At 41.3% G+C, this 144,179-nt stretch overlaps 3 protein-coding genes across 4 annotated transcripts; 2 read left to right on the top strand and 1 right to left on the bottom strand.

Annotated features, from left to right (window-relative positions):
- Positions 1-23,182: 23,182 nt before the first annotated feature.
- On the bottom strand, positions 23,183-126,231 carry dock2-like (dedicator of cytokinesis protein 2). Its single transcript, XM_034092425.1, has 51 exons — positions 126,070-126,231; positions 124,117-124,200; positions 123,951-123,991; positions 123,691-123,746; positions 123,503-123,599; positions 123,272-123,420; positions 122,876-123,011; positions 122,192-122,349; positions 120,211-120,292; positions 119,810-119,945; positions 119,096-119,171; positions 118,863-118,939; positions 116,804-117,054; positions 116,299-116,397; positions 116,006-116,078; positions 115,670-115,773; positions 114,006-114,204; positions 109,054-109,151; positions 108,870-108,959; positions 108,520-108,620; positions 105,295-105,429; positions 101,512-101,620; positions 101,007-101,077; positions 98,850-98,980; positions 86,105-86,247; positions 80,138-80,233; positions 43,462-43,560; positions 42,982-43,076; positions 42,090-42,168; positions 41,871-41,971; positions 41,523-41,581; positions 40,922-41,070; positions 40,556-40,641; positions 40,049-40,205; positions 35,548-35,588; positions 32,869-32,959; positions 31,816-31,926; positions 31,072-31,161; positions 30,060-30,164; positions 29,372-29,513; positions 28,967-29,048; positions 28,730-28,814; positions 28,286-28,372; positions 27,856-28,032; positions 27,341-27,424; positions 27,106-27,243; positions 26,465-26,592; positions 25,029-25,233; positions 24,810-24,915; positions 24,016-24,164; positions 23,183-23,427 (listed from the first exon to the last, which is right to left on the bottom strand). The coding sequence occupies exons 1-51, from the start codon at positions 126,110-126,112 to the stop codon at positions 23,404-23,406; spliced, it is 5,505 nt and encodes a 1,834-aa protein (XP_033948316.1). The 5' UTR covers positions 126,113-126,231; the 3' UTR covers positions 23,183-23,403.
- LOC117453575 (protein INSYN2B) lies at positions 53,885-78,967 on the top strand. 2 transcript variants are annotated; one of them, XM_034092427.2, is made up of 4 exons: positions 53,885-53,990; positions 66,417-68,336; positions 72,100-72,159; positions 77,908-78,967. In XM_034092427.2, exons 2-4 carry the CDS (start codon positions 66,775-66,777, stop codon positions 78,089-78,091), a joined length of 1,806 nt encoding a protein of 601 aa, XP_033948318.1. In that variant the 5' UTR covers positions 53,885-53,990; positions 66,417-66,774; the 3' UTR covers positions 78,092-78,967. The 2 variants fall into 2 exon arrangements, with proteins under 2 accessions (XP_033948318.1, XP_033948317.1); XM_034092426.2 differs by having other exon boundaries at positions 72,085-72,159.
- Positions 126,232-129,198: 2,967 nt separating the features above from the next.
- Positions 129,199-142,433, top strand: hrh2a (histamine receptor H2a). The gene is made up of 5 exons (XM_071204635.1): positions 129,199-129,284; positions 137,343-138,936; positions 139,091-139,262; positions 139,878-140,055; positions 140,885-142,433. Exons 2-4 carry the CDS (start codon positions 137,931-137,933, stop codon positions 139,885-139,887), a joined length of 1,188 nt encoding a protein of 395 aa, XP_071060736.1. The 5' UTR covers positions 129,199-129,284; positions 137,343-137,930; the 3' UTR covers positions 139,888-140,055; positions 140,885-142,433.
- The last annotated feature ends 1,746 nt before the right edge of the window (positions 142,434-144,179 follow it).

The raw sequence follows: 144,179 nt of genomic DNA, 5'->3' as shown, positions 1-144,179 counted from the left end.
CACTTGCCAGTCCTTCAGTTTGACGTCCAACTCCAAGCTGTCGTTCTCCTCCGCCAGCTTCTTCTTGGATTCCTCTGTTTTAATGTAGTCTCCATCTCTCTTCTCTCATCCTTCAGCTGAAGTTTCTCACTCTCCCAGCTCAGGTGTTTTTCGGCCAGGTCTTCTGAGATCTTTTCCTCCTGCTCTCTCATTTTGTCTTTAAGCTGTTGGACATCAAAAACTGACATCCATAGAAAGATTTGGTCTGTTTTTACCAGATACACTCTAAAAAACAGTGGGTTATTTCATCTACCCAACCATGGGGTTATGAAATGTTTAACCCATTCTGGGTTATTATGGTATTGGGTTATTTTTGTGCAACCCAAGTGCTGGGTCAAAATATTTTTGTCTACCCAACCATTTGGTTATGAAATGTTTAACTCATTCTGGGTTATTTATATATGGGCTCAGAACAGTCTCATAATACACACATGCGCACAGAAGGATTCACACTTGTATTTCATGATCCGCAAAAGGATTCACACTTGTGTTTCCGGATCCACACTTGTGTTTTTCAATGCACACACAATGTGTTCCGTTTCATATACATGTAAATAAAATCCAAATACAGAAAAAAGTTTTACATGTGTATTTTTGATCCTCACATATTTGTTTTCCGTTTAAAACCGCTGCACCTGCAAACACAAACCGCTTTCTGTGCACGGATCGCTGTGCATTCGTGTGTGGGTTTTTTGAGACTCCCCTGACGGTCAGCCGATTCGTACCTGTAATTATTTCTATCTATAGCCAATCAGATGTCTCCTCAATTCTAAGCCAATCACAAGAGCGCGCCCCCACGAGGGTAGATTTCTTGCGTTCATGACGTAGCGCTTCATGTACGCATTTTGCGCAGTCCGGAGCTGACAGCTCCATGGAGCCTGCCTGCATGCGCTAATCTCAGAACACCCTCCACTCTCAGTACAGCGCCAATTTCCGAACAGGAAATGCACGCAAATACAAGCCTTTATATTATTAAGGTACAGCGCCACTTTCCAAACCATTGATGAATGCTTGTGTACACAAAAATGGCAGGCAAAACCGTTTTAAATGTGTGTTTCCTGTATGGCGAATACAGCTGCTTTATTTATGTCTGTATGAAGTTGTTGTGAGTGTGGAGGGAGCAGCTACAGGTTAGCTTAGCCTAATCGATCAGTGCACTACGAAGCCAGTGCTAGACAGTGACCTGTTAACAGAGTAGGGTTCTATCTGGTTAAATCAAATATTGCTGGATTTGTGAAGTGTGTGTGTGTGATGTTCAAAATACTACCTAATGCTCAAAGTATTTTAAATACTTTGAGTTAAAAGAGCTAAATGGTGGAAGCATAAATTGTTAAAATGTTTATTTGCACATCTTAGTTTCCTGTAGTTCGGATCACCTAAAGGAGCAGTACATTTTTGTGATCATGTTGGAGGATTTTCTTTGTAACGTTTACATAGCCAGTATATGAACCAGTAATTTCTGAAAAAACGTATGTTGCTATTAGTGGTTCTCAAACCAGAAGCAAAGATTTTGAGATTTAGAAATGGCAGATCTTCAAGCTCATAGCGTGGCACAAAGTGACGTGCTATGAGCTTGTAGATCTGCTAGGATGCTGTTAGGATGTGTTTGTTCTAATGTGTGTTATGTACAGTACTAATGTGTGTTATGTACAGTACAGCCTGTAAACAACACACATTAGAACAAACGCATCCTATCAGATCTACAAGCTCATAGCGTGGCACGAAGGTGTGTTGTTTACAGGCTGTACTGTACATGCATAAATGTTAAGTTTTGTTTAAAGAAAGTTTTGCACTTTATTGTGAACTGAATCTTTTGCACTTTATTGAACTGTCAATTGTTATAACAATAAAATGAATATTTTTCTAAGATTCCAACATTGTTTAAAAGCGTTTATTGCATATTATATTATTTGCATGACCAAATATAGGATGTATTTTAAAAGGGTTTGTAATTTAAATGTTTAAGAGACATGGGTATTGCATTAAAAACATGACGATAATAACTTGTAGAATTAACCCATCGCAGCTATTATGAACCAGCATTTGGGTGTAATATTTAACCCAATTCATGGTAGAATTAACCCAGGGCTGTAATTAATTTGACCCAGCATTTGGATTAAATGTATAACCCATCTGCTGGGTTAAAATACACAACCTATTTCGTTGGGTCAAATTAACTACTGCTGGGTTGGTCTAATATTGATCCTGGCGTTGGGTTAAAAAACGACCCAAATGGGGTTGTTTTTAACCCAGCATTTTTTAGTGTATAGTCTTGTATAACTCCATACCTGATTTGTTATGATTTACTACATTTAGGCAGGATACTAGTTGATTAAATCCCTATTTTTGTGTTGTCTTGCTGCCATTTTGGCTACAAGGAAGCTTGGGAGGACACATTATATCATGTATTTAATTTAGCTGCATAAAGTAACTTTTTATGACCTGAGTACTTCTACTTTTACTCAAGTACAAGATTTGAGTACTTTTACTCAATTTACCAGTTGAAGAAGTTAGGTTTGCAATTCAATCTGTCTTCTTCCATGCAACTATACAATGAGTTTATAGCATGCTAGCTGCAAATGCTAGCATGCCATAAACTCATTTTATAATTGCCTTGGGTTTAAGCTAGCTAGCTAGCAAGCTAGTTGTTAGCTAATGACATGCTAACATTTGCAGTTTACGTTACACAAAACAATTATTTTTTTTAGATTTCCCTCACAATTTTACCCTTATTTTCTTCCCCATAAGTGTTCATTTCATTTTCATTTCAAACCTTTATTTAACCAGATTTGTCCCATTGAGATCATAGATCTCTTTTTCAAGGGAGACCTGCAAAACAGGTGTGTGTTAAAACACCCTCCAAACTCCTCCATTAACCACTAACTGTTGCAGTATTTTAGCTTACTGGCCCTTATGATACTTATACTTTAAATAGTACTGTATGTCCCATGTTAGACGCAGTAACGGAGCGTCCACACTACAGCTCCAAAAATAGCTTGGAGCTGGGCGTGTTTGGAGCTTGGGGATTTTATTCAAGCAACACGACCAACAACCAATCACATGAATCTCCCGCCCCCGACATACAAAGCAAAAACCCCCGGGGATTTTATGCGAGCAATATATATATAAACTCCCCAAACAGGCGAAAACCTACCAGTTTCCCCCACTGTCTCTGCCACCTCCCTCCATGCCTGGTTCCTCCGGTTTGTATCCCGGTAGGTGAAGAGGGTCTGGTCATACAAAACCGGGTGATTCGCTACGGCGATAGTTAGTTTCTCCTCCGACTTTTTTTGAAATATAGAAATGAACGGCGGGATATCTCTCCCAGCTTAGACGCGGTTTGATTGGCTACGGCTTCAGCTGTCAGATTTTGGGAAACGGGATTTGATTGGCTGGCGCTGGCTACTCCGGCGTCTCAGGCGACAGAAGTTGAACATTGTTCAACTTCTGTCGCCTGAGACGCCTCGCTCTGCTACCCACAATTCAGTTCGGCGAAAAAGCGCGGCTACGTGACGTCACCCCATTGAAAGTGAATGGGCAGATTGGAGAAGATTGGAGCTTTCGACGCTGTCGACGCTGTAGTGTAGACGGGCCGTAATTCAGAAGTGTTCTATTTTCATCTAAAGTAACAGACAGAATCAGCACTTTTGAAACGGGACTGAAACAGAGGGGATTATGGGATGCTACAATGATCTGTTTGGTGTTTCGAGCCAATCAGAGACAGGTTCTGTATATATCTGACACCTACAGCCAGTATATATAATGTACCATATAGTTTCCCTAGTATTTGGTTAGAAACCGGAGTATTGGACAAATTAACGTTTTAACTTGATTATGCCCCCAGATGCAAAGCCAGAGGAAAAAAGTGATTACGCTTCATCCTCTGGGGAGCATTAATATGCAATCCATATAATCAATGTCAAGATATTTAAATTAATTAAAAACATGTCAACTTCTTTGTAGTGCTGGAAGAAATGTCAGGTGATCACCACAAGCTGTAGGAAAAACTTTTGTCTCAATCCATCAAGTAGCTATTGACATATTTCCAATAATAAAACATCCACAGTGTGTTATAGAGAGCTTTAAGTGCTGGCATGTTTGTTTTAACTTGAGAGACAGGAGAGCTACCTCCTTCAGTTTCCAGTATTTTTGCTAAACTAATTGGCTACTGGCTATAGCTTCATTTTAAGCACATAGACAATAGATGTATAAAGTATGGATATAGTTTCTTTGATGTCACCGATAAGTTTATGAAACAACATTGTGGATCTCAAATGTTGTGTCTCCTCCTTACTCCAAACTAATCTTAAAATGGGCAACGATGTGTATTGTTGGTGGAGTGAGGCAGGCCAGGGTGACGCAACAGACACAGCAAGTAACCAGCAACCTCTGATGGCACCTGTCTGTCAATCAAGGCTGCCATGACTGCAATTATGCATAACTTTAAACCAATACAATATTAACAGTTTATGTATGTATAAATTGAACTCTGTACCGTTTTCTGTACTTTAGAGACCAACATCTATTTTTGTGCAAGGCTTTAAATATGTTTATTTCTGCAGCAAAGTTAGGAATTTAAAATAAGGGTAATGAGTCTGTGGTGATTGACTTGCTTTTGGAACCAGCCTCAAGTGGCCATTCGAGAAACTGATTTGTTTGCACTACAGCGATGGATTTCATTTTTCAGAAGAACTTGGTGCAGACAAGCGAGTGATTGTTCTATTTATCTATCTGTTGACAAGAGCATGAATGAGGTTTTCACCTTAAAATGCTCAACTATTTCTCATAGTTGAAGACACAAAGAACAGGGTTTAATTAATTTGCCTTGAATGCTCAACTGCACAGCATGCTGTGTGCTCCAACCTGATTACACACAAATGAATGGGCTGTAGTGCTGTTACTGCTGATTAAAAATACTGTATCATGCTGATCACAATTTGCTGCTTAATACTTCATAGCAGGTGGAATGAATGCTTGGATACACACAATTATTGAGCTAGACCGAAAGGCAGACATCCTGCTCTTTCATCAGGTTATTAAGTTTATTTCCCCTCCAAACATAGATAACTATCCTGGCTTGATTGCTATGTCAACATGCTGCACTGTATTAATGTTGGGGGTTTGTATTAATCTCTTCGAGTTCTTTTTCTGGTGTACAATTTGAATTTCACAGTGAGCTAAGAAACTATACCGACCTGACGCAGTTACAAAATCCTTTCTGTACCTCCACAAAATGAAAATTAATGCATTGAGTTATCAGTGAGAAAGCAGACAGAGAGATGTGTGCGGTCTTGTCAACTGTCTATACTGTTCCTGAAATTAAACAGTTATTTTAACCTAAACCAAATGCAAGTTGGAAGCCTATATTAAACATATACATTGCTCAAACTCCCAAGCCTGAAGGCACAGATTACATGTGGTACTTCACACTCACATGTATCCTGCTAGGCGATCCCAGAACGAGGGAACATGAGCAGCATGGCCTGCCTGCTTTGATGAGCTGTCAGATTATGGATTACCAAGGAGCCCCATTAAAACTCACAGCAGCTATGTTCCACTTTCTGCTCCCCCATCAGCTGTTTGTGGAACCTGTCAGAGAGATCAGGACACTTGCCAGAGTTTAAGGGGGGAGAGGGGGGGATAGTAACGAGGGGGATGATGTGATGGAAAAGTAAGAACAAGACAATTACAAGGAGGCAAGCAGAGGAACGTGAGCTGACAGTGGAAGAGCAGAGGGTGGGAAGAGAAGGCTGGCTGATAACCAGCACGCCATTAGATTTGATTTATGGAGTTGTGTCCTCTATTGAACAGCCTATGTTCAGCTTCCTCTATGCGAGTGTAGGAGCTCACTGCTGGCACATGTCAACCATAGACTGTATATATAAAGTCAACACTACACTCTACAGGCTGGATGGGGAGCTTCAATATAAAAAGGCGACGTGGAATGGTCATTTTTTACATATTTCTTTTTAATTCTGAAAAAAAACATAAAGGTGAAATTGTAAGCTAAGAATAGGTATACATTTTGTAAATATGGAGGGGGCAGTATGAGTAAGATTATATGAAACATGACATATAAAATAGTCAGTTATCTGGACAAAGGCTGGATGAAGAGAAAAAACAGACAGTCTGAATATTTATGCTTTTTCAAAGGATTTTATGCCAACATATATTTTTTATTTAGTTTGTGCTTCTTTTCTTTGACAATACAATTTGTATTTATAAATATCTTCGTAAATAACTTGTGTCTTGTAATTTGGCATGAGAAATAATTTAAACTATAATAATTGAATGAACTGAAGCAGCAAGTAAAGTCAGTCAGTTTGATACTGTTTCTACTCTTGTCAACCCCAGAGCCAATTATCAATGGCAGCTGTTGTGTTATGGAGCAATTTAGACAGATTGCCCTGTGTGAAATTTGGTTTTAACTGAGCTAATTTCACAACACAAACATCTAACCTAGCCATTCATTTATAAAAGAATATAAGAAACAGTGTGTGCGTAGAATTATAAACATAGAGAAAACCAGATGCTGAGGTGACTTTACTTAGCTTACTCCTGTAACAGTTTCTGCAACAGTATGTGGCCGTTGTGCTATACACCCCCCCCTCCTCTAATATTATACCAGACTCCAAGGACACAGTAATTGATGTTACAAACATTCCAATTGTTCCTCAAATCCAACTATCCTTCTCTTGCACAAAAACATTTAAGACAATTGGATTAGATTTTAAGACCTTGACTGGAAAAAAGGAACATAGTTAAAAACATTGCTGACCAAAGGCAAAGTCTGTGTGCATAGGCCTACGTTTAACTTTGGATGGAGTAAACACAATAACCTTAAAGCTACATTGAACCATTGGATTTTAAATATGAGAACAGAAAAAGTATTTTCTCCTGAACTTAATGTTCCCCATCCATTGCTTAGCTGTGACGCAGAATGATTCCCTGAGAGTGAGTTACGTTCATGTTTCATCGGGATGGCTGCCATCTTGGTGAGAAGGATTCACTCTGGCAGTGGGGATGAGTTAGTTGCTGCAGCTGTGACATTATAGCTGACACTTCCTTGTGAGTAAAACACATAACAGCGCACATTCACTGCAGCTTTATTCTCACGGGTATACAGAAAAAACGACTACTTCCCTCGGTCAACTTTTCTTGAAGGTGGGAAGATAATTGATGCAATAGCTTACATAAAAACAGCTTTATTTTCTGCATTTGCCTGAGGATTCAGAACCCTGGTCTGGGTAACCATTTGTTCTACTTCTCTAATCCGTACATCAATGTTTTACTGCTCCCTAGTGGACAAGGGTAACAACTGCAACTCTCTATGATGCCACAGAGACATGAGTCTGCCATCCACAGTTTTCACTTTCTAAGTAATTGTGATATAATACATTAATGGTACTGCAACACTTTTAACAATATTGGAGTATTTTTCTGATGCTAGTCTGTGATTGCTTCGAAAGTAGCTGTAAATGAGCTTGCTGCTACTGCACTACGGTGGCTGAGAAGTGCAAACGAGAATTACAAAGTGTGAAACACTTTAACAAAGCTTGAGACAAATTTACATTTTATAAAACTAATTTACATTAGCAAAACACTTTTAACAAAGAAAAAACTATTTAACATTAAAAAAACAAATTAACAAGATGCAAAACACTTTTACAAAGCTAGAGACAAATTAACATTTTCTAAAACAAAATTACATTTTATAAAAACAAATTTACATTTTATAAAACACAATTACATTAGTGAAACACTACTACAAGAACTGAGACAAATGTACAAGTCTCGAAACACTTTAACATTTGCCGAAACTCTTTAACAAACTAGAGAATCAAACCGGAAAGGGAATGTTTTTTCCGTTCTGTAGAAACCACCTTGGCCAAGTGACACGGTTTTGCTCATCACGATACAGTATACGTTCTCGTGCGCACGAGAAAGTTACTGGTTCGCCAAGTAGGAAGTGGAGCTGTGCCTTCACTGTGTTTACCTTCATTAGAACAGCTAAAGAGCAACTGCAGGCTGCTTCGTTTTAACCACACACACCTCTGTAATTGTCGTTTGCACTTCTCAGCCACTAACAGTTAGTATCAATGTTTTCAAATTGCCACCGTTATGCCATTAACTGCATATTATAAATTAATTATGATTTCTAAAAGATTGAGGCTGACACAGAGCTGAGGGCCAGCAGGCTCTGTGCAGCAATGCTCAGTTTAGATAGACATTGAAAAACCCAAATTGACTCCATCTATAATTTACTGACCATTTGAGTACATCCTAAATAAATTAAAGACCTTTCCATGTACCACAGGAACGCTTCAATCCTATTGCCTGACAGTGAAATTTCAAACAAAGCACCCGCTTTTAAAGTATTTGAGGATTTTAGCTTTCAGGGGGAAACACTAATAGCGAGTATTATGTATTGATGGAAAGGTTTTCTGTGGTTTGTTTTTTATATACACCAAACCTTCAGTCTGCATAGAGTTATTATACAAACATTGGTCATAGGAAGTCTGGAACTTCTGTAAAACTTTAAATTGTGGGTTCTTTTTAATAACCGAAATGCCTTTAGCTTTCGATTGGTTAAATTCCTAATATAAGTTAGGGTTATTCACATGGGCTTTGTAGAAGCAAGATAGAATTCTGTTTGTAAAACACTGCCGACATAAAAACTCACATCTTCTTATTAAACTTTAGAACACAGTATCCTGTGCTTGCTTAACAGGTGTAAATTCATAATTGTTTTACATTTTCCAAAATGTATCACACAAAAACGAAATATGCTATTCGAGTGAAAACTCAGCAGTGCTTGCTGATATATTCCTCATAAGAAAGCCCCCGAGGATTTAGGATGTAAATATGCTTTTTTACTACGGTCATTAAACTGATATATTGGTGAACAGTAATTGAACAGGCACAGGTTGAGCAAGGATACATTATGTGCTTTTAACAGATACAACCATGGCTGTTGCCGTAGTTTTGAAAATGCAGCAGGCAATGTGATATCTGAGCACATGAGTTGTTCCAATTAATATGACATGTAAGTAATAGCACCAAACAAAATGACAGCTCCAATAAAAGCTTCAAACTAAATCACAAGAATCTGACATGCCTTCAGAGGCGAAAACTAACACTTGATAATAATTGCAGGAGTTGTGTGTTGAGCTTTTGAAGGGTTTTCCATCTGGAAACCAAAGAAGCCACAGAGCTGAAAGGATCATTAACTTTGATATGATGAAAATAGCCACAAGCCCTTAACAATGAGTCACAGTTTTAAGAAGTTTTCAAATAAATCTGATGGCTTTGTGAGCTTCTTGTACTTCTATATTTCAAAATTCAACGTTTTATAAATGTCTCCCTTTCTGCATCAGAGATTTTATCGATCAGTGTTTTGTTGAATTTACACACTTTCCAGGAGTCTTACTATTTTAGATGGGAATTTATCTGTTGGCCAGCGATGCAGCACCTTCATTCGCTTTGAGAATATACAGCATATCATTTAACTTGGCCACCAACCCAATCCATCCTTTTTTTGTAGAAGTGAGATGAATCTTTGGACTAAAATCACTCTGTGGTCACGCAGCAATGCTTTAATCAGACGAGCCACACTTCAGACTGAAGTATTACTGTACAGGACATTAGACTAGTTTTAAAAGGCTATTCTGTAACTTTAAATTGGCTGTGCAGAGACCTGGTGGTCAGTGTGGCACCAGATAATGGCGGTATTAATAAGGGAAAGGAAAAATGTCTCCATTGTTCTTAATCACCCTCTGACTATCTGCTCTCTCACAGGACACAGAGAGACCGTGAGGAAATAAAATAAAACACCACTGGGCAAATGTGAGTTATTCCTCCACATCCATGAATCATTTACACAGCTTAATTGAAATTATATTTTCTGACATAATGACCTTTTACCAATGTAGGTTACATGGTCACCCTCATTGGCTTCACAGGCTACTAATTCATATTTATCATATTCAACAGCATGGCTGCCCTTTTAACAATTTATCTTAATATTTGTATTAAATGTCACTAAGGAAGGTACAGACTTAGGCTCATTTCCTGCCCACCTCACTTCCTCAATCGTCAGTCAGGACTGCGAAGGGTTTAGTTGCATACATTCAGAATCAGCATGGATGTACCTGCAGGATGACTGTTCACATGATCAGCACCAACAACCTGAGTGAGGGTGAGAAAGCACAAGCCATGAAATATATATGTGTTCCACTTTGTACCTTTAGGCTGTAATGTTTCTCCTACTCACATTGTTGTTTCTGCTCGAGGAGGAAAGAGGAAAGCTCACCACTCCATCCATTTGTTTTTCCTCTGGACAGCAAGAGCTGCTCTGATCCAGGGAGACAAACAGACACTGTGTCTGCAGACCTGTACTTCCTGTTTCACTCAGCGATCACATGCTTTAGGAAAGCAATTGGCTCCTACAAATCAAACACTGTGCTTTTTATCTCACTCACTCACAAATTAAGTCATTTATGGTGACCCCAAAAAAGAATAAATCACCCAGTTTCATGCATCTTGGGAAACAATACTATAGGTTATTAAAGGAATATCTCAACATATGAGAAAACGGGTGTATAAGCTCCTTATCCAGCACAGAAACTCAGTTACATTGTTACTCAGGAAATTGTCCCTCCTGGAGTACTTTCAATGCAGCACACCTTTAACTCTTACTCAAGTACATTTTGGTAAAAAAAGAAAGACAATTGTGATTACAACAAAGAGATGAAGAACTTGATTGAATCAGAGCAAAGAGGCCATAAGCAAACAATTCAAACTACTCCTTAAAGATTATTAAATCAAATATTAAAATAAAAGTGAATGCTTGTTCCAACAGTTAGAGAATATTTCTGTCTTACTCCTAAGTGTCAAAGAATAATTCTTCCTTACTCCTAATATATTTAACCTTTCTGCCTGTTGACATTTACGACGAACCCTAAGTCTGTTATCTGTCCTAAGGAATGGGAAGTCTCAGCTATTGTTGACATTACCAGTGTTATGACCGGTCAACTCTCGGTCACAGAGCCAAAGAGTCAGATAAGTGACTCAGTGTCTCCAGGTGTTCACGTATACCTTCCCCCAATATGTGGGTTGACTCTCTGTAAAGTTAAAGGGTCTACCACGATGCGAGGCTGATCAGATTTGACATGGCAACCCACCCGTGCAGTCAGAACCTTTGACTGTGTGACTTGTAATGTGAATTTCTCCGGCCGATGCTTGTATTAAATCTCAGTGTTTGACATCAGAACTCCTGTTCGTCCCGTGTCTCCTTCATGAGTCGGTGACTCCCACTGCATTACTACACAGAAGTTTCCTCCACAAATTGGCGTTGTCGGCAGGATACCAACACATCTTCAGAAACTGGTAAGTGTAATTTCAAATCCACATTTGGACATTGCCTTACCAGAATCTGTGATTGACGGTATCCTAAAATTATCTGTGAAGCTGAGCGGCTGTATTTCGTTTTGGTTAATGAACATTTGGGGATAAAAAAAACAACCCAGGGAATCAGTGTCTGGGGATTTTTATCCTGGCTGATTTCCTCTGTGTGTGCTGCTCGGGACGGAAGTGCCATACAAGCACGCACAGCTCATGTTCAGAGTGACCTTAAAGAAAGGCATCAGTAAAGTGGAACTTCTGTTTAAAAACAATGTAAAGATTTGTATTGAACGAATCGCCGAATTATGGGGGTTTCAGCGGCCAACACAGCAGTTAAAAATAAGCAGCCCGAGATATTTCCCCCCATCGCCTCTGTCAGCACGGGGCCAGCAGCAGCCGCGGGGGTGGGTGTAAATATTCCCCCGTTGTTGGGTGGCTGCAGCCGTGCAGCTGAGAGGAAGAAAGTCACAGCCTTTTTGTCTATAGCTTTAACTCACACCACCGCCGTCTCTATTAAAAACGAGATGGTCTAAAAGCACTCGTTGTTTGTGACCGTCTTCTGCATTGCTGGTAATACCGGGGCAGCGCGAGGTGCGTGCATCATCCGATGCGCCACAGCTCTCTACTCTAATTGATCACGGGTGGGCAGTGGCAAGCAAGTGTAGAACAAAACTGTGTTTCATCGTTGTGATGAACTCGATGGCGGGTGTATAGGCTGGTCGTGTAGGACTACAGTTAACTGTGCTGTTGTTGGAGAGAAAGGGTAGCGAAAAAAAGTCTATGTTCTCCTGGTCGGGGGATCATAGCGCCACTAGAATAGAGTATAGTGGTGTCGCAAGAGGATAAGCTAGTTATCGCTTTTGGACGGTCTTCAGGCACGATCTTAGCACTTGTACAAGGGTGGATGCGCAAGTAGGTGCTCCATTTCTATAATTCCCTACCCCCTCTGAAACCTCTTAATTCTCTGTGAGGGCCTAAGATATTCTAAAAAATAATATTTGAAAACATTAAAAAAATACGTTTTAAAAAAAAAAATCTTTTAAAATCTTTTTTTGTTGTTACATTTTTCATTGGTTTTACCAAAATAACTTGATTTAATTGTATTTAAAATAATATTTCCAAAGAAATAAATCCTTCGAATCTGCCTGTTCAGTTTCTGTTGGAATGTGAAGGGTTAAATGCCGTCTCTGCGAGACGTAATGGCGTATTTATATATATATATATATGGCGCACGTTGCATTGTGGGTAGCTGGTGACGTCACTGTGTGTGGTGCAGTGACGCGTCCTAAAACCCGGAAGTAAGCTGCGCTCGGATTCCCTCGACAGAAAGCAATGGAATTTCTCCATAGAATTTTGGAAAATAGCTCTAAATAAGGTCTGTGGAAAACGAACCTGTTAGATAAATGCACGTTTTGTTCAGCCGGATAATATCCATATGTCTACCCTACTTTTATTATTTTCGAATCATAAATCTAATCGATAGATTTATAATTAGCATAAGTTCGTTCATGGTGGCTCACTTCAGTGATAGTGATGACATCGTCGCGAAATTATTAACCGAATCATTTTCAAGATTGAGTTACAATGATAAACTGGAGTGGCAAAGGATCAGCTCAATGACCCGCAAATGCTTCATCCAAAAGGACAGGTGGATGGACTTTGTGTTTAAGTGATTTATCATCAAAGGTAGGCCTAAGTCATTTTCAATGTGGGCCGCCGTGCCGACTTAATTCATTTGTAATTGTTACTTGGCTGTGGGTGCCCTGTCATGACAGGTCTTTATATAAATGGTGTTGTTTTGTGTGGTAGAGGGTCGCTGTCATTGATGCGTTTTCCCCCCCGGGCCGCTGTTTTGATATTCCACTGAAGTCTACGCTGTGACGTAATATCTCTTCTTTTTTTTCTCGAGGGAAGGGGGGTCAGAGGGCCTAGGTATAAAAGTCACGGCTCGCCACTGTAAAGCTGTAATATTTGACTGGCTTAAGCGCCAGGGCAAAGCTCCCCTCCCGTCCCAAGTGATTAGCATCTTGGCAGACGCAGGGGTCCCACTGACACAGAGCATGGTCAAAGAGCACACTGTAACTCTCTGCCCCAAAGTGATCCCCACCACAGACACAAATGAACCAAATCCTATTGCCAGAAACTCAGATAACGACTTGCTAATGACAGCTGCAGCTATCATAAACGACAGACAGGTAGAAGTACAGAGAAGGGGACAAGAAATACTAGAAGAACGCAGTTTTACACATGTCCTATCACAAGAGCGACAGTGAGACTAGCGAAGGTGAGAATTCTGATTATTCAGGAGAGCCATCTCCAGCACGAAGCAACCCTGCTCTGTTAGAGGCACTCAAGGAAAAAAGGATCACAAGACAGGCGGCACATGCAGCGCTAGAGCGAGACACACATAGTGCAGCGCAGGAAGAAGCACTAATTTTTCAGTTGATGGATCACAGGTGCAACACTCTTTCATTCTCAGATGGCAGCCCAATTAACCTAATGGGCAGAGACCTACTGTGTAAGCTACAAGCAACCATACATTGCACACCAGACGGACTGTATTTGACAATTCCGGACAGCAGAGTATATCAGGCTGTATATCAATTCATACACTCATCTCAAAACAATCTTTATTGTTGGTCATTTCCAGATTTCCAAATGCTTTCTATTTTCTCCACAGAGGGAATTAAAAACATTGCTAGCATTTCCCCAGCATGCACCTCTATGATGTCATCTATGAGGCCCGTGTTACATTGTCACTGCACAGCTGCATTTAACCCATCAAATGAGTATGCACTGTCAGCGAGGAGTTTTTGCAACAGCTCAGATCAGTTGGAATGCGAGCAGTTTCTATTTTTAGGACCCCAGGGGTGCGTGTTGCCTGTTAGGCTCACAACCCCACAGCAGGGCCTTCATGTTGTGGAGATTGTCCCTCACGTTACACTAGCTGTCACTCCAGGCAGTAGTCCTGAGGAGGTGGGGGCTATGGCAGCCCACTGCCGTGCTCGGCTAGAAGCTGTTTCTCTCCCACACACACCTAATCTGATCAGCCTTGGGGAGGAGCATTACATGCTGCGTCTCCCTGAGCCCATTTCTCTCCCCCAAAGCACATTCCTTCATTTACAACCACCTCCTCCCACAGAGTATGGCCCCCCTTCAGATTTTTCAGAGGTTTCAGCCACATTATGGGCCAAGCACAAGAATCATGTGGGGTTTGTAAGTTCTGCTCCCCCTCACAGAGTGACACTTAAGGCCAATGCCAGATTGCCAGCGATCAGACAGTACAATTTACCCCAAAAAGCCATTTTGGGCATTGCAGGGGTAATAGAGTCACTGCTCGATCAGGGGGTCCTGGTTTACACCTCCAGCCCCTGCAATACACCCATTTTGCCAATCCTGAAGCACAATCGCCCTGATGAGTGGCGTTTTGTCCAAGATTTGCAGGCTATTAATGCCATTGTCATTCCAACAGCACCCATTGTGCCTGACACCAATGCAATCCTTGCTTCTTTGCCTCCAGACTCCACACATTACACAGTCATTGATCTTTGTTCAGCATTTTTCTCTATTCCTATACATCCAGAAAGCCAGTATCTGTTTGCATTTACATTCAGAGGTAAGCAAATCACAACACGCGCCTCCCACAGGGGTTTGTTGAATCGCCTACTGTGTACGCAGCAGCTGTTAAAAGAGACCTGGACACTTTGGTCCTTACAGGGGGTAGCACCCTCCTTCAGTATGCTGATGACCTGTTGATTGCGTCCCCTAACAAAGACGCCTGTCGCATCGACTCCATTCTGCTCATGAAAAGACTTTCTGAATGCGGACACAGAGCATCCCTGGCCAAGTTGCAATACTGCCAGACTGAGGTCACGTATTTGGGTCACATTCTGAGAGATGGACACCGCCTCCTCTCACCTGCGAGAGTCTGCCTTTTGAACAAAGTGGCACCACCCCGCACAAAGAAGGAGATGCTTTCCTTCTTGGGCATGGCAAACTACTGCAGACATTGGATATACGAGTACGCTGCTATGGACTCCGTCCTGCGTGCTGCCACTCTGCAGGCCGCCCCTAACATTGTTCAATGGTCTGAGGACATGCACACAGCTTTTCAGGACTTAAAGCAGGCCCTCACATCGGCTCCGGCCCTGGGTCTCCCTGATTACCATCAACCTTTTCATCTACACGTCCATGAAAAGGGGGGCTTTGCAACAGGCATTTTGGTACAGAAGCATGGCTCTAATTTTTGGCCTGTGGCATACTATTCGTCTCGACTTTCCCCTGTGGTACTTGGTATGCCTTCATGCCTGCGAGCAGTGGGCGCAGTTGCAATAGTTATCAAGCAATCCTCTCCCATTGTACTGGCCAGTGACTGTGTAGTTCATGTCCCACATGCAGTTTTGCACATTCTGAACACCTCAGCATATGACAGCAGCAAGGCGCTCTGGTTATGAGGCGGTCATTCTTTCAAGCCCACACATCACTCTCAGGCGCTCCCCTCCTCTGAACCCAGCCACACTGGTCCCAATACCAGACTTTGATCTAACACATGACTGCATCACGACCATTGATCTGTCTTCTTTCCCCAGAACTGATATGTTGCAAACTCCAATCCCAAATTCAGATATGGTTCTGTACACAGACGGGTCTGCCTGCAGACCGTCTGACACATTACACTTATCTGGCTATGCTGTTGGGAACGACTGGGAAGTCTTAGAAAGCCGAGCGTTGCCCAATGGCACGTCGGCTCAGGCAGCAGAGTTGTATGCTCTACTTAGAGCGTGCATTTTGGCTAAAGATAAAGTTGCGACCATTTTCACAGACTCCAGGTATGCTTTCGGTGTATGCCACGATTTTGGAATCTTGTGGAAAATGCGCGGTTTCTTAACATCAGCTGGTAAGCCTATTCAACATCATGCGTTAGTGGCTCAACTGTTAGATGCTATTCTGCTCCCTGCACAGCTAGCAGTAGTTAAATGTGCTGCTCACACAAATTCTGATGATCCTATTTCGCGCCGGAATGCGTTAGCCGACACCGCGGCTAAACAGGCGGCCATTTGCTCCTCCTCCATGGTGCTCCAATGTCCCTCCACACAACCCGCAGAACCCATTTGTTTGCCTTCCTTCAATGATGTCGCGGACATGCAAGGGATGCTGATGCTAGGGAGAAAGACTTATGGCTGCGCAGAAGTTGTACACTTGACGCAGAGTCCCACTTGTGGCTCCACCCAGAAGGCTGAATGGTCTGCCCCCGTTCGTTCCTCCATGTTTTGGCACATGTTGCACATGGCTCTACACATGTAAAAAGGAGGGATGAATGGGATTATACAATCACAATGGTTTGCCCCAGGCACACTAGCGACACAGGCCCTAGTAGATAGCTGCATGATATGCCAGCAGATGAGAAAGAAAAGTGGCCCAGTCCAACACGAACACTTGGTACCCCCTGTCGGGGCCCTTTGTAAACATGCAAATCGACTTCTCACACATGCCACCATGCCAAGGTTGCAAGTATCTCTTGGTAATAGTGTGCCAGTTCTCCAAATGGGTAGAGGCCTACCCAACCAGAAAAGAAGACGCTAGAACAGTTGTAAAGTGTCTTCTCAAATATGTTATTCCTAGATTTGGTGTGCCCACAGGAATTAACAGTGACAGAGGTCCAGCATTCATTTCTAAGATAACCCAGAGTCTAGCTACAGTGTTAGGGTTCAGATGGCAGTTGCACGTTCCCTATCACCCACAGAGCTCAGGCCAGGTTGAGAGAATGAACTTGACCATGAAGGAGAAACTCACCAAGACAATGTTGACCACAGGATTGAAATGGGTAGATGCGCTACCACTAGTCCTGTGCTCCATCAGAAGCACACCAAATGCTACGACAGGGCTTAGTCCCCACGAAGTATTAATGGGAAGGGTAATGTCCACAGGGTCCAGCCCCCCAGTAACACCCCATAAACGTACTCTTTTGTGGACAGATGATTACATGACTAACTATGTGAAATATCTAACCGACATGTTGAGAAAGTTTCACAGGCAGGTGGCTGACAGGCTCCCTCAGCCTGGAGAGGAGCCCACCCACCCTTTTCAGATTGGTGATAATGTGCTAATCAAGTCTCTTGAAAAATATGTTTTGTCTCCCAGGTGGAAAGGTCCTTTCCAGGTGTTAGTAGTGACCAGAACAGCCTTAAAAGTCCAAGGTAGGACAGAGTGGATCCACGCTTCACGATGCCGTCTGTCTCCTCCACCGGTCAGTGGGGAGGGTCAGGGTGTTGGCGTGTGAGGGCGGTCCTCATACTCCTCGTTCTGGGTCTGCTATACCTGGTCAAGGAAGCCCTGCTAGATGAAGCTGAGGTAGTCCCGACGACGGGTGGCGAGGGCTCTCGCCCCTCAGAGGGAGAGTATAAGGTGCTCTTATCCAAGGGCGCAGACAGGTTGACCACTCAGGGCCCAGACCCTGAAGGTCAAACCACACCAACGGGCACATCATTGCCTAGCGACAAAATCAGGTTGTTTCCAAACACCACACAAACATTCAGTAAGGTGTGAGAGAGAAAAAGAGAGAGAAAAAGAGAGAGAAGGAGGAAAGTGGGCCCCGAGATAAGGCCACTCCCTTTTCCTGCTATTTTCATTCGCAAGACAGGATCACAGAATATTTACTTTGAATGTCCGATTACAAAATGTAACTCACATGACTGTGTTGTTGTGTTTCCTATGTTTCTAAGCAAAGGCTTGTGGACGTGGCACGTCTATCCAGAGACGGGGTACCAGCGGTTCCAGGTCTCACAGCGGATGGTAAGAATAACACTCAACACCATTGCAAATGTACCCCCAGAAATGTGGTGTTTCACTAAAGAACAGTTAAAGAATGATCCTAAGTGTACCACATGGACACCCAATTACAAAGGTCCCAGTACAGGGGTCACTAGATGCTCGTATATTGAACCAGGTTCAACAGCAATTAACTCGCCAGGAAGTTATGTAGATTCTTCCAAGAATGCCCTAATCACTCCACCTAAACAAACTAGAACCAATTCTGCAATGAGTTTAATGTTAGATTATGCACATGAACGCAATGTTAGCAACTGTTGGCTGTGTCAAAATATGCCAGAGTCCATGCACTCTCCCATGTTCAGCCCAATTCCTTTCACAAAATCTGACTACGGTTTAGTTAGCTGGAATGATATAGCATCCCGAATTAGCGATGAGGCAGATGATTGTTACACCCCTTCCTACCCCATAGGCTCTGAGCAACCTTTAAGATACGAGGGCTTAATCTCACTCATTGTTGACACAGTAAATAAAGATGACCTGCCAGATGGTTTCAAACGATTAATGATGCTAAGACTTATATATGTCAAGAAATATATGAACCTAGCTTTTGAATACAGATTCCAATTAGCTCTAGTCCAGACTAATTGCTCAGCTAATTCTACAAGTCCAACATGTTCACCTCAACTACACACACCATCTTTGTTGGTTGAAGCCTTGGTAACAGTCGTACCCTGGTTTGGCGAGTAGCATGAAGCTGCAGCGTCGGAGACAGCAGTTACAGGACTGCACTTGTAGAACCGCACACACAGGTCCGACGGAGCATGTGACAGAGCACGTTCACACGAACGCCTAAAGCCCCTCAATGCAGTGCGCAATCTAACCCTTCCCTTCCCCCCATCCTAACCCTAACCACTCCCTACCTTTTTACCTAATCTTCCTTCCTCCCTCCCAAACCTCAATGTTGATATGACGTAATTTAAATTAAATACAGGGTTTTAATTTAATTTAAAGCAGTTTTATTCTGAAAAACCCGGAAGTTCACACTAACTATTAACTTAACACTTTTATTCTGAAGATTCTTCATTTCCGGTTAGCATTAGCATGTGGCTAACGTTTTGAAAACCGTGAATTGAAGGTGAAATGACATGTGATGTTGTACACTAAACACACTGGGATTAACACTCATTTATTGACGCTGGAATAACATTTTAGCAGAATTATTTATATATATATTAATAATATAAGATATAATATGTTACTTTATACATACAGTCTATGGTAAGTACACAACACAATACGCAAAACAACTAGGGTCGTGGGAGTGCGGTCCTGAGAGTGCAGCCTCCGACGCTGCAGCTTCATACTATTGGGTTTGGCTCAGTTAAAGTTAAAATACATGACTGTTTGCTGCCGTTACCCCTAGGTAAGTCCCTTACACGTGACTGTTCAGTTTATATTCCCCCAGTTGTGGTGCATGAGTGGAAGAATGTGTCCATCTGTTTCCAGAACGGAGGAGGGTTTCTACCCTCTGACGATGTGGGCCACAGCGACTGTAACACCGTAGTAAAGGTAAAATTAACCGGAACTCCCCTCCCAGAGAGTTTACATGCCTTATGACATTTTTCGTGGCACCTGTTCTCTAGCTTATCTAATCCCTTTGATCCGTAAAGTAGAGACTGATGAGATTGCAGCAATACTCCCCTCCCTACACAGAAATCGTAGGACCATCACAACAGGTCAGCAGCTGGCCAGCGCTTTTCTGCCCTGGTACGGTATTTATGTTTCCTAGCAGGAAATTATAGCTCTCTCCAAGGTAGTGGAAAACCACCTCAATGTATCCAACACAGCCATGTTAGCTGAACACAAAGAACTGCAGGAAGTTAGAACAGTGGCATTACAGAATCGCATGGCCTTTATATCTTCTGCTAGCAGCACAGGGAGGCACATGCAAGGTGATTGGATCTGAGTGTTGTTCTTTCATCTCTGATGCTACACCTGAGGTCATGGATATGGCTCATGGTACTGCTAGGGGAATAAAATAATTGCACGAATCTCATGGGTTTGCATTTGGGGATTTAACTGGAACATTTGGGTCATGGGGAGCGGGGTTTGTTAAAATTGCTGTTACCATTTCAATGTTTATCTTAGCTGTGCTAATCCTGATAGTGTGCTTAGTTACTGTAGTTAAACTAGTCTTGCAAAAGATTACCAAAACCGCCCTCCAGGCTCCACAGAGACTGGTGGGGTACACCACCGTTGATGACACCGTGATGATGTACGATGCCGAGCTTCTAGACCCGTGGGTGGCATCCGAACCATGGGTTCCCCCTTACAGCAGATGGCCAATAAATTACAATTGATGCTCAGATTAAAGAAAGATATTTTGGCTTTTTCCCTTTCAGGTTGTTACACTACACGATAAATGTCTGACTTTTCCTTTTCAGATTTTGAACAATGTAATTGATTAAAATGAATGTATTGATTTCATTAAAACTGAGTACCTTACTCTTGATTAAAGCGTAATGAAGTGAATGTAAAGTAATCCTAAAATTGAGGACACTAATTTTGCAGATTACAAATTGATCAAATCACCACCGTGAATGTTATACCTTAACTGTGACTTTATACCTTAACTGTGATTTTATACCTCAGCTGGATCTGTTATGATCCTGATTTTATACCTCACCTGGATCTCTTATGATCCTATGTTTTAAATGCATTTGACTAGTGATTGCCTTAAAGTAAACCTTTAAACTGCAAGCTGGTTTTGATTTTATAGTTTGATAAGTGAGATCAATTAATGGTTACATGTTTTAAAGAAGATGTTTTTGCTATTATGCATCTGTGTTTTATGTGTGTTCATTATTGTGCTTTTGACAGAAGATGATCAAACACTGATGAGAGATGATTTTTCTATTGTGGTTGTCTGTATCAATCATTGTGGTTGAATGTTTCAATCTTATTCTACTTTATGATGTAATTGATGTACGGTGGGACCACACTCAAATCTGAAGACGCCTATTGATTTAAGTATTGACCAAATTATTATTAGACTAATGTTTTAAGGTTATCAAAGATGATAAAAAGAGAGGACTGTTAGAGAATATTTCTGTCTTACTCCTAAGTGTCAAAGAATAATTCTTCCTTACTCCTAAGATATTTAACCTTTCTGCCTGTTGACATTTACGACGAACCCTAAGTCTGTTATCTGTCTTAAGGAATGGGAAGTCTCAGCTATTGTTGACATAACCAGTTTTATGACCGGTCAACTCTCGGTCACAGAGCCAAAGAGTCAGATAAGTGATACAGTGTCTCCAGGTGTTCACGTATACCTTCCCCCAATATGTGGGTTGACTCTCTGTAAAGTTAAAGGGTCTACCAAGATGCGAGGCTGATCAGATTTGACATGGCAACCCACCCGTGCAGTCAGAACCTTTGACTGTGTGACTTGTGATGTGAAATTCTCCGGCCGATGCTTGTATTAAATCTCAGTGTTTGACATCAGAACTCCTGCTCGTCCTGTGTCTCCTTCATGAGTCGGTGACTCCCACTGCATTACTACCAGTGTTGTGCTAGTTACTGAAAACCAGTAACTAGTTACCATTACTAGTTACTTCATTTCAAAAGTAACTCAGTTACTTTACTGATTACTTACACCAAAAAGTAATGCGTTACTGTGAAAAGTAACGTTTTAGTTACTTTAAAAAAAGGCTCCCATTATATTAATGCCCTTATAGCCTTAATTTCAGTACTGTTATTGCATTGGAGAATAATACAATCTATTGATCAACTTGACATGCATTATATGCAATCTGGAAAGCATCGATATTAGCTGGCTTTACATTTTTGTATATTCTTTCTCCAGGTAGTTGGAAAAACATATGCTGTGTGCCGCCCGGACATGCTATCATGCTAACTAGCTCCCTGAAAGCGGGTGACTCCACTGTAGCAATAGCCTGCATGTGTTCTACAACATACCGTGCAATGGCTTTATCGACTTTCCCTGGCTAGCAGTCCCTTGGTTAAAATCCAGCCGCTGTTGCTTGGGTGCAGGTGGAGGTGGAGTGGCGTCGGCTGAGTCTCTGTGGTGTTAGCTACTAGCTTCGTCCCAGCATGTTGTTTTTGCAGATGTTTTAAGAGATTTGAATGACTGGTTTGGGCAGTAGATAGGCTCTTTGACCCGCCAGGACACAACTTACATTTAACTAAAACGTTCTTTTCTTTGTGCTCGACAAAAGTGAACTAGTGAGAATATCTCCAGGTGGAGAAACTAGACTTGAGCTCCGCCGCCGCCATGACAGTCTTGTTAGTAAACAACACAAACATGCCCACAGCCCGTCTCCGCATGTGACACAGGAAGTATCTAAGTACATTTACTCAAGTACTGTACTTAAGTACAGTTCTCATCTCTGTTCACCTGGCTGTCGACTATATAAAAAGACTAACACAGTAACGGACTAACGCACCATGTAGTAACGGTAACTGAGTTACTGAATTTAAAAAGTAATGCGTTAGAGTACTAGTTACTGCCAAAAATAACGGCGTTACAGTAACGCGTTAGTCCCAACACTGATTACTACACAGAAGTTTCCTCCACACCAACCAATACAGAATAAACAATACGATTAGATTAAAAGTACCAAACAGTTTTGTCCCATCTTCAAGGTGTGTTGCTCCTCATTAATTTTAAGTGTATTGGACTTTGTTGTTTTTGTTTCTGCGGTAAAGCTTTTATGCAGCGTGTCTTGTTAAAGTCCTTTGGGAGTAACCTTTGTGCTTCTGCGAATGATTATTTCCCATTACCTTCAGTCAGTCTTATCAATGCTGAAACGTGTATAATAAGCTTTTTAATCAAGCACGTCTGCGGGATTGTTTGTGCCTGCTTGTTCTTGAAGAAGCGGAATTGATTGAAAACCTGCAAGATGGTATTTAGCTTCACTGGAAATCATTTGAATTACCAGGAGAAAGGTCACACCACAAAAATAGTCTTTATTGACGGATACAATCAATTATATTAAGGCAACAGCAATACTGAGACTGAGAAACTGACTGACTGAGTGAGAGCATCATTTGGTTTTGCTTGCAGATTTATGTGAACTTACTTTAACAAAAGCGTAAAGATAAGTACAATTAAATACAAAAATAAGCATTTCATAAATGATTGGCCCTGCCTGGCTGAGTCACCGGGCTTCACATCTTCTCTGATTTGGAGCTCTGTTGAAACAAACAAACATGCATAATGTAAATACAGGGTTACTCCCAGTTATGGGTAAAAATGAATGGATTATGTCAACAATACATATCCTGTTCAAATAGTTTGAAATGGTCTTGGTAACATAAGACTAATGTTCATTCACATACATTTGCATTACTTCCTGTTAAAGAAATAGCAAGAACTTGTAGGATTACTCACTTTCTTCCCAAGAGCTAGATGAAATGATTAATACATCTCTCTCTCTCTCTCTCTACATGTCTGTATGATACTAATGAGGCGGGCCAGCAGTAATTTACTGTAGCATACTTAACCAAAGTAGTTTTTTTCTCTTTTCACTATTATACAGGTCCAGACTAACTGTTTCCACCCGTTTCCAACCTTTATGCTAAGCTAACCTTTCCCTGGCTGTAGGTATATATTTAACATACACACATCAGAGTGGTATAGACCCTCCCCTTTCAGACTTGGCAAGAAAGTGGATAAGTGTTTTACTCAAAAGTATTAAATCGCTAGTCAAGCTATAGTCCCGTTAATACATTTTAACCTGATATTTCTTTGTGGAGCTGAAATTAAACAGTTGAACTCACCTTGGACTTGAAGATGAGGTTGATGACGCCCTTTGAGCGCCTGTCTGCTGTTCTGTCAGAGGTCCCACAGACAGACATGCTCTTACTGTCCCTCCTTGCTCTGACAGAGTCCACATCCTCCATTCCAGCCACCACCGCCAAGGACAGACCTACACAGAACAACAACTGAGGATTTAGTGTCGGTGTCTCATTGATTAGCAGCTAACAAAGAATCCTCTGCCTCCTCCTGCAGCAGGGCCGATTAAAGTGACTAATTGTGCTCCTGCAGCTGTAATACTGATTAACTGTGTTCTCTGGCAACACGGTGGCACTGTGTGCATGTTCACCGAGGCTGTACAGCTTGTAGCCAGCGCTGCTAAACAGAGATGTTGTACAGTATTAACACCAGAGTCAATGCTGGCTCAGCTTGCCTGGCCGAAGATGGCAGGAAGCTAGAGAAACAGTGATTTGTAGTTTGATGCACTGTAAAAAGGTGCAGGGTCATGTAACCGAAACAATGAAATATAGACTAGATGGCACTGCCGCCTAGTTCTGTAACAATTACTACCGACATGACTGATTCCCTAATTTGCCACCTTCCATCGGGTTGGTGTTAGGTCAGGCTATTACTGCAACAATCCCCAGCTTGCCGATTTGTTTGTATTCCTGCCATGACCTTGTGCACGATTTCCCTTCAGTCAGGGAAAAAGCAATACTTCCTCTCAGTGCGTGCATTTCTATTTTTACTTTATGGGTTCTTGGCTCATTGGTTTAACTACAGTTCGCTATCAAGCACCATGAGACATTGTGATCACCTGTGATGGCGGGCAGGGATCTGGAGTTGGCATTCGTGAGCGACACACTTCCTTCATTCGGCTCACACAGGTTGGTGTCACTGCGGAACTCCTGTTTCTTGGACAGCTAGAGGGAGACAGAGATCAAACAAAGCTCAGCACCGCCTCACACACTCGGCTCTTGCTGTCTTTTTCATTCCTTTACTCTCTCATCCTTTCCTCCCGGGATCAACCTCTCACCCGTTTGCTATCCATTGTATGAATCCTTTCTCTTTCCTCTGTGATGAAGATCATGCTGCTCCTCTTCTTCTTCTTCTTACTCTTCCTCAGTTTGACCTCGGCATCACCCACCGTCACCATTCCCTCCGATAAACTTCCAGTCATGCTGCCACTGGAGCGCGGCAGGGTGGAGCTCCCGGAGGTGGGGGACTCGGGGGGGAAGTCCCTGTGAGGAGGCAGGAAGGGGGTGAGCAGGAAGTCAGAGGTTAACTCTTGGTTTTTCATATCCAGGTAGTTTTGGAGTGATTTTTAAAAGAACATGCAATGTGAGATAGGGCTGCTCAATTAATCGTATTTTAATCACAATTACGATTTTGGCTTGCAACGATTATGAAAAACAACATACCGTACTTTTCGGACTATAAAGCGCACCTGCATATAAGCCGCAGCAGCTAAATTGTCCGTCTGTCTTGCTCTCGTTCTGTCTCTCGGTTCCACTTTTACTTTGGCGCGCTACCTGTCTCACTCTTTTCCGGCCTCCAGCTTTTCCTGCTGGAGCCCGCCGCTTAAAGGTGGCGGGCGCGGACCGGTCATAGAGCCCATAGAGTTAAAGGTGGTTAATTTTACCTGTAAAATCCATAGATTTAGGAGGTTCCCTAGTGGCCGTTAGCTGTACAAAAAAAATGGGGGAAAAAGTCGCGGCTTATAGTCCGAAAGTACGGTAATCGAATTAAAACGATTATTTTTAAATATCTTTTTTTATTGGTTTTTCAGTTGAATTATACTTAAAGTTTAAGGTAATCAACTGTTAAAAACATACTGTTCACATTATTTTTTTTCAATAAATGGATGTTTCAAAGTAAATGGTTCATCATTTTTAATAATCGTGATATCAATTATTCACCCAAATAATCGAGATTATGATTTTTGCCATAATCGAGCAGCCCTAATGTGAGATGAGAAATACACCTGACCTTTTGCCTATGGAACTAAACTAAACAAAGAAAAATGTAACACTGACTGCACATTGCTTTAACAGAAATTATTCGTATTTACATTTTCTTTACATAATTGATCGCAAACATAATTAAATAACATAATTACATAATGAATACCCTCCACAACGCGTGCTCACAGCATTCCACAATTGAATACCAATGTTCAAAACAGAAAACTAGTGTAAAGAATCAGCTTCTGCAACTACAGAAGCTTAAAGGTATATAGAAAGAACAGATTGAAAGCCATTTTTCAATGAACATTTCATTTAACACTGAGAAAAAGCTGATTTAAGTAGTGTAAAATAAATCAAGCACAGCTGGTCCCTACATAAATGGGAGACATAGACTGATGTGAAAACTGTGGATTTCATATTTATTGTAAGTGAAACAAACATGTTTTGTAACGCCATCAACTGTGAGTTTATCAATGTCAGTGTTTGGGTTGGATGTGTATGCTACCTGTCTGCATGGAGCTTGGTTGGAGTCCCACATTCAGATCCCTGCAGTGAGGAGATGGAGATGATGGACTGACGAAGGGAGCGCAGCATGGAGCGAGGACGAGTAGACTTCCTCTCATCCAAATCCGGCTGGAAATAGAGTTGAAAAATAATATTATTATATATGAAAAGTACTAGTAGTCCTGTACTTCTGCTATGTTTTACTGTCTAGCATGGTTCATAGACAGTGAAACAAAGCAGACGTACATCATTAGAAGATGCTGGGAAAGCACAAGCAAGGTACTCTTAGCCCAGCACCCCCATACCCATCATTAGCTTAATCTCTCCTGAAGGGCCCAGTCTATTTACACCAGTTAACGACCACATTTAGCCCCAGTCAGATCATCTGAGCCATAACCTAGTTGTAGAGACATTTTAAAAGGTACAAATCCCATTTCAACACTACACTTGAAGGCTTTTGTGAGTACTTTGATCTTTCAAATTTGTCTCGGTCAGCTCATGTGCAGCTTAATTAGCGCAGTGCTACCAGAGTAGATCTGTGTCCAGCCTCACAGAAGAAAATATATCGTGGATTACAGAGTACAGTAAATAATCTCTCCATACTTTTTGTCAGCTCTCCTTCTCCATCTCCCCTGTTCTTACCAGCTCTCTCACTCCATACTCCTTCTGCACTTTCTTCTTCAGCTGTTTGAAACACTCCTCCATGCGCTCGTGGAAAGGACGAAGGGCCTCCATCACTCTCTTGCCATGGAGAGCGATCCCACCACCCAGTAAAGGGATCTATAGATACAAATATTATGGTGTCAACAGAACGTTCACATACAATCATCTACAGTATGTGGTGTGTATGTGAAGTGTGTGTTAGCGTGTTCAGTACCTGCCATGCGATGAGGTCCTTAAGCTGCAGCAGTTTGTCTCTGTCCTCCGGGTGCTGCTGAGTGAAGTCTTCGGTAAAGAACGCCTGATACAAAGAAACATTTTAAACTAATTTAAAGAATCCTGGTGTTTGGTTTCACCTACCCAGGCAGTTTGTTAATGAATGACTGACTTTTCCATCCACATGTGCACATTCAAGCTCACTGATCTTATCCTGTGTGGGAAATTAAATCACGGAATGGTGTTGGAGAATGAATACTAACAATGTTTCTGGTTATGGATAAAACGATCTTTGCATTTAATGAAATATGCAATTTTATTGTAATTAAGCCTCAGGAGATGATAATGATTTTCATCATTACAGCTCAGATAGTCCTTAATACATGATTATGTGATAGGTATAATAAACTGAACTCGACTGTTCCTATATTAGTTTGAAGAAATCTATATGATAATGGCCATTATCTGATCCAGAACAGAAGCTATAAAGTGGGGAGGAAAGGGCTGATTCTTTACCTTTTCATACTTGGCAAAGCCACCCATGACAGCTGGGTCCACAATGCCATTGAGCAGCATGGAGAGGGGGTTGATGGGAAGGGTCCAGTCAGCCTGATACTGGTTGATCATGGTGAGAATCTTCTCGTTGGTGGACTCCATGGTCTCTATGGCGTTCTCCAAAGGAGACAAGGTGGTCTGAGCGGAGAAACCAAGTGATGAAAAGAGCAAAGGGGTTTAAGTAGAGAGAAATGTTATTAATATGGAAGAACACGAGACCAATTAAGTAAGAGGGGGGGGGGGGGGTTTGAGGATGGGATGAAGGAAAAACATTCAGTTAAAAAACAAATGAAAAATAAATGTATTGGTGGAGGTGAGACAGAGACCTGAAAGAGGAGGCATTAGCTCAGAACACAAACAGAGTAACCCCCCCACCCAACCACAGACTCACATGTTTCATGTCCGTAGTCTCAAACCAGCGCAGGATCCCTGGCAGCTTGTACACAGTGGTGAAGGTCGTGCGTTCAATCCACATGGACTGAAAACAGATTTGAAAAGGGAATAATAAATAAAAAAGCGATTAGATGACATTGTATATAACAAGTAATATAATACAACATAATATATATTGTATTAAGGCTGTTGGTAGTTGAGAGCAGAGAGATAGAGAGGGAATAGTTGTGGTCGATGCTAGAGTGTACAAGAAAATATATAGTGACCTTAGCAAGAAAAAAGCAGAGCATTATAAATATAAAATGTCCATGTAGAGGAGGATTTATCAGCCTTAGGGTTTTTGTCTTTTCAGACTGATAACAATGCAAGTACAGAATAACTTCTGAAATACTTTCCCAGTGGTCTTAAGTCTTATCACAAAAAACTAAATGGAAAAACTCACAACAAATTCATTGTTTGGGTCCACAGGTCCTTTCTTCACCGGTCTGGAATAGTGAAAGCGCTGCACGTAGTTGGACTTGTAGAAGCTGGACATAAAAGAAGAGGGAGACAGAGAAGGCACACAAGGAAAATAAAAAACGAATTTGCAACATTGTCAGAACTATTTTTCACGTCATTTCATACACCAACACATATTTATTTGAAATAAATGACCGGTTAAACATGCTCTTTGACTTACTTGATGATCTGGTCAGGAACAGGTTTGTTCTTCAGGCGAGGAGGAATCTCGAGGACTGGCTGCACTGTGAAACACTGGATATCTGGTTCATAATGCTCAGGAAGAAAACATCAATACAGCTTGGACAGGGCACTACATCCACAGCTGGGACAACATCTACAAACTGATAGTTACACTACTGACAACACTTCAGACATCCAGTGGCAGGGTTACGTCAAATGATACAACTAATGTAAAATTCAACCCTAACAGAACCTTAAGGTACAGCATGTGCTGTATATTAAAGTCTACTTTATATATTCAGTACTACACTTGACTGTAAGACCAAAAATTGCTTGTAGATCTTTCTATGTATATCTATGATGATCGCACATTAGTGTATTTCTGTGTGTGCCTCGAGGATACACTGCAGTAGAGAGTTCTTGATGTCGTCTCCTGGCATGGTGGTGGTGTTGAGGTGCAGAGCGCTGGGGAACTGGCTCATCAGATGGTTCTGGAAGTCCTCTCTGCGTTCGTACTCCTTTCCACGGTGGATAAACACCTTGTTCTGCAGGCATAGGATATGTATGTTATATAAGAGTATACTGATGATAATCAAACCCTTATGTAGCCTCTGATCAACACATATAGAGTTGGTAGTGGTTGTAAATATTTCTCAAAGTGGGCCTATGCCTGGTCTCCCTTATCACTGCCCTGAGCTACTAAGAACTGACTCGCGGCCTTTATCAGACTCCTTACCGAAGCAGATAAACACATCTAATGAATATTGGAGCTACAAACAGCAGAATATTTATTTCTGCACCTTGCTGAAATCCACAGATCAACAACGCTCCCTGAAGGTACAATATGCCTCCTTCTGTTAAGCATCTTGCTAGTGTGATTGGAAAGTTGTTTACTGTTGCTATTTTAAATAGCTAAGCTTTAGTGCTGATAATGGAGAATAAGCGTTTTCTTCGACTGCTTTGTGCAAGAAAGGGTAGTCGGTAATACCTTTGTATTCCTTACACAGCGTGAAACATTGTGATCCAACTGTTTGAAAAGTGAAAAAGCTATGCATAATATTCATTCAAAGCAAACCATGAGAAAGACAAACCCTGAGGAATGGAGGGTAGCCCTGTCCATAGTAGCCCACTGCAAAGTAGTCCGGCTTAGGCCTCAAGATCTTCATGATGTTTTCATAGAACTTGGCTTGTTTCTCCTGCAGAGCGAGAGAGAGAGAGAGGGACAAAGAGAAAGACAAAGGATGTGTTCAGGGGAAAGTTTCAGACGGTGCAGCCGTAGCAGTTTTATTAGCTTGTGCCAAAGACAAAGCCACCCTCAGCAGAATGCTGTGCGCTTTGATGATAGATGTAGAAACAATAAAGTGCATAGCATCCAAGGGAAATGTCTGTCATTGATATAACCACATACATTTGCATTAGCTGTGCCACTGCTGCAGTCATATAAAAAGAGAAAGAGATTTTGAAATGTGGATAAAAGTGTAATTCTATGTGGGGAGGGGAGGCGGTGAGTTCAGTGGAGGGGAGAAAGAGGAGAATGTGGGGTTGGATTTGTGAAGGAAGGAATCTACTGCTGTGGTGACAGAGCAAGAGAAGCAAGAAACACAAGATTGATTGACAGTAAGAAGTGTTAGAAGTTGTATATGATTAGCAGTGATGAATCACTCTTCTGGGGTCATACAGTATTTGTGAAACCTCTAACCAGATTTATTCACACCAGAATTTAAGGGGGACTTGAATAGTTTAGTACAGTAGATACACATTTTTAAACATGCAATTTTAAAGTGCAGATGACCTATCAAGTGTTGCTGTTACATTTATATTTTCTAATCAATAAGCAACTTACTGAATGGCAGTTAAACAATTTGAATAGATTCTGTTTTACTGTTAAAAGGTCAAAGACCATTTGATCAATATACATAAGATCCGGTACGCAAAAGGTGCACTGGATGTGAGCTATGTTACTGCAGCTATCAAAACACTCCCTCACACCCAAGAATATATATAACGTCTAGAAAGGGGAAGTTAAGGGGAAAGTGGAAAATGTGAGAACATGATAACTGTGCAGACGATAAAGCATCAAGGTTTGAGATAGTCATTTATTACCAGTCTCTTGCTGAGCAACTCGTAGTCAAAGATCTCGTTTTCGTACTGTTCAGCCAGTTCCTTACAGAGAGTGATGGCCTCTTCCCACATCTACACACACACACACACACACACACACACACACACACACACACACACACACACACACACACACACACACACACACACACACACACACACACACACACACACACACACACACACACACACACACACACACACACACACACACACACACACACACACACACACACACACACACACACACACACACACACACACAGACAGACAGAGAGCAAGAAGTATCCTTCATTACACCATCTGCAAATACTGTACATCTGAATCGGCAGCAGCTGTCGTGGTGGGAATTTTTCTTGTGAAATCTGTTTCCAGGTCTCTGGAGAGTGAAGTGAAATGTCTCTTTCAAGCATTCATAGAGAATACAGAATGAATCTGACATCAACACACGAGACTATGACTGAATACTTGATACAGGAAAGGAACGAACATCTTCCAAAATAAAAGTGTATGTCTTGAATTCTGATCTTAGAGGCTTTAGAAACTATTTTCTTTATCGTTTTGTGAAATAAGTTCAACAAGTTTTGCTACTTCGAAAAGAAAGATGTCCTGCTAAAAACTTTCTTTGTTTTGATTTTGGAGTGTTTATCAACATTTTTCAAATCATCACACTACTTAATGGAGGTCAAGACGGAGGAGCAGGTTGTGTTGTAAAACCATGCTGACCTTGCCCTTGTCAAAGTAGTCGATGATGGTGTCGTAGAGCGTTTCTTTGAGCTGCCGCTGCGTTTGGGAGCCGTGGAACTCAAACTGGGGGCTGCACATCTCATCCAACCACTGAAATACAGACAGGATGGAAGATATACATAAAGATGAGAGGACAGAGATGTGAGATGCAGTATGTCAACGTGAATTAAAAAGAGTGGCCAGACCAAACAAGTCTTTTACTTTCCCATTAATAATGACGTTAAAACAAAAGAGGAAAATAACTTGAGGCTAATTTGTTTGTTGTAATGAATCAATGTTAGCCATAAGCAGAGTGTGCACCAAAGCAAACCGCACAATGCTCATTTATCATATAAACAAGACAATAATGTATCTTCCATTACATAAGTTGCACAGAAATTCATTTAGGAACCAAATGTAAAAGTGCACAATGAGCAAAATGACCAAGACAGACTTATTTAAACTGTGCTCAGTGAAGTTTGTTAGAAGAGGATGACAGCATGCTGTGCCTTACTGCCCATTAATAAGAAACAGACATGACAGGACTGACACTAGAGATTAATTAAGTTCATAACAAATGTTATAGAGTTCAACTGCTTACGAGACAGAGAGGAGCAGAGAGACAGAGAGAGAGAGAGAGGGAACAATGCCCCTATTCCTCTGTCCCTCTCTGTGAAATCTAAGTATGCTATAAAAGAGGTCAAACACACAGACACGTGCGCGCCGACACTCACACAAAAAAGCTGCACGCATACAGACTCCAAAAATCAATCACCATAGTGATGCAGCACCAGTGGCCGATGCAATACCATAAACTAGCGGCAGAGCTTAATCATTCGGAGGCCAGGACCCATTTATCAGCATATAAAAAACTGTCTCATTCGTGGCTCAGAGACAAGTGATTAGACAGAGCAAGACACTAGCTCCAGCATTACAATGCCAACATATCCCTCTTTATGTGTGTGTGTGTGTGTGTGTGTGTGTGTGTGTGTGTGTGTGTGTGTGTGTGTGTGTGTGTGTGTGTGTGTGTGTGTGTGTGTGTGTGTGTCCTACCTTAAGCAGGCGGGAGTGGAGCAGCAGTGTGTATGCTGCCTCCGTGTAGTTTTCACCCTCCAGATGAAGGTCCCTCAACTTGTAAAGGTACCTGAGAACACACGTGTAAAAACACACTCACAGAGGTCAAGTAAATGTAATATGCAGCTTCTGCACCAATCCACTAGATGACACTGTTGGGCAGCATTAATCAAGAGTGTGTCACTTTCTCACTCAATGTGTCTCATGCTCACACACACCATATAGCTACCCTGGAATATGTACACAACATAGAAAGGTCATGCAGGACATACTCATGCAAACAAACAGAAGGGCAATTCAAAGTATGTCTTGTAAAAAGTCAGATGTTTTGTAGCCACAGTATGTTTTATGAGCCCGACAGGAGGACAATGGGGGCATTAGGCTGCTAGTGAACCCATTTACTATTTTACAGCTTCAGGTTTGATTGATTTTTGTTTCTTGTCGGGAAAAAAACATTCTGCCAGATCGCCAGAGGCTACACTTTCTTGCTAAGGCATTGATGACGAAGCAAGTAAGCAGTGGCCTCTACAGTAGATGCTTTCAAATGAGAACTCTTCTGTATGCTTGTGCAGTATGGATGCCCCCTTAGGGTTAATGTGTATGGCTACATGTTGAAGGGTCTCGCTTTCTTTTTTGAACCTCATGTCATCTTCTTCCTTCCATTTCCTCTTAATCTCTAAAAGAATTGGGCCAGGTACTAAACTTTGATCAATTTAGTCACCGAACAAATTACTTCAAAACTATCGAGTATAGAAATAATCCTTGTTATTTATTATTTATTTATTTATTCCAATACCACAATAAGGAGTAAATATCATCGTTTGTGAGCCAATGATGTAGCATGCTTGTACAAAGATGCTGGTGATTGGCTTTATAATTATAATAGTTACATTGTGGAGAAGCACGCAGGAAAAAGCTATGGTAGACCCAGTGAACGTTTGAGTGTTGTTGTTTTCTGAGAAGCTTGGACTCACCCTTCACTGTTTGTCTCTTGGTCTCTCTTCTATTTATGCTTCCTGTTCTCTCTCTCCCTCCCTGACTATTCCCCTCCCTCTCGTCCTCTATCTCCCTGGGTCTGTTAATCACAGGTGGTTTTCAAATTGCATTGGCAGGAGTCAGCTTTTAATTAGTCCATATCTGGGTGTTAGGAAATCTATTACAGGAACATTAGGTTTGTAAAACGTATTTCATTTCAGATCAATCTAATGTTGCCCTCTAATTAACATGAAGTGATATGAATCAATCACACAATCGAAACACAGAAAGCTATGGTTGAATTGTTCACCAGAAACATTGCTGGTTAGTGCCTTAATGCAGAAAACTACAGCCGTCTCTCTTTGAAGTGTGACTTAAACAGGCATTTCCACACTCTATACACATGAGAGGTTTTCAGTACAGCATTTGGTGGGTTTGCATAAAAGAAGTGACAAATGTAGTACATTAAAAAGTCAGTATACATTCTATTAATTGATTATTACTTTTGTGTGCAACAATATTATGAATTACTGAAGGTGAAACTCAAGAGTTGATTTTTTTTTAATAATTTGTCTATTTTAGTGAGACAGCCCAACAAAGATAATACAACTAAATAATAATAATTAATAGTTTGGAAAAACATTTTCTAAATTCATAGTTCTAAATGACCTCTAAGAAAGTTGTTACCTGACTTATCAGTAAAGAAAGGTACATTACTTCTGCTTGCTGCAAACAAATAGTTTAGTATGAACACTAGAGATAGATAAATAATACAGTTCATTAAAGGAAATATTCAGTAGTCAACTGTTGTATCATTTAAAATATAAATGTAAGCAATTAAGATGCTAATGTTATGGTCCATAATTCACACCCTGAGCCACAACCTAATTAGTTTGTGGTTTTATTATCCACGCATGGCCTTGAGTAATATAGCTACTGTGTAATAATAACATAACACATGCTATATGTAGTTATCTAATGTTCATTTATGTCGCATGCTCACATTGCACTGTAAAGCCTCCTGAGACAAATTTGTGAATTTATTCAATATAAATAAACTTAGATTGACTAATGTATTGATTCCATTAAACTGTGTGTATATGCTAAGATAAACTAGGGAGCCGGCCAAATGTTAACCATATTCTCCACATGAGAGACGAAGGCTTCTGACCAACCACAGAGCTGAGCTCACATCTGAACACACAGATAACTAATTAGGTCCATAAGCCACCGCCAGAAATGCACGTGGGACCTGACGGATCTGGATTTTCCCCTCTCTCTCCCTCCCTGCCAATCATGTCTCTCTTTTTTTATCTCCTCGCCCTCCAGTCAGACCAAGAGTTGATCCTGTGGATTCTGACATTAATTCAGTGGGACTCATATAATCCCTTGTCAGATTATGGATCCACACACACACACACACACACACACACACACACACACACACACACACACACACACACACACACACACACACACACACACACACACACACACACACACACACACACACACACACACACACACACACACACACACACACACACACACACACACACACACACACACACACACACACACACACACACACACACACACACACACACACACACACACACACCATCTACAATGTGGAAACACACCACTTAAATGTATTTCATGTCAAATTCAGCACATAAATACCTGATATACATCCCTTCACGATTGATGTCCTTGTAAAAGTTCTGTGAAATAGAAAGGAGAAGACGGTTAGTGTCAGTCCACATTGATGTGTCTGTGTGTGTGTGAGATTCTTAAGGTCATTTATAAATGCTGCACTAACTCACTAACTCTTTGTATTTGCGTGGAAGATTATTTGTCTAAATGGATGTATGTGTGCGTTATATTTGAAATACTTCTGATTGCCTGTATGTGTGTTAGTGTGTGGGAGTGTGTTTATGCGCGCTTGTTAGATAAGCAGCACAAACTCCCAGTTTAATGAAGTTTAATGACATCTATGGAGACCAGAGGAGTGAAACGAACCGATCACCAGCGCGAGCCGGCAGACACAAGAGTAGACACAAAAAGAAAAAATAACGCATTGAAATTCACTGTGAAGTCAAAGGAGACTGCATGCCTATTAATATTGATTTGCTCTATTTTTTTCAAAGATCATATAGTATAGATCAGGGGTTTTCAAAGTGTGGGAAGGTGAGCCTCCCCTCAGAGAACATAAGAACGGCCGCGCCCCCCCCCCTCCCAATTAGTATTGCTATTATTATTATTATTATTATTATTATTGTTGTTGCTATAATGCAGGGGTATTCAATTGCATTTCTAAGAGGTCCAGTAAGAGAGAATGTCATTAAATGCTCTGTTTTCGCTGTCTCCTTTCTCTTTTTTGAGCACGCCATTTGAAATGACTCACTGCTGTTTCTCTCCTCTTGTCTCGTGTCTGTGTGTGTGTTTGAATCTATCGTGCTCACTGACTGCACCGTTTTGATTGGCTGATTAGTGTCACCTCCTTAATACAATAACTTTTTTAAACCTTTTTATCTTTATGTTTTAAACATTTTTTATATTCTCCCGGCCACACACTGAACGTCAACTTTGGCTCCTTATTACACTCACCCCTACTTTAGTGGGAACAATGAGTCTGCGTCTTTGATGCGCACAGGCGGATGATGCAATGTAGACAGGAATAAACGCAGATCATCCTCTGGCTGCAGCCTTGACCGGTACTTGCTTTTGATCAAAGTCAATGTGGAAAACCCGCAGTGACACAGGTAGATGGAGGCAGGGGTGGACTGGGACAAAAAAATCTGCCCTGGAATCTCACCCAGCCCAGCCCAGCCCACACAAATTGGTAGAGTACGCTAGTGAACTGTCAACGGGGGGAGCCTCACTGCGTGGAAACGGCACGCTGAACGGACCTCTGTCGCCTGTCAGCGCAACTGAAATGATGCAGTTTAAAAACATAAAAAATAAAGGGCGGTGCCGGCCATCAGCGAACCGAGCCGGCCGAAAAACGGCCCGCTGACGACCGGCCATTCTGTGATTCTCCAGAACACACAGATAGCTAGGGATGGGTATCGTTAAGGTTTTAACGGTACTACTACTTTTATCGATACCGCTTATCGGTCCGGTCTTTTAACGGTACTCTTATCGGTTCTTTTGGAGAAAAAAATAAGGTAAACTAACTAAACAAATTGTGAACAAAACTAACATTGCTTTTTATTTAAATTAAATACATAATATTTCACATCAGAAGAAACAACAATGTTTTAACAAATTGTGTTAAATAATCTGATGACAGAATTGTAAACAGAATAGCTGAAACTTTAACAAATAAATAACTCTGTTACCTCTAATCATTAACCCATGTTTGTATAATTGAGTTAACTCCGTGTGTTGCTGCTAGCATACATAACACCTGACGTGGAAACGTTACTCGTGGATGGGGGGGGCTACAGAGCTACTTCCGGTGCATTTCTCCGTCTGGATCTGGAGCACTTTTGCTAAATGTTTAGACAAATTGCTCGTGTTACCGCCCTTACATGCTAAACTCTTATTGCACTTTTGGTAACGAGGATTGTCCACATCGAGACGGGTAAAGTTTAACCACACCTCGGAGTGCGTTCTCTCCGCCATCTCCTCCGTGTGTGTGTGTGTGTGTGTGTGTGTGTGTGTGTGTGTGTGTGTGTGTGTGTGTGTGTGTGTGTGTGTGTGTGTGTGTGTGTGTGTGTGTGTGTGTGTGTGTTGCTGCATGTAGCATCTGCGTGTGTGTAAACTGCCCGCCCCCTCGCAAGCAGGCGGGGGAGAGAGATCTCTCGCCTGGATTTGAAAGATCGAAAATACTAAAAAGACGCTTTTTGCACATTAGAAACGGAGTTGGCAACACTAAAACTGCAATATAATGTTTGTGTAGCAATAATACATATATATATATTTTTTACATGTCTCCAGTACCGATAAAAAGACCGTTAATGTCGGAGCTTAACGGTACCACGGTCTTTAATAATTCAGCCCCGGGGCCCGTTTAATACCGGGGCTCGATACCCATCCCTACAGATGGCCAGTCCGCCCCTGGGTGGAGGTGAAGAGAATGAGCACTTTTATAGCCTTTTTGGCAAGGTGGGGGAACTCGGTCTCCACGGACAGCCAAAGGTGTGCAAGTGACACTTTAATAGTCTTTATTTTTTTCTCACGCTGCGCCCCCCCTGAAGCTCTCTGGCGACCCCCCAGGGAGGAGCGCCTCACACTTTGAAAACCGCTAGTATAGATCATTGTTTTTTGCATTTTAACTTCAGTAGCCAATTTTTGGGCTATTTACATGCAGTTCACGACCACCATCGACAGATATTTTGAACGAATCCCACAAATACACAGTACAATGAGAGACTTCTCTACATGGTTCCTAAATGAACATACACAAGGATAATGTTAAATGGACTGTATTTTATACAGCCCTTTATCCAGTCTTTACGACACCTCAAGGCGCTTTATATTTAGAAATCATCATTCACACCGGATTCATACAGAGCAATGTGCCATTCACACACGGTTGGCCATGACATTGGAAGAAACTAGGGGTTAAATATCTTGCGCGAGGAAACATCGACATGTTGACTGCAGGGGTTGGGATCAAACCCCCAACCTTCCGATTGAAGGATGACGGCACTACCTCACAGCCACATGGCATTTAAAAATTCATATGTAAATCTTAAATGAAGATAATCACGCAAACAGGCTTTTTTTGGCGGTGGTGGCGAAGTCGATAGGGACTTGGCTTGGCAACTGGAAGGTCACCAGTTCAAGTCCCGGCAAGACCAAGTGCTACCGAGGTGTCCCTGAGCAAGGCACTGTTCCCCACACTGCTCCCCGGGCGCCGTTCAAAATGGCAGCACACTGCTCCTAACACTAGGATGGGTCAAATGCAGAGAAACAATTTCCCCACGAGGGATTAATAAAAGTCCATCTTTTGGTGGCTTAAAGTTATTCTGGAACTTCTTTAGCACAATGTTAGCAGAGGTTATTTTAGCCTGAGCTGTGTGTACTGTATGTCTGTGTACAAGAGTACAGGTGTTTCATTAAAAGCGCATTTGCATGAGGGAGCATGAATACCTACGTGATTGTGTGTATGAAAGTGCACGCCCTAAGTGAAGTCAGTGTGAGGGATTTATTTTAGCTTGCCAAACAAATGAAAGAGACTAGCTAATGGGCAGCTGTCATGGGCAACAAGCTAAACATCTCTGGCATGTGCCAACAGCCTCAACTCCTAATGGTAAAATAACACATAATAAGATACCAACACGAGCACGACCACCCATAATTAACTCATACTCCTCTGAAATATCTTCAAAAACAAATCTCTGGAAAGAATCCATATCAAAAGAGAGATAAAAGAAGCAAAATGCATGGAGGAAGAATTATATGACCTAATCTGATGTAGAGAGGATCTTAGGTGGGTAGACTAAACTTGAGTATACTGTGGAGGAGAATCTGATTAGGAGATCACATGAGAGGGAAGCTGTGTAGCAGACAGGAGCTGATGCAACCCTCTGCAAAAACAGTCATGCGACCAGACAGAGATGAATCCTTTTCTTTAGATCAATTTGCACACAAATCAGAAGTGGAAAAGGCCTACAAAGACCTTGGCATGAAAGACAAGACGTACTAGCAGTGTTGCATAATGAAGTCTTCAATCGGTGTGGCCCTTCTGGCATGGATGAGATTATTGACTAAGGTCTCTGTGGGACAAACTCACCTACTAGTCTCTTAATATAGTAGTCTTTCAATGAATAATAAGTTTATTGATTTGTGTGTGTGTGTGTGTGTGTGTGTGTGTGTGTGTGTGTGTGTGTGTGTGTGTGTGTGTGTGTGTGTGTGTGTGTGTGTGTGTGTGTGTGTGTGTGTGTGTGTGTGTGTGTGTATTTCTGAGATCAGAACATCTGCTGTGAGTTTCAATAATCCAAGTACAGTGCATGAATCACGAGGCAGGTGTCAATAAATGCAAATCCATGGAGACACATGCCAAGCTTACAGGAGATTTGGAAAGACTGCAGAGTACAAAACAAAACTATGATGAAACTATTAAAGGAAATAACTGCTTACCTAGTCCTAACTCCATATTTTGTTACTGAAGCTCACTTCAGTAACAAGTGAGGAGGCTAGTGGAGGAGGGATTTGAATATTTGGGACTTACAAGAAGGTTGACGGTGCAGCTCATGCGGTTGTTGCGGCTGTCATCGTTCATCACGGTGCGGTAGTCAAGGAGACGAATGAGGAGTCCCTTCACCAAGGAGACAAAGTGCTGTACCTGTGGCCTCAGTGGGGGCTTCTCTGCTGCACAGTCCAGCAGGCTGGAAGACAAGCATCCGTGAGTTAATCATCAGAATATATGCCCTTTAAATTCAGTGTTTTATGCTGAAAATGTTGTGAGTGTATTCCTGGTAAACCACTGATGTGAATCCAAACTGAACATTTGAGGGTTAGCAGGAAATCCACTCTCTGAATTCATTTTTTCAGACAATAGCAAAGCAAGGCCAGCCAGAATTTAAATAATTTCTCAAATGTAAAACCATATTCTGGCAGTACTATCACTACACTCACTACTTTTGTTGGTAGCTTTTCGTTTATCTACAGAAGAAGTTTACATTTTCAAGCATTATTGGCTGCCGTTATGGTTTTAAGTTATAATACTCAGGCCTACATGGTCTCCAGTAGTTGCATGTATTGCTCGTCTCCTCCTCCACCCTCCACCTCATGGTCCAACTTCAGAATGATCTCATTCTCAAACTATAGAGGAAAGACAAAGAAAGACAGAGCAAACGGGGAGAAGAGAAAACAAATGAGATCAGGACTAGAAGAAGAAATCTATTATGCAAGCATAATTAAGGTGTCTCTTTTACTTTCATGCACTGTCACAGGAAATCGATGTATATGGTCACTGTGTGTGTGCCAGTGTCACTGTGTGTATTTGGTACATGCAAAAGTAAGTTTGCATTTTAAATCTTAATATTTCACTGCAGCAAACAATAACGGTTCACACATATCTGTATGCATGGATGCGTTTTACCTTCTGGAAGTTTCCAGAGTGTGCATTTTCACAGGTGATCATGTCGAAGAAGATGGGGATGGTGGCCCTCCTCAGCTCTTCTTCTGGGATCAAAGTCATCTCCAGGATGGGACCCACCATGCCAGGGATGAAACAGATCTTATGGCTGCCTGAAACACACACACAAACACACACGTTATGAAAAAGGCAAGTAACATCATACATACCTGAATGTTCCCCTTGTTCACCCCTGTTCCAATTGTTGTCCTCAGGAATATTCCCCAGGTCTTCCTCCACCAACACATCCTAATAAAAAATCCTTCTACAACAAGGAACACGGCTTCCTATTTCAAGGAAATCACCCTGTACTGTACATGCAGCTTTCTCAGAATACCAAGTAGCCCTTTATTTAAAAGCAATAAGTTATATGTATTTATGTGAAAAGGTGCTGACATTGTGAAACCTCATTACCATGCTATACAGAAAACAAATTCCACTGGCCCCTTGGTTTTGTTGTGCACCTACACACTCAAACACGTATATCTTGCTGTGAAGGAAAACACACATTTGCATTCCCAAAAGCAGAAAAGCAACCACACTTGTATAAAGTACATTTATTTACCTAGTTTGTACCAGATGTCGCGTATAGCGAAGCCAATGAGTCTTCTCATGTCACCATACCTGATTTAAGACACATAAATAGAGACGGAAAGAGAATGGGTTTAAGAATTATGGTCTTGATGAATGCTGTTATTTTCACCTTCAGAAACTGAACATCCCAGAGGGAAATATAATGCTGTGCTAATCTGCCCCAACATGAACCAAATGGAATGTCTATCAACAGGCGTCGCACAGTGGGAGTGTAAACGGTAAATGCAGACTCCAAAATAGATCACAAATCACTGAGTGTTTCATTAGAGCAGGGGCAGTAACTGTGGTAAATAAGGAAATGAAATGGCCCTTCTCTCACTTGGCGAGAATCTTGTTCCTCTTAGTTGGCGAGAAATGCTGAAGCTGCAGAGATTCCTGGGTAATAAACGCCACCGCCAAGTGGAAGTAGTTATTCCACAACTAGACGGGTAGAAAGAGCAAGGAACAGAAGAGGGAGAAAATAGAGATCTATGTTAAATAAAATCAGGCAAATAAAGGTACTGTCAATATTATAAAAAGCCTGTAAATACACACTTACCTGTACTTCAAAGTCATCGTTATTGAGGAACTTCTGGTTCATTGTGTCTGCATAGGTGTTGATAGCTCTCAGGAACACTCTGATGGACAAAAATAATGTACTGATGCAGTTGTTTGATTGTTTTATAAAACAAACACACATCCTTAAGGAAACAACTATGTCCTTAAGGAAACAACTATGTTTATGTGGAATAAATTGAGGAAATTCGTTAATGATAAAAAATGCACCTTATTTGTTGTTTATCAAACAACAACAGCTTTGACAGCAGCTCTGGCCCACAACTTCATAGTGGTATTTCAGACAAGTTTGGGATCCTGATAGCAGCTTCAAACGGTAAGCAGGTGTATCAGTGAGTAGTGACTTGATGGATTTCTAAAGTTAGGTAGCCCCAGCCATCCTACCTGGGCGCTATTCATCTATCAGTCAGGGTTATTCACCGTGGCGCTAACTGACATTCCCTCTGTCTTACTTTGTCTTTCAAGCGTGACTTTCTCTACCTCTCCTAACCCGTTTGCAGACTCCTTATCAACCTGTCCTTACTTCCACCTCACTCTAACTTTAACCTCTTTTCCTTTTCTATTCCTCTGACACAGTTGTAACCTTCCTTCTAGCTGACAGCCCAAGAACTATTCCACAGCAGCTCACTAATAAATGCTTTGGTCACATCAGCCTTTTTCATCTTTGCAGCCCTGAGCCCCAGCTTTGCTATCTCTAACTTCTCCCTGTGTGGGTTTGTGTGGATGTCAACAATATTTTATATAATTCACACACACCAAGCCTCAACGACCCAATAGCAGGTTGGGCTGGGGCGGTTGTGGCCTTTTCTGTTGTCAGAGACCTGGGAGAAGTAGGAGGGTGTTTCAGATCTCAGGTCTGTGTGTGCTTCTAGTACCTGTTCTGTACCATGATCATGGCCATCCAGTCCGAGGGGTACACATGTTTCCCAATTAGATCCTTGAAAAGCATGAAGGACTCCATCAGGAAGTCCTGCAGTGAAATGGACAAAAGAATGAGAATGTGAGTGTATCACACATATTTCTTGTTTCATATCCTATAATTCATTCATAGCATTCTATTTCCATGTAAATTACTGCTTTTATTTTATTGCTATTTAACTATATCTTATTACGGTGTCCTTAAAGATTTTTTGTTTTATGTTAGATTTCTTGTTTTATATTTTATGTATGCACATGATATCAAGTCAAATTCCTCGTATGTGTGAACCTACCTGGCAATAAACCTGTTTCTGATTCTGATTCCGATCAAACTTTTTTTTAATTAATTACAGTCGGGAGTTGTTTTTGACCATCAGTGTATATTTAACATTCAACATATTTAACATTTTGACATCTGCAGGTGTCTGTATACTCACCACCAGATCAGAGGATCCAGCGAAGGTGTCTATGTATGTCTCATAGTGACGATCATCCATCTGACTGAGTATAGCTGTCATGCAGGCTACCACCCTGGACTACAAATGGAAATTGTGAGAGAAAGAGAGAGAGAGGCATCATTACTTTTTGGGCACAGTGCAGCTGCTCTTAAACCAAGTGCCATTCATCTGAAGCCAACGACGTTTAAATCACTGATGGTCATTTCTTGCTATACCATGTCAAAGACTGCCTGGGGTAGATTTCAGAGAATACCTCTGAGCAATTCTGTCACTCGCTAGTTTGAGCTGCAATCTATACTAAAGTGCAAGCAGCATTAACATCCTCACATGCAGGACATGGAGGATAAGGCCTATGAGGAAGGATCTGTGATGTTATTTTTAAAGATGCTGTATGCATTGACAAGCCTTTACCGCAATATTATTCACAAATTACCATAATTACTATCAACAAACATAGACATTGCCAGGAGCAGTAGCTGCATCTTCAGTTTAAATTGTGGCTCTCGGCCGCCGGGGAAGATTTCAATTTTTTTTTTTGAAATGCTATACAATACAAACACAAAAAATAGACATTAAAGCAATATAATTGGTCGTTACAGCATATGTTAAAAAGTGTTAAAGAACAAAAATCCCTTATAACGGCAGCTTTTCGAGGCAAATTATCGCAACGTCAATCAGAGCATCAACATAAAGGTCTCGTTCATACAATATGAAATACATGATTTTGTGAACCACAAAATTTGTGTGATTATTATGGATTAATATAAACAACATATTAAGCAAATCTTGTCACATCAAAACATATGAGAATGCTGACATTTTGGAGGAAGTTTACATACTGCAGATTTCTTTCAGTGTTACTTGATAACATATTCAAACCTCATTATGTTCACTTTTCTCTGAATATGTCCCAAGGCGCAAACTGTGCACAAAAACACACACAGAGACTGGTAAAAAGGAGAATTGGATGTAGGAGATGAAAGTGATGAAGAGTAAGAGATTAGAGAGAGGAGGGAGAAGAAGCAAGCGTTACTCTGAAAGTAAGACAGACATTAAAGATGAGGATAGGCAAAAAAAAGATTTTAACAAGTTTCAAGTTTGAAATGTGTGTGAAGCTGCTTATGCTGAGAAAAGAATCCTTGAGCTGGATTATAAACAGAACATTCATGGAAAATTTAGTGCAAAACCTCCACAACCAGAGGCTGAGAGGGGCGGCAGGCAAGAAAGGAGAAGAAAACAGATGAAAAAACTGCATAAAAACTCCGCTGCACTAATCAGAAGAGAACAGAAATGACCAATGGCATGAATGTAAAATGAATTTGCAAAGATAACAAAAATTAAACATTATATTCCTGTCATTTAACCATCATACCATTCAAATTATCTGATTTCTATCTGCTCTAGACATTTGTCTGGTTCTACTTTCTGTATTTTTCTCTAGGAATATACAGTCTATTTTGGCCTTTGTAAATGATGTCAAGCCAACAAAAAATAACCAATTGGAAAGCTGAAATGAAACATGGTTGGACTAAAATTGAAAACTGTTGGTGGAAATTAAAGAAAATGAAAAAAAAGCTGACCACTACCATGAAGTACTTTGTTTTAGTGGATTTCATTAAGAATCTGACTCTTAATGGCAGTTTCCGATTTTGACGCTATTTCAGTGAAACAATGCCGTTTTCAACATAAAAGGGTTTGCACCAGGAGGACAGAGCAACAGAAATACGGTCCAGTGTGCCCTGCTTAAACCTGCTGTCAGTTTGTTTTCCTCCACCTTACATTAATGTTTTCTGATCCTTCCCTCTGCTGTGCGTAATTGCTGGAATGAGGTTCGCAAACCTTTTTTTAAAAACATGGCAGATGTGCAGGAACTTCTGTTTCATCTCAGCAGCCAAGGTTTGAGTGAAATTATCCTCCAGAGTTTTTGGCACAAAAGGGGAACACAAGACAGAGATGAAGGATGATGGATAGCCAATTAAAGATGAAAGATGATCGGCGTCTAACGTGGTGACAGCTTGCATCCGATCAAAATGGGCAGGGTGTGTGTGTGTGTGTGTGTGTGTGTGTGTGTGTGTGTGTGTGTGTGTGTGTTTGCCTGCATTCTTACAAGAAAACATACTTGTTCAGTCATGTATGCACACTGAAACATATTTTCACTTTGTACAACTCAAACTAAAATGAGAGCACATAGAGGGAAGTGTTTTCATTTGGACTTAAAGTTGTTCAGCTACAAGTGTATGTTATCTGGTGTGTGTGTGTGTGTGTGTGTGTGTGTGTGTGTGTGTGTGTGTGTGTGTGTGTGTGTGTGTCCTCCTCCCCCTCCACTCAACTCTCTTCCTGCAGTGCAGTGCAGTGACACAAGAGGCCCTGGGTGTTTCTCAATGTCGAGGAAGGCTGCTCCAGAGCCACTATTTCAAGCATACTACGTCATCGAGTCCCGCCGAAGGACTGTTCCCTTGTCCAGCATACTTGGAATTCTACCGAGACCGGCGTACTTCGTAGCGAGAAATTTCGAGGCTGCACATGTGTAGACTCTGCGGTCTTAAAATCCCCACAATGCTTTGCGCACGGACCAATTTCCAAATCTTTGGCGGAAATCACGCTCCATCTAAGGCGGGGCCTCGCATATGACGCACACCTGCACACCTGTTCCACAATTCTTCGTTTTCCGAGGCTAGGAAGGATTCTTTCCTCGCTTCTGAAGCAAGTGACTCGGAAGACGTGCTACCAAGCAAGCGTCCTTGAGAAACACCCCCTGTCAGCACACTCTCTCCTTGAATCTCTCTTTCTTCCTCTCTCGCTACTCCTTCAACGCAAGTCAAAGTTACTATAGAGGGAACAAGGATAATATTGAACTTACATTTTGTCTTAGAGTCACTAAAATGTCCTCATGTCACTGTAGGGAAAACTCAACAGAGATATACTTTTTTTTGTCCATTTTTCCAACATCACAGCAAGGAGGGATGAGAGGAAATGGATTTATGTAAGAGTGGAAATTCTTACATCTTATGATTCTGAAATCATTCACAACATGAACAAAAGAAAACAAGCAGAATACGAGTTTCACATTGTTTTTGTGTTCAATTGATTTTTGAAAATGTGCAAGTTTCTTAAAAAGTAAAAAGGCAGCCAGCCTAAGCCTACCAATTTCATTTTGGGATTTTTATTATTTTGAACTTGTTATTCTAAAAGTCACAGAATAGAGAAATCCTGTTACACTTTTTAAGTAAAAATGCACTGTGTAACATAAATAAATGTTGCATTTCGTCTAATGTATGCCGTTGTGTGTTAACCAGGGAGTTAACGTCATTGAGAATCGATTGATATCCCATTTTCAAATAGAACAATTCTACAATCTTATACACTCTTTACTCTGCTTTTGTGCAGTAATTTCCCACAAGCAGAATGGAGTATATTCTCAACTTAGCACTCTATGCACTGAATCAAAAATCGATCCTGAAAGACTCACAGCCCTAATAGCAAGTGTTAAAATGATGTTATTATACGACAGTGCATGAATGAGAACACCAACAGGGAGGAGCAAGCAGAAAAACCTCTCCTTCTCACCGCTCTCTCTTGCTCCTATGCCTCCCTAGTGTGTAATGGTTGATACACACACACACACACACACACACACACACACACACACACACACACACACACACACACACACACACACACACACACACACACACACACACACACACACACACACACACACACACACACACACACACACACACACACACACACACACACACACACACACACACACACACACACACACACACACACACACAGTTTCTGGTTTCATGTTCTCTATGTTTATTATGTGTGACTGTGTGTGTGTGTGTGTGTGTGTGTGTGTGTGTGTGTGTGTGTGTGTGTGTACCTCACGTGATGTATTGCCCTACTTCTGTGTAATTGGTCTTCTCTGAGGACTTATGCTTTCAATCTCCTCTAACGCATAAACTCAAAACAAAAATGCTCAAGGGCCCAAATATCTGAACATAAACTGTTGGTGTCTTCACACATGGAGGTTTTTCATCAACACATGATATGCTATTCAAAGACATAAGGGAACCGTATGAGCCTCGTGTATAATGATGAAACTCCTGACAGGCAGAGAGAGAGCTGCGGCTTGTTGAGGCAAAGGCATTACGCAACATTGAAGAGATTAGTGACAAAACGGGACACAGATGCTGGCAAAGTCTGCGTCCTCCTCGTCCTCCTCTTCCTCCTCCTTTTCCTCTTCTTTATAAATCCATTTTCTCAAGCTGGACGTGTTCTTATGCATTTTCAAAAGCTGGACTCATTAATAATGTATTAATAACTGTAATTGCAAAGATGCATAACAATTACAATAACCTGAAAATGCACCTGCCTGCCTAGAAATAAATGTAAGCCTTGCAAGGATCCTCTCCAAGGTTTAAATGTTTATTATACTGCTCAGCACAAAAGTAAAGAGCTACTAAATACTTCACCTCACAGGCTTTAAAGCTGGCCCTCGGCTCACTTTGTCTCTCCTTCCTTCAGCAGACATCCATCGTGCACCACCTTCTTTAGTATCATTACAGCAACAACGCAACATCATTAAAGATACTGTTTCCACACCCTATGATCAATGCATCATCTAATGTTTGAACAAATTCCTAGTAAATCTAAAGTAAGGAACGTAAATCTTGTGCATGGACTCAATCCTCGACACATAGGCCCTTTCTCATTTCATCAAATCCCCCTCCTCGACTCCTCAGTCCTCCGGTAGTGACCCGGAAATGAATTTTAGCGCGCCATGTTGAAGGACATCTCATTTCTCTAAATGCACTTCGAGGACCGAGGATCGAGCGTCGAGGAGGCTCTCTGGAGGAGCTATAACCGAGGATACACTGATGGGTCCTCCACGGCTCCTTCGTGGATGCATTTCCGGCAACAGAGATGTTTCAAAGAGTCGTGACGCACGGCCGGACTTATCTCAGCCAATGACAGCTCTGCATGCATCCCCTGGATATTATTTTATTAACTGCTTTCATCGCGACGCGATGTTTACAGTGAGAACAGCTGTGATGTCCGTGCAGAAAGTAGAGCAGTGTGTATAATATATATCACTCAGTAGAACAGGCCTACTCTTTTTGCTTTAGTTTAGTAGATATCTACAAACAAAGAGTCGATATTTTTCTAAAACCATTTAGTGCTTCACAATAAAATACACCACGGCTGTAGCCTGTTTTAGGAGCTGTATGTGCGTGTGTGTGTGTGTGTGTGTGTGTGTGTGTGTGTGTGTGTGTGTGTGTGTGTGTGGTGTAGGTGTGTGTGGTACAGTGTGTGCGTAGATGCAGCGGACAGACAGGTCTCTGTTGGTTTGGTGTCCTCTGCTTACTTTTGGCCCGTAATTTATTTTCCTCATTGTAGCGACCAGAGGGGAGAGGGGGGGGGGATATATCCAGTCTCTGATAGTGTTACGTTATTATGAGAGTGCTCTGTTTGATTCTGAAATTGTATATATTTATATAAATATATACATATATATGTGTGTGTGTGTATGTGTGTGCGTGTCCGCTTCTGTAGCCTGTTATTGTCTCATTATACCGCACTGTGAATGAATCAAAGTAAATATATAAGTCATCATGAACACATCTGTCCATCAGACAGAGGGCTGCTGTGCCTTCTGTCATCATTAATGGACGTCTCTTTAAAATGACCGCTCAGAGGAGAGGAGTTCTCATTTCTCTAACCGCCTGCTGCTTCCCCTCCTCTCTCCTCGGCTCCCCTCCTCGACTCCTCTGTTCGCATCTCCTGTGGGCGGGACTAAGTATCGAGGATAGGAGTCGAGGAGGGGAGTTCGAGAAATGAGAAAGGGCCATAGAGTCATGAACATGGCGATAAAAACAATGGAATTATGTTGACATGCTACAACCTACACTGAACAAAAATATAAATGCAACACTTGATGAACTCAAAGATCTAAAACATTTTCTATATACACAAAATAACCATTTCTCTCAAATATTGTTCACAAATCTGAAAAAAATCTGTGATAGTGAGCACTTCTCGTTTGCCGAGATAATCCATCCCACCTCACAGGTGTGGCATATCAAGATGCTGATGAGACAGCATGATTATTGCACAGGTGTGCCTTAGGCTGGCCACAATAAAAGGCCACTCTAAAATGTTCAGTTTTATCACACAGCACAATGCCACAGATGTCGCAAGTTTTGAAGGAGCGTGCAATTGGCATGCTGACAGCAGGAATGTCCACCAGAGCTGTTGCCCGTGAATTGAATGTTCATTTCTCTACCATAAGCCGTCTCCAAAGGCTTTTCAGAGAATGTGGCAGTACATCCAACCGGCCTCACAACCGCAGACCACGTGTAACCACACCAGCCCAGGACCTCCACATCCAGCATGTTCACCTCCAAGATCGTCTGAGACCAGCCACTCGGACAGCTGCTGCAACAATCGGTTTGCATAACCAAAGAATTTCTGCACAAACTGTCAGAAACCGTCTCAGGGAAGCTCATCTGCATGCTCGTCGTCCTCATCGGGGTCTCGACCTGACTCCGGTTTGTCGTCGTAACCGACTTGAGTGGGCAAATGCTCACATTCGATGGCGTCTGGCACGTTGGAGAGGTGTTCTCTTCACGGATGAATCCCGGTTTTCACTGTTCAGGGCAGATGGCAGACAGCGTGTGTGGCGTCGTGTGGGTGAGCGGTTTTCTGATGTCAATGTTGTGAATCGAGTGGCCCATGGTGGTGGTGGGGTTATGGTATGGGCAGGCGTATGTTATGGACGACGAACACAGGTGCATTTTATTGATGGCATTGTGAATGCACAGAGATACCGTGACGAGATCCTGAGGCCCATTGTTGTGCCATTCATCCACGACCATCACCTCATGTTGCAGCATGATAATGCACGGCCCCATGTTGCAAGGATCTGTACACAAATCCTGGAGGCTGAAAATATCCCAGTTCTTGCATGGCCAGCATACTCACCGGACATGTCACCCATTGAGCATGTTTGGGATGCTCTGGATCGGCGTATAGGACAGCGTGTTCCAGTTCCTGCCAATATCCAGCAACTTCGCACAGCCATTGGAGAGGAGTGGACCAACATTCCACAGGCCACAATCAACAACCTGATCAACTCTATGCGAAGGAGATGTTGCACTGCGTGAGGCAAATGGTGGTCACACCAGATACTGACTGGTTTTCGGACCCCCCCAATAAAGCAAAACTGCACGTTTCAGAGTGGCCTTTTATTGTGGCCAGCCTAAGGCACACATGTGCAATAATCATGCTGTCTAATCAGCATCTTGATATGCCACACCTGTGAGGTGGGATGGATTATCTCGGCAAAGGAGAAGTGCTCACTATCACAGATTTTTTCAGATTTGTGAACAATATTTGAGAGAAATGGTTATTTTGTGTATATAGAAAATGTTTTAGATCTTTGAGTTCATCTCATGAAAAATGGGAGCAAAAACTAAAGTGTTGCATTTATATTTTTGTTCAGTGTAGTTTGTCACGATCACCTAGACGAGAGACATGAAGTCAGATAACCAACACAGAAGAATTAATCGGAGGTTTGCTAACTTTTAAAACCATTAGCTTTAGATCAAAGTAAGGCTCTTGCAGCAAATGCCCCAGGTGTTATTTCCTATTCCAAAAGTTACAAAGACTCCCTTTATGTCAATTGGTTTGAATTCTCTGTTTAAAGTTCATTCTCACCAAGAGACGCCCAGTGGGATAAACAGTGAAACCCGATTGATGCAATTAAATATAATTAACATATTATTCATTTTTAATTAAGAGGGAGCATTAAAGCATTAACTTTGACAATCATAATTTAAATAATTGGGCGGTAGGGTTTCCTCCGTTAGGAGGAACACACATTGCTGAGTCACGTTAGTCACAAGTGTCGCTCAAGTAATCCAAGAGGTACACATGGATGATTTTGGTTTATTGAATTGCCAATATTTAAGATATTTCGCCAATTAAAGGACTATTAAATATAAAGAGAGCAAGTGGGTCATGCAGCCAAATACACAAGTTCATACATATTATATTAAGTTAAAGTGCAGGGGGACATGATAACATCCTCTCAAATTATTTTAGCTCCATTGATGCCTTTCACAGAACTAATTAGGGTCTGTATCTTGACTCATGGTGCTCTCCTCGCCACCCACCGCCTTTCCCTTTTTTTAAATACTATTTTCTCCTTTGTTGTTCTGTCTGTGGAGTCCTCCCCCCTCTCAAGGTGGCAAGTCATTACGCTGCTCTCAAATGTTTCATTTTTGAAAAATAGAATAGAACATTTACAAAACACAGTCTCACTGAAAGCCTGCAGCATCAGACTGTAGACACACAGACACATGCTCATCTCCCACCCGCTCTTTTAAAAGTATCACACACAGACACACACAATAATAATGTAATTAGAGTTGATGTGTGTGTCAGGGTGAGGTGACTGTGTGCTTTTCTGAGGCAATATGGGTGTCTGTGTGTGTGTGCATGAATAAATGCATTTCATGTGTGTGTGTTTGCGAACATGTTCAGAAAACAGATCAATGTGTCCTTAGACCCACATTACCAAGTACAAAAAGACACCATCGGTTTTTACAAAATTTAAGGAAGCAAGAGATAAAAGAGGGAGGGATGTGAAGAGGAAAGAAATAACGAGGACACCTCCAGCTCACATGCTGTACTCTTCCTCTTCTTCCTCGACAATGACATGATTCTGCTCTCATCTGCCACTCCAAAATCCACTTGGAGCTTCTGTACAATGACATCATGCTTTGTAACCGTTTGTATGTTGTTTTCCATGTTGAGGCCACATGTGTTGCTGCACTCTCACTGCTTATGTAATGTGCACATACACACAACACCACCTTTGCTTGCTTAATCAGAGGTCATTTGAAACACAACCCAAGGTGAGTCCACTTTGCAATGGCGCATCACCAGTTATTTGCAGATGGGGGAGGGGTCAGGAGGGTCATTTACGCAAACGCTGCATCGAGGGACCACTCTCAAACACACATAATAACTCATTGTCCATACACACAGCTGCATCACTGAGTGTCATAACTCAGAACAGTTACAAAAGCCCTTGCACAAACATGGGAACACAAAAGTATTTACTTTGTTAGTGTTCACTTATTACACATATTATAAGTATGATGACATTATTCATTATATAAAATGAATAATTAAATGTATACTGATTTCTAGTTAAAACTATTAAACGTGCCTGTGAAAGATGTGCGAATTATTCTCATCTTCCCCGATGCATGACGGATGAGGAAATTAATTTGCAGAAACAAAACTCCTGCCTGCCGTGCACAAATGCACTCATAATGAAGCATAATTAGAACCTGATGTCACATGGCGTTTAATCTCACTTTCTATTGAAGTGATCTTGTTTTCTGTGTAGTTTGCCGGGAGAAAGAAAGCCGCACCCCCCCCCCCCCTCAGCTTGCATGATTGGGAGCAGGAAAATAAAGAGAATGACACAGAAGGAAAGAGTTGGCTGGGAGGTGGGATGGTCAAACACAGGGGATGAGCAGAAGTGAGGGATGGAGATAAAAGTAGAGGAAAGAATGGTGTGAGGAGACTTAAGTGGAGCAAAGGAGAGAGGGGGGGGGAAGCGACAAAACAGCTCGAAGGGGGAGTGAGGTGAAGCTACCAGAGAAAGGGAGTGACAGAGCGAGAGGCAACAGTAGACTACAGAGATATAAATAAGGTGACTGATAGAAGAGAGTGTGTGTTTCTCTGTGTGTGTGTGTGTGTGTGTGTGTGTGTGTGTGTGTGTGTGTGTGTGTGTGTGTGTGACTCTGTCCTGGCTCGTCTCCCAGGAGCAGACAGCAGTTCTGCACTGCCAAAGTTTCACTGGGTCTACCACCATGTCGGGGTCAACACACACACACACACACACACACACACACACACACACACACACACACACACACACACACACACACACACACACACACACACACACACACACACACACACACACACACACACACACACACACACACACACACACACACACACACACACACACACACACAGAAACCAGGGCATGGCAAAGGATTAGCCATCAGTAATGGGGCATAAATGGGGATACAGAGTGAAAAAGAGAGAAGGTACAGTATAGGAAGAGGAAGTAACAAGGTAGTTACTGTACAGTATTCGAGAAACAGGAAAGAGCTTAAGAGAAAGGGTGAGAGAGAAAATGCATTAGGTATTTAAAAAAACGTGATTGAGATGAATCAGAAAGAGTGAGAGAGGGAGAGTGAAAGAAAGGGAGGAGGGGGAAAGAGAGAGAGGAGGGAGGCTCACCGGGCTCCGAGAGCATGCGAGGATCAGTAGCAACAGAATGAGACGGAGAGAGAGATAGAGAGCGGTAAAGAGTCAGAGGACTGTGCTGCTGAGGACTAAAGGGCTATCAGAGATGAGAGAGAGACACAGAGAACAAGCATGCGGACCAAAGGGGAGGAGAAGAGAAGGTAAGTGACTCAGAATGCAATGAAACACAGTTGTTAGCGATATTACAGTGTGAGGAAGTGTGTGACGTGAGCCGCAAATGTTTGCTTCTTGGTAAAGATGCTCTATGTTGACCCTGAGGAATCTCGCTGGTCTCGTAGCGGACAGCTTGTACTTTAAAGCAGTTCATTCAAGATTTAGGACACTGGTCAGTACTTGAATGGAGGTCCTGGTGATTGTATGGAAGCAAGTGACAGTGAGCCCGTGGGAGGAATGGGCACAAATCCTTAGGTTTAACCTCTGGAGTCCAAACACATCAGAGCTGCAGTGATTGGACAACTAATAGATCAGTTAATCAAATTAAGAAAATAAACGTTAACTATTTTGATAGTGATTAAAGTAATTTTTTGTATACAAAAGTGAATATTAAAATTCCTCTTGAAAACATGGGCATACATATTTTCTTATTTGTATATCACAATAACCTGAACACCTCTGAGTGTATGACTTTGAGGGGCTGGGGTGAACATTGTATAGACCAAACGATGTATCAATATATTTAGATAACAATGGGTTTCCTATAGAGTCGATAGCTTTGACAAAAGTGAGCACAGCTCTAATTCAGGAAATGCTGTTTATAGCAACTTTATTAAATGTATGTGTATTTCTGTTTAAAGAAGTAGAGTGATGAGTTGACAGTGATGACAGCATCACAGTGTTGGTATATGTTGGCGTGTGTGTTTGTTTGATTGTGTGTGTGTGTGTGTGTGTGTGTGTGTGTGTGTGTGTGTGTTTGTTTGATTGTGTGTGTGTGTATTGCAGGTGAGTAATCCTATCCATCTGTCACAGTAGGATTAGCTGCATATGATTACGTCGGTGTACAGTACGTCTACGTGCCTTTTTGAGTCTTACCATACAAATGTATTACAACTTTTGCTTTTAACACACACCCCAAATGCTCCTGCTGATTTACGTGTGTGTGTGTGTGTGTGTGTGTGTGTGTGTGTGTGTGTGTGTGTGTGTGTGTGTGTGTGTGTGTGTGTGTGTGTGTGTGTGTGTGTGTGTGTGTGTGTGTGTGTGTGTGTGTGTGTTTTTGTGTGTGTTCCCCGCTGCTATTAAAAGCCCTCAGAACAACTAATGCAGCTTTAATATGGGATTATATTGCAATAACCCTTCTCTTATACACTAATGCTGACCCTGTGCATCTGGGTATGGGTGTGCGTGTATGTATGTATGTATGTATGTGTGCATGTGTGTTTGTTTGTGTGTGCGTGTGTGTGTGTTTGAGAGAGAGAGCGAGTGAGTCAGAGAGAATAAGCAAATATGTTGAGAGAACTGAGTGTGGATAGATGTGACCCATGCACTTAACTATTATACAACCTCATCAATCAGTTAAGAACATCGTTTAAAATGACAGTTTGTGCCTACACATGTGTGTGTGCACGTGTCTGTGTTACACTATCACAGCCTTTCATTGGCACAGACACATGTATTCAATCTAGTCCATCACAGGGGAAATGTTGAAGAGGAAGGTCAAAAATGTCATCAATTTCATTCAATGTTTAATGAAAAACATAAAGACAAATTGACAACATTGGAGAACATTTGTGATAAGCATTTCTTTACGCTCAAAAACAAGTGAGCTTAGGGTAATAGGTGATGAACCCAAATACGGCATTTTTGAAGGTATTTCTAATATTATTTTAATATTGAGGAGTTTTGTATATTTGTTTTAGGTCAACTGAGACTCAAACTAAAACTTAATTTATCCTGGCAACCTTTCATCTTGTCTATTAAAATCATGCAGGCAGAGATAACACTGCATACATTTGAGCTCCTGTAGCACACGAGGAGATAATTTGAAGCAGTACAATTCTAATTACAGACCAGGGAAGCAAATCAATGGGTTATGACATTAAGCTGCATTGACTTAACATACATCACATTCCCCCTGAGAATGACAGATGATAGGGAGGGAGAGAGACAGAGATTAAAGGAGATTGACAGTGAGACAGGCTTGAAGAAGAAGTGTGTGTACTTTCATATGCATCTTTGTGTCATTGCTATTGCTATCGACACTCTGCTAACAGAGCAGGTGATGAGATGCAGGGAAATCAAAACGATCTAGAAAGTCAGAGGGGCAAGAAGATGGATGAGGGAGAGGACAGGAGGGCAGCAGGGGCAACAGGATGGGGTTGAGAGGAGGAGAGATGGATTGGGGGTTAATGACGGAGAGATAGGATTGGATGTGCGGACAGGATGAGTGATATGGCAGTAAAGAGAGGGATGACAAGAGAGAATAGGATAGAGAGAAAGCCATGAGAGATTAAGGACAGGTAAAATGGAGGCATAAAAGAAGAGGTGCCATAAAGAGAAAGAAAAGAGAGAGGGGTATGCACATTTGAGCAGATATCCAAAACTGAATATATCACACGCCACGTTGAAGAGACGTGTGTATGGTCACGCATCTGTCCTCTTTTAACTTAAACAATTCCCGCTTCATCTCTGATGTTCAAATATTTGCACATTTCTCATAAATATTCAGTTTTACATTGGTTTCTCTGCTCCGCTGCTCAACCAACACATTCCTGCAGCCAACAACAAAACAAATTAATTAAGCTGGCAGATGGATTTGTCAATGATACGCCCTTTGTCCATATTTCAGCCCTTTTCTTTTCACACCTGGTTGTAAATATCCCCACACCATAAAACCAAACAGAACATTCCATTTTCTTCTTTTAGGGCCCTCTGAATGGAATAGTAGATCTCTACGAATTATGTCCAATTTCCCCCTCATAAACAAGCAAAAGAAGCTCAAATGCATTGAAACTAATGAAAAAATGCAATCTATTTGGATGAATGTGTGCAAGAGGAGCTTGTCTCAACACATCCTTTTGGTGAATGGATATGTGTGGAAGTTTATTTAATATTTTAACCCTTTCATTTACTTACTTTAATGAATTACTTAAAGCAATATCCTTGTTATCATCATCTGAGGGTTCCTCAGAGAAAAGGATGACAGCTCCTCACAGGTCTAATACAAAATTAAGTAATATCTAACTTAATTAATTTCCTGCCTCCGTCTTATTTATGCACCACTGTTTAATAATACACACACTTGTTGAAGAGTGACAGTGTTGGCTGGCAACCCATAGCTCTGAGGGTCTCTGCACACGAGGCAACACTTGAAATCATGCTTTTCATTTGTTTTCAGAGCAAACTTAATCCTCATAGGCGTAACAAAGATGGTGGGCCAGATTGTACCGTAAATATATGAACACACAGCACACAATGTGCTCTCGAGCAGTGCTCCCTAAGTGGATGCCTTGAGGAACGGCTAAGGGTGCGGCAATATTTATCATATCATTGTTCATTTATGGAGTATTTCTAATACGGCACATCACTTTTGAAACATCTATCGATTGTTTCAGGTTGTCATGATAACACAACATGCTTTCCGCCTCAGGAGTTTTTCAGCAGCTCAGTAAATCCCCAAAAAATAGTGACCGTTGGAGCAAGCAAGGAAAATATTTGACACGGGGAACAGAGCTCAAATACATGCTGGTACATCTCAGCCCTCAACACAGTCGGAGACAAACAACACAAATCAGAGCAAACACTCTTCTGCTGAGCTGCTTGTGGGAAGTGGATATCAATTGTTTCTGGTTTACTGAGGTATTGCACGTTTCAAACTTGATATACTGCAGGGATCACCAACTACATTTGTCCAAGGGCCGAAATGTAACCAATAGACACTATCGCGGGCCAGCGATTTTTATATAGCCCAGAATTTTATAAATAGGATTACTTTTGGAATTCTTTCTTTTTCCATAACAGATGGGTATGTTTTGGTGAACAGGAGACACTTATTTTACTGTTCTAATGGCTTATCAAGAACTCAAACACAACATCTTGGTGTCATTCTGGACAGCTCTCTCATCTGCACCCCACATAAAAAACATCACCCGGACTGCATTCTTTGTACTGTCTTAAAACCTTTCCTTGGAATATGTTATGAATTGTAAGGTATCCTTGGGTGCTTTGAAAGGCGCCCCTAACTAGAATGAATCATCATTATTATTTATTATCTGAAACAATGTAATAACTTTTAAAACTTTTCCCAGTCACTTGCCCCATGCCTTCAGCAGCAGCAGGCCATTCACTTTGATTTTATCCCGTTATAAATGTCATCATTTCGACAATAAAGAAATGCTACATAAACGTTATCTTGCACATTTTATCTAAACATCTCCGTTTCTAACTTTCAATATATTTAAAAAGAGATCTCTCTCTCATCTGCGTGCGGGGGCGGGGCCTCACAGACACGCTGCATCTCTCTCTCGCTGACAGACAAGCTGCAGCGCAGTGCAGTGTGCACACAGTTCTGCCGGTAATGAATATTACATTTTGTGAGGAAACTTTCCCACCAATAATTCCAATAAGTAATCCAAAATGTATTCACTTCAGGTTTACGAAAGTAACTGCAATCAGATTACTCGTTTTTCAAATGTAACGCCAGCTGAATACAGTTAGCCTACTTGATTTCTGTATTCTGATTACGTAACGCCGTTACATGTATTTTGTTACAACCCAACCCTGCTTCTAGGCTACTGTCCCGCAGCTCCAGCCTCTCTGTTGGACTCTGTCGCAGCGGGGCTACTGCTGTGGTGCGGAGCGCATTAACCAGACTCTTCACAACGAAGGATCACTTCTTCTTCAGGGGAGGGAAGGTTTCGCAGTACGCAGTCTACTGTCCAGCAGCTGCTGCCTCTCTGTTGGACTCCGGTACTGCACCTTACTCACGAGACGTTGTAAACAAAGAAATGGGTGGAACGCAGTAACCACTCCGCCAACGCCACAGTCACCCCCGTCGTGCGGGCCGGATGAGAATGTCTGGCGGGCCGGATGTGGCCCGCGGGCCGCCAGTTGGTGGTCACTGATGTGACTCTCTCGTCTCTGGTGACATGCAGCCAATAGCTTCCGGTTTATTTTGTTTATTTTAGATAGTGCAACTACAATATAAACAAATGTAAACATTTTGCGAAAATGAGCTTCGTGTTTAGACCCCATTTTGTGTTTATTGTACATCTATGCATGGTATGTGAAGTGTTGGGTCACAATTACAAAGAATTGCAGTGGCCTAAATAGTTTAGGAACCATTGCTGTGGAGCAAAGTCATTTACCTATTCTTATAATTGACATCAAATTGAATTGAATCAAATATGTGTGTAGGAGACCAAAATTAAGTTCTCATGTTGCCAGCCGGATAGAAACAGTTTCCATTGTTGAAAGTAGCTGCCTTGAAGTGACACGTCCTATAAAAGCGAGGCACACAATCTGCTTCAGACAATGCTTCACTGAGAACCAACCTCGCATTATGCAGCGTTGGCTGAGATACTTGGCTTTTGTGAGATGATGAACATTTGCCTTTGTGGCTTCTGGCTTCTCAATTGAAGTGCTGATTAAAGTGCACCATCCCTGAAAAACACAGTTGTATCCAATAAAAACACAAGGGAAACAGAGTGCACAAAGCTGACTAAGTAGTGGTGTTTTGGTGATCATTACTGGATCCTTCTTTGTGTCTAAGGGACAGGGATACATGTTACCGTTGTACTGCATGGTGGCACTTTAGAAAAGGTGAAACCAGTGACCAATTGTGAAAACAAACAAAAAAACTGATTAGAAAAGCATCTACATCTGTAATGCAGCAACTATTGGACATAATGCTGCAAGGTTTAGTATGTTCTTCTCCTTCTAATACTCACATAAAGCTATTTTCTTAACTTACTTATTGCACACACACATGTATCCTCATTTCACGTTCAAAGTAAAGCATAGGCAGCCTTGTATTTTCTAAAGAGCTGGGAAAGGATTCCAAGTCATTCTGCTGAGTTTCCTTTTGAGTACCGTCTGATTTCGGGTGAAGCAGGGTAGTTGTACAGTAGCTGTAATGAGCGTCCAACTGACCTGTCTGACAGCTTGTCTGCTGATCACCACAGCAGTCCTTTCCAATCATCAATTACATTAGAACAAGGGGTCTTAATAATCTAGTAGCTCAGACTTACACTTAGCAGATCATTGTGCCAACCTGAGTGACATCTCTTAACGACAAAATGGTCCCTAACATAATTTACTGTTACCTTTACAGTTTCAAAGGCTTGCATTATCAGAGAAAGCTAAAATAGTCATCTTTTGTTGCTTTGAGCACACACAGCAGAATAACAAAATAACTACACCACCCACAATGCAGCGTGTGCCCTGTCTCAAATGGGTGAAGTGCTGCATTTGTTCGGCTCTGCTTGGTAAGTGGGAGAGAGACAGTTAGCGAGAAAAGCAGTGTGATTACAGAGCAGTAAAGCGAGTCCAGGTCTCCCTTTAACACACACCCGTCAATCGGCGAGTGAAAAATGATCTCACCTTAAAACAACAGGGGACTGATTCACTGGAGCATTTAGTGCGCTGGTACCACTGCTGGGCGTAGGTGCACACACACACCCCCCCGTGCACACACACACCCCCCCCCCCCACACACACACACACACACACACACACACCCCCACTATAAAAAGACTCCCTGAAGTGTTTTGAGGCTGTGTGAGTGTTTGTGGGTGTGGTGACAGATGCTCAAGCATGCTTTGCAGCGCGTATTGATTACTGGCCTGCCATGTGTCGCTCCCCAGATCTTCCTCTCTTTTAATGTCTCGTCACGCATCTCCCTCTGCCATGCTCCTCTCTTTATTCATTAACCAACCCTATTAATCACTCTCACACACACACAAGCATCACTTTCATCTTGTCCGTGGTTGTTCTTCTTCATCTCTTCTCTCACCCTGTATCCCTACACCACCTCTCTGCACTTCCCTGTGCTACCGTCTCCTCTTTTTGCTTCTATTTGGACACCTCTCATACATCCCCTTCTCCTCCTCGCTCATTTTGCACATCCAGAGGTGTGATGTGGGTGGGAGACTACGTTTCAATATAGAGTCAGAGGATGAGGGGAGAGATAAATGCACAGAATATCAAAGAGCGACAGAGATGGGAAAGGGGGCGGTGAGTGGAAAAGCGCCACAACAAACACAGGTAATGATGAAAAACGAAGGCAGCGAGAGAGGAGTTGTTCCAATAAGATGTAGGGAGAGAAAGAGAGCTCGAGAGTGGTAGAAAGATCGAGAGACAGTCGGGCGAGTCAGAGAAATTGACTTCTGAAGATATGGTGTCACTTGACAGCCTGCAGGTCAGGGGTGAGGAGTGAGACTTGAGATGGCACACACACACACATACACACACAAATAGGCAGGAACAGCAAGCGGAGAGAGGAAGCTTGCTGCAGCAGGTGCTCTGGTGTCTGGTGAAATAAAAAAAACATACAAAACAAATGCCTGGAAATTAACTGCAGTGAAATTGACTTGATTTCCAGGGCAAAAACACATACACACTCAAAAATGCACACTTGTACATATGCGGGCGGGCACATCTGGAATCTTCACCCTTGCCTTCACACAAACATGCACATGGTTTGCTCTCTCAAATTGCTTTGCATCTGTCTGTCTCTCTCTCTCTCCGTTTCTGTTTTCTCAGGAAAAATATTATCATTATGTGTAAATACTTTCCCGAAAACACATCTCAGTCCATTTCTCATCCACCTGGTGGCTGAAGGTCATGCTTTGCAAATATATTTCCCACAGACACACACTACCAAAAACAAACACACCCACACACACGTCACACATGCAGAAGGCACAGAGGATGCCACATTTATACCCCAATGAGAGAGGGAGAAAAGGTAGTAACATTATAATTCCATACCTGAAAGGATGGGTGAACTCTGGGTAAGGGCCTTTGTGGCCCATTGCAGGAAACTTTTTTACCACAGTTACCCTGGCAACAAGTCCTAAACAGTCTAGACTCTAGACTGTCAGACATAATGTGACCCCTTCCTAGCTTTTAAGAAATATAGTATTTCTTGATCCTAACACACTGTCAAGATGTTCATAAAAATAGCAGCAATATGTCACTGAAGCAGAAATCCTTTGATCTATAGTGCCTTATGTAAAGTGCTTATATTTTGAAGCTCCGCCAGCTGTCAGTGAAGATGTCGAGCACCATTGTGTCCCGGGAACTTTGTCATGAGCACTAGGTGCACAGGACTATATGACACACACACACAAACTGTTGTCCCAGCTAACATGAAGAGAGGTTCATAGGGATACAGACTGAGAACTGTCTAAAATTAAATTATTCCCAATCCAATACTGCGGCCCCATGGGCAGACCACCAGCATAATAAACTATATTCACTCAGTTTTCATATTTAATGATAATAAATGAAAACTGAAATTTCAGAAAGGCTGCAATAATAATTACACTGGCTGTCAGTGGAAAGGGCTAAAATGCCCATTTCTATTCTGCTCATGCTGACAAAACATGTGAAGATGTCAAGCATCTGACATCCCGCTTCAACATTAGAGGATACAGTATACTGTATGTCACACAGAGCGTTACTTTGAGTGAATGTGTGCATAACTTTAATCCTGAATACATATGAACTATTATATCAGCAGTCAGGCACATCCCAGGCAGAATGAGTCCACAAGAGAATATATTTTGTAACCGCTACAGGGCGAATGACTAAAACTCTGAAAACCCTGAACATGAATCTGACATCTTCCTTGGCGGTTCAAACAAGACGCTTAATGAATAGTCATTTTTACTGACCACAAACAAGCCCTTAGACTTTGAACCTTATAACCAGTGTCCTCCGGATGGGATGCAACACACACCAAGCTGCACTCTTGGAGACGATGCAAAGAGGGGGCCTCAGGATCCTCTCCAGAGGCTGCACCCCCCACCGCACATCCTATCTCCTCGGAGCAGGAGGAGACAGGCAGCCTTTCAGCTGGTCAAAGAAATATTGGATGTTGATGAAACAGCCACTCAATGCTTTGCTCTCACAAACAAGAGCAGAAATACCCGACTACTACAGAGCTGCAACAGTCTTACACTCGTCCAGTGCAGAAATCAGAAACCCTGCCTGCAGCAGTCACACTTTACACTACACATTAGAATTGACAAAAAAAGACGCACACCTGACATCTTGTGTTTGTTGTGTTTTTATGTTTTGTGGCATTTTTATTGTATGCATGGTTGTATGTAAGTGTATGATTGTATTTGTAAATGTAAGTCTGTTAATACTGTAGAAACATATATTTAATTTGTATTCCTTATTATTAATGTAAATTATGTTTCTATTCAGTTAACTGGGAACAGCAACGAGAATACACTTGAACTTATATTGAATGGTTTTGTAAACAACAATGCCATAATTTATTTATTTTGAATAATATTGCACTGCTCCAACCTCGACCCTAGAAAACAAGGATCTGTGCTGCAATGTTGCACCAGCTGGCATGAAATAATCTCTTCCTCTGTGTGTTCGTTCGTATGCCAGCTACAGTAGTTTAACATCACACACTGACTGAAATGAGAGGACAAAACTGTGGTGAAGATAGGGGCAAAAGAAAACGACATATGGAGAAACAAAGAAGAGTTCTGTCTGCTGATTGTTTGATGCATTGGACTCAATTTCATGCACAATTTATAGTTTCTGGTTCTCTTGTTATTTGCCTAAAAAGACATTTGTTGGAAAGCAACAGCATTCAGCATACTGGCTTATAGAAAGAAAGTGGCTGAAATGTCTGACCTGGGTCCACAACATGTCTAAAATATATTGATGCTTGCATTGTGTGCGGACAATTTGAACTCACAACACAATGGTGTAAGATAACTGCCAAACATCTACACTGAACACAAATATAAATGCAACACTTTTGTTTTTGCTCCCATTTTTCATGAGATGAACTCAAAGATCTAAAACATTTTCTATATACACAAAATAACCATTTATCTCAAAATATTGTTCACAAATCTGAAAAAAATCTGTGATAGTGAGCACTTCTCCTTTGCCGAGATAATCCATCCCACCTCACAGGTGTGGCATATCAAGATGCTGATTAGACAGCATGATTATTGCACAGGTGTGCCTTAGGCTGGCCACAATAAAAGGCCACTCTAAAATGTTCAGTTTTATCACACAGCACAATGCCACAGATGTCGCAAGTTTTGAGGGAGCGTGCAATTGGCATGCTGACAGCAGGAATGTCCACCAGAGCTGTTGCCCGTGAATTGAATGTTCATTTCTCTACCATAAGCCGTCTCCAAAGGCGTTTCAGAGAATGTGGCAGTACATCCAACCGGCCTCACAACCGCAGACCACGTGTAACCACACCAGCCCAGGACCTCCACATCCAGCATGTTCACCTCCAAGATCGTCTGAGACCAGCCACTCGGACAGCTGCTGCAACAATCGGTTTGCATAACCAAAGAATTTCTGCACAAACTCTCAGAAACCGTCTCAGGGAAGCTCATCTGCATGCTCGTCGTCCTCATCGGGGTCTCGACCTGACTCCGCTTCGTCGTCGTAACCGACTTGAGTAGGCCAATGCTCACATTCGGTGGCGTCTGGCACGTTGGAGAGGTGTTCTCTTCACGGATGAATCCCGGTTTTCACTGTTCAGGGCAGATGGCAGACAGCGTGTGTGGCGGCGTGTGGGTGAGCGGTTTTCTGATGTCAATGTTGTGAATCGAGTGGCCCATGGTGGTGGGGGGGTTATGGTATGGGCAGGCGTATGTTATGGACGACGAACACAGGTGCATTTTATTGATGGCATTGTGAATGCACAGAGATACCGTGACGAGATCCTGAGGCCCATTGTTGTGCCATTCATCCACGACCATCACCTCATGTTGCAGCATGATAATGCACGGCCCCATGTTGCAAGGATCTGTACACAATTCCTGGAGGCTGAAAACATCCCAGTTCTTGCATGGCCAGCATACTCACCGGACATGTCACCCATTGAGCATGTTTGGGATGCTCTGGATCGGCGTATACGACAGCGTGTTCCAGTTCCTGCCAATATCCAGCAACTTCGCACAGCCATTGAAGAGGAGTGGACCAACATTCCACAGGCCACAATCAACAACCTGATCAACTCTATGCGAAGGAGATGTGTTGCACTGCGTGAGGCAAATGGTGGTCACATCAGATACTGACTGGTTTTCAGACCCCCCCAGACCCCCCCAATAAAGCAAAACTGCACGTTTCAGAGTGGCCTTTTATTGTGGCCAGCCTAAGGCACACCTGTGCAATAATCATGCTGTCTAATCAGCATCTTGATATGCCACACCTGTGAGGTGGGATGGATTATCTCGGCAAAGGAGAAGTGCTCACTATCACAGATCTTTTCAGATTTGTGAACAATATTTGAGAGAAATGGTTATTTTGTGTATATAGAAAATGTTTTAGATCTTTGAGTTCATCTCATGAAAAATGGGAGCAAAAACAAAAGTGTTGCATTTATATTTTTGTTCAGTGTACATTAAAAAAAAGGAGCTTAATAGGTGTGGTTAGGTGATTTGATACGTTTTAATCACTCACAAATTCTGCTCCATCTTGTTTTTCATACTCATAAATACAGTATATCTAAACAAACTTTATTTGCTCTCTTACAGTACATTTACTTTTTGTTCTTCTATGTATCCAGGCAATCTGTACTGCTGCAATGACCCCATTTCCTCCAGAGGAAAATGTTGATATATTGCCCTAATTTCATCAGCTAATCATAGTGTCACAGTGCAACATTCAGTATTCTGGGTCAATTCTCAAGTGATTTAAAGTTATTCAAGTAAAATGGCTGATTTTGCTCCCTTTTTGAAATTCAAAGTTTTACCAATAATATTAAAGATAAGATTTAAAAAAATAATATAGCAAAGCATTTAAATCATTCTTCCTAACAAACCATTGACCAATACATCCACATATATTAGGCTAAGGTTTAAGCAACATTCAACCGCACTGACAAACAGGATGATGAGTAGTAACAATATGGTAGTTTCATACCAAACTCATCAGATAGATTTCCAAATGCAACTCTGAGAGATGTCAAGGAATGATGCATCATGGGTTTACATACTGCAGCGGGAGGCATACATAACCTCATTTGAAAGTTGTCACACTGTGTCTTCATGTACAAATATATACAATGTGTGAAGTCCCTAAATCAAATACTTTTGACTTGCTATGGTGGGGTGGGGTTTACTTATATATAGATATATAAGCTATTACCCTCAAGATACCCTATTTCTGCTCCCTGGAGAGGAACGGCTTGATGAGATTTAGTGTTTTGCCTCCCACCTACCTGCTAGTCTAATAAGAGGTTGATAGAGTTCTATCGATCTGGTCAGTGTGTGCATTCAGTCGAGGTCGAAGCCTTTATATGGTGCTTTACGTGCCTAATGTGTCTTCTTACCAATCTCACATTTTTTCCCTGTTTCCCTCCTTTCTGTGGTTTCTCTCATTTACTGCCTCTCTCTTTTCCTTTCTCTCTCCAGATCAAACTCGCAATGCACAGAGAATCCTTCCAACTCCTCATCTGCGGGTCGCTGCTTAGAAACTGAGGAAAGCCTTGACAGTGATGTCCAATCAGGAGTAGCTAATCTAGTAAGGCGGTCATTAATGAAAGGACATTGAGGGTTTAAAGCCTTATTGGTTATTGGATTCCTGTCTTCAGCTTCGACTTACAAACTCTCTCCCGCTGCCTCACAAACACACAAATTCATTTGGGTAAACAAATGTTGGACACATTCCCTGTTTTTTTATTGGACATAATCCTGCTGACGCTGGCCGATGTCATTGCTTGACTCCATCCCGCTCAGCTCCCCAGGGGGCTGAGCCGACCTGCGGGGGAGTATGGGCAGGAGAGTGGCTGACTCAACCAATCCGGTGCCTGCGCTGGGGGTTCCCCTGGCAGGGGGGAGATGGGGGCCGCTGTGCAGTGTCGGGGTGCAAACATCTCCCGGACTGCGGACTCTTTCCTCCATCAAACGTCACGGCAGCCAACCAAACAACTCACATCGCCCGCAATCCATGGCAATGGACAAAACAACGACAGGGGGAGATTTCAGAAGTGACAACAACAGTCTGCCTGTGTCAAAGGACACTTCTGAGAACGAGATTAACACCCTGACACAGGACGACATGGGGTCACATGGGTCGGGCAGCGGAGTTTACTGCCAGATAAAAAATATACGGACAAACCCCAAGGACACTAAAGATAAAAGGACAGCTCGGTATACAAATGGCAGTGTGGTTGCCTCTGACGCAGTGGGAGGGGTCTGCACTGACGCCACAGAATGTAAGGAGCCGGCTCAGGAGAGGAGGAGGGTGCAGTCTCTACGAGGGGAGGGTCAACGCTCGGCTTTGAAGACGGGGAGTGTTAGTACGACCGTGCACGCCACCCCGCCGCGGCCCTGTCGAGTGATGCCGACTTCCCCACCCAACATGTGTGGGGCATGTGGGCGGAGACGATCACAGATTACACCGTGCACAGGAGCATGTCGCCGGAAGGCTGTCAATCAAATATCAGCCAGCCAGACTTTACCTAATCCGCCACGGAAACCGTCCGTTGCTCCCAACCAAGCAAGAAAAGAGCCTGCCCTGGACTCTCTGTCTTACACCAACAACACAGCAAACACCCCCCGACATACATCACTAAAGACTTCTCAAGTACCACAGCTGTCTCACACTATACCAAAAACACACAGCTCACATTCCAACCACACATCACACACACAGAACAAAAAACAGTCGAAGCAGCAGACAAGGCCACATTCTGCAGGCTTTACGCATTACAAGGACTCCGCCACGCAAACAACAGACACACAAGTGAACAACAACAACACAGACAGAACCACAGCTATCGCACATACACAACGACCACACACACCATCTGCTGAGGCAACAGAGCCACAATCATCCGTCAAACACAAGTATGACTCGGCTAAAATCCAGCACACTGATGAACACACGCACCAACACACATCAGTCCTTATCACTGCTACACATCCAGCTCCTTCCCTTTACAGTGACTTAAAATGTACAGACACTCCACGCAAAAACTCGAAACCCACCTGTTCTAAACCAGCCACACCCGTTGCGCAAACCAAAAGCACCCAGGGGACCCCAAACACACCCAAACAAACAACATCTAAGGAAGAGATGAAACTCAAGGACTACACAAAACAGAAGAGCAAATCATTTGAAGACCACACTCTGCCTTGTACGACTCATTTGAAAGCACAATGTAATGGAGCTCCCGGAGGGTTGTTGGATAAAACCACAAGGAAGCCCCCCCGCGGGCTGGAGAGCCAGCTGCATAGTGTGGAAGAGAACCTACAGTCGAATCAGGAGAAGATCAAGGTGCTTCTCAACGTCATACAAGACCTGGAGAAGAGCAAGGCCCTCAGCGAAGGGTGAGAGAAGGGAGTTACCGGGGGTGAATTGGGAGAGAATAAGAGGAGATAGAAGGCTATAACAAGAAAAGGAGAAGTGGAAAATGTTGTGTGAAATGTCACAAAACAAGAGGGTTAGGGACCAAGACAAATAGCGAAAAAGGGAGGAGTATTCCTTTCCAATATTGTTTCAGTAAGAGGGTGAGAGAGAGAAGAGATGAAAAAGAGATGGTGTCAAGGGAGTGTGCAAGACTGAGAAGAGAGTATACTTGAGTTTCTATGGCAATATATACCGACAGGCTTTCAAGTCTGTGTAATAGATTTCAAATGTCAGGCCAGCGGAGAATGGTTGTCATGTGATTGTGTGTGTGTGTGTGTGTGTGTGTTATCCAATTCTAAAAGGATATACGATACCTGTCTGTGTTCAACGCTATCAGATCATTTCTCTGTCCCTTCATCTTATACACCTTTAGGGTATATAAACTCCCAAGGTAAGGGTCCCTGAGAGACATTGTGTTGCCCACCAAAGCAAACTAATCATGTATTTCTTTCTCTCTCTTCTGCTAATTATTTTGTTCTTAAACCCTCCTCTCCTGCTCCACATCCTTTGTTTCTCTCCATGTCATAAATCCCAGTTTGCTTTCCGTAGTCACTTCCTTTTAATCAAAGCCCTTCCCTTTCTTCCAGGCTCTTGAACCTGCTTCAAGCTATTCATCCTTTTTCTCCACCTCTGCCCTTGCGCCTCTCTTTCCTTCATTATTAATTACCACCTTTTTCTGTCTGTCTTTCTCCACATATGCATCAGGCCTGCTACCAAAAAACTATGAATCACTTTATTTCCCTCACACCTTTCTATCGGCCCTGACAACCTGTCCATCACTCTGCCCAGCTGTCATGTGTCAGCTTTCACTCTGTTTTGTTTCTCTATTCTCTTCTCTTCATTTCACCTTTACCGTCAGTGTAGTTTATTCTATGTGTCTTTCTCCCATCCTAACTTGCAAACCACTTCTTCCTAATCCATCCTGTCTATTGGTTATTCTCCTCCTCCCAAACAACCTTAAACCAATTCCTTCCACTTGTGTGTCATTTTAATCTTTACTCATGTTTCCACCCTTCTTCTTTCTGTTCGGGGTTACCAGATGTCTCTTGCTTCACTATACCCTATCAGATTACCTTTGGGAAATGCAGTTTAAGCCGCACAACAGGGCTTGTAAACTCGGTGTACAGTACATGCTGTCCTGGCCTGTGTGAGCAACTGCATACGAATATGTATTCATATTCTTCCAAGTGTGTGAGTGTGTGCCTGCTCATGACTGATACTAAGAGTGTGAGAATAGGGGTTAAAAGGGGCAGACAGGAGAGAAAAGGAGAGACAGAAAGAGAACGCAATTGAGAGAAAAAAGAGACACAGAAAAGTAAGAGAACCAGCGAGTAAGAGGGTCTGCATGCATCCGATTCACTGCCAGGAATGAAAGCACTCTAAGTGGGCTGCTGTGATAAAAGTGTCGGCTGAGCTAAGAGTGTGCTCAGCTCTGTGTTTTTCTTTCTCTCCCGCAGAAAATACTTGTCTTGTCTTGCTGGCATTGTCTTTTATAAACACCTGTAAGGGGGGGGGGGAATGATGCCAGTCACAAGGTCTCACCCCGTGTAATTAAAATGACTATTTTGTCAAAATAAATCAGCCACTCCCTCGTTGACACAGTTCAGTAAAGGGGCAGCCAACATTTCCAATCCAAACAGAAGCCTTTTAATAAAAGAAAACGATAATTGTCACTGAACACTGTTTATGATATTGATATCATCTAATGATTGGCTTGCAACTAACCAACCCACACAGCCATTGAACACAATGCTTGGTGTTTTATTTATCTGCCTGGAATGCCAAGCAGTCAACCCACGAGGGTCTTCAGGTGACGTCCTGAATACTGTTCAGGTGCAACAAAACATCACAAGCTATTTTGTGTCCGTTCAGAATCCCCAGAGAACACAGCTGAGGTGGGAGAGACTAATACCAATGGTAACAACAGCAGCAGAGGGAATGATACTTCTTTCTAGTGTTGCACGGTGTACCGATACTTGAAAGGTACCGCGATACCCTGCCGTTAAAAACGGTACGATTCCTCCGTTTCATTAGTATCGGTACTTTAAGAATGACGGGGAAAAGTACTCCCGTGAAAAACCGCCGTTTAATAAGAGCCGTGTGTGTTCAGCGCTCTGCTTCCACTCCCTGCACTGCAGCCGTGCCTGCAGTCCCGCTCATCTCAAGCACGTTCTAAGTCCCTCCCCTCTCTCGTGCACGCGGCCACGCGCTAGCTGCCAGAGCATGTGAGAAAACGAGAAGCATGGCTGCAAGTGGGAGTGCAACTGCCGCTGCGCCTCGGCTTGTTGACAAAAAAGACGCCAGAAGTCTGTGAACGGGCCGTTCAGGTGTTCAGAGCAGAGCTTCCTGTCGGAGCGGCAGAGCGTGATGTGCACTGAAAAGTCGCAATATTATCGTTGAGCAAACTTAACTAGCAAACTAGCATCACTATCTGCTAACGTTAGCTTTAGCCTTCGTTTTTTTCATAGGCTATAAACGGAGGTGGTATAAGTATATATCTTGTACTTGAGTAAAAGTAGAAGTACCCAGGTCTTGTACTTGAGTTAAAGTAGAAGTACCAGAATGTAGGAACAATCCTGCAATCAAAATGTTCCTCAAATAAAAGTACAAAAGTATTATCATCAAAATATAGTTAAAGTAGCGACAGTAAAAGTAGAAGTGCTCAGGTCTTGTACTAGAAGCACCAGAGTGTAGGAATACTCTGTTACAGTAAAAGTACTGCATTCAAAATGTTCCTCAAGTAAAAGTAGCGACAGTAAAAGTAGTCATTGTGCAGATTGGTCCATTTCAGAATAATATATATGATATGTTTTATAATGATTGATCATGAAAGTGTTCTCAAAGCTGGTAAATGTGCAGCTAGTTTGAATGACTTTGTATACTGCAGGGTAGCTGGTGGATTTACTCCAGGTGGAACTAAAGTCTGCTTTAAGAGTTGATTATATTTCACATCATTCATCCAGATCTGTGAAGTAACTAAAGGGATTAAATACATGTAGTGGAGGAAAAGTACACCATTATTTCTGAACTGTAGTGGATTAGAAGTACAAAGTAGCAAAAGAAACATTGAAATACTTAAATAAAGTACAAGTATCTCAACATTGTACCCAAGTAGTACTTGAGTTTATGAATTTAGTTTCTTTACACCAGTGGCTATAAAGATAGAAAGACTAAGCCTTGCACAGAGGCATGAAAATACATTTTCAAAATGCTCAACAGTGCTGCCAAAATGTTAAACTCACTGCTACACAATTAAAATAAATGCTTTTATATATATTTATATTAGATGTGACTCTTTGGCGTTTCTGTTCTTAGTAACACTGCTGCTTTAGTTGTTCTGACTGCTAAAATCATCTGTTATTCCTAATTTTAAAGCCGATATTCCGTGTTTCCCTTTTTTTAAGAAAAGTATCGAAAAATTATCGGAATCGCAATTCTTGACTTGGTATCGGTATCGAAACCAAAATGTTGGTATCGTGACAACACTACTTCTTTCAGTATGAAAATCAAAGCCTGTTGTTAGTTCAAAATTACAATTTCTTTCATTTTTCTTTCTAAACAACAAAACCTGATCCTTGTTATTATTAGTGACTATTAGTGAAATAAAAACTAATTATCAGTAGTAAAAAAAGGCATTTGTTCCCTGTTTTACACGTGTTGTTTCTGCAGGCGCAGCTCATACAGAACTGGCCAGGACATTAACAACTGCCCCACCTGCCAAAAGACAGCCTGCATCATCTACAGGTAACCGGCATAATGAGCTAACGGCTTTACATAACCCAAACAACTGCATGCCTTTTGTCACCTTGATTTCTTTCAGCTTATCCATTTGTAATTACTTATTCAGAGCATCTTTTATTGTATCTTCTCGTCTTTCGTCTCGGTATCCTGCTGCCTCTGCCTTTTTCTCAGTCTCTGATAATTGTACTTCTCATACAATATATCCCTATTATATGAAACCGTGTGTGAACCCATTCAACAATAGTGAAATGAATCCAAGCCCTATTAGCTGAGGATGCTCTTAAAGTTATTTAGACACACAATTATGTTCTGTGCAAATAGGCAAATTAATTCAGCACCTAAGTGATGCATCTTTCCTGTTTCCGTGGTCCCTCGTGTGTGTGTGGCCTAAATAAGTAATTGCATTCTCGGATCCTATGCAGTTGACAGAGCTGCATCCTTATCTGATACCGCATACAGTAGTTTAATCCTCCCATCCCCTCTTCCCATCCCTTTTCATTATGTAAATCACTCCATCTTTTCATCCCATGCTCAAGCTATCTTTCTTTCATCTCTAACTTTCGATCAAACCGGTTTCCTCTGTACATCCTTCCATCTGTCACATGCCAACGCTCTAATCACCTGCATCCCACTCCCACACTCTTTATGTGCACTGCATATACAAGCTGGAAATGTTTGTTTAAACATACAGTAGCATATACAAGTGGCCTGTCGCAATCGTCTGATCGTTATTGCTTAGCATATTCATAGGATAACACAATAAAGGAAATTCAGAGCCAATAAGAAAATGAGCCATAAAAACAAGTCAATGAAAGCCAAGGTTATAACTGAGGCGACAAATAGAGTGTGTTTCTGCCTGCCAGATAAATAAAGAGTCCTCAGAAAAGGTTTAAATGTCTGGAAACAAATGTTGTTTTGTCTGAGCTAATATGAAACTTTGCTGGTTGCTTATAATGCGAAATGGTAACAGAGGAGGCAGAAAGTCTCTCCAACAGCTGCAGCAGTGTGTTTGACAGCTCTGCCGGGGAACGTTATGCTGGAGCTGGTGCTTCCATCCAGCTTTTTTTAATTAGATTGTCCACATCAAAATGTGTGGATGGAAACATGGTGCTAAAAGAGTAGCCAGGGTCCGTTTAGGAATACATCAGTGTGTACTCTTGGCTTGGTGAGTGTGTAGAGACACAGCGACAGTCATGGTGAACCGCTCAGGCAGGTTTTGACGAGCAACATCCAAGCAGAAAAGAATAATCAGTGAAGCCGTCTTTTCTTTGTTACTTTTGAAAAGTAAAATTAAGTCTCCCTCTAGATTATTAACTTGTCGTGAACTGTTTTTGTTGTTTTGAAACACAAACCTTGTTTCTGCGCCTTTTTAGATTTATTGACACTAAAATGACCAACTCGGATATAATTCTAGTTGCAAAACCCAACACAAAAGCAACTATGTATGGCATCAAATAAACAGAAATTGACAATTTAATGATTAATTGCAATTAAGGGTACGACAATTGTTGGCAACTAGAATTCAGGATTGTGATGTCCTAGTCCAGGGGTCGGCAACCCGCGGCTCTTTAAGCCCTCTGCTCTGGCTCCCTTGAGCTTAGACAAAAATAAGAAGGAAACAAAATAAAAATATTTGTAGGACTATTTATATTTTGTTGCACGGTTGAAAATGTTTCGTATCTTGTATTTTGAGGTGATACTGTGACACATGCATTATTTTTAAAAACGGTTTTAATTAGGTCAACTAAAATATGCGTCACATCCTGCTACGGTCCCGCACCAGCGCCTTTTCTTGCAGGCGAATAACCAGACCCCCGGCTCGATGAGCGAACTATGGATAAATGAAAGAAAAGAAAAGTATCGGAGGAACAGAGGGTTAAATTCTGCGTGGTTAGAGTTATCTGCTTTCACAGTAAACAATGCTGGCTAACCGGTTTGTTTGATATGTGGAGAGAAGTTGTCAAAAGTGCTGCAGCCTTTACGTATTGGAGGAAAAACACGGAAGAGGAAGACAGCTGACGATCTTCAGTCATAATTCAATCAGTTAACTCTTTTTAGGGTGCAGCTATAGCTATAAGTGAACCCATTTTAATTATATTCATTTTCTTCAAATGTGCAGAGGACTCCCCAAGTGCTGTGTTGATTTATTTTAAAGTACTGTAGACCTGTGTATTTTTTTTAATTCTCCTTACAGTATAAGAGTTCTTTGTTTATTATTAGAGGTTTTCTATAATGTAAAAAATAATAAATGCAAAAAAACTGTAGTTTTTGTCTATGATGTAACAATATATACAACTTTATAAGCTATCAAATATGTTTTGCGGCTCCAGACAAAAATAAATGGTGGAAAAGGGGGAAAAACGGCTCTTTTGGTCAAAAAGGTTTCAGACCCCTGTCCTAGCCTATAGAGAAAATTATACAGAGAAGAAATGGAAAAGTCTACTTTCTGTTACTGGAATAATCTGGCATCAAAACCTCATTTTAGTCTTAAGCTGTTTTGTGTGCATGTATACGACCTAAACCATGCTTTAAAACTGATTTTGCTTGTTTACAAAAATAAATCTTCATGCAGGCCGCAAGGGATAACGAAACATTTTCCGGGCCTTTATCTCTCCAGTTCTCCCTCACTCACAAAGAAATGAGCCTCCCAGAAGCCTCATATCTGCATCCCTCCTGTATTCTCAATTTATTTAATCTCTCCATCTCATCACTCCTCCAACTCCCTCATCACCCTATTCTCTTCTCCCCTTGATCTTAATTAACACAGCCGGATCCTTGTTAGTTGTAATGAACTCCACGGGGAAAGGACTGCCACATGGTAATAGAAGCATAGATTCATAGAGATGAGCACATATGTACATTTAACAGACACAACTCCCCCACTCTACACAGTGCATTTTCTCATATACAAGAACATAACCTGAAGACGAAAGCACTTGAAGTAGCATTTCACAAACACGATTGCTGAAAGAAAGCATTATTCAATTTTCAGTTTTTCGAAAATGTCCTCACATGATGGAACTTAATTTTAAAAAGGCTACAAAAGAAAGAAAGAAAAACAAAATGTAGAGGTGTATGACATTTGTTCAGACACATTCTGTTTACAGGCCTTAAAGGACTATTTTGTTCTATGTAATGCTATTATTTTACCTTTAAAAGAAACTACCCTGTAATCCTGTAATAACAGTAAATAAGACTTTAAAATACTTTCAAGGCCCTGAATTGAGATATCTTTAGACCACTTGTCTGGGCCTGGAGCTACGCAGATCTCAACAGCAAGTTGCTTTTCTCACTTCATTATCATCCCTCTTTTCTCTCTTCTCAGTTTCACAGATGTTGCCTTCCCACTTTTGCACAGTTGCAAATATAATCATGGATACACATATGCTAATTAATCCAACAAAAAATGAATCGGCTATTATTGGATACTTCTATGCATGCATTTCATATGCTTACTTGCATGCTCACACTCATACATACCGACAAACAAAGAAACGGATATACTTCACGCTTTTTGAAAATGTTAATGACTTGGACAGATATGCAGTATCTGCTTCATAATTATTTTTCTTCTCATATATCAGCATAACTTTGTTTACACACATTATATATGCAGAAACAATTTCCAGTTGCCCATTGTGACAAAGACACACAGAAGTCAGAAGCTCAATTTGTTTGATGAGAGGCCTTATCAAGCCCTCAGAGAGGATTCTGGGTAAAGAGCATGGGAGATAGGAAGGAGACACACATAAGCGGAGGATAAATTACGCGTGGGACTGAACCATCCATCCTAATGAATTGTGGTGAAAAAAGTGGTTTTGATGTGGACTTGGCTGCCTGAAGATGTTTTGCCATTGTCAGCGCTAATTAATCTGTATCACGAGAGACGAGAGGAACTTTCGAGAGGCCTCTTTTTTCTCCCAACGCTTAACACTTCAAACACACACATATATGAACACACTGACAAAATACCTCTGAGACTTGCTTCCACACATACAGAAGTAAGAGCACACACTGTGCATGCACAACCTAAGTATAACCCCGTTCACGACATGACTTACCTTCACTTTGAACAAAAAGTGAAGGTTTACACATTTAACAGGTTCTTAGAAGCAACAGTAACCCAGTCACGCACACATTTGCAAAGAAGCTGGAGACAGCTTGGAGACGGAATTAAGAGCAGGGGCTTTTCCCAATGTGCCGTAATCTGTCGAACAATAGTGGAAGGGAGGTAGATATGGGCAGAGGGAGGTAGTTAGAGAGAATTTAAAGAGGGGGAGGTTGAGAGACCCGACAGAGGAAGAAAAGTCCTCCTCTCTAAAACAAGAACGACTATAAATTGAGTGAATGTGGGAAAGGTGCACCACTTATGTTTCCTTATATATATATGTTGTGTATAAGTATAGTTCATCTCCTTTATTATTTATTCATGGAAGCCATATTCCGAACACCAGAGCTTTTACTTTCCCCTTATGACTCGTTCCCTCTGTGCCTCCATTTCTGCCCTCCTCCTCTCCTCCTTTACCTCCCTCTGAGATTTATTTTCTTCAGGACCTCTCTGCCCTCTTTTATTAAGCTTGCTATTTCTTTTATTTACCCACCGCTGCGTCCCCCAGATAAAAAATCAGCTTCTTTCCTCTTTCATTCCATAAATCCATGGACATTCCCTTTCCCCCCCACACTCAGCCGGGGGGCTTGTTGTGGAAGAAGCTCATGTTGGATATCAGGGGAGCACATATTATATGTGTGTGTGTGTGTGTGTGTGTGTGTGTGTGTGTGTGTGTGTGTGTGTGTGTGTGTGTGTGTGTGTGTGTGTGTGTGTGTGTGTGTGTGTGTGTGTGTGTGTGTGTGTGTGTGTGATGGTAGGAGGGGATGGGGAGTTGTCTCTGCTCTCCTTGCCTCATCATGTGGCTCATTACCTCCAGATGCCGGGCCCTATGCGGCTCCTCCCCTATAATCCAACTCGACACACACTCACATAATCCTTCACACACAAACAAAGTTACTGAAAGGAGAAAGAAACTCCAAGACTACAACTATGACCTGCAGCGGTGGACACTTCAGAGAGATGGAGAGGAAAAGTGTGAGAGAGATGAGAGTTGGGCAGTGGAAATATAGAAGCATAGAAAAGGAAAGCCAAGAGGGTCTGCTTTGAAGAAGAGCAAATAAAAAACCTTCCCCCCTATGCTCCTCTCTTTAGCTCCGCCATTTGTGCAAAGACCCCTTTCCCTCCTCTCTTTCCTGCTCTCTTCCCAATCCACTCGTCTCACCAGCCTGTCATCTCTCGGTGCATGAAGCGCGAAAGAATACAATGGCTGGCAATACGAGCAGATTGAGACCTCTGTGAAAATGTGAGTGTGTGTGCGTTTGCTGAAGGTGCATGTATCAGAGTTAAGAACACAACATGGTTTTACACGTCTATATAAAAGTGTATTATGCGTGAGTACAGCCCCTCTTTTTAGGTGTCGTCAGCAATTTACGATCCACTTTACATTTTAATGTCACTAAAACCCCTTCGCTCACCTCTTCTCAATCCCTCTCTCTAATCTCTCTTTCTGCAGAGTACACCTATACCTGTAGTCAAAACGCTCTGCTCATACGCTCCTCGGTACCCCCATATCTAATCTCCTTTTGTGAATAAATTGGCTATTTTTATGAATTTGACTTTAACTGACCCTAGTTCAAACTCTAACTGTGCTCCCGCTGCTTCTCCTGTCTCCTCCTCCTTCTCTCTCTGTCTCTCCTCTTCAGTGTGGAGCATGATTTCCGACAGCAGGAGGGACACTTCAAGGGGGTGATGGAGGCCCTGGATGGGGAGTATGATGTGCCTGCATTGACTCTGACCAAGCCCACCCTAGCCCCTTCTTCCGCATGTCGTCCCAGCACCAAGGCGCGTGTCAAGAAGCTCCGTAAGAAGTGTTTTTGGTGGCTGTAAAATCTGGGGAAAAGCACCTTTCCAGGCATATGGGTGTAGCAGGAGACTACAGGCCTCAAACCTTTGGAACATAGCATTCCCCTCCTGGTCTCCGGGGTGTGACATGTGTTTCAGTGTCATTTAAATCAGTGGTGGCTTCTTTTTTTTAAGCAGTATCCCTGTAAATGGCACTTTTCCCACAGAAATCCATCTTCAGCTCTGCAAAATATACACTACAGGACGAGGTAGAGAAAGAAAATGGTGGTCTGCTGAACTTTGTTCTCTGATATACCCAAGAGGGTTATTGAGGACGACCATGACCCTCCCTCTGTGGGACTCAAGCAGCTAATATGAGATTAACTTTTGACTCCAAGTGAGGATACTGTTCTCCCATTATAATTAAAAAAGAGATGAAGCATCAAATCTTTGGATGACAGAGAGGAGTATTATTTTTCACTTGGCTGAGTGGTTGGTGAGGCATATGCACAGATGTATGAACGGATTTATCCCAAGATGGATTCACGCTACAGCTGGGAAATAATCCCCACATCAATCTTTTCTGAATCCCAGCTATAAGCATTGGTATCAGAATGTTTTGGATGATCCAAGTAATCTAACAACAAATCGGAATACTGTGAGAGCCAACATGAATGTAGCAACGACTGAATAGCTAAAGAGGACATATGTGGGACAGAATGATGCTCTCTGGAAACAAACAGCTCGCTGGATGGATATCAGGGTTTGGAGAGCACAGTGGACCGTGTTAAGAATACATGAAGAGAAGAAGTGATAGGCAGCACGCTGCTAGACCTTTTCAAATGATAAAAAATGCGGTCAGCGTTGTTTGACAGAATGATTGATTCTCACCTTTGACCATCCAAAGTGGAAGTGTTTTGATGTAAGCTCAGTCTTGTTTTAAGGATTTCACACACACACACACACACACACACACACCACACACACACACACACACACACACACACACACACACACACCACACACACACACACACACACACACACACACACACACACACACACACACACACACACACACACACACACACACACACACACACACACACACACCAATGCAAACTAGGGGGTAGAACAGTTAGTTATTGGCCTGTACTCATGTTTCGAATGTGTATCAATACTTGCAAAGCCTAAGCTAATACAGCACCTATACATTCTGTATGATCACTGTGAGACTAGCTGTGTATTTCTGAAGCTTTGCTTAAGTTCACGTTGCAAAAATCATGCAGCGGAATGCTTTGTTGTTGTGCAACATATGGAGAGCCCGACATAATCTGTTTCATGTGATTTAGCACCCATCAACTGTGACTGCAGTTTCACAGTGAGTACATGCACAGAATAAAAGGCTTTTTTTAAAGCTATTCCTCAATAACAAACATGACCTTGTTCACATAAGATAAATATCTGGTTCATTAAGCTATAATAAAGCAACCAAATGCTAAAATCATTCACACACATCTTAACAAAATAGACAGAAAATCTGTATTTTTATCAGGTGAAGCTACTTTATCCTATTTTAAAGTTAAGTTGTACCAATACATGTGTTAATGTATATCATAGCAAAATGTGTGGGTTAATATACAGTATTTTTTCACAAATGATATATTGGCAGACTACTCTAGTGTCCATCCCTGTTGGAAACACACCCACATCATTATTTTGCCCACAAACACACACCATTTGCACACTGCTTAGCTCACAGCAGTTTAGAGGTTAACCACTACATCTTAAAAGGACCTACTTCAGCTGCTTCTGGCTGACAGGTTGCCACCAATTAGACCACTGGATGACACCACACTCACTAATCAACCCAACAGTGTGTGAGCTCCCACAATGCCCCTCTCTTCCTGATCGTCCTCTTGTATGTACAATAAAGTGTGTATTTTAAACAAAATGTCATTGTGTTGAAATACTATGTGTTTCAAAATGAAGTCATATAGCAGACAAGAGTGGATGGGGGTTGGTCTTTATATGAATACATTTGAAAGAGGTGAGAAAAGAGAGGAGGTTCTGCAGTCCTTTATGTACTTACGATTAGGGTGTGCTCTCTTCCCATCGTGATGACCGTCCGGTTGATGATCCTCAGCAGAGACACCACAATGTCCTGCACATGTTGAAAGGTTTCACCCTGAAAACAAAAAGCAGAGTTAGATGACGGGAATACTGGAGAAAGATGGAGAGAGAAGTATAGACAAGGAACCATAATATTGTTAATACACACAAAAACAAGAACAGCTGCAGAACAGAATCTGGTTCTGTTGAATCAGCTTCCTCTCAGGCATAACATCAGATCCATCTCAGAAACTTTTGGTTTGTTTTTGTTGCCGTTTTTCCCTCTCATGAACTCTCCTCACAGCAAAAATAACCAAGTTTGCACACACAATAAAAAGATTCACTCGGGCTCTGAATGGATGATTGGCAGATCAAATGGAACAACAAAGAGAATCAAGTTACAAGTCGGTTCACTTTTTAGGAAGAGGCCTCACCAGGACATTCAGCTAATCATCCTCAGTGTGGACATTTGAACCTCAAAGGCACGTGGATGTGGATTTTTGTGCAGACCTGCTTTCCTATTCCTATCTTTTCCTTTCCTTTGAAGCCACTTTTCTGTCAGCTTTATTCTCCTCCATCTGCCCAGAGGCAAACAAGGAGGAGAAGATGTATCTACAGTAACAGTCTGTGCTTAAACCTTTCCCAAGGCAAATTACTTTCTCCTAGTTAAAATATAGCAATTATTTGTCATGGCAAGTGTTGTTAAACTGGCACATATGGTTGGTCTTACTGTCTGGAGCTGGAAAGGGATGTTTTTTTCTAGCAATTTAGTTGTTTTATGAAGCAAAATAAAACATTGTGGATAATATTTCAGGGGTCAGTCATATTAAAAGCAGGCTTTGACAACCAACACTAATAAACATAAAAAGGAGTAGGCAGTGGTATATGAAAAAACTCACATTGTGATACCTTATGTCAAATACCTCAAAAACGTATTGATAATTGATACTCATTTAATATTATAATATGGGATTACTTTAGATCAGGGGTAGCCAACACGTTGCCAACGTGAGTCGCCGGCGGGGCATGTTCTAAAAATAGCTCGCCAAGCAAATCCAAAATGTAAAAAATACACAAAACAAAAAAGGAAATGTAATTAAAAGAATCTACCCTATGCATAAACGAAAACTCAATCATAGCGAACTCTATCTTTTAATACAACTCTATATCTATCTAACACCCCTCCCCCACAATGAATATCGACCAATCACGTTCTTGCTTGATTTGCGGGACCAGCGTTGCAGTCGGGAAGAAAAGCAATGTGGAGTGGAAGCTCACCGCTTCATAAGGAGTTTGACCTTTCCTTCTGGCAGAATCTACACAACACATCAGCCCCATTGAACAGCCTATCATGCCAGCCTATACAGCACATGAGGGGCAGAGTTTTACACAATATTTATTGCACTTGACGCACACACGCATGGCGTAATTTCCACTGGGGACAGGTCCCCCCACTTTTCGAAATCCCGTTTGTGTCCCCCCACTTTACAAATATGTTTATTATTATTTTTTAACACAAGTGGTCATCGTCACGGAGGAGCACACTGCGTCTGTGAGCGAGCGAGACAGAGAGCAAGCGATAGAGCAAGCGAGAGAGCTAGGGAGAGCACACCTTTATCTATTTAATATAGATAAAGTAAGAAATCATTCCAATGTGTACTATATAGGACAGTAAAAAAAACAAAAACAGTTTAAAAGGGGAGTGATTAGTAAAATATGCATAAATAGAAAGAAAGAATGCTAACTTCTAGGTAACATAAGATAAGAATAAACAAGTTTAAATGATTTGTTATTGGTTGCGATCATATTCTAAAGATGATTGGATCATTGAAAAGTATACAGCTCTCTTTCATATGAGTGTTGAGAGCTGTATCCATAAATTCATGTTGTGCTCAAAGTGCACCAGATTGATGCTTTCAACTTCAGCATTTAAAAACAAATCTTCCCGGGGGTGCATGCCCCCGGACCCCCCCTAGAGGATGTGAGGCCCGTCCCCCAAATAAAGCAGGTTAAAATAATTTAAATAAATGTTCTTTTAGTAAACACTGAAAACCGGTCCCACAGACCTGAATAGCACACAAAGGTTAAAGGTAAGCATATAAATGTGTTAAAATGTGCTAAATATAGACACTGCAAAAAACAAAAAAAGAGGAGTAAAAGTAGCCCCCGTAACCCTTTTTTAAAGTAGCTCTCATTCTAAAAAAGGTTTAACACTTGTACTATGAATAAGATGACCCATGGTCAAAGATTTTCTCCTTATTTTGTTAAGCAATATAATTGAGATCCATTGTCCTGTAACCCAAACATTATTGCCACCATTCATCTGTATTGTTTTAACATTGAATATGCAGAAAGCAGTCTTTAATAAGATAACACATTTAACATTTCTAAAAAAATACTGAAAACAACTTTTAATGTCAAAAACATTTAAGACATTTGCCACCTTAAAAAAGGCAACAAAGTAATTCAAATAGTCTGACACCCAAGAAAAATGCAAGTTGAGAGAAATAAGGTCAGACTAATGATGCAGAACAATAGTGCTAATTATTTCCAAAAAATACACATTTTACATAAAAAATATGCACCTTGATAGATGCATCCATGAGCACAGAACAAAATACAAACCTACACACACACAACCACACACACACACACACACACACACACACACACACACACACACACACACACACACACACACACACACACACACACACACACACACACACACACACAACACACACTATGCTACAGTGAATCGGTCAATGGAAGCTGACTCAGACTTGCCTGAGGGTAGTAACTCACTACTGGGGCATCTGCTGCATCCAAGCACATCTTAGTAATAATGCTGCAGGGTGCATCTGTGTATGTGTATGTGTGTGTGTGTGTGTGTGTGTGTGTGTGTGTGTGTGTGTGTGTGTGTGTGTGTGTGTGTGTGTGTGTGTGTGTGTGTGTGTGTGTGTGTGTGTGTGTGTGTGTGTGTGTGTGTGTGTGTGTGTGTGTGTGTGTGTGTGTGTGTGTGTGTGTGTGTGTGTGTGTGTGTGTGTGTGTGTGTGTGTGTGTGTGTGTGTGTGTGTGTGTGTGTGTGTGTGTGTGTGTGTGTGTGTGTGTGTGTACATTTGTTTAGAGTATGCTCACCAGAATTAGTTTTTTGTTCATGTCCTTGTGTGAGCTGATCAGAAAATAATAATAGCAGAGAGCAAAGTTCAGAATATAAATTAAAGTAGGGAAAAAAGACTCAAGTTCAAAGTTTAAAACGGCAATCTCTCTTCTACTGACTTTGCTTGTGTCTGTGTGTGTTGCTGTGTGTGCTGGCCTGATGGCAGATGATATTTTAAGGGCCGAATGAAGGCAACTTAATTAAACCACACTAAATGTACTGACTCAGCCACAGGGCACTGAAAGATGAACAACTGTGTAAGTGTGTCCTCTTGCATACCATTTCCATCTGAGACTACCTTAAACTTTCCCTCTCACGCTCTCAATGTCACACTCACACACACAAACACACACTAAGGTTGTGGCGCAGCTGTTGATCCCAAATAAGCCTAATTCTCTCTGGCTCACTGTAGGTATTTTGGTTTGTCAGAGCTGGAAGACGGGAGATGAGGCACAATGCTCGTTCCCGCTCCTGCAAAACACAAAGATGTCGATACTCTGTTCATGTATTCCAAACTGTACTGGTTTACCTTTCGCTGGCAAAATAATGTGTAAATAACCGTTTTGGGGATAGGTAAAAGAAAAAAACGAGGAAGTTTGGGTGAGCCATTTCTTACCGTCTCTCTCTGTTTGCATCCTCCCTCTATCACTCACATACACAAACAAGACTGACGTATACATTAAACACAAACTCTCCGAGAGCATCCGTCTTTTGTTTTGTCTTCTCTTACATCTAGGCTTTTTTTGATGCTTCTCTCCCCAGTTTGGAGAAATCTGTTGTACAACAGCTTAATCAGGTACCAACCTGAGCGAGAGAGAGAGAGAGACAGATGGGTGGAAAACAAAAGGAGAGGGGATGAAAATAAGTGATAGAGGGCCAGAAGGTGAGACACTGAGACAGTCTCACATCACCCATGTCTTCCTCTAATGAAGCTCAGCGCAAGTTCAACCAGGAAGACCTTCTTTACTCATTCATTCACTATTTCCATGTTACTACTCTCTCTCCTCTCAATAAGTGATCGGGGGCGTCACTCCCCAGCTTAACCAATCACTTCGCTCTATTCTCACAAGCCTATCATAGCGCTCCGCTAAACCTTTTAAATCTGCTCTCCCCTCTGACAGCTCTCATTCCAGGTGAATCGGCGCAACCCTCCTCCACCCCTCTTCACCCCCCGTCCATCTGAATCCAGGGTCAAGCTAAGCCACTCCCCTTCAGACCGACCCCAGCTATCCATTCACCACCACCAGTGTCTAGACCCCGGGGGATTTCATCGGATCGGTTCTCCCTTCCCGAATGATATTCCTGCACAACGGGGCCTAATCGCCAAAACTCCTTTACATTCATGTGTATTTCTGGCAATAAATATGTACTCTTACATCAAAACTGTCTCTCCTGATTGAATTTATGCTGTTTTCTTCCATCTGTTTTCTTCCACCCCCATTCCAATTTCAGACTGTCATTTCTCTAGTTCAGTGCATAGTTGTCTTGTAGAACCCCTCCACCTTATTAGTGTAGACATAAACCCTCTCACTTCTGTCTGTTTAGCTTTTAATGCTCTCTCTCTCTCTCTCTCTCTCTCTCTCTCTCTCTCTCTCTCTCTCTCTCTCTCTCTCTCTCTCTCTCTCTCTCTCTCTCTATTACATTCAATGTTTTTCATTCACTGGCATTGTTGTTTTTACATTAATATGTTTGTACCTGTCATGTCCCTTTGAATCTCAGCTACAGCCTGTTTTCTTTTGTTATACCGCAACCGGCGCAAGCTAATGTCATCCTATTGCATTGCACTGCATTCATTCATTACTTCTCCCTCTCCTCTCCTGTTTCGGCTCATGCTTAATTACAGATATCCAGACAAATGGAGCTGAAAGAAGAGCCACACCTTCACTTAAAAAACCCAGCAGGTTGCCAATACCTTGCAAAAGCAATTTAAAAGACCTCAGATGGATTCCATTGATGTATTTGTTCTGTGTGAGTATTAAAGGTGTTTCAACAGACTAGTATGCGGCACAATCAATTAGATTTTAATTGGTCAAGGCCTGCACTATTGCACAACTGGAGGACTGGAAACAAAACAGCTTAAGGCTATTTACTTTATTCTTTAGGAGACAAATTGCACTGGGCAGGCACAGAGCTCAGGAGCATTACACATTCATCCAGTGATCCTTAAAAGATAAAGAAAAGGTTTTTTAGTTCCTGCCTGCATTGTTTTACTTTAACACTTTACTAATACATATCCTGTGTAAGAAGGTTTAATGTTGTATGAGAGCAAATAATGCTTAAAGTTCAGTTATAGGTTGTTTGTTTATTGGTCTGCCTCAGCGGTAATAATCTAGAATGTATTATTGTGGTCATTGGCACATTTATAGTTTAAACCAGTCGAAACCGATGTTGTTGCGGCCCACTTATGGCACTTTAGTTGCACCTCAAATTACCATTGGTATTAAACATATCAGGAAACTGTAAGCGTTCAGCCAAACAGCTGTTGAGGTAATGGGATTGCTTTCGGCCTATGGAGTAAAACTACACAGAAGAAGAAATGAAAGAAGTTGTTAGGAAATACAATGAGGGAGGTAATGATGTTGAGAACTTGGTGTTAATATAAGCTGTGATTGAGTTTATGATATCTAGCTAAACTATATTCAAATGTCAACAAAGAAATTGGATCCCAACATGTTTTCAGAGTATATTGGATGTGTTCAACGCCGTCTAATTTGAAACAATCACCCGGAATGCAGTGTAAACATTTCCATGATGTGTTCTTTACTATTAAATAGCTCTACGTCTTACCACACTGTCCCGGCTGAGGACCTCCAGAATGTTGTTGAGCAGCTCCAGACTATTTCTCCTCTCATCGTGAGGCCCGTCAGCCATGCTGGCAAGTGCCCCACCCAACTCCCGCAGCATCATGGGTAACAGCACATCACGGCACTCTGCGAAGAAACAAAACCAGCGATGGTTCAAAATGACAGGTTTAATAAACAAGTCCGTAAGAAAAATGAAGTGCCAGACAGCCTATTTGCAAGAGTGATGTATTACTTGCATCTTTTAGGCAGGGCCATAAAAGATGCAAGTGTCTTAAGATGTTTAATCACACACATCAACATTCAGAGCCTTAAGATTTACATTTATGCAGTTCCTCTCTGAAAAGCCCTTTAATACCTCAACCCTGGACCCTTACATCAATTGGTGCGGCTCCTCTGGAGACAGCCTTGCCTGCACACTTTGAGTAATGATGCAACTGCAGCATGAAGAAGAAATGCAACCGTAACCCAAGACTTCACAATGAGGTGGTATCAATCAAGTGTCTATTTACAGTGCCATGCATGTCTGCTGCTCTGTCAGCCGAACAGACAACTCATCAATCGCCGTGGCCAAATGTTGCTCTGTGCCATCTATCTGATTGATCATGATCTCTCTTTAGCCTCTGTGTTAACTGTATCTCACAAGTGGAGCATCGTCAACAAATTATATCATTACATTACGTCAAAGTCGAGAACACTTAAGTGGGAACATAACACCATTTCTGATCAATGCAGCCCACAAAATATGACTGGTTGGATTTATTGTAGAGTGTGTTGGTTAAAAAATGACTCCAGAAACCAACATGTATCTATATGTGTCCACAAACACTGAATGTGAGTGTTACATGATATGTGCCCTTTTTTTGAATGGGTCATAAATCTTCTATAAAGTTATTGCGAATTCAATAATACGGTAAAGGCTGGTAGCTTGCATTCAAATAATAGGATTAAATAATGTGCACATAGTGTTGCTCATTTGTGTTTTATGGCATACCTGGCATGGGATATCCAAATGTAAACAAATGTAACTTATCTCAAGGTCAGATATCAATAATCAATTGCCAATACCAAAATGACGCAGTTACAAATGTACAAAGTAAGGAAACGGTGATTGCTAAAAACTGATCTTTATATTTTCCATTTGACTACCTTGACCTCTCCCTTTCTTGTCTCATTCTTTTTTAAACATTCTGCCCCCTAGCCTCCTCCACCCATTCCTCTCTTGTAGCCGCAGGTAGACGGAGCCCATTAAAAGCTCATTTGGGCTTATGCTCGTTAGTTCCATTATTTACTGAGCCAAGCTTATAGGCCTGCTGAGTGGACCTTCACCACACACACACACACACACACACACACACACACACACACACACACACACACACACACACACACACACACACACACACACACACACACACACACACACACACACACACACACACACACACACCACACACACACACACACACACACACACACACACACACACACACACACACACACACACACACACACACACACACACACACACACACACAAGGGGGGTTAAGAGAGACAGTGAAGGGGAGATGCATGAGTCGCTATGACTCAGAAAAATGGAGGCAGAGGAGGGGGCTGGACAGGTAGAGTAAATCCAACATTCACGATAAGTGTGGAAGACAAAAATAAGTAGTATCTCAGTGCAATTTAAAAGAATTACCATTATGTATAATGTAAAACCTGAAACAAAGATGTGTCTTTAACCGAAAAAGACAGAGGGCTCCTGTTCTGTGGCTGTAGAGATGGTGCTTCAGAGGCTGCCAGCTTTGTATTTGAGAAGAGAGCATGTTAAATCTGTTTAATCCATCACAACAGAAACTCATCATCTTTTGTCCTTTCCGATAGAGAAAACAATAGGTTATGTTTTATAGCAGTAGTGTTGTGTGTGCGAGAATGAATCCACCTGCCTTCTGGGTGCTGGATGAACCACTAAACCTGAGTACAAATTCATTCCCTGCTGAAATGACCCCAAAGCCACATGTTTCTTTATTTCTATTGATCTAAGAAACTAAGCCAGCTGGTGTTTATAGGTGCAACATGTTCAGGGGAGCGAACATGAGTATATAGCAGGGGGTGGTTGGTTTGAAATGGTATCCTGTTGTACGAAACATCGCATGCTTTTTGTTTTACTGTGTCAGGAGCCAGGCTTGATGAAAATATAACAATGATAGCAGGCTTCAAGGTCTACTATGTTTACAGTGACCCTATATAAATGTCAAGGACGATGGAAGAACCCATTTACTCAAGCCTCAGGCGTGACATTACTGCAAATGGATTGTAACATTTAATAAAATGTACACACATACTGTACAGGCTAGATGGGCATCTAGCTAGCTAGTTTTACACTTAATGACGAGAGAGAACGTGCGTTTATATTTCTGTAGGGTTATAATCTTTTGTTTTGAGTTGGGAATAATCAGTCTCACTTTGTATCTTCCTCCTCTTGGGCAACACAAAGAGTGAAGCCTGGGTAAAACAAAATGAGGTAGAAAAAGAAAAAGAGATAGTAAATAAGGGATAAATAAAACTAGACTATTGAGACTTAATCTTATGTCCTGTTTCATTGTGATTATTTTCTGAATGAAGAGAATGTTTGGTAATATTCAGGTAGCAGGCATACTCATGCGATGTACTTGAACCTTCTGCATTTCCATTGTCTACCAACAGTGACACAATCTGCTTGACTCATTAACTTTCTACAGAGCGTGCTGACACTGGAAGATTATATATTTTCACCAATTTCAATAGTGATGGAAAAACAACTAGAGTCTCACGCTTTTTCGAATACACTCTGTTTAACCTGTGCTCCCCTGGGAAGTTTCGTATGCAGCGTAAAACACCTCGGTTCAGTCAGCAGCAGCTTCCCCTCTTAAACCTCGGGAAAAGTATTTTTAAAAAGACATTATAACTCGCTCATCTCCAACATCCTACTTTGATGGATCTGATGAGGTGTGAATGGTCTGTTTTGATTTGACCTACATTCCCTTTCCCACCATGTCTCTGGAGCTCCTGAATATGAACTGAGTTCGATGATATAAGTCCAGACTGCCTTTGTAATACATCTCTGCGGCTGATACTCTTCAGTCAGCGATGTGGAACAGTGCCTTTCACTTTGCAGGTATTTCTCTGCACTTCGCCTAGCTTGGAATAACATCAGGAATGTTAATATCTGCTGCTTCAGCCTGAACCGAAGCTCTCTCAGGGACTTCTTTGAACTGCAAGGAGGTCCTCTGGGCTTTCAGTCTTGTAAGAACAGCAGCTACGTTGGTGTGCGCAGGTCCCAGGGTCGAGGTCATTCTTTAAGAGGGCATTTTAAACGAGGTCCATTTCCAGGAACACTTTCTCTGCAGCACTGATTGCACATTCCAAGTTCTGTGGAGAACTGTGAGTGATTGAACCAACAAAGGGATATGCAAAAAGAAGTTCTCTTCTTTAAATTAAATGATGCATCCCCACAGCGGATAACAAAATTGGTCGAAACAAACATGGAGGCTTCCTGTTTGTTTGACTCTTTAAGCCACCGGAGGTCATTTCAGTGATTTTCTTAACTGAGTCAAAACGAACTTGAGAAGTATTATCATTTTTGACTGAGTAGTTTATCAGGGAAGACAATGTCCCTTATATGAGCTGGAGGACCTTTCATTGTCGCAGTAATTTGTTGAAATAACAAAATGACTGCCTTGGCAGATCTATTGGGTATTTAAATGCAAAGATCTTGCAAATGTTGTTTCCTCTTACAATCTGCAGCGTCTGCCAGCATATCCTCCTTTCCCTCCTCCTGGTGGATTCTTCCCTCTTGTGTGTCTCTCTTTCATTATCTGCTGTGTATATTCCCTGAGTTTCCTGATACTCTATGCATATTATAATCTCCATCTTCTCAGCTTCATCTTTTGTTTGCAATTGTTCATCTTGTTTTTGTCTCTCAGCAGATCCCACCATGGGTCTTTCACAGCTTTCCTCTTGATTACCATTCCCTGTTTTTCAGTTCTGTCAATCAAAACTCAGCAACTTAGCATTTCAGGTAGGGTTGTCACAATATTATTTGACATCAGGATAATAACTAGTAAAATAAATTACAATACTAAAAATAAATCTGACATCTGTAGACAATGTAAAAAGAAGAATGATGCTATGAGTGAAATTAAGTTTGTTTACTGTATGTTTTGTCGGCAATTAAAAACACTCATTCCCTCACACATGGGGGGGGGGGGGGGGGGGGGCACTGGGGAAGTGAAAATGGTAAGATATTATTAGAATATTTTTTCACATACTATCAAGCATTTATTACTGACATTAAATAATATGAAGATATTTAAATATCACGGTAAATCGCAACAGCCCTAATTTTCTGTGAAAGGCTTTCACCATAAACCTCAAAACAAATCGGCATCCTTCACGAGGATTGGCAGAGTCTAACCCCGGTCATGGACCTAATCCTATAACCGTAAACCATTTTTGCCAAGGTCTGCTTGGTGGAGCTTGCTAGTGGCAGCTTTGTAACAAAGCAGCCTAAAAAGAGACTCTGCCCGAGCGGCTCAAATAAGGATGAGAGGAGGGGTAGTGGCCGGGGAGAAGAAGAATTTTAGGAACCTTGCAAAAGGCACCAGAGAAAGGCATTTGACGGATACAGTTCAGTTGTTACCTTTTAGTCACATTTGAAGAGGTTTGATATGCAACATGTAACAAATAATAACATTTTCAAGCAATTTTTTCATGGCAAAGGTGTATTTTTCACTTTCCCATTCACACCTGTGTTTCTATGTTCCACTTGCCTGTGTGATTTAGTTGCGTTACGCGTTTTATCCTGCGGTGTAACAGTGCAGCAAATCAATTCAGCCATGTTAGGGAAGAAAGCTTAGCCCAACAGGCGCTGATGGGCAAATGGAAATCAATATCTTGGGGCTAACATTGGGATGCTTTTCAACGTTTCCTCATCTGCACAGGTGCTGACGCACAACACACAACATATTCAGAGCGCGTACCAACAGAGCTTCAAGTGCTCATCTATATTCAATTGAAATGTATTTTTATTCTAGCCGTAATCTCAGCCTTTGACTAATAAAAGCAATGTGTCTCTGTGTGAATTGTCCTTGTTGTGTCTGATTTGGAACTTCACTGATATTTGATGTGTGAGTTGGAATGTCTCTGTGCCTGTGTGAGCGTGTGGTTATGTGTTTGGGTTACCAAGTTTATGAGAGCAGACAACCATCCGTGCTGGCAGGCCACAACACAGAGAACAGCTTTGATGGCTCAGCAGCCAGCTCATCTCTTCTCTGCTCTGCTCTATTTTTTCAATTGACACAATAAACTATAGCACATGATAATGAGATGCAATCTCAGTTTCTAAGAGGCATGTAAATCATTGTTCTCTTCCTCGTATCTCCATCCCTCTCTCTTCCCTTCCTTTAGTTGTCATCCCTTGCTTTCAGCAAGGCGGAGTGATAGAAAAAATGATAATGGGGGGGTTTGGGGGCACAACGACAAGTAAATCTTGAGTTGAGAGGGGGCTGGGACCAAGCCAACCGTCTTCGCGCTCGGTTATGACTAAATGTCTCTCTCAGCATGTTTCTCATCTCTCCGTGTCACAGTGGGTGTCTCCTCTCATCCACTCTCCCTGCATTCTTCATTTGTCTCCCTCCCTCCTTCCTAACTTTTTTTCCTTGATCCATTTGTACCCCCCTTTTGAAATAGAAAGCACTAATTTCTCTGTTAGCATTAAGGTTTGTGCTCGTCTGTTTACATTTCTTTCTTTTTTGTATAGCTCGTTTGATATGCTGTTGTGCAAAATAGACGTATTTAAATGTTTTAGTGGGATGACTCTTTTCATAGAAATGCATAAAATAATCTTGACTGCGTGAATGAATGCTCTCCCTGCTATGATGCTGATGAGACCTGGCACAATACACTGTCAGCAGAACCAAAGAAAACACAATCACAGTAAAGGGCGGCGTCTCGAGCACGATTATTTTTTCTTCAGTATGATATTGCTGATACTGATCAGATAATCCCCTGAGTGATTCTTCTAGATACAGCTTTCAATTAATTTTCCCTGTGTTTCAAACAGCGTGCAAATTATCTTTTTTCTATCTTTCCACCTGTCTTAGTCACTGTCTATGACTCACTCGCTAATTGCCACATCTCATCTCTGCTTTCCTCCCCTGCTCCCTCTCCCATATGAATATTTAATTGATGACCAATTAGTCTCTTGCAAACATCGGTTGCTACAGAGTTTCTGATGGAATCCAAGCGAGGGGCGGATCAATGGTAGATGAATGCCTTATGGTCAACAATGTCCCTGCTTTGACTGGTGGACAGGCTAATTCTCAGAGGGACATATCATGGTGTTGCAGCCTACTGTTGAGCCGATATCTGATGACGTTTTTTAATTCTGCATCGTAGTTTTTCAGCATTACTACTAACTCTAAGTATTATGGGTACTGCAATCAAAACCAACTATCAAGTTGAAAAAGAAAGTAATACGTACTTTTTACAAGTGGTGCTGTTTCATTTCATGTGGATCATGTGTTCCAAGTGAATACTGATATCTGAATTATAACTTCTGAGTTAACAGTAACGCAACGGGAACGTAGAGGCTGCATACTGTGTTACGTTACCTTGACAGCACACCCCACCGTGTTACCATGACAAGACAACCCTTACCATGACAACACACAATATTCCCCGTTGCCATGCAAACACACCCATTACCATGGAAACACACATCGTCACGTTACCATTCAAACACACGCGTTACCATGTTCTGTCAGGTTGTTGATGTCTCTGGTTAACATTTAACCAATCGCATCCGTACCAAATAAATGACTGGGCAGGTGTGCTGATACACAGACCGTGGTGTCCCTCTACTGTCATTGTCTGCATTCAGTTTCCATTGAGATTAACTCAGAGACACAAGCATGGAACAGAATATAAATGAGACAGAGGTAGACTGGGAGACAGAGGCATTTCCCAAAATGATTAAACTCCATTCACTTTGCTCCATTAGTCTCATCCATCCTTCTTTTAGTTCTTCTGCAGGCTCTGCAGACCCCTAATGAATGACACACACTGACTCTATCTCTTATTAACTCTTTTAAACCGTCAAGCTTTTACAGTTAGCTCAGCTACTTTGGGTCATTCTGTTAAATAAAAGTTTTAAAATAATTTGTGACAGATGGCTCCTCTGCTGTTGAACACTCGATGGACACAAACCCCACTTTTTAAACCAGTTTACTTTCAAAATCTTCTGACAGGTGTTGCAGGCAGTTTTTCCTGGGTGTTTGAGATCTTGAAAGAGTACAGCGTGACATGAATCTTAATATGATGCAACAAAAGCCAATGTTGTTAAAATAATATATGAAAGCAAGACTCAGTAGGAGCTAAGAGAGGAGAAAAGAGAAGAGAACTGAGCAAATATAGGAGGTATGCAGTAAACAAAGATACTGTAGGGAGGAGAACAGATAAAAACACTTTTAACAGCCTGGGGGGGGGGGGGGCACAGCAGCCAATGACTATTATGAGTTTTACGATTCACATATCTGTCTCTTAATATGTCCATACAACTAAGGATACAGCATATGGGCACATGGGGGCTTACTGGACCACCAAGCAACCTGTTACAATCACACACCCTGAGCAGCAGTAAAGCTGACAGCTTTGAAATGACATCTTAACCAGCTGCTTTGAGAAAGGCTTGGAGAAATATTTAACAATAAGAGGCTCTGGTGGTGCATGCAAATAGTTGCTTACACTCAGTGTAACACTCACATATATAACATAGCGTATTCACACTATTAAATACACTGGCGTTTTACATCTGTTAGAATACCAACACAGCCTAATCTTACTTTAGACGACATAAATAGACATTCATAGCCAGATCCCACTTGGTTACAGGATAATATCTTAAGCTGTCTTACGGGCCAGATGTAGAAAACTCCACTCAGTATCATTATATCTCAGAATTAAAGTGACCTGTCAATAATGCTGATTGGTAGAGAATGCGGGAACAACCAAGATCACTCAACACTCAACACTGATTAAATCCTGACGATAATATCTGTACAGCACATCAGTCATCCATATTCATCAAGCCCTGACATGCATCTGTTAAGTAATCACAGCAGGGGAAATATAGACATGGGTGGGAACAATGTCAACAGTATTGTATGATGTGCGGCAGCAAAGCACTAACACTTAAGTAATGGGGTTGCTGCTGTTTATATGGCTTGATGTGAATAATGCATTTAAATAAAATGTTTACAGTAGAGATGGCAGAATGCAGCTTCTCTGATGTTCAGTTTTATGATTTTAGTTATGTTACAGACACACTTAGCACAAACTATTCATCACACCAAAACAAATGTGGTTTATGTTTCATCTGTTCTACAAGACGGGTGACATGACTGCTGTCTTCCCTCCAGCTGTACAGATGGAGGAGGGGGAATGGCTGTCTGGCTGAAAAAATGCAGAGGGTTATTAGATGGAATCAGGGATTTGGCCTGATTTCGGAAAGTAAAATGCCATTTTCCTCCCACTGTCCTTCTGCTTTTTGCTCTCATTCTTTCCCCCCTATTTATCAGGGTTAATGCTCTCCATCTGTCAGTGATTGCATTATAATTAGCCTAAAATGAGCCATAATGCGCATCGTAAATGTAATTAATGCAGATTAACCCCCCACAAGATGCACATGTGTATCTGTGCCTGTGTCTGCATATGTGTGTGTGTGTAAACAGTATTTGCTTGCCAAAAGCTTTAATCCAGCATATTTTTGAGCATTGGAAAAAAATAGAATCCCGTCAATCATGGCCAAAGGATGCAATTGGACATGAGGGTCACATGAACAGGCACAATCTGCACATTGGACACACACACACACACACACACACACACACACACACACACACACACACACACACACACACACACACACACACACACACACACACACACACACACACACACACACACACACACACACACACAATATGATTGGAGAAAGTGAACACATGTGACTACAGTGTGACAGGACCTCATTGCAAAAATAGAGACTGCTCTCCAAGTGAGTAACACCAAGTAACAAATACATGGTAGTTACCATACTTTCTGGATCCGCATATTTTTACCAACATTTTTAAGAAAAGGAATAATTTAAACCAATTCCCATTCTGATTAAATTCCCTACACAACCACATGTTGTGTTTTCTGCTGTAAGAAGATGCCCTCTTGCAATGACGGCACTTGAGAAAATCTAACAATAACAGTATGTGACGGAATAACTGGAGCTAATGCGAATGTGCTGCTCATTATGCACTTCATAGTGAGTACATTAAATATCAAGGTATGATTAAAATACAGATAGGTTGCATTGCAGTTGGTACTTTTATAATCAAATTACTACTGAGATGTTTTTTTATTTTTGACTGGTTTTAATTGTTATCTGTTTTTTAAATTCTCACTTTCGAACATTAGCTAGCAGGTGATCTCTCGACACTTGCCACGCACAGTCGCACACCCTCCCCTTCAATCATCTAACATCTCCGACACTGTCAAAGGCTTGACATTTTCCCCTGGAGACGGAGCTTGGCAGGTCCTCTCCGACAGACAGTCAAACAGACAGGTATGGTTATTAAATATGTATTGCAGAGCAGTGATAGGACACCCGGGGCCATTAGCCATGATAAATATATAATCTAGCTGTGCTACATATTTCAGCCTCCTGGACGAATGGCATCCTTGCATACAAGCCGTCTGATGAGCATCCCAATGCTTAAATGCATCTCAATTAGACTGAGCGTCAGCCCTCATTTGGTGAGGCAGGGATCGAGATGGAATAGACCAATGTATAAAAGAACGAATGAATAAATAAGCAGTGTGCCGGAGGATAGGGGGGGAGAGGGAGCTGGGACCAACAGCAAGCGGGTTTGCTGATAGATTGCGTGTGAGCAGGCCTTAAACTTGAATCACTTCTGGACTGTTTTATAACAAAACAACATCAGTATATCTCTCACAAACTCTTACTTGGTCACTCTCAAGCTATTTTGTTTTCTTTCTGTTCCACCACCGGTTCTCTCCTATCTCCTGAATACCTTGTTTCCCTAAAATTGCCAGTGTCTCTTCACCATTCATCAATCTTTCCCATATCTCTAAACTTGCCCCACCTTTACTAATCATCATGTCATCCCCCTTTCCTTTTCTGCCAGTGGGAAGTCCTTTATTTTCCCAAAACATCTTCCCTTACTCTTCTGTCTCCCTCCTTTGCAAATTAGTTTTATATTTCCATCTTTTCGTTTGTTCATTCCTCATTTGTCTCTGAACTACCTCTGCCTGAATCCCTCTCCTCTGGTATTTGAAGTGTTTTATTACAAATAGAGATTTCCACCCTCTCAAATGACTCTTAACATGGTTTTAAAATAAGTCAGATGTTGACTGGAGCTAAAAGTATTTTAATATTTTATTTCTAAATGGTTTTAGGTCAGCCATTTGGTTTTCACATATTGACTGATAATTCAGAGACCTTGTTTGCCTAAATTAATTCGTAGCATTTTGGCATGATGCCGTATACACCACTTTATCTCTTTTCTACCTGCTGTTCCCATCACTCCCTCTCCTGTCACTTTCATTACTTTCTTCCCTCTCGCCTTCCTTCCCTGATGACCGAGTGTGACTCAGAGAATGTTGACAGCGAGCCAGAGGGACCAGGCTGTCGTGGAGGCGCTTTTGGAAACAATCATCGGAGCCAAGATCAATACCAAAGGACCGTATCGTGGACCGGCCACTGCCTCGGCTGGCAGCGGCTGACTGATGAGCGGACCCACTGCGACACCGGGCAAGAACAACGTTTAAGGCAGAGCCCACGCTCATTTAGCATGCACCGCTGCACAAATACTGAAATGCACAAATACACCCACACCGAGACATGGTGTCATCAGTCACTCTGAAACAGATACATGCAAATATGTTTGCCCCATGTGCGCATGGATGCATTCTCATACACAACCTGCACTATCCATGATGTAACTTAATCTCTCCCCAACAGCCCAGCATGCATCCCATCTCATTCAGACCCATTTCTGTCTGAAACCAAATTTGGTGTACCACAATCACTCACAGCCTTTTTCCAATTCTTCCACTGCAGAGGCCCGATGATGGTCCCCCTTATCGACTCGGTTTTATACATCAGCACAACATTTGCCCACTCTATTCATCACTGTGTGGTCCTCTGCAGGGGAAACTACCACTTATCAGCCCACTACAAGCCAATTAGACTGACATAATAGGGCTGAACCGTAGTAGGGGGTGAACTTGGTGCAGAGTGTGTGATCCTTAATGTGTAGTGTACTTTAATGGCCCGATACATACAAAAACATGTGTCTCTGGCAATTACACCAAATCTAGGGAAATCAAACAATAGGCATGGTTTGAACATTGACACATTAATGACTTTGACACTGCTGCGCTCTGAAAACACTTTCTGCTTATCTGCCTCAGACATTAGGTGTTATTATTTCTTCTCCTTTGGCAAACTGCAGGTATTACCTTTGACATTAATATGGATAACACTCATCTTTCTTTATATTCACTGGCAACAAATAATAAGGCGTAAATGTAAGCGTGTATTCATTTTCTGCTTGCAATAATGTTCATGGATATTTTCCGTCTGGGCGGATAGGGAATGTCAACACCACAAGGACAAAAGACAACGAACAGACACTGCTTCAGACTACAAATGTGTACTGGTTAGGTCCATGTTATCCCAGCCTGCTGACTTGAATTGACCTTTACCAGAACATTAATCGGTGCCACTTATGCTGATTGTAATAATATGTTATCTGACCGGGGTACATCGAGCTGATTGTAATGACAGTGGAGATAAACATAGCAGCACTCAAATCGTTTGTTACAGCATCGAATATCCAAACTGTTGTTTTTTTTCCTCAATAAAAAATAGTCACTGACAAAAATACTGTTTTGACAAATAAACACAGATATCCATGTAGTATTAAGGTGAATGCAAGCTGAAGCAACCGTTAATGTTAAAGTAGGTTTACCCTTCTTTTTTCTTAGAGTAAATCAAGCAAATATCAAGTATTCAAAAGACTTTAGTTGAATTCATGTTAAAAATCATTCATTGTTCCTTATTTAAGTATTTGGGAGTGTCATCCTCCATATCGTCTGCTTCCTTGGAGATTATAGGTTGCCATGTCATTCCTATATTAATGAAATGTACTTGAATGTGTGTGTATGGTGCAGGAAAGAAAATAAAGCATACATGAATAAACAACAGTTTGTCCTTTCACCATGTGGCAGATGCTTTTACCCAGAGTGCTTTACTGGATTGCCCTACAGGGAATGGAACATTACCCTTGCCGTATTAGCACCACACTTTTATCCACTGTATCAAGATAAAGCCTTTGAAGTAAAGGACATCCTTCCTGATCATAAAGTACAGTGGGAACAGCTGTCTGCACAGTCCTGTAGCTGGGCGAGAGTTACTCACTGTATAATAGACCTTTTAATGCGATCTCAACCTTTAAGTGAGAAGCAACTAATGCTCTGTAGGATTTCACACAGACTGCGGTGGTATTTGTTCAGAACCGGGCACATCTGTGATTGGTTCTCCCCACAACCGTTAAGTCGGCTATTGGTTAGCAGCTCAATGCTGAGGCCTATGACAGATAAAATAAATGACACACCTTGTCTCTGGAAGAGTTTGCTGCTGACGATTTCAGTCATGGAGGCCACCTTCTGTTTCTGGAGTGAGTTCACCTTCTGTTCATGGAGTAGCTCAGGGGGGATGCAGGAATAAAAGTCATGCAGCAACTCACTGAAAAGAGAAAGCAATAGGCAGTGGAATAAATAATCAGCAAGATCATTATACGAACAGGCTTCTTTTCTTGAAAATGAGCACAATAAATAATTTATATATTTATCATATTTATCCACAGATTATTGCAGTATTTTTTAGTTTTGAACATAATCTCCTCATTGCTTTTCTCCCACCTTGGAATTGATTCAAAGATCAAAGAAGGGACCACGCCTCAGTAACTTAAGCTTTAAACATTTCTCCTTTAAGGTCATAAAATATGCAACCACTGAAAGCACAGCGCAGCATAGACATGGGTAAAGCAGTGTATGCCGCATGAAAACAAATGAGCCACAGCCTATACAGGCTTTAATGAAGACACAGGTTTGAATCACCCTACGCCACCCAAATTCAATTTTAGAATAATTAAACAGCCTGGTTGCAAGCCTCGATGCCACTTAGAAAGATTGAATACTCACAGCATGGCAAACCCTGTGTCTACATGTTTGTATCTCACTTTGTTTCTGTCTACTTAACTGATGGCATACAGGCTGCAACAGCACTGTCACTGATGGGATTACAAATTAAATGCACAACCCTCGCTAACAAACACAAAAAGTTTGTTTAACTTTTGGTGTGCATAAGCTGGCAGGAGGACAGGCTGGGTCCAGAGGCTGACTTATCAGGCCCAGTAATCGTCTGAGTAGAATGTAATTAAAACCCAAAATGTCAGAATATTCCCACATGGACAAACAAAGGACAACTAGAGCAAACAAAACACAGGCATAGCGGACAATGTCTGTGTTTCTAGGCTCGGCGGATCACACCATAGGTGAGTTTACAAGGTGCAGGAATGTGACCATACCGAAGCTGAGACAAGGCTTTGATTTGCACTGATTGTAATTCACACAGCTTGCTTTTGGAAACTCTGCCTGAGGCCATTCTGATCAGGAACGCAATGGGGACCTTACTTTCAAGTGTAGATAGCTCGGTATATTTGTGCATGTGGGTAAAGAAACGCAGAAGACGGGAGGCATGAGTGTGTGCAAGAGAAAAAGAGAAATTGATAGACAGAAAGTGATAATATATGCACTGATTTTGAAACTCTATGCCCTTCATCACCTTTCTACCGGTGTATTTGCGAGTTATGGTCTGTGTGGCAGGTGTTAGGTAGCACCTTCGTGACACTGTGTTGACATCGAGCCACTACAGGGACTTAAGTTGGCAGATGTGGATAATCCACAAACACACAAAGGCACACGGGTCACAGAAAGGTGAAAAGCACAACTGTGAGGATAAGGGTGTTTAAAATGGAACATTGCTGGTAGTAAAACATCAATTAACATATTTTGGTAAGGTCATACCGAGAGAATGGATCATTGTTAGGTTGTGAAATTGCTAGAGGACAAACAGAGTGCCTGAAAAACTGCTGAGGTATACAGTATACACTGATTCGGGGTCAAAGAGAGGTTCAACTAGCCAGTCCATGTCATTTAGCTCTTTAGGAGGATGAGAACCTGAGAGAAGAGGTTCAAATGGGTTTTGTTTGATGGTTTCACTGCAATTGTCAATTCACTCAGGGGCATAAGGAGGAGGTGCAGATTGTGTTTGAGTGTGTGTCCTTTTGTGTATGTCAGTTTGACGAGATTTGTATCACCTGATGAAGAAGGTGCGGCTGAACCAGGATGGAAGGTGTGGGACAGAAGGATGGGGGTCACTGAAGAAAGCCAAGACTAAAACCTCAGCTGAACTGAAAGCTCCCCTATATCCCCTGTCAGTGTCACTGAATGAGACCAAAGATAAGGAGCTGGTGTGTGTGTGTGTGTGTGTGTGTGTGTGTGTGTGTGTGTGTGTGTGTGTGTGTGTGTGTGTGTGTGTGTGTGTGTGTGTGTGTGTGTGTGTGTGTGTGTGTGTGTGTGTGTGTGTGTGTGTGTGTGTGTGTGTGTGTGTGTGTGTGTGGTGTGTGTGTGTGTGTGTGTGTGTGTGTGTGTGTGTGTGTGTGTGTGTGTGTGTGTGTGTGTGTCTGAGTGTTTAAAGGCAAGCTTACCTGAGAAGTTTGGCATCAAACACTTTCTCAACATCATGCAGGACTGTTGGCAGGTACTTCAGAGCAGCAACCTGATGACACACACACACACACACACACACACACACACACACACACACACACACACACACACACACACACACACACAGGACAAGTAAACACTGTTAAAAAGCTGTCTTGAAATCCTGTGGAAGATGTTGGTGAACAGAAGGTGACTTTGCCATCGAATAACCTCTGATCAGAAGTGTGAGAAAATATCTATTTTATGTTTTACAGGGCCACTAGTTCTTCTGCTTAACTTTCTGTGACTCGATCTGTTTGTATGTCTTTAAGCAGCAGAATAGTGATTGCATTAGAGAAGTCTGGGATTGAGGAGGAAGAAGATAAATCAGAACCAGACAGGTACATGTAAAAAAATAAAATAAATAGAGCATAAGGATGAAAAAAGGTAAGAATGAGAGCTGGGTGATGAAGAATGGGGTTCGAGGTGAAGACGTATGATTACCCTGAGCAGCAGAGTGGTGGTGTAGTCTGTCCTCATCAGGCTGTTGATGGATTCAAAGAGCCTCCTCAGCGACTCCTCAAACTCCGCCTGCTCCTTCCCCTCGTACAGCCTAGGAGGAGGAGGAGGACATCAATGGAAATGCAACAGGAAACACTGAATGATTTTCTGATGAATGAGGCAAACATTAGAAAACAAGACACGATTAGAAAGGGGAATGGAGTAAAGGATGGAGGTAGGAGCTGAAAGATGAGAGAAAACAACAGGGAGGTGAATAATCATTGAGGTGGGAAGGTGGGGAGAGAAAATAAGACACAAAGTGTAAAAACAAAGATGGCTGGCAATAAACTCAAGTTGAATATAGATGAAGGCAAAAACAGCCTTATTTAAAAAATGTTTGATCAACATTATGTAACAAATATTGAGTGTAACGCACAAACTAGTCAGTAAATTAATAACTAAAATATAAAACATTTAAGTTTGATGAACTTACAGGGTTCACAGTTTCACTTTTTTTCAAGATTCCTTGTCAAGCCAGAGCTAGTTTTCTCTGTCAGTCTCAGAGTTATCTAGCAACAGGGAAATTACTCCTAGATTATGTGTTTTTATGGAAATTGGGAGTCAACTGAATTGGTTGCAGGTCCTCGCTTCTTTTTTTAATATGGTTTAAAATATATTCAAAGTGAAGGTGCTATGCATTTAAAGCTTAAGGTCAATATTTTATTTAACATATAAAGTTGTAAGACAAAGAAGTCATTCTGGCTATGTAATTATTCTCCAACTCAGTGCAGACTTGTAATTCAATACATTCTATATCAAAGTGCTGCTGCAAACTAATAAAGTATTATGTGGCCAAGGTTAAAGTAAACATTGATAACAAGTACCAACTGCAGTGATTATAACAACCCTCCTCTGACTTTGGGTGATCTTTGTTGCTGCTTTTTCACATCAAACAAACAAACACCCACATATCGCTCGAGTTTAACTTCCTCCACCCCAAGGAAACGTCTCTCTCATCCATCTTTCCTCCCCCCCCCCCATCTCAATATCTCTGTGTGATTCAGTGGAGCTTTGCAGTTATTAATTACAATAGAAGTTTTGGGTTCTGGAGGAAAGGATTAGCATGTGGCACACAGCAAATGTAGCATGTGCGGGGAGGGATTATGCGGTAACACACGGCGGTATTATCACTGGGCGCTTTGCAGAGTACAGTTATGATGACAGACCCAGTGTCCTGCTTAATCCACAGGCCCTGTGTGTGCATGAATATGTGTGTAAGTGTGAGTGTGTGTAAAGAGATGATGTCTAGATGCATCAGGGTCAGAGATGGTGTCATAACACCAGGTTGAGCACTCACACCACATCTATACAGCTCTGAGAAAAATGAAGAGACCACTGCAAAATGATCAGTTTCTCTAGTTTTACTCTTTATAGATATGTGTTTGAGTAAAGGGATTTGTTTTGTTTGTATTCTCTAAACTACTGACAACATTTATCCATGTTGGAATTCAACAGATAAAATAATGGAATGGCTGCCATACATGTAGAGATTTAAGAAAAATGTGGAATGGTCTTCAGAGCTGTATAAAAGTACACTTCACAAGCATGTTACACCCTGTAAATATATATATGGAAATAACAGCCAAAATAACCATAGGCTGTTATTACAGCTTAGCTGTGCTCACAAACACACAAACACACACATCAAGCACACGCACAGCAGAGCGATACATTAGACTGCTCAGCAAACAAATACTGAAGATATACGGAGAGTCATGAAGGGCAGGGTATCAACAGAAATGGAGTGAAAGACCCTGAAGAAAAGTCTGAAAAAGGCTTCTCATTGAAAACAGAACAGATGTCCTAACAGAATCCTAACAGCATTAATAAGAACATATATTGATATTAGAAAACATACTTATTTTGTCTGTGAAAATGTTAATTCTGTGTGCTTTCGCTTTGGAGAGAGGGAGAATGTTTAAAAAGGAGGAATGCAGTAAAGATAGAAGGTAAACCTAAAGATGAGAAAAAGGGATGGAAAGAAGGGGGACGAGGAAAGGGTAAAACAGGAGGAGAAATATAGAGCAAGTGCTCCGGGGAAGGAAAAAGGAAACACACACACCTGATGAACTAGACTAGTGGAAGTAATGTGAAAGCTGCAGGGCCTGAAGGACAGACAGAAGGTGAAGGAAAGAGCAAAATCTGGTACAGCGTGCCTTACATATTTGTTAAGCAAACATCACACGTTTCTAATAGAGTTTGCATGAACACAAAGTCGGTTTGACAAGCCAATAAATCTTCAGTGCCGCCTATTTAACTATTTATGAGTGGTAGTCTTGATGATGATGGGACCTTACAGATGTACCTAAATAACCAGTGGCTCCCTTGAATACCCAATTCTCCGTTGGCATGACAAGGCCTTAAGAGGAGGAAAAACCTCAGTGTGAAAACTTTGTATGTAGAGCAAGAAGAAGTTATCGGCTGCAGGTAAGTGGAGGGCGAAAAGAGAGAAGGGAGTGAGTTTTATCGGTTCAGAGATACCCAGGGGAGACTGGGGACGGAAGCTCAGTCAATCCAGGAGCAGTGGAGCACGCAAACTAGGGCTGAACGATTAATCGATTTTAAATCGAAATCGCGATTTTAAATGATGCGATTATCAAATCGCAAAGCCAGCGATTTTTTAAAAACGTTTTCCTTCTTGTGTGTCAGTCATCCACACCAATCAGAAGTGCTGTGCTCCACATGTACCAGCCAGTGGCCCATGATAGTAGGGGATAGAGTATTGATCCAATCACCTGCCAAGTATTTTTGAAATACTTTTCCAAATGGCTTCCAATGGAGCTTTCCTAGATGGTTTGGTGAAACAAACCGTCTGAGTCAGGTTAGTAAGGCTCCATCACATGTTTTACATCTATTACAGGCTGAATCTTAAACTGAAGCTTGACTTTAAAGCAACCCAACGGAAGTTTCATGTAAGTTTAGTTCTTTCACTCGTAGCTCGGGCTGCGGGGGTGCTAGAGACGGGAGCACGTTGATACGACCTTCCTAGCCGGAGATATGGCCGCATTTTTCCGTTGGGTCGCTTAAAAACAAATATCGCAAATTGAATCGCAATATCTGTCAGAAAAATCGCAATTAGATTATTTCCCCAAATCGCGAAGCCCTAACGCACACACACACACACACACACACACACACACACACACACACACACACACACACACACACACACACACACACACACACACACACACACACACACACACACACACACACACACACACACACACACACACACACACACACACACACACACACACACACACACACACACACACACACACACACACACCCCCCTTGTTGTGCTTCATGTTTCGGACCTGTCAGCATCAGTTCTTGCGCTGCAGTTATAAATGGTGTTTACAATGATCTTACGGTGCAGCTCTTGGCTCAGCACAGTGGGTGTCATCAGTCTCTCTTTGCAGGATCTTGGGCTGCCTGGTGTTTCGTTGGCTGCCTGGTGTTTCGTTGGCTGCCCATTCAGCAGCCCTGCCCTGACATTAGCTCTAATTCGGCCGCTGAACTTCATCATCAATGCTCATTAGCAACAATAGTGCTCTAATCGGCAGCCTGCTCGCACAGAACTGTCAAAACCGATTACTCCTGCTAAGTCACTGGGCTCTGTGTGCGGTCAGGAATGTCTATTTGCATTATTGTGGTTCCTAAAAGAAATTGAACAGGTATTAACATAATGGTCAGTCAACAAAAAGGTACACAGACACTTACTGGGAGTAGAGCATGCGTGATCGGACGATGAACTTGAAGATGTACTCGAGGGCTTTGAGGGTTCTGAGGATGGGCTCACACTGTTCGCCTCGGCTGGACACGTCCAGATACCTCTTCAACACCGACATCAGCTTCCTGGGAGAAAATTATATTAGCAATAGAATTGGGGGGGTTAGAAAGGTAGAATGGGAAACAGAATCCAAACATAAGGGGAAGGGAGAAAAGGAGAACATTTAAATCATCCAGTCAGAATTGTCACTCCTTTTCTGACGATCCACAGGATGGGAAATTAATCACCAACTCCATTTTTCACTTCCATAGAGCAGAAAGACGGAGTTCAGCAGAGTGAGAGTGAAAGACAGAGAGAGAGGAAGACTGGCAGGGAGGTTGAGCCGGCAAAATGGCAAAATAGTATTTCACACCTCAACAGATGTACCTTTCGCACAGCTCACAGACACCGTCAGACGCACGGTGGAATATCATTCTCCAACACATGCACTCCCCACAGCCGTCTTTAGACACACCTGAATATTCCTATGTGTCAAAGCAGTTGGAGAGGTGTGGGTGGCACAGAGTTCAGTCTAAGTTTATGAACTATTTATCTTCCCAATCTACCACGGCCTAATCTCAATGACATGACATTCAGTAAAAATAAGACAGTACTGTAGGCCTAAAATGGGCCGAGAGTGTTGGCTTTGTGATGGCTCTATTTCATGAAAAGCAACAGGGAATCACTCACTTACTTTTATAAATCTACCCAATCCTCTTAAACAATAAAAGTCCCATTAGAAAAGTGAACTTTAATCTGTCCTCACTGCTGTCAGGTTGGCCTTTTTATATATTATCTACAATATTACCCTTCAGTCTTCCCTGGTTTTATTTTAGTGCATGGCTTGAATGCGATCTCAGGAAGATTTATAATTTTTTTAAAGCAAGCGATAGGCAGTTTAAAAGGTATTGAGTGGGGGTTTGAGGGCTTTACATAAGAGCCTCTGGGCTAGCAGGCGTTAAGCTGTAGTGACCCTTTTAAAGAGGGTGAACACCAACACAATGGCAGGGTAGGGATGGAGTGATGGAGAGACAGCAGAGAGGGCAGGAAGATTGAAAAAATGCTTTTAATTCCCTAACTGAAGCTTTGGCAATGCAAACGAATATTGTGTCTCACTCACTGAATCAAGTTAAGTAAATCAACAGAGAGTAAGGAGCAGGCAGATGTGTTTGGGTGCATGCCTGAGTGCTTCAGCTGCCACTCCACAGAGGCAGGGTTAAAACTGTAATCCTGTTCAGTCAAGTGCTGCAAAAGGCCCTCACACACCGACCTACAGTGGCAGGTGGATACAATGATGTGTTTTGGATTTAGTGGCATCTAGTGGTGAGGTCACAGACTCCTTATCCGGGTAGCCAGGGGGCGTGCTCAACAAACTGCTTTAAAACGGAACTATCTACGTGTCGCACAGCTAAATATAGAATCCCAGATTACAGGGGTACGGGAAATGTTATAGAAGAATCGTGTTTACAGTGTTTAGGCTGACTCGGATACCAGCTGTATTTATTTGAGCGTTTGAAAGAAATGCAGTGGAGAGAGACAGAAGCTGCCTGGCAAGAGGATAAGGCTGCTGGGGACCCTTTGGAAGGCAGACAAATATATCAATATACTGTAGCATCCACTTAAAAAATGTATTGCTTCACTTTACATTTATCATTAACAATGAGTGGAGATCCACGCTAAAGAGGGCCGATTTTCCTTTTAACATTGGATCTTCAGGTGACATTTATTTTACTAAAAAAGGTATAAAACTTGTATATGAAGAATGGTATTGGCCCAACTGACAGTTTTGTGAATGTGATTCAGACAACCCACATGATTGTACTGTATGTGTTTCTGGTAGTGTACTTTAAACTGTTCTGTCCAACTTTCTAAGGGGCTTGCCACACGAGGACGAAAACGGTCGTATCTGCTACAGTTCACTATCAGATAGACGGTTCGGCCACACGAGGCCGACACGGAAACGCAGAAAAAGATAACGGGTCCCTAGGTGGCTAGATCTGCAAACGAAACGCTCTGGGGGTCAAACGGCTCCGTGTTTACGCCTATACGATCATGTCCTGATAACGATGAAGCAATAGCCCCGCCTCTCCTGCTCAGAGATCAGCTGCTGGGCTCTCAGAAGTGGGGGAGGAAAAGAGAGGCTCCGTGTTTTATTCTTATATTATTATATAGAGTTGTTATTCATTTGTTTTAAAGCTCAATAAATAACAAAGAAGACCTTTGACCGGCACTTTTCAAACTTTAACGGACATGTTGACTGGCGGGAAAAAAATCTAACTGAAACTCTGCTGCACGGTCCCCTCGTCCCTTGGAAGAGGCGGAGGGGTGGGTGTTTGTCATCTGCTGGTGGAAAACCGGAGAGAATTACAGCAGCAGGAGCAAACGCTTGCCTCGGGGAGGGAGAAAAAGAGCCAGAGTGTCCACAGCGGAGAATAAACAGAAGGGCAACCATGGCAACCATGCGGGTGGAGTCTTCTTCGCTGCTTTTGTGCAGGACTATAGCACCACTTACAGGCCTGGCATATGTACTACAGCGTCTCCAGCGCTTTCGAGCGTTCTCGTGCGAACGGACACCTTTCTGGTGCCTGTTGCGTGTGGACGGAAGACTTTTTTGATAACGATTGCGGTCCGTATCGTTTTCGTCCTCGTGTGGCAAGGGATAAGAAACACAAGACAATCTGTTTTTTGGCTTGATGACAAAGCATTTTGTTGACTATCTAATTTTTTAAAGATTTCGTAAATGCCAAGGGGTGGGGAAAGATCAGATAATCCTTCATTTGAAACGCAAACAGGGAACATTGCTGATACACTGCAGCGCTTGTATTTTCCCACAAAAGGAGAATAAATGTTTCAAATTAAGTATTCAGCTGACAGTTTATGGAGGCCACAGTAAAATGACTTCATCCTTAAATAGCCAGATGAGCTCATTGAGTTTAATTGATAATAAAGTCTCCTGTGGCAGATGAGTAGAGAGATGTCTTTGCTTTCTATTTTTTTTTTCTATAAATGATCCTACTGAGAAAAGGTGTAGACATTTTGATCAGAATATAAACATTACAATCTGATGTAACACGAACACATTGTGAGAACAGTGGCTTCTGTCATTCAGGAAACGCATGAACACTGAAACAGAATGAGATGAAAGGAAGTGGTCTGTGATCCAGGAAGTGACCTACTTGTATGCGAGTGTAGCGCTGAAATGCTGCTTGATGTAGGCCTCCAACACTGTGTTGAAGTGCTGGAACTTCCTATCAGCAATCAGAGCTATGATGTATATCTGGCAGACACAAGAGAGACAGAGAGAGCTACATGGTTAAATGGGAGTATACATTTACAAGGCAGATAGGAAGTTATGTACAATCATCTGATAGACATGTTTATTTAGAAAAAGGTGGATAGGTACGCCAAGATGTCACACACAGACAGCCTGTCACAAATTCAGCTGTATCTGGTGACAGGCCACACACACACACACACACGGAGATATACACAACATTATCTGTGAAAACAAACACCACAAACTCACCAAGGCGTCAAAAACGAGTATGTCATAGTCGTCAGTCTGAGAGTGCTCCATCATGATGCTGAACAAGGCATCCAGAGTGTCCTGCAGAAACTAAAACCCATACATCCAGAAGAAGAGAGTGAGATCACACACATGTCAGTCTGCACACTTAATGCAAAGACACACTTGTATTCACAGCACTGACCTTGACCACCTCCTCTCCATCAATCATTTTGAGTTTCTCAAGGTTTTCTTTGAGGAGTTCGGGTCGACTCCTCCACTTGAGCAGCCCCAGCAGGCCCACTGGAGAGAAGAGACCCACAGAGTACATTTACTGTTCAGCTGTCTTAAACGCAGCTGTCTAGCTCAAAACTAGATGCTGATTAAAGCTGTTAAAATGGAAATGTGTTCAAAATGCATCGTTAAAGACTGTCATTTTCTCAATTGAGTATTTTCACTGTGTTCCCTTGAACATGTGACAGTGTGTCTCCCCTTTGTTCTTCAGAATATAAATAAACTGCACTTTTAACATAATTAGTAAGATAAGAAGTTGGTGTTGATAAGCAGTTACGCTGTAATGAAATAAGAGTTGTACAAAATACTTAATTTATGGTCTACTCAAGAGAAAAGGTTGGCAAAAATATGATATTCAGCAATCTGCTGCTTTTCTCCATTTCATATCTTTGTGAAATTAATACTTTGTGGTTTGGAACTCAGAAAATGTCAGAAAAGGGCATAAAAGGAAATTGTGATAAAGTAAAAACTTTAAAATATATGAAAAGCCAACTCATGGTTTTATGTCTCATAGTCTCGTATCATAGTAGTCAATCAGAAGCTATTGGTACCTGTTTATGTGGATAATTATGTAAATGATGCTGGATGATGTCCTTTTGTTGTTCTGTTTATGCTTTTATGTTTCATGTGGAACTACTTGAACAGGTCTCCCTTGGAAAAGAGATCAATGATCTCAATGGGATTTTATCTGTATAAATAAAAGTTTGAAATGAAATGAAATGAAGCATTGTTTAAAGTTAGAAATAAAGTTTGAAGCTGAAAATATGTCAATGGAGTTACATTTTCAAGTTGAGCAGGTTTTAAGAGGATTGGAAGATTCTCTCCAAAACAAAGGGAAAGAACATAAAACTAAAAAGAGGAAGGAACATGGAAAGACATCCTTAAGGAGCGGAACACTGATATTTGAAAGGTTTCTGTAGCAGAAAGTAGGCACAAGTAGGAGCAGACCAAGAGGTAAGAAAGAATAATAAAGATTGAATGAACAAAAATGTGAATGTTGCTGAATCTTAAACTAAATAATATATTCAATACATAGATATTATTTTGTAAATCCATCTCTTATGTATAAGTACAGCCATTTGTCTAGTGATGATGTGTCATGTGGACACTCCCTGTTCCTCTGCTCAGACTTTAAGCTGAACATTTAAATCCACAGTTTCTGTCATTAATTCTGCTACAGTTTGACATGGGGCAGATTTCCCCGTCCCTGCAGGGCTGCCTGCTTGAAGCTCATTGCTTTTCCTGTCCAATAATTCCTGACTCACCAAGCCAAGCCACACATCTGCTTGGTGGCCCCTTACCACACTGTGTGCATGCATGCCTGAGAGTGTCTTTGTGTGTGTGTCAGTTTGAGTGTGTGTGTGGTACAGGTGATTAATATTGCAGGATAATGTTCATTATAGTGATGGACTGGCTTCCTCAGTAACAGCTGTTTCCCTGCACCTGTGCCTGATGCTCCATACTGTCTGGAAAGTACGTGCATTGTGCGTGTATTTGTTGCTGTGCACTTCAGTGTGTGAGTCTGCTTGTGAGTCTGCTTGTGTGGCTGCCTGCCAGAGTGTGTAGGACAAAATGACACACTCCTCACTAATCAAACCCATGTATACACATAGTTCCCACTAGCCTGTGCTTACTAGCCCATGGCTGTAACATGTTACACACACACACAACCAGATTAATATACAGTTGATTCTTTATTAATTGACTGGACATCTTCATATCTCACTGGACCTTTCAGCTATCGTACCATGACAGCTTTGAATCTAAAAATAAAACTTGGCCCCAGGGTTGCCGTTTATCTGCATTTCACTACTAATTATGTTGTTGTTCTGAAGAAAAATATGTCTTTCCCAAACAGTAAGCCCAAGAGAATATGGTATTCAGACCAGTCATGTTTTCAGAAATAAAGAAACCCCCTAAGCAGCGGATGTGTCCTCTACCAATTTATCAGCCAACAGATGATTCATTGTCTTTGCATGCCCTTATTACTCTGTTGAAACATGTCAGGTTTAATTTCAATTATTACATGGCTTAGTTGAATACTCGATTCTGATTGGTCAATTCAGAACACGTGACACGTTGTTAATACCGAACAGACAGACCGCTGTCAAGGACTTATTGACCGTTGTTAAGGACGCTCACATCTTCAGAAAGAAGTCCGGTCGAGTTAACTGTGTACAGTTGGGCCGAAAAGCAAACTGCATGCAGTTTGCTTTTCGAACTGGGACATGAAAAACAGCGCAGAAGTAACGGGGCAGAAACCCTCCTTTTTACGCAGCGGTCCAGACATAGACATCAAACGGCGACACATATTCAGTTGCCAGTTACTTTGTCATTAGGGCAGGGATATCTAGATACTTTCCAAGGTTTGACATAATGAATTGTGCTACTTTTAAAGCAAGGAGCGATGTTTTCAAATCTGTAATCAAAAAGCTCCTCAAAAACGCAAGCAGTTCCTACCGTTGGCTTTTCAAACTGACAAGAGACGCTCTAACTGTTTTTCAAATGTAACAGTTTGAAAAGCAAGCAAACTGTCTGATTGTCTTTAGTTTTCCGCTGTCGTGTGATAGTAACATGGAGGATTTTAACATTAATTTTAATATATTTGGAGAGCACAGTAATTTGGTGGAATGGTTAGTGGCTGATGAGTCCCCAGTGAAGAAAAGAAAAAGACAAGAGGGACAAGAAAACAGCGGAGAAGTAACGGGCAGAAACTAGGGGTGGGCGATATGACGATATACATCGTCGTGACGATATTAGGTCTCCACGATATGCTTTTTCAGAGATATCGTCCTATCGTGATAAAAAAAATTTCACCATATATCAAGCCCGATCGATTTCACAATGTCAGCACACCTCTGCTTTCGTTCAGTCCGAGTTGTTTGACACGCTCCCAAAGTCCCCGCCCCCTTTCTTTGCAGTGAGGGAAAATACACTGTTGGCAGTCTGCACACACAGCAATAATGGACGGAGAGTCAGATTCTGATGTAGAAGAATTAGATTTAGTCCCCAAAAAGAACTCTACGTCTGTGGTATGGAAATATTTTGGATATAACACAACAGACACGGAGCAAACTAATGTAATTTGCAAAATGTGCAAAAAAGGAAATTTCAAAGCGACAGATGGCAACACGTCGGGCTTACGAGACCACCTCAAACGCAAGCACCAGAAAGAGCATGCAGAGACTGTAAGAGTGCAAGGTCCCCCGCGTGTGAATGCACAATCTACCGCAGCGACTGCACCAAAACAAACTACCATAGGGCAGGCATTTCATAAAGGGGCTCCTTATGAAAAGACTAGCAAACGGTGGAAAGACATAACTGACGCGGTGGCGTTTTATGTGGCCAAGGATATGCAACCAATACAGAGCGTGGAAAACAAAGGTTTCATGAGGCTGGTGAAAACAGTTGACCCACGGTACCAGGTGCCCAGTCGAAAATATTTGTCTACAAAGGCCATTCCACAAATGTACACTGAATGCCGAGAGAAGGTACAACAGGAAATTCAAAATGTCCAGTTTTTTGCTACAACCAGTGATTTATGGTCTAGCCGCACGTCAGAACCATATATGAGTCTGACCATTCATTTCATTCACAAGTGGAAGCTGCAAAGTCCATGTCTCCAAACGATATACTTCCCGGTAGACCATACAGGGGAACTAATCGCACATGGCCTAAGGGTACAACTATACAATGTGAAGACATGCTCTAAAGCTGTCTAGTCAGGATTCAGACAGTATTGCACTTTATTTATTGTCTTGTTTGATTCTGTTGGCTTATATTTTATATTAAGGTATTTATATAGTTTTTCCCTTCAGTTATGCTAAAGTCTTTTATTGCACTTCAAGTCTACTCTAAAGTTTACATTTTAATTGTTTGGCACTGACTTTTCCTCATTGATGTTTTACTTAGTTATGTTTTACCCTCCTTTTCATGTTTATTGATGTTCACTGCTCACTTGTTCATTCAGAGATTCATTTCTGAAATAAAACCAGCTTGAAATGCTATTTTGGTCTGTTACTCCTTTTTGTTTTAGTTTCTGTTACCTTGTAGGTGCTTGTACTGTTAAGTAACTTGAAAAATAACCATAATAACCGACATGAAAAAATATTGTGATATATATCGTCTATCGTGATACTGCTTGAAAATATCGTGATAACATATTTTTCAATATCGCCCACCCCTAGCAGAAACCCTCCTTTTTACGCAGCGGTCCAGACATAGACATCAAGCGGCGACACATATTCAGTGTGCAGTTACTTTGACATTAGGGAAGGGATATCTAGATACTTTCCAAGGTTTGACATCATGAATTGTGCTACTTTTAAAGCAAGCAGCGATGTTTTCAAATCTGTAATCAAAAAGCTCCTCAAAAACGCTATCGAAGCAGTTCCTGCCGTTGCTACGTTAGTTCAAACGGTAACAACGGACTATTTTTCTTAGCGGATGCATGTCAATTTAAATCAATACAACTATTTTTTAAATCAATAAAATCATTTTCTAAATCCATAAAAGCATTTCAATTGATATTGGGAGTCATAACCTTACTTTGTTGAGATTGTGGCCTTCGCGTTGGGCTCCTGATCAGCCTGTCGGTGTTCTTTTCCCCATAATGACCGCGTCGCTGCACATTATCCCGCTTATTACATGGCCACATTTAATAATGTGGCCATTATCCCTTATATACGTTCCTCCTCATAATTTCTGTCGTGACCTTTCTTCAACTTTTGTGAGCGTGCATGCATGTTTCTGAAATAAATGTTTTGCCCTTCCAAGTCTCCAGAGTTGATTAATTTATAACACAATGTCAAAAAGGAGCTATTCGAACATTCCACACCTGCACAGAAACACACATACACCTACCATTCTGGGTGAGCTTGGTGGAGCAGACCAGGGTGGAGGTGCAGAAGCTGTCTCTGGAGCTGACGGACAGGCCTCCACTCCCGGACACGTTGCTGGAGCTGCGACTCAGCACTGACCCCTTGTGGTTGTCGCTGTGGTTGTTGCGGGTCGAAGGCAGTGAGAGGTAGCAGTTCACGTCTTCCATGCGCTTGCTGTCACCCTGAGAATACAATGTAAGTGAGTCATTTTCAACCCAATAATGTTCAGCATATCAATGTAGTAATCATACTAAAGTTTCAGTCTCTCTCAACCTTCAAAAAGATAATTAAATAAGCACAATTAATGTATTTATTAGATACATACTCTTCAATAAGGTTGAGAGGGACCATACTTTTAGTATGGTCAACAAATTGTTATGGAAAAAAACAATTATGTTGACACACCAGTAATGCTAAAACTTGCTGATGATGGCACAGATGGTTGATGGCTACACAGCAGCATTGGGACGGGAATTATACTTCCTGTGTTAAGTCAGACTGCCTTGATGCAAACACAGGAGTACGAGACACTGGGGTTGGATACACTGGCAATGATTTATAAGGCCAGCCCTGAAGGAACAAATGACAAACAGTACCTGGAGTCGCCAGTTCCACAGCAGTTGTTCTCTGTGAGCACAATGCATTATCTACTTCTACCCGACTCCATTTCGGTTTGTAAACTCATAACTTTAGAAACACTGGGGCCACGACAGGTTAGACCCAAACAGAAACCACCCCAGCTGTTGGTACAGCATTTGTCTTGCTGAAAGTGCTGAAGAGATGGACCGAACACATAGAGAAGACGGAAACTATGAGAATTAGCAACATCAAATTAATTAATATTACTATTTTGTATACGTTTTGTTAATGTGATTATACTTTACCTACTATACTTTTTATACATGATTTACTGTACTCTAGGTCAGGTCAGATTCGTTTGGGGCTCAAACCTCAACTCTACCCTCTTAAATGCCAAAAGAGTAAGTAATAATGAGTGAGTGGCACAGAGATCGAGAGGAATGCAGGGATAACGAGAGATAATCGAGAAAGAGGGCACATAGGGACCATCCATTTGGTCTTTAGAGTAAATCACGAGTAATTAATCTTCATTGCGTTTGGCATTTAATCAATAGTGGGATTCAATCTTAGCTTTGGCTCATTTGGCAGCAAATCTATTTGGCAACCTGGGTGGCTATAATCTCCGGTCCAGACTCACTAAATGTTTAGGTTTTCTTTAATGATACTTGCAACTGATTAACTGTTATATAGTTGAATATATAACTATTAATGATATCTGTTCATTAAATAGTTATTGCGCTGGTTGTGTTGTTTACCAGTTTGTATGTTGCCACTTAAACTTGTACCTACACATTTATTCCAGATGTATTGTAATAATGGCTGTAATCCAAATAAACTGTGATCATTTCTCATCATTAAATGCTCACCCTGTCATGTTTTACTCTCAGAGGAGCTTTGGTGTCTGTAAGAGTGTGGAGGGTCAAGGGCGATGGGATATGGTTCTCAATTATAACTTGCACATCCACTTTAGATAAATCAGTGAGCTGAAATGTGCCTCATGATGATTTGTTTTTCAATGAACCTGATCGTCTGCTTTCTTTCTGCATTGGTTCTGTTTTTGATTCTGACCTTGAAGACTACAAGGTCATGCAGTCCATCTTGCAGAACTGTCCCGTCGTCCTTCATCAGACGCACAAAGGCCATGGCAAAGTTCTTCTCGCTCTTGTCCTTGGCTGGAGACGAAGGAGACGGGTTTATACATTTAAAGAGGGTAGAAACACATAAGAAGGGGAGGAGGTGGAGGGGGGATTCAGGCATTGCAGGAATAAAAAGCAGCGATTTGTATAATCAAGTGTGCGTAATGATGGCTTGGGCCATTTTCCAAATTGCTGCCTATCATTCGGTGTTTGCAATGCCCCATAATGCTCAGGGGAGCAGAGGAGAGGCGGAGAGGCCGATACTCACACTCCTGGGAAGAGCGGTGTCTGAACATGAAGCGTAAATGAATCCTGTGCATTTCTTCCAGGGGAACAGCCACCTGGAGGACACATTATTATAGGAAATAAACATATATTCAAACTTTACAGGTTTATTTTCTTGGTAGTTATGTTTGAAATGGAGAATGCAAAAGCTACATAAACATCAGACACCTTCAAGAAAACTAAAATAAGTTTCTATAGAAAAAAGTAAATTCTACCTCAAACTTTATTTTAATTGTTAGCTCTGCAACTCCCTCACACACACACAAACACACACACCTTAATTGTCTCCATCCAGCGGGGCTGTTTGACTTGGTAGTAGATGACGGATCTGTACTCACTGCCCGCCTTATCCCCTGCGCCCAAACAGATGGAGTTCTGGGAAAGAGGGACAGAAAGAAAAAAGTATGTGTCATATTGAGATGAAGGATTTTACGTTTGTGACTTTGTGTGCACATGTGCGTGTGTGATGTTCATCCATGTGTGCCTAAAAAATGATTTTCATTCTGGGATAAAGCCACGTTTATGTGTCCCTGACTATGAGGGGGTGAATAAGCCCCTGATCAGTGCCGTGTTTGCTCAGTGGCCTAAACCAACAAAATCTCTTACATTACACATATGGCGCACGCACACGCACGCACACGCACACGCACACACACACACGCACACACACCTGCAGACTCCACCTCAAATCCCAGACACGCAAATCAATCTGTTTACACGAATCCCTTTTCTCTTTAAATATGCGCGTGTGTCCGCAGCCTCATCTCTTCGTGCTGCTCACCTGTATGACCTTGCCCTCCTCATCGCAGACCCACATGATGACCTCCACGTTTTTCTGTGTCGTCTTGTTGTATTTGTCGAAGTCGCCGCCCTGTAAGGTGAGGTAGATGTCGTTGCGCACGTCTCCCGGCATAATGATCTCCGGGAAGCCCAGCTTGCGGGCCACCACGGTGCTGCGGTCCACCAGGTGAGGGTATTCCTTCCGGATCTGAACTATGTCTCCGACCAGAGTCTTCAAAGTCACCCACAGACCTGGAGGGAGACGGGGGAGAGAAAGAGGCTTTGGATTCATATTCTACCCATGTACATTCCTCAGGTTCATAAGTAAAAAACTGGATGTTTGCAATGGGACTCGCGATTCTTTTATTCCCTTTTCTTAAGCAGTGTTGACTTTCCTTAAAAATACATATTAATGATAAGCCCCTTTAGATCATCAGAAGATTATTGTGTCTCTTAAGAAAGATGACACAAATCTAAAGTGTAATAATAATAACTAAGCAATACATTTGTAAAGAAGCAACATTTCCTTGTGGAATTTTAAGATAATAATAATACGTTTATTTAGTATAGCACCTTTCAGAAATACAATTCACAAAGTGCTTCACAAGAAAAATAGGATAAAAAAAACAAGACCACAGAAACATGAATACAATAAAAAACATGTGCCAGAATTGAAGGTTACATGTCCATCATTATCAAAAAAACGATATATCAACTGGACAGTATCCGATATCCATCCCCGTACTGATGTATCGCTTATCGACTCCTTGGTAACTACTGAAGATGTTGTGTTCATTACTGTTCAGTGCCACAAGCAAGGAATATCAACATATTATCCTGTAATACTTTAATAGGGAACAAAGATGAGTACCCAAAACAGCTTATAGGAAAACACTGGGCTATAAGTTTGTAATTCAATGCTACTTATACAGAACTTTGTGGAACCGAATATCAGAACATTTAAGAAGAAATTGCTGCCCACTTCAGTTGATTCTAAAAATAAGGGATCCAGAGAGTTTTTATTTCGCTCTGCAGGTAAGCAAAATCTAATTAAAGCCCAATAAATGAAAAAGGAATTTCAAGGCCCTCTACTATTAAATCTTAATCATGAAAACATTGTAAGAGGTTTTCAGCATCCCTAAAACACTTAAGCTTGACAGATGAACATAAAGTGAGATCCACTTTGTAAAATATAAGTGTTCATATACGAGGAGCATAATGTTAAAGTGTCTCAAGGTGATGTGGGGATGTGAAAATGTCTTCTGTTGTTACAGACTAGACTAATCAATAACACTATACAACCTCTGTCTCCTGTTTGTCAAAGGGGTGTAAAAGAAGGGGGGGGGAGGAATGTTGTCCTAAAGAATATGGGCTCTCAAAGCTTTCAGAGAAATGATGGGAAAAAGCATGGAAAAGGACGAGCCATTTCACTATAGTACATAGACTGTGTCACAAACCCACATTTTCAAGGCTAACCACATACCTACAGGGATTACTCTTGATATGTGTGTCAGTGTGTGCTGTGGCAGAAACATGAGTGAGAGGAAGGAGAGATTACGAGTGAGTAATGTAAAGAACAGACATCGGCCGGCCTCAGGTGCTCCTTCCATATCTGCTCGTCCTTTCCTATCTAGATTACACCCAGGGCTTTCAGGAGCGTGAGGAAAGATAAAGCTGAGTGATATGACACTGCAGTCCGACACGCAGGCTACGTCTATGAGGTACCACCCATAGGGGCTGTCACAGTCTGCCATATACATTGGGCAGTGGGCAGCGAGACTGAAGCTTGTGAGGGAGAAATAAAGGATAAGTAATATGAAAACATCAGCTCGAGGGCTCATGCTATCCATCAGGATAATGTCCTCCGTTCTCACCCACAGAGCAGAGAGAAGAGGTGAGGATGTGATGAGACATGGCCATTTTGTCTCACCACAATTGGCTGCCGCGTACACAGTCCAGTGGGAACCTTAGAGTATACAGGGCCACTTACTTTGCCAGAAAAATCACCTGACTTTCACACATGGATACAGAGAGAGAAGCTGGTAAATGCAGAAGCGTACCTTGCCCGCCACTGTCTCCTCGTGACGCTGTCACTTTGTTCAGCAAGGAGTGTAGAAAGTCATTCTCAGCAACTACCCTGGAGCCAAACAAAACACACAAAAACACACTTTAAAACCCATAGAAATTGTTTAATATAAAAGTCTCACAAATGCTGAAACCTTCACATGAAAAATGCAATATTGCTTTGAATTACATGGAGTGTTTGATAGTAAAAGAGGGAAATACAACATACGGGAAGAATGGGATAAAGAACTGCTTCTCTTCATCGCATTCAATCTTCCCTTTGATGATATCACTGATGTCCATCACTGCCAAGAACAAAAAAACAAGTGTGACAGTGATGACAAACAAAACAATTATAAAGAGTAGTTCCTGATGGTGTATTCACATCAGTCAACAATGTTAGACATGTGAACATCTTGCATATAAATCGTTATCACACACTAGTCAAAACAGACCAGACTGGAGCTAGTGGGACCAATAATAGCCTGAGGGGCTGGCCATGACCATTAACATTTTAGTTGTGTTAGTGCTAAAAAGTACTGTGGTTGTATTAGTGAGCTTCCATGTTTAAGGATACAAACAAAAAACGTCTTATTTCTCTATGTCGTATAAAAAAGGGGTTGGCTTATTTGAGGCCAATGCAGTAGCCAGTGTTTCCGCCAGACCAGGGCTGAGAGGGCGTCTTTTTTTGGACGCCCTCGGCTCGAGTTCAGGGCATTCCGAGCTGAATAAGGCCGTCAAATGACGGCAAGACATCCACCCGCTGGGGGAAACACTGGCAGTAGCATTTAAAATGGTTGGGCTTATTAAAAGATAATGTATCTGAAGGATTCTAATTTCTTAGAGTTTTGAGTTTGTATCTTAATGGTTGATTGCACTCATTATAAAACATTTAGCAACAACTTTGACCAAAACTAAACAGCACTGGCTGATCTTATAGTACCTGCCACCCCAAAGGGCCGCCTCAGGCCTTGGGTGCACTTCTTGTTCAAAGTCTCTTTTAGGTCCATCCTGCCCACTCTCACTATCTGACAGATCAGATAAATCTTCTCTCTGCACAGGTCCTTGTTACCCAAGTCCTGGTGGAGAGAAACAGAGTCAGGAGAGCAGAGAGAACAAAAAGCAAAGTAAGAAGTGCACGATGAATGTGATAATAACTGATACAAGGATGAATAGATAGAGGAGAGAAGAGTTTGGGGGAAAAGGGTAGGTGGGAAAGAGGGGGAGGAAGGAAATGAAAAACAATGCAATCTTCTTAGAAGGAATAACCCCATTCATTCTTATTAAGTACAGTGTATTTTGATGTAAAGAACAGTGAGACAGTGCCCTCCTGCGGTCACTTACTGTAAAGACAACCTTCAGGTTGTTCAGCATGTCAATCTCCTTCGGGAATCCTTTGCTGCCCCAGCGAACTAAGTAGTTCTCACTGCATAAACATGACAAGAACTGTTGTTAGTGTTCTGCAAAGCTATAACTCACATTAGTTTAACACACTGTACAGCGAGACATAGTATCAACAATTACCATTTTAATAAATATAATCAACAAGAATTTCTAAGAAAACTACATGCGTTATGCAGGCTTTCACTGCAAAATATAATGCATTCATAATGTTCCATGTCTATACTGGCAAACACACAATGCTTCCTGAAGTATTATGTCAACAGTCATAAAGTATTACGTATTTTAATTATAAGTGTCTTATTGATGTTCTTGACTAGCCCTAGAGATTCTTAAAATAATCTGTGCTAAGAAGTATTACTAATACAACAAATGATTAGCATGTAAGACGTCATTACTCATCTATGAATGCATTGCACTTACTAACACCACTACTACTCAAACCAACGAATCAGGCTGGTGTACATTGTCACATGGGCTTTACCATATGCATAGTATGTTTACTGATGGGAAACTACATTAATTCTGAAATGCTAAAGCTAAAATGTTCCCTGACAGGCATGTGGATCCATTAATATTACCCAGTGCTGCTGAATAACAATTAAAACCTGTTCTAAAAATACATCCCATCTTTTCCCAAAAGCATTTTCCTGACTTGCGAGCACCAGCCACTGACAGTAAAGATAAATAGACAGCAAGACAGACACATGGGTTCAGCAGGGTGGATCAAAGCTGAGAAAAAGTCTCCTATCATAAAATCCAATATTTACCATTTCTGCCGGAGAGAGACAGACATATAAAAAAAGTTGAGGGAGTTGGTAGAACAAAAATAAAAAGCAAAACATAAAGCAGTATTCACACAAGTATAACAAGAACACAGACAGAAAAAAAGAAACCAGAATAAAGTAAGTGAAGATTTAACAGTGAAAGATATATGTTGAGAAAAACATGATCGATCATGCTCTATCTTAATACTTGCAGCTGCAGTGGCTGAGACCTAGATATACCCAGTATGACAGTCACCCAGAGTGACAGGGCTTAGCATCAACCCTGTCAGCCACCACACAGTACTGCCAGTCAGTGTCGGCTGCCCTATAATTTTTTGTATTCTTCTTTTTGCATCCCTTTGTTGTAATTAAGTGGGGTTCAAAAATAGAGCAGAGAAGTACAAAAGCAGAGAAAGAGAGATATATATATATATATACAGCTGCGGGAGGCTGTGGCTCAGTGCGCTGTGCTTTGAATCAGGGGATAGCAAGTTCGAGTCCCACTGCTGTCAGCATGTCGTTGTGACCCTGGGAGAGACACTTCACCCCAAATTACTGCTGTGGGGATTGCCCATTGAATGTATGTCGCTTTGGATAAAAGCATCTAACACGTGACATGTAATGTAATGAAAGAATATATGGTAAAAATAAGTCCAGTCAGTGAATGGGTATGAGAGGATTATAGTGTTGGCTAAATCTACTTCACCTTAATTCTCCATATTTTAAATGTTATTAATTGAACTGCATTATGTTATGATTGAAATCCTTGACATGAAATTCAGACTCCGAAGCTAAATCCTGTCAATATGTGCCATACGAAGACATCTTGTTTAAAAAAACAACAATAGCTATTCATAGTCATGCACCTTGTTTTCTATCTCAAAGGGAGACAAAGCTACACGACAAAATCGAATCAACTGCATGACAGTGGGATGAATTAAATCTGCCAGACTTTAACATTAACATCATTTTTAATTTGAAGGCTAAACCCAGACATTGAAATTTGCATATGAATCTGGGGCTTCAAATATGCGTTTAAAAAAATACATTAAAGAGAATAACAGCGAAAAGAAAAACAGCAGCATGTAAAAGAACACTTTTTAAAGCTCACTGTAGGAGGGAAGGGACTAAAGCCAAGAAAGAAGGAAAAGTGACACCTGATAATGGCTTGTTTGACGGGGTCGTATAGGGACATGAAGAGCTCCGAGTCCTCTCCAATGCGACAGACAAAGTTCCTGACAAACACGTAGAGGCTGTGGGTGGGGGACGACTGGATCCGTGCGGAGATCCCGCTGTGGTCCGTCTGGATGTTGGACTGCAGGGGAGGACATTAGTTAAAGGAGGTTCACTTGGGACAAAACTTAATTCTGCGACATTCATGCAGCATGAAGATTATGGGTTTGTAAAGGAGAATCAAATCATGAGAAAGAATATCATTATGGAATACATTCTCCTTTTACTAATGAATCAATGTTCAAATGTAGCAAGGCTTTACAGAGCTGCAGTGAAGTCAAGACAATTTGAAGCTTGGCTCGCAGACATGATTGCTAAGTGAAATATATTATTTGCCATTTTCATGCAGATGAAGTTTAATGTAACTACTTTCTTATCATAAAAACAAATTAAATGACAAAACTGTGATTCCACCTTTATCTAGTTGATGACAGCTTTTTCCCATGAACAGTTTCCCAGTGAAAATCCCATGGATACCTCTGGGAAGTATAGTGCAGTGAAACGATAGCAATATATCAAAGAAGTCCCTTGAAACTTTTTGTGATTTCATCATGGGGTTCTGTTTTATCTGCTCCCCACTGCCCTGCCTTCTCATCTTTCGTCCTTACCTGCTCCTCTTTGATGCGCTCATTGATCTTGGCTGTAGCCTGCTCGTGGGCCCGAAAAAGACTGATGACGTTTGCCCGTTCGGGGTCCAAGATGTTCCCATCCTCGTCTCTCACCACCTGGTCCAGCTCCAGGATCCTGTAGTGGGAAGAAGGAGATACCGCTCAGGTGAGGATTGGGGAGATGGATGGAAAGTGTACAAAGGACTGAAAAAAGGCAACAAGTGAGGGATTGGAGGAAGGAGGGATAAGGAGGAAATAACGATAAGGGGAGAAGAGTCTGAAAAGTTCTGTTACAAAAAATGTGGAAAGGTAAGGGAGGACAACAGAATGGTTTACAAAAATTGGCTCAAACATTGACCAATCTAAACAAGCAATTTTGTTTTGGACCAGACATACTTGTTGCCATAGTCAATCTTCGAGGTGACTTTTTGCTTGAGCTCCTTGAATTCGTCACTAGGCAGAGTGCCAGACAGGAGCTGGGAACGCCACTCCATAAGCTCACACATCAGCCTCTGGACCTGCTTCACACGCGTCCGCTTGTTGGCCTGGATAAGTAGATATATGTTGTTACTCCCAGATATACACACGTTCACATACAAGAAGTGTTTTTCTATGTTGTTTTTTTACCACGAAGAGCTGCTTCCATATGCTTCCCCACTCCCTCAAAGTGGTGGTCACCTCTTTCACCAAGGGCATCTCTGCAGACAGCACAACCTCCTCTCCTCTGTAGGCAGACATACAGCACACAAAATATGACAAAATATTCAAAGAACATAACTTTCGGAATCAGATGAAGACTTCTTAAGTTCACTCACCCTCGTTTTTCAACGACAACCTCCCTAAGATGGACAAAACTGGCAGGGAACACTCCCTGCAAAGGAACAAGTAATAAGCGAGATATGTACAGAAATGAGAGCAGCTCTCACCTTTCCTTTTCACAAAACTAGAACAAATATCTCTCAGTTGAATAAAGCTAATTGAAGGAAATGCATAATGTGTTATTATCACCTTTCTGATCAAAACAATGTGATGCACAGTCTGGTGTGAATACAGGTTAATGTGTGTGAGCTCTTACCCACACGACTTTGTTCCTGACCAGGTGGCCTCTGTACCATCCTGAAAGAAAAACTCAATATCAGTTTTCTGCCATACTGTAATCTTTGTTGCATAATATGATTTTCTATGCTATGATGCATTGCATACCGCACAATATTTCATATATTGATGTATTCATTTCTTACCATCACAGACCTCCTGGATTTGGACCGCATCTCCTACCTCAAGGGAAAGCTGCTTTTCTCCTTTTCCGAAAAAATTCCACTTAACTAAAAAAGAAATGGTTACAGTCTGATAAGGGGCATATATGATAGTTCATTGTTTAATAGCACTATTATTCAAAACAAACTTCATAAACAAATGTATACTAGCTGGGCAGGGCTAATATGTTGCTATCGTGTTATGAATGTTAGCTAAAGCTAGCCCGATTGGTGAAGTGCACCAGTTATTGGGAACGAGTCGACGGCTAAAGTTGTCCTGTGTGATAAGTGCTAAACCCAAAGGCTAACGAAACATTGTATTTGTTATGCCAATGAAGGAAAACTACTCATAGCTTAATACCATATGGCCTAGCCCTAGATGAACAAAAGTTGAAAAAGGCTAGCCTAGCTCAGGTCAACCGGGCCAAAGCGCAGCATGGATCACCTGTCAAACCACCATAAAAGCAACCAATGAGCAACAGAGCCGTATGTTTATTCACGCCTACATTATTATTGACAACGGCTCTTCATATCTCCCTTTTTCATGACCTCTTCAGTCACTGCAGGATTTACAGTCGGGTCAATTAAGAGAAAATAAAATAAAAATGGCAAGGCAGCATTATTTATAAGGAACATCTCAACCACAACCACGAGTCAATGCAAGGTGCTTTCATATACAAAAACAAACCCATTGAAATTATGTTTTTAATGTTTTAAATAATGAGCAATAAATAACAAAAGCAATCAAGATAAAATAACATTCAAATAGACAATGTCCAAAAAGGTCTACTAAAATACTATCTGACAAGACCACAAATTGTCTGCACCACTTTGGCCTCTCATAATGATTTAGAGACACTTAACCATCAGTTACGCAGCTACAAAATGACTGCCATCACCATTTATTTTATTCTTGACTGTAATACATTGAAATGCATACTTTTTGGAAAATTAAGACATATGTTTATATAATTTCATAAGATTATGCGTTTTTTACAGTATTTAGATTCAAGGCTTAGAACTAGTAAAAAACAAAAGCTTCAGTCTTTCTTCCTCCACTTCCTGTGTTGTAGTCTTATACAGTCCAGGAATATGTTATTCTCTATAAAGAAGGTCCACAACACTTTAAATCAGTAATCTTATTAGTAACAGGTAAAAATGACCTACATAAATTCACTACCCTTTTCTCTGTCAATCTTCAAGCAGTAGAACAACTTCCTTCACTTCCCTTACTTTTTATACAATGCAAATTAAATCTCGTATTTATTTCAAGCAACTGATTAATCAAGGCATTGTGTGCAACAAGGCAGTGAAGCTCTGCCATAACAATCTGTATTATAATTCATAACTCTGTATTCCTGCAAAATTTGTGTCGGCATTGCATATCTAACGGCAACACATGCTGATCAGCTCGACCATATTCAACCCACACAGCAGATAACTACAGATTGTACTGAGACGTTATGCTTTAACTGTCTACGATTTATTCCTGAAGCAAAAATCAATCTTTCCAAAACCAAAAATTGTTATTTTCCAAAGAAAATGCAAAGCATAATGTGAAATGCATGAAGATTGCCTACTCACTGCCACTTATTTATGCATTAGTTAAAGAGAGATGCATTTCTTGATTTTATTCCCCACAGAGTCTTAACTCTTACGAGTTAAGTTGCATTGAAGTTTAAAGGTGAATATGAATTTAGGATTTGTTTTTATTTTGGGGGATATACTTGTAATGTGTATATCCTAAAGTTATGTGTGTCCACTAGCACCTGCTCACATCCTGTTAAGCAGGAAGTGAAGGGCATATATGTTATTCTCATTCTTATTGATAGCATAGATTGGTTACAATTGCACCTAACGGATAGACACTGTACCAACATGTAAGTGCTTGAACGCACACACACAAAGATACCCAAACGTTAACACAAACCAACTTACCTACACCATACCGCTCTGTTGTGGTCCTCGTCCAAGGAGCCATGACTACATGTAGCCCTTTGCCTACTTCCTTTTAGTACTACTAGTCTTTTTTTGGATTCGCTTACAATTTCTCTCTCAGCCTCTGTATTTGGAGGGTGTCTACTAAACTTCTCACTTCTGTATTTTTGTAACTCTAAATTAAAACAACAAGCCCATCCCCCTTTGTGTCTCTTCCTCTTCTGTCTCTCCTCTCTTCCTGCCTTCAGACCGTTGAGGGGAAGTGGTTGAGTGCAACAAGGTGGAGTCCTATAGACCCACGGCCTGCGCAGTGTGTGAAGTCTCCATTTTATTCATTTTGACTAAGTGGAATACTTTATCTGTGTTTTAAGTGAAAATAAAACATCAATAGCCAGTGTCTTCTGTTAGAGATGAGATGAAAAGTGATATGTATAGTATGCAAAATTACCTACAATGTCAAAACTGTATCTAAACATATTCTTTTTGCAATTCTTAAGTAATGCAACCTTAACACAATATGCACTCGACAGGACACAGTGTGCGAAGTCAGTAGACTGTGGATGACTTCAGTCAATAGTCTGCCAGCTCACACTGTGTGCCCTCATCACATCTTTGATCATCATCCTTTAAATGTTTAAATAACAACTGGCAACAAGCATCCATAATAGATGGGACCTTTTCAAAAATCATAGACCACTCTAGTATTATTGTGAATACAATCTTAAAGCTTCAAGTAGAAAATAACAGGAACATCATCATATTGTATTTAACAGTGGAGAAGTAACATTGAAAGGCTCTATTTCTAAACTAAAAATCAGCATGATGGTCCAAAGACAACCAAAACCTAAAACAAGGATTCCTTGTGGACTTTGTTTTCTGTGAGTGCGTCCCTGTTTTGTTTATCTCATGCACACTCATAAGACAGGGAAGAAAAAGATGGCCAGCAAATCAACATGGATTTAAATTAGTTGAATATCTCCTCTACATGTGATTCATGAGGAAGGAAATAAATTCAAAACATTTGTTGGAGCTTATATTATAAACGGTTGTTTATCAGCTGGCAAAATAAATTGAACGTATGAATTACAATTTTTGTTTCTGTTGACAGATTTTAGTCAGCTTGTTTGATACGTTAAAAAGTTTTAATTAAAGAATATTTTGGATAAGAGAGTTTTTTCTCTGCGTATTCATTTCTATGGCTGAATTTGTCTCGCCCTTCTGCCTGCGGCTAACAGACTAACAAATAACTGATTTCCTGAAGAATTATGTAATTATTTTGCTAATCCTAAAGAGGGTGGTAGAGTTCTAAATCATTTGTTATTTTTCATTTTATTCCCTTGGTATTACTTCATCTTATCAGATCAAGATATGGGATATTACAAACACACTGTTGACCTAGACTTAGATATGTGACTTCACTTCCCGTTAATAAAGATGTATACAAAGCTAATGGAATTTGAGGTATCAATGCCAACTGCCACAATATCAGTTTAAATATACTTATAATTTCCTTACACAGCCTTGTATGGGAAGTCTGGAGGCCCAACGACATCAAAGCAAAGCAACACCCAACCATGGTGTTGATTAAAAAAATACATCACATACTGTTTTATGACACCATCCACCTATATGAAGGAGTATAGGATTCAGGTATCCTCGACCAGCTCAGACACATCAGAGGTTGTGTTGTTATGGAAACCTGAGCGGAGATAGAGCTTGTCAACACACTAAGGATTACAAAGTGAAAGAAAGGTGAGCTTATAACATTAACAAGTATGTACCTGTTAAGATTTGACACCTTCAAAACAAGTTACAGTATATGATTTGTGTGAAAGGAAGAGTGAGAGAAAGACGGCATGTAGACGAACAAAGAAGGAGAAAAACAAAGAAGACATTTTTTTTAAATGATAAAGAAAGATATGTTATCGCATAGTTCTGTGTAGTGGAACAAAACTGGAGCCTTGTTACTGCGACACAAGGAGAAATAAAGGCGGAGCGTTGAGGTGAGTGGAATACAAAAGTAACCAATGCAACAGGCTGATAACCAGACCATTCTATACATGAAGGAATAGAAACAGAGAGAGGAATAAATAAAAGGTACAAAAAGAGACATAGAAAGATTTGATTCAGCACCAGCTATGAACAAAACCACGGGAACTGAGACAGTTCCATAGACAGACGGAGATGAGAGAGATAAGGAAAAGGTGGGAAACATCACATAAAAGTCATGAAAAGCGATGTGATAATAAATTATGAATGTTAGTCTGCAGCCCAGAAGATGAATAGACATTGGAAATGATAGATAAGCCACACCGGGGGCCAAAGCACATGAAAAATAGATACTGAGAAGGCTCAGTAAAAGGCTGCACCAGAAATAAAGAGATTGATTTAGAACTATGTGTGACCTATCGGGTCATTGACATCAGGCTACTGCAACTGGTGCCAGTTCTCATAGATTTTCCCTTAAGCCATCTATCAATGAAGCATAAAAGCAACCCTATATTATTTAACAGTTTGAAGTTTAGAGAGAAGTGGTATTTTCTGAGACAAATAAAGAATTAAAGCCCAAAACAGATGGGGTAGTGGTGGATCTAATGGATAGTGGGGTGGGCTGAAGATTGGAAGGTTGTGAGTTCAAATCCCACCTGGAACACCACCACTAGTGTGCCCTTGAGTAAGGCACTTAGCCCTTAGTTACTCCAGGGAGAATGTCCCTGTAATTGGTAATTGTAAGTCGCTTTGGATAAAAGCTAATGTAATGGATGCATGAACACCATGTCTTGTCGTGTCTCTTCCCATTACGAACTGGACTAAAAAGCTGGCCAATCCATTCAGGCTGAATTCAACAGGTGCTTGGATTATTCAGGTAATAGAGCCAGGTCTCCAGTTTGCAGCTGCTTTATCACATCAACTGGCACACATCTTCGAAGGCATGATAAGAGAATAGAAGAGCTATTATAAAGATTTAAAAAGCAAATTACCCTAAAGAGATAAAGAACAATAATAGATGGAGCCGCAGAGAGAGTGAAAGAGAAAGAGAGAGTGTGTGAGTCTTTGGTGCTCCCTTGCTTCTCTCCCTCCTCTATTTCCCACACACACTCACATACACTTATTACGCACAGACTTGACTAGCGAGACTGTGGCTCTCTCGTCTCTCAGGGAGCAGAGCACAGTAGTGAGGGCAGTCTTCTCAGAAACAGAAAAGCAGCTTGGAGGTGAGTTGATCAATTCCTACTTTATTATTGTTGAACATTGTTTTATATTTCATCAAATGTGAAGGACTTGTGTGTGAAAGCAACGCATGCGCAGGTGTGTGGTGTAAGTATGCATTGATTTGCTGGTTTGCATCTTAGATGTCAAACAAGAATAATGAATGCACTAAATGTATCAAATATTTGAGAAACCCTTCACACTGAAATAAATGATGTTTCATTCTATCACTTGACCTTCATGTTTCTCAGTGTTAACGTTCATGCAAAAACTGAAAAGGAAGTTCAAAATAAAATAAAGAATGAACAAGATGAAAATAGAGAAGCAGATTGTGTGTGGTTAGTGGCATCCAACGTCTGTCTTGAACAGACTCACTACATTGGTTCGTGCTCTGAATGTTTGTCAGCTCAGTTGCAGTTTCCTTTGCCTTTGTCATTTTGTTATAGATTACATTTGAATGCAAGTGGATGTTGAGAGTTAAACTGAGGCAATCCTGGTTTGAGCATGAGAACTATGCACAATGACAAATATACAAAGGGGTCATTTAATCAGTACTTCAAATGAGGAAGTAAGATTATGCTACGTGCGGTGTGTGTGTGTGTGTGTGTGTGTGTGTGTGTGTGTGTGTGTGTGTGTGTGTGTGTGTGTGTGTGTGTGTGTGTGTGTGTGTGTGTGTGTGTGTGTGTGTGTGTGTGTGTGTGTGTGTGTGTGTGTGTGTGTGTGTGTGTGTGTGTGTGTGTGTGTGTGTGTGTGTGTGTGTGTGTGTGTGTGTGTGTGTGTGTGTATCTTATACTTGTTGCTGCTGCATGACATACTTTGAGGTTCTACATTTGAGCTTCATCTTTCCAGTTTCATATTCTCAAACCAATACAGTGTGAATTTCCATATTAGAAGATATATATATATATATATATATATATATATATATATATATATAAAACAGAAAGATAATTATACTAGATGTGAACAAAAAAGAAAGAAAGATAGCAAGAAAGCACATATTCTGACCCGAAATGTGAAGAAGAGCTGATTCTTACATTGTCCTTGCTCATTTCCTTGTATGTAAGCACAATGGATAGATCAGTATTGCAAATGAACAGATATGAATGTTCATAATGCTAGGACCTCTCTGGATGGCTCACAGACTGAACATAGTAATAATATTCCCTATCTATTGGAATAATGGGGAAATCTGATGGAAATGGAACATAATGAACTTCCAAGGAATGTCATCTACAGTAATTGTACTGTCGTCTATTTAAAGGATCCCTGAAAATATTTTTTGTGATGGTTTTCCTGCTTTGCACTCCAGGGAGATGACTGAAAAAAATCTCCCAGTACTGTGACATCCGTATTGGAAGACCTTTGTGTTGATGAATCATGCATTTTTCTAATTAGTGCTATTTATTTTATATGTTCATAACTAATGTGAATCACCTTCAGTATGTTCCTTATTTTGCTTTGCCTGCTGCTGAAGTCAATTCAATAAGTTGACATTTGATATTTAAAACAAGAAAGCCTTTAATGAACTATGTTGAGTCTCTATTATGAATAGCGGCTTCTATTTAATAAAAATGGTTGCACATTATGACTTATATAGATCAAACTGGGAGGGAGGGTAAACCGAAGAGAACAAGGAAGTCAAGTGCAATGCGGGTATCAGCTGAAGCCGCCCACAGGGGAGAGAGGGGATGTGGTTTAGTGTCATGACTGGGTCAGGGAGACATAGGCAGCCATTAAGTTCACTGCTTAGATGCTAGTAGAAAATGGCGCTTTAAGATATAACAGGTTGATGCTGGACCTGTGAGAGTTTGTGTTTTTCTACAATAATGTCGAAATGTTCATTGCAAGTCGAAGCATTGTATACGGTCCGTATACAATGCTTCGACTTGCAATGAACATTTAGTATAATTCGTATAATACGGTAGCTGTAATGTAGTCATAACAGAGGTGCAGGACAACTCTGACTTTGAATGCAATCCATCATCCCATGTGACCTGAACTCATTAGCAATGCATGCTGTTAGTATCTATGCATATTTCATGTGTCTGCCCCCCCCCCCCTGTGTGTCTACCTGTCTGCCCTCACGTCTGTCGCGCGCCGTGTTCCTCTTTCACGCTTCGTCAAGAATCCGCAGCGTCCCTCCACTGGTCAGGACACACACCGGTTACCAGGCAACACACCATCCCACACCACTTCCCCTCTCTCTCTGGGTGTCTCTGTCAAGGACAAACACAAAGACAGACCCAGACACACGTTCAGAGAAATACAGACAGCTATACATTTGTTTGCACACGCAGAGGAAGTGAGTGAGCCAAGTATTTTTGCTCAATTGAATTGTATAAGGATAAATGAAGGCTTCAGATGTCTAATTGCATTATGTTGCTCTGACGGGTGCTGAATGCAGGGGGAAAAGTTGCTTTCGACATCTGTAGGCCTCTTCAGTATCAGAGTCTTCACAAGTTAATGAATGGATTAATGTACCTATTAGCAGTCTTACTTAAGGAAATCATATTCAATTCCTTGCTTTTTAAAATATAGAATACTTCTAAAACCTTTTGACTTTGCTTTTCAACCAACCACCAAAAATATCATGTTATTAGAAGTGCATGGTGTCATGCAACACTGCTGAGACCACACTCTCCACATGTCAGCAGCCTTGCAGAGACGAGGCAAGCGGTTTGGTTCAGTGAGTCATCTTAAGACACTGCCATGACTCCTACCAAGATTAGGTGGCAGACAAGCTGTGATGGAGTTTTAATGATGTGAATGAATTACAAATTATTTCCTGTATGTGCAATTAGTCTGCAGCAACATCATTAAAAAAGTTAATTTCTTACCCTGCTAATGATTCAGAGCTTATAACAATATTGGATGTAAGAGGTGCATAACTAATCAGTGTATTGATTGCGTAAACAAATTCAAACACGTCTGTGCATTCCTGACAAAACATTTGATTACTTTAGTTAATAATTGGCTTGAAAAAGAGCAGATTTTCCTTATGTTTACTTCTAAAAAAGACACATCTGGCTGGTAAGAAAAAAGGTCACAGATTGAACACTTGGTATTTGGAGAATGTCGCAAATCAGAAAGCGACTCCCAGCTGAGAAGTAAATAACCTCATTACTCATCTCCGAGCTCAGATCGTGTCTGGTAAAGAGCCCCTGTTCCAACTTCTTCTCTGCCTGCCTTTCATCTCAATACCCAAATTGGGCTCTTTTCATCAGACCACTTACTGAGTAATGGCAGGTCTTGATGGGGCAGGATGAAGCCTATCCGGCTCATCTGCATCGTTTTTGTGCTGGAAGAGAGGAGAAGGGGAGAGAAAGCGATTAAGGATCTCGTTCAAGTTAATCACTTAATATTTCATATCTGTTACGTCCACTAACTGTTGGGTATTACACAAAGATCGACCTGTCCCAGGATGATCTCTCAAAGCATTGTCCTCAAGACCACAAACACAGCTGCAACATTTTGTCATTTCTTGAAAACAAGAAACGGCATTCTCCTGCAGAAAACCTTTTAAAGTAGAGCAGCCTTTACATCCTGTGAAAGACACAGCACTCAGCAGTCATTACAATCCATTACAGTCCTGAAAACCCATTATTAAGATGCATGTTATGTGTTAGTATTAGTGTGTGCATGTACGCCTACATGCGAGTGTGTGTGCATGTGTGTCTGCAAAGATATAAACAGATGTGGTAACACTCACTGTCTTTTTCCATTAGGGAGAACTAATGAGAAGTTTTTGAAAGAAAACAGATGTCAGTAATAAAGTAGCGCACTGTCTAAATGAACAATGCTTTATTTACTATATAAAGGTATCATACTTCAACATTAAGGTGAATGACTTCCACTGTGACTTTGTACTGAAACCACAGTCTGCACAGTGATTTGATAAAGTGAAAATGCATGTAAGAATTTTCCCAGTATTAAATAAGAATCAAAAACTTGTGCTTACATGTGATTCTTGATAAATGAGTGGGCAGGATTGTATATTAATATGGTTTTATTAAAACACAAATGTTTATGCAAAAATAAACAGGAAAGGATTATAGCTGCACTCACACACATGCACTGTTACATGGGAAAAATAAGTAATGCATTTGACTGAGGGCAGACAACCAGAAGGCCTGAGTGAATACACACATACACACCGTCTTATACATTATGTCCCAGGGTTGAGACGAGGTTATTCAGAAACTTCTAGTGACTGCAATACATGTCCATATGTGGACATTCCTCAGCGGCCATTGTTGGAGCGAATCCAAAAAACAATTCTACTGTGAACTTCTGTGGGTGCTTTTGTTAGACAAAGCAGGACAGTGATTGACAGTGTGAGAGACAGATGTTGTTGATTAAAAAAGTTGAAATGTTTGGTCTCAGTCAGTCAGTCTGTGGCTCTGTCAGATATAGCGGAGGAGATGTCATGTGCATTTGAGAGCAGCACTTGATACATTAGGAGCCGTGTTATCAGTGTTTGCTCTGTATGAAGTTCAAAGCCGCCAGTCGGTGACAGAAATGTATCCATGGAACAAAGAAGTGAAGATTAGAAGAGTTCAAAGATTAGAGATTAGATGGTTTTATGCAGCCCAAAATGTAATTAAAACCTTTCTTCTGTGTTTTTTTCCCCATAGTCTAATGCTCTTTATTCTCGTCTTCATGTGAAGCCAGCAATTCCACCTCTCTGTATTGGTCTCTCTCTCTTTGAGGTGATAAGTGAGCAGCTCTGCTCTAAGTCTGGCAAATGTCCCAGTATCCATTACAGTGTTGGAAAATAGACGAGCAAACATTACCCACCACCCTCTGACGCAAAACCCATGTACTACACACTACACACACACTCAAGTAGTCACCCTCATTCTGCCAGGCACACATTAAAAACTCTTGTCCCCATTTAATAAATGAGTATGTTTGCAAAGGACAAATAACACTCTTTACAAGGTCTAAGTTAGAAAGAAAATTCTTTTTTTTGTCAAAGGTACATGAGAAGTATTTGCTCAACAAACTAGCAGTAATTATGTTTAAATGTCATTGCATTAAAAACATATGAATGGCCATTATTTGGCCACTGCATATACTTTATTCACATCATTACATTTGCTCTGATCATTTGACAGAGCTGCTCTCATCAGTCAGTGCAAACCTTCAAGACATTTCTGCAGCAACATCAGATCTGATAACATTGAAATCACAGCCAGACTTTGTATTATCTGAGCTGCAGCAGAATGCTACTGTTTACACAGAGTTGCACATATTGGCCTTAGCTAAACAAACTACTGTGTTGGTTCATGGTTTTATTAGAGATAGATTGGAATTCCCATGAGCTGCACTTCTAAAATGGCAGCTTTACTTTTGGTGGCAGTGAAACAACTGAACGTGAACATAATACCATAACATTTGACAGTGATATGTCTCCTTTGTTAAAGCACAGGGTCCTTATAATGATACATAATAATAATTGTCTCGGAATTAACTGTTAATAGGACACAGCATATTGAATCCCTTACTCATCAAACAGTGCATGCAATGCTTGAGGCTTACATTTTGAATTAGAAATAAACATACTAAAATCAGCCATCTTTTTTGTGTGTGTGCTTATACTGTATATTTTTTTGTAAATGTCGGACCTAATCTTGCAAAGACTATTCCAAAACAACACGATGGGCAAAAAGAGGATGGTGGAATTGGGGGAAGTAAAGTGTTGCAGTCAATGTTTCTGGGAGAGATAAATGAAATTGAAATTAGATCCATTGTAGACAAATGCAAAAATAAGACTTCGACTGATAGTGATGGGATTGACATGACAATAGTGAAAACGACTATTGACTGTATAATTAAACCGCTAAGCTACATCTTTAATCTTTCATTTCAGCCAGGTATTTTTCCAGATAGCATGAAAATAGCTAAAGTTATCCCACTTTTTAAAACAGGGGACTAAAGCCAATTTACAAACTACAGACCAGTGTCCTTGCTTTCACAATTTTCAAAGGTCCTTGAGAAATAGTTTGTCCAAAAATGTGATAATTTTATTGAAAGAAATTTGTTATTGAGTGAGAGTCAGTATGGATTTAGGAAAAATCGATCTACAGCTTTAGCTTTAATGAAAATAACAGAAGAAATTACAACAGCTATAGAAAGAAAGAAATACACAATAGGTGTATTTATTGACTTAAAAAAGGCATTTGACACCATAGACCATTACCTATTAATTTCGAAATTACATAGATACGGAGTGAGAGGAGTAGTTCTAGATTGGTTAAAAAGTTATTTAGATAACAGACAACAATATGTAGAATTTGCTGGTAGTACATCGGAGTGTATGAACATAGAATGTGGAGTCCCGCAGGGCTCGGTTTTAGGGCCTAAACTTTTTATTTTTTACATCAATGACATAATGTGAAACGTCAACATTATTGCAATTTGTGTTGTTTGCAGACAACACCAATTTATTTTGTTCAGGAGATGATTTAAACATTTTAGCAAAGTGTATTGGACATGAAATGGTCAAACTTAAAAGATGGTTTGATGAAAATAAGTTAACCCTAAATTTGAATAAAACGAAGTTTATGGTTTTTGCATATATAGAAACAAAGATGAAAAAAGTTCACTGTCCATTGATGGAGTTTTTATTGAAAGGGTTTCTGAATTTAGATTCTTAGGTGTGACGCTGGATGATAACCTGACATGGAAATTACACATAGCACATGTTAAAACGAAAGTGTCTAGGAATATTTCTGTTCTAAACAAGGCAAAGTATTTGCTAGATTACAAGGCATTGAGGATGTTGTACTGTTCACTTATTTTGCCATTTTTCATGTATTGTATAGAAGTGTGGGGCAACACGTACATGAGCAACATAAAGCCATTGTCAATATTACAGAAAAGGGCAGTATGAATAATTCATAAAGCTGATTCTAAGATACTGTTATGTTTGGCTGTGAAGATTTTTTTTATTATGAAGGGCAGACTATCTATTTGTATTTATTTTGTTTTTTTTAGAAAGGGGCAGGTCACATAAGATTTTATTCTTCTCCCTGCTCCTTTTCGCTCAATGGTTTTTTGGTAGAGTCATGTTTTGTTGGCAATTATTGTACATTTGGTTTTGCGTACCATGAGCGGGACAAATAAAAATGAAATATTTCTGCCCTTTTAAGGACCAATTTCAGTACTATACCATAAAGTAGTGTGTTTCTGCACAGTATACATATTTTGGCCAGTTGACACTACTTTAACAGACTGTGAGAAGTTTAGAATAGTTGTTTAAATTAAGTTAATGTTGGGATAAGATGTTTAGTTTTGATGGTTAGGGTTGGTTAGGTTGTGTTTGTGTAAGGGAACTGTCGGACTTTTACAAAAAAACAATGTTTCTTGGTGCTACAAATTAAGCCTGAGTTGTCAGTGCACTGATAGGCCAAAGTTAGATAGTCTTTCTTAGTCTGGAGATAAATCTTTTAAATTAATCACAGATAATTGGAAACATATCAGAAAATGAAAAAATTGTTTGGACACAAAAATGTAGAGTTTAAACAGATGTTTATGTAGACACTGCAGGACAGTCTTCATCGGCTACTTATTCATTATTTTTGCATCACCTCCTATAAACTAGTGCCAACTCAGTGACTTGTGTGATTTATATGACTTTTGTTTTGTAGTTGAGTTATCATTATTTTCCTTTCTCATGAAAGTTCCTGTCTGTATCCAAAAATACTTTAAATACTTTGCATTGGTGTGTTCCAACGTTTACCATATTACTCCATAGATGGAAAAAATAGCTCAGAGGCCATGATAGCACATGGATGTAATCCTAGGCCGATAAAATGCACTGATAAAATACACTGTCCAAATATTTAGTCAAAAGAGTAATGTCTCCATAGTTGGTTTGGTTATGGTGGTTACTTGAATAGTTGTGCAAATTAGGGTTGAATAATCTATCAAAGGGAATGTAATAAATCAACTATACGTAAATAATTCATTTGTATATAAGCAGGGCTGTGCAACATCTGAGACTGCAGGAAATCCTGTGCTGATCAATAACTGTATTTATCATCTCTGTCCGCTAGGTGTCACTACAGCCAAAGAAGACGGTGATGAAGCCAACGTGATGCCATGGACCAACAAGAATCAGCCACACAGACAGAAAGCTATTTAACAGCCATCACAGGCATTAAACCAGCAAGGCATTCTGCAGATTTGGGACTTTCAGTCAGTTGCAGCTTTTTTCAAAAGATCAAAGTTGTTTAAAGAACTTCTAGCAAGACTTTTTAGGGATATTGTACCAAGTGTGAATGGGGTTACTGGTGTGGTTGAGTCACAGCAAAGTTACAAATATATATTTTAAGCTCAGCAAGAATAGCAAACAGTCAAGTAAATGAACAGCTAAGGCAAAGGACATTTTGGGCGACGGAGGGATTACATTGGACAATGGAAACATTGAGGTTAGACTGCATGCGCCTTAATAAATGGAAGCACCTAAAAGACCCTGTGCAAGTGTTTAATGTGACGACATTAAATGTAAGACTAAGGCTGATAATGTAAATGTCACAACCTCTTTTCAAGCGTATAACTAGCAAACAAAAAAAGTGGCAATGGTTCACATAAAGCTCCAGCGGTGACGTCATCAGATTGTCTCCAGTGAAGCACCAGCGATAATGTTGTCACAAGTGGTGCTGGGTGTCACCCTGACCCTCCTCATCATCCTGACGGTCGGTGGTAATGTGCTGGTGTGCGTGGCGGTCTGCGCCTCCCGACGCCTCCGCTGCCTCACAAACTGCTTCATCGTGTCGCTGGCTGTGACAGACTTGCTGCTCGGCCTCTTGGTGCTCCCCTTCTCCGCCCTCCACCAGCTCACCAACGACTGGCCGCTCGGCCCCATCTTCTGCAACTTCTACATCTCCATGGATGTGATGCTGTGCACCGCCTCCATCCTCACCCTCCTGGCCATCAGTGTGGACCGCTACCTGGCAGTGACCATGCCTCTGAGATACACCTCACTGGTGTTGCCATGGAGAGTTGCTTTGGCCATGGCCGGTGTTTGGACAGTGTCTGTGGCTGTGTCCTTCTTGCCCATCCACATGGGTTGGAACACTGTTAATGGCACGGTGCAGAACCAAGGGCCTTGGGCTCCAGAGAGAAAATGTCGTTTTGAGCTGAACAGACCCTACGTGCTGACTGACTCTCTTCTCACCTTCTACCTGCCTCTGGTGGCTATGTGCTGGACCTACCTCCGAATACTTCGCATTGCACGGGCACAGGCCAAACGCATCATCAGTGCCCGACCCACCTGCATCACGAGCTACAACTGCGGTAACAATCCTTCCACCACTACCACTGTGGTCTCCAGTGTAACAGCGGTGGCTCTGCGGGAGCACAAAGCCACGGTGACCCTGGCCGCAGTGATAGGGGCTTTTGTGGTGTGCTGGCTGCCATATTTCATCCTGTTCACAGTGTTGGGCCTAAAGGAGCACCCGGACCCAAGCACAGTAGCAGCATTTCCAATTGTGTTGTGGCTGGGTTATGCCAACTCAGCCCTCAACCCGATCCTGTATGGAGCCCTCAACAGGGACTTCAGGTCAGCATACAACCATCTACTGAGATGTAGATGCCCCACCTACATTGGGTGGAGGAGCCGGCAAGCGTCTCCCACTTTAACAGCAGGTAAAGCATAAGAAATGTTTTAGTTTGCCTATCAAATCTACACTTTAAAGTTCTTCAGTTTAACAGTCGTTGGGTGGACGTTAATTCCTGAGGACACATAGAATCCATTATATGTTCTCAATTTTTAGTATTCCGTTCTCTCTCCCCCTCTCAGCCAGAGAACATCTTACAGAGGTGACACTGCTGTGCGACCACAACCCAACCACCTGCAGGGCCAGTCTAACAGAGCCCAGCTTAATGCTTCAAGAAATGAACAGTGGGACAGCCACAGCTACTATTCAACTTACAAATGGCACTGCAGCCACAGATGTCAATGGGAATGAAAGGTACTTTATTATTATTTAGCTTGGGGCTGGGCTACATGGACAAAATCTGGTATCCTGATATATTACATATCTCAAGTATAGCACTTTGTCTGGCCTTTTAATAAATAGTCTAAATGAATTAACCACTAAAAGGTTTTTTGTTTAATCCTGTTTGAATTTAATTATAAATGTAAGAGAAATTTGAACTTTAATCTTGGGAGGATCTTCCCTCACAATATTTCACATTTCACTTTTAGGTACCTTAAATTAGTGTTTGCTTTTGAAATTATGAATCATGATATCTTGATATATGATTTACTCACGATATGATCCCATTGAAAGATGATAAATTGTCATATTGTAATTTCGCCCATCCACAGTTCAACTAAATTAATCTGATGCGTCATGACTCAAACGTAAAATGAAAAGAATCTGACATGATGCAGTGAAATTGTAACATAAAACTCAATGACTAAAAATCAATGAAAATTGACCTGTTACACCAGGGGGGGGGGGGGAGTACATCAAGTATGTATGTCTTAGTGTGTAATTTCACTGGTTTGTCTTACTTTCAAACACAAATAATCTGAATAAGTCACACAAACACTCCTCTAATCTTTCACTCTATGAGCGCAGGTCATGCTGAGCCTGTGCTGGTGAGGTGTGCTGTGTTCATACTGCGGTTGCAACCAAGAGCCAGATCCATCCGCCATAAGAGGAAGAGCAACAGACAGTCAAAAAGATAGACAGAGATTTACAGTCTTTCTATTTGGAAGCCTTCAGTACTGCAGTAGAAGCTCTGGTAATTGACGACGTAAGTAAATATAGACACAGACATCTCTACAACCCCCACAGAGCAGGTCATGCCCGGAACAAATGAACTGTGACACACAGACCCTCGCAGTGTTGTCCACGCTGCAACAGGCCATATGGCATTATGCTTATTAGGCCAAGAAATATGCTTTCAGCTCAGAGGTACATTATCCAGTTTCACATCCTGCTCACATGTCTTTGTTCACACTTTGTGACTAAGTGGTTTGCTCTTTGTATGTGCTGCTTTGTAAAGTGTGTACTAGTTTAACTAGAGTTAAAGCAAGTCATTTTTTTCTTCAAGATTACCAAAACATTCTAAGGCTGCCTGGTAAAAGCTGTACTCAATGTTCAATACATTGTAACTGAAACATTAACACTTTCCAAAGCAAATAGAAAGTGTAGTCTACCAGTACATGACCTTTTCTAAAAAATTAAAAAACCCAATGAGGCTTGAATGTAACTAGCATCGTGAATCATCTTTTACAGTTTGTTACTTTAACTATTTGTTTCAAACTTTCATTTACTAACAATAAAAGCTATTTTATTTATTTTACTTTATACCTGCTGGAAAAACTATAAAATTGTTGTTTACAGAATATACTGCGTAGAATTTTTTTAAATGGGTACAAAACTTACTGTATCCTGTACCACCCATCCTACCTCCTAAACACTACTGTGCTGCATTGATTTGTTTGCGATTGTTGATGCAGAAAACTGAGTAGGAGCTAATCCAAACTAACCACAGTGGTTTGAATGATTCTTTCATCCCTGCATTTTGTACACCCAAGGTGATGAATCCTCTTTATTTGTGTGTCCCTTCTACCTGTCAGCAACCACTTCACCACCAATTCAACAACAACAATTGGAGAAAATTGGACCTCATGTACACCACACCTCATCAGCAGGCACACATTTCCACACACAGCCGGCCTCTACTCGTTCAGGACCGAACAAAGATGACGCCTCCGTGGATGGAGCTAAGGGAATCTTTCCACCTCAGCCATCACACAGGGTGACACATGATATACTCAAACTAACTCTGGATAATATTGAAGCTCTGGAGGACCGATTGAGACCTGCTGATTAACTTATTGCTCATTAATTGTATGAACTATATAATTTATGCCGACTCAAGAGTGCACTCCAGTGGAGACACAAAGTATAACAACTTTAACCTGGAAATACAAATGGGTGTTTTCCAAAATCAAAAGAATGGAAGATAAATAGTTGATAAATAGACCATTATTAAACTTACCATTTCATGTCAAATGTGTTGAAATATACGACATGTGTATGTAGCATACAAATTAATGTTACGTGTCTACTTTTGGAATACAGAATGTGTCTTTATTGTTGCTCAGTCAGTGGCATAACGCTTGCAAGTGTATGTATCGTATGATATTGTAAAGGTAATTGAGGACTGGACGTTATCCGTTACTCAAAAATACAAAACTGCAACCATACTGTACCAATAAAGGGCAGCTTCAATAAACAATCTAATATATGCTTCCATTTTGGAGGCAATACAGATGGACTGTAGATAAGTATGGATAGGGATTATCGTGTGGGATGATGTAGAAAACACTGTATGAGTGGTAATACGAGAACATTGGAAACAATTCATCACAGCTGTCAGCACACATTGCCTCGAACTATTGCCACATTAACATTTAACCTTCTCCATACTTCAAGCTATTTCCTTTGAGGACTGACACAGAAGTGCAAATAATATCCATCTGCATGTCAGGTAGCAGCTGTATACAAGTGATAGAAGGATTTTTACAAGCCATTAAACCACATGGAAACACTTACTTGGTATTTATAACACCAAGGCTATTCTTTCAATTTAGCTCAACAGATTTTACTCTTACCCCTCCCTCCTGTTTGCAAGGAAATGCTCTATTTCATGTACAATTAGACTATAAACGTTAGTGACAAAACACACAGCACAAGGTCAGGATAACACTTGTGTAAAGCACTTATACTGTTAGATTTGGTGGAAACAGCTCTGCCTTTAATTAGAGCTTTCAATCAATCCTGCATTCGGTTATTCTCATACAGTACTACACTTACCTTAATCATATAGGGAGGTAGTGGCAGCAGAAAGCAGTGTTGACATAAGGAATCAGCAGTGTACAAGGGAGAACTTGCCATTTTAAAATGCCATTTAGTAAATGTGATTAGATACATGTTTCAATGCAATTCTCCACCATTCTCACTTTGACCCACATAAGTCTGTGTTGTACTACAGAATGAAGAATGCATTTTATTACTGTACCCCTGTATTGTTTGTATGGTTGTTTGTCAGCAGGGTAAGAGGAAAAGTAGTAGCTGATTTTCATAAAAAACGTTGTGTGAGAGTGTAGCAAGGGCCAAGGAAGAACCAATTAAATGTATCTATTTAATAAAGAATCTATAATAATAACTATGAATATGTTACATTTGTGAAGATGTTGATAGTATGAGATAAGGCCTTGACTAGGGTCTCCACTCTCTAAGATCCATTGTGCCATCATGTTTGTATCACTATATTACAAATACCTATCACGCTACCAGACAACAAATTGTAGCGTCACCCGAATGCTGCATACTTATATATCTATTACCCGTATCAGAAACATACCATTATGTCCTTTCTCAGGCTTTTGTTAATATGACCATATCAGGATGCATCGTTACAGCACGGCTCAGCATAGAACACAAACAATAATTCCTAACAGAGGGACAAAGACTGTTATTTTTGAAGATACCCACTTGCCTTGGCTGTAGATGTACAGACTGTTGAAGCCTCTAAGACATGGCTGATTGTTACAATGCATTTTTGCAAAGAATAAGTACTAGATCTCGTCCCAATTTCTTACAGTGAAGCAGCGCAAGAAGGGACTTTTGAGGAGGAATGATTACCCACTTTTTCCATGTACTGAGTATTTTATTAACATCATAACAACATTGTATCATTTAACTGCCCTTTAAAAGGGCCTTTTCAAACATCTGACTCAGAGAAGAAGAAAATGACGAACAGATGCAGTAAATATTTCTTAGTTGGGTTTTTCATAGCTAGGAAGCAGAGTTGGTCTTATCTGCACTCCGTCCTCTCTAACTGAAAGACATTTATTATGCTTTTATCTCCTTGAGTCCCTCTATTCCTTCATAAACATGATGTGTCCCCTGGTAATTCTGGTCACTTGCTACCCATCTCCATCTCTTGACCATTGACAGCTCAAAGTACATGAAAACCATTCATCATTGCTTCCTTAACATCAGATTAATGTGGGGGGAAACAAAACATATGGACTCTCTTTCTCTCATTCTGTCACTATAATGTACACACACACACACACACACACACACACACACACACACACACACACACACACACACACACACACACACACACACACACACACACACACACACACACACACACACACACACACACACACACACACACACACACACACACACACACACACACACACACATCAATACAGTACACACAGCCGGCTAGCTTTGTATAAGCTATCAATCATAGATATTGTCATTATTCAACTCTGTCATCGACAAGCCCCTCTACTTCTCTTTCTCTCCAGTCTGACTCGCTCCCTTCTTCCTTTCCTCTATTCCGTCTCTCCTTCTCTCACACACACACACACACACACACACACACACACACACACACACACACACACACACACACACACACACACACACACACACACACACACACACACACACACACAAGAGAGGGAATCATGAATCATAAATCTTATGAATGCCATCTAAAGACTGCTCAGTGCTATGAAAAAGAGAGATGATTGATCGATGTGAGGGGCTGAGGCAAAAGCAAAGAAGATGGCCAGAAGGTTGTAACCAGCAACACTGAGGTCAGAAACTGCAGTTCAAGGGTCAAACGTATCGGGGAGGCACAATATGGCCAAGAAGGAAGGAAAAAATTGGTGGGGGGAGGGGGGAGGGGGAAGAGAGGAGGGAGTAAATGGTTGAAGGGGAAGGGAGAGAGGAGGGAGGAGGAGGGTGTAGGGGGATGCTGCCACAGTGAGGCTAAAGCCATAACTCATCTTTTATTAAAAATAATGAAAAAAACTTAATGAGTTAATAATATCATGG

The sequence above is a fragment of the Pseudochaenichthys georgianus genome, chromosome 10, assembly GCF_902827115.2.
Source record: "Pseudochaenichthys georgianus chromosome 10, fPseGeo1.2, whole genome shotgun sequence".
Classification (NCBI taxonomy): domain Eukaryota; kingdom Metazoa; phylum Chordata; class Actinopteri; order Perciformes; family Channichthyidae; genus Pseudochaenichthys; species Pseudochaenichthys georgianus.
This window is presented reverse-complemented; position numbering and strand designations above follow the sequence as displayed.

What these genes read in the sequence shown, in the direction of transcription:
- LOC117453575 (XM_034092426.2), top strand. Translation starts at nt 66,775, where the DNA reads ATGGGCAGGAGAGTGGCTGACTCAACCAATCCGGTGCCTGCGCTGGGG. An exon ending in AGCAAGGCCCTCAGCGAAGG is followed by an intron (nt 68,337 to 72,084) that starts GTGAGAGAAGGG and finishes TTGTTTCTGCAG; the next exon opens with GCGCAGCTCATACAGAACTG. An exon ending in ACAGCCTGCATCATCTACAG is followed by an intron (nt 72,160 to 77,907) that starts GTAACCGGCATA and finishes TCTCCTCTTCAG; the next exon opens with TGTGGAGCATGATTTCCGAC.
- hrh2a (XM_071204635.1), top strand. Translation starts at nt 137,931, where the DNA reads ATGTTGTCACAAGTGGTGCTGGGTGTCACCCTGACCCTCCTCATCATC. An exon ending in GTCTCCCACTTTAACAGCAG is followed by an intron (nt 138,937 to 139,090) that starts GTAAAGCATAAG and finishes TCCCCCTCTCAG; the next exon opens with CCAGAGAACATCTTACAGAG.
- dock2-like (XM_034092425.1), bottom strand. Translation starts at nt 126,112, where the DNA reads ATGGCTCCTTGGACGAGGACCACAACAGAGCGGTATGGTGTAG. An exon ending in AATCCAGGAGGTCTGTGATG is followed by an intron (nt 123,992 to 124,116) that starts GTAAGAAATGAA and finishes TTTTTCTTTCAG; the next exon opens with GATGGTACAGAGGCCACCTG. An exon ending in ATGACCTTGTAGTCTTCAAG is followed by an intron (nt 114,205 to 115,669) that starts GTCAGAATCAAA and finishes TTGTATTCTCAG; the next exon opens with GGTGACAGCAAGCGCATGGA.